The sequence below is a fragment of the Malaclemys terrapin genome, chromosome 14 (genome assembly GCF_027887155.1).
Source record: "Malaclemys terrapin pileata isolate rMalTer1 chromosome 14, rMalTer1.hap1, whole genome shotgun sequence".
In the NCBI taxonomy this organism is placed as follows: Eukaryota; Metazoa; Chordata; order Testudines; family Emydidae; genus Malaclemys; species Malaclemys terrapin.
In genome coordinates, this window is record NC_071518.1 from 42,961,255 (window position 1) to 43,096,163 (window position 134,909).

Below are 134,909 nucleotides of genomic sequence, written 5' to 3' on the forward strand. Positions count from 1 at the left end.
TGTGGGTGCCTCAGTTTCCCCTAAGCAGTTCTCAAGTATCTAGGTGGTGGGATAAGGGTGTGTGATTGTTGCAGAGCCTTAGAGGGCCAGTGTGATGCTGTCTGCATAGAGAATGGCCGATACTCTGTCTCCTGGCAACTGATGGCCTGGGCCCCTCCCCTGCAAGGTGCCAACTGAAGGTGTTGGAGAACAAAGATCAGGTGACCTCCTGGCCCGGAAAAGAGACAAAGGCCAGAGGAGGAGCTGGAGGGGGTTTCAGTTTGGAGTTGGCTGAGGAAAGAGGGAGGCCCAGGCCCAGACCCGGGGTCTAGCCTCCCTGGCCCCAAGATGGACCTGACTTAGGGGTCCAGTTTCTGTACCTACAAGCTCTGTTTTGGACTGCGTTCCTGTTGTCTAATAAACCTTCTGTTTCACTGGCTGGCTGATAGTCACATCTGACTGTGGAGTTGGGGTGCAGGGCCCCCTGGCTTCCCCAGGAACCCCGCCTGTGCAGACTCGCTGTGGGAAGCGCACAGTGAGGAAGGGGATGCTGAATGCTCCGAGGCCAGACCCAGGAAGGTTGAAGCTGCGTAAGCTTCTTGCCCTGGAGACAGTCTGCTCAGAGAGAGGAGTCATGCTCCCCTACAGTCTTGACTGGCTTCATATGGAGTAGTTCCAGAGCATCACCCGGTGACTCCGTGACAGTGCCCATAGGTCCCAGTATGGCCAGTTTGGTGGGAGGGCCATTGGGGAGGCATCCATTGAGGGGGTTGCCACACTGTGAGTTGTAGCCCTGAGGTTCCAGGTTTGGGTGATGAATGGCATGGGGTGCCCAACCCTACAGCCACTTCATCCTCCTCATCGCTTGAGAGAGGAGGGGCTGAGCCAGCAGGTGTAGCTGTGAGACTCATGGCTGCTCTGGCTGGGGTGCTGTCTGTGCCGAAGAGGCGTGCCCAGGGTGGAGGCAACGAAAAGGTCTGCCTGGCTAACCAAATTTTGCGGCACTGGGAAGTTAGGTGCAGGCATAGGAGGCGCACAGAGGTTAGTCAGCGTCTGTGCTGCCGGTACTGTGGGCTTGCTGTAATATATAGGAACAGCAGGTGGCGCCATAGCACTGCTTGGTGCTGAGGGCTTCAGCTCTCTAGGCTCTGAGGGAACAGGTAGTCACAGCCAAACTAAGCCTGTCTTAGAGCTAGACTGCACCGGGTCTTTCGCTCCTCAGGTTGCCTCTGCACTGGACGAACCCGGTGCCATGTGGGCAGAGGCTCTGCGTGCCGACGGTACTGGGGAGGATTTAGCGGTCGGAGATCGCTTTTTACATGGTTTGTCTCCCCGGGGGGAGGAGTGAGACCGCGCTTCTTTCTTTTCATGGGGGTTGGATCCTTTGTGCTCATCTTAGAGGAGGATCCCATGTCCGACAGGGCAGTTGGTGGGTGAGGGAGCCAGTAGGGAGGGGTCCCCTGCTAAGGGTCAGAGGCAGGACACAGGGATTTCTCCATAAGCAAGTTTGAGCTGGAGTTCCCTAGCCTTTCAGGTCCTTGCCGTTAGGGTGACCAGATGTCCTGATTTTATATGGACAGTCCCGATCTTGGGTCTTTTTCTTATATAGGCTCCTATTATCCCCCCACCCCCCGTCCTGATTTTTCACACTTGCTGTCTGGTCATCCAACTTGCCATTAACTTTTTGCAGTGGTGGCACTTCTGCATAACGTGAGTCTCCCCCAAGCAGTGAATACACTGGTATTGACAGTCTACGGGTGAGGCAATGTTTAAGCCTGGGGAGCCAGGCATAGTCATTTGAAGAGAGTCTCTGGTGGTGGTTGTATTTGTTTTTTTAGATGGAAAGACAGGAACCCCACAGGGAACAGGAAGGGGTAATTTTGGGCAAAAAGAAAAGGAAAAAGTATTCTGAGGAAGATTATTCTGAGGTGCTGCTGTTGTTCCGACCGAAGCCAACTGCGGCAAAGAAGAAACTGGGTGATGGTTGGCTGCACGCAATACCCACTCAGAGCAGCACGAGTTGGCTGCAGCAAGTGCATAGCCAACCAGGGCACTGCTACCTTAAATCTCCGACTAGAAGTGCAGGGGCACTCAAACACCTAAAAGTGGAGCACCCACAGGGACAGTCCTCGAAGAAGATCATCAATTGTCCCTCTAGGCAGCTGTCCATGCCTCCATATTTTCCTGTACAATCCCCAATCATTTCTACAATATCATTTTGCTTTGTCAATATAAAATCTGCTGCAAAACTGAAAGATGGCGGTCAGCGTAAGACAAATTGATTTTGATATGTTTCACAGTAGCAACCGTGCTAGTCTGTATCCACAAAAAGAACAGGAGTACTTGTGGCACTAGAGAGACTAACAGCCCTTTCTTCTTTCCACACTAGCCTGCCAAAGGCACCTCGGCCCCCTCCTAGAGAGCAGGTTACCCCCAACACTACACAATGGGAGTGACTCTCTGCTCACTCAGTAACACACTTAAAGGTGGCAATTTTGCAACAGAAAAGCTTCAAAAACAGACTCCAACAAGAAACTGCTGAACTTGAATTAATATGCAAAACTAGATACCATTAATTTGGGCTTGAATAGAAACTGGGAGTGGCTGGGTCATTACACAAATTGAATCTATTTCCCCATGTTAAGTATCCTCACACAGTTTTGTCAACTGTCTGAAATGGGCCATCTTGATTCTCACTACAAAAGTTTTTTTTCTCCTGCTGATAATAGCTCATCTTAATTAATCAGCCTCCTAGAGTTGGTAGGACAACTCCCACCTTTTCATGTTCTCTGTATGTATATATATCTTTTTACTATATGTTCCATTCTATGCATCTGATGAAGTGGGCTGTAGCCCACGAAAGCTTATGCTCAAAGAAATTTGTTAGTCTCTCAGGTGCCACAAGTACTCCTGTTGATTTTGATATGGAAACCACCACAGGGGATTCAATTTTCACATTACATTCACTAGAAGCCTCTATTAGTAAATATACCTGAAACTCCCACATCCAATCTGGAAGTCCTATCAAATGTATGGATCCTTGCCAGAGTACACGGAGCCTTGTTTATAATTCATCTAGATGGAAGCACATCTCTAAAGCGCACATTTCACAGGGTCAGACAGTTACATCAGCAGAAGCAGGTTCTATAATGATAAATGCTTTATTTTTCACATCACATAAAAATAGAGGAACAAAATATCACACAGAAAGATAGATAATTAAATGGAGATGTGTATATTTTACATAATCTTATTTTTAAAGAAGAGATGCACAAAGGAAATTCATATCCCTGCAAGTTTTAGAAAGGAAAGTTATTCTGTGGATTTAAATAGCAACACACTGGATCTGGTAACACGAAAGATGCCGTTTACACAGACTGACACAAGGAACAGTGCCCGGGGACAGGTTCCCCATACAGAGAAACTGTCTTGCAACTTGTGTAACATTCTTGATAGTTTGCCTTTGGCAAATACAAATATGAAATGTAAATCCTGTTCATCCCCAAGTCAGAAAATGAAATGTCCTTACTCACAGGAACACGTGGGCTGAGAATCAGTCTGCAAACTTGGCACGCAAACCCCTTGGCTCACCCCCCACCCCACCAACTCTTTATGGGGAATTCTGGTTCAGACTCACCTCTAAGATGTGCAGAATTGTGCCACAGACACGGATGACTGGGACCATTCTGTGACCCTCTGGTGAAAATCAATTTGGAACAAAGCAGCCAACATTTTCTCTTTCTTGTTTTTCAATTCTGTTCAGCCATCTGAGCCTTAGGCAAGGTTAACATGAATTGCAACTACCATCAAAAGGCACAAAAAAGTCTCCCCACCCCACCCTATTGCCAACTTTCTCCAGACAAAAGACAGTTCTATGACATTTGGACTGGGCTGCGCCTAAAGAGGAGGCAAGGTTCATACTATATGCATATGAAAATGCAGAAGAAAAGTGTTCTCACTCCAGTCCCACAACTATCTTCTCCATGGCAAAGACTAATGGCACAGAGTTGGCTATACCTGATTGATGGAAAAGCCTCACCAAGCTTGCTTTGCCCCGAAGCCTCAAAAAGAGGATAGGAACAGCTGAGTAAGTCCTTTACAGGACATGTCCACAACATTCCTGGGAAAATGCCCATCTAAGTACAAGGTTGCAGCCAAACTGCTACTTAAAGCCCCCTTCATCATGCAGCAAGGCCAGTAGGACTGCAAAGTACAGGGGGCGTCTCAGAAGTTCCTTTCCTTTGGGTCATTCTCTGAAGGGGTTTGCAAGTCCCAGCAAGGGGGGAGGAGGAGTCAGGGGAGGGGGAGTTATAACACTGCGCAGCTGGAGACAGGCCAAGTGTGAGCACTACATTGAGGCAGGCTGCCAGTTTGCCTGAGAAGAGAGAAAACTGACCTCGGGATCAACTGAAGGAATAAAGACAGATTAAAAATTACGGTAGGGGAGAAAAGACAAAACACCAGTGCTCCAGGCACCATTGTGTCCCAGGTCCTGAATGCACCAACATGAGAGGTGCCGTGGCAGTTCCTGTCCCGTGAGCAACACATGCAGGAAGCCGAGCCTGGGGCCATGCTGCTGTGGTGGGACAGCAGGGAATTTGTTGGAATTTGTAGTTTAGCAGCACGTTTTGGAAGCTCCTCTCTGCAGAAGGCTTACAAAGCCTTTTTCACTCCCACTTGTAGAACTTCACCATCTTCTCAGTGAGAGTGGCCAGGAAGTTATTGCGGTTCACTGTGAAGGGGCAGATGTCCAGCACAGGTAGGTCAGTTTGTAGCTTCTGCAGTAAGGAGCCACTTCCAGCATCCCATACCTGTGAAGTACAAAGGTCAGTCACCACAGTTCTCACCTCCCACTCAGCCTTATTTCTAATGTTGCTGGTGGGAAGCAGCCCCCTCTTCAGAGAAACATCCCAGATAGCTTAGCCATTTCCAACAGCTTCCCCAGCCTGCAGAGACTCACTTTTGAGCCAATAAGCTTGCCATTAGCCTCCTCTCTGGCAGGTCAGATAATCAGAGACATGAGTTTAGAGGTGCCACCTGAATGTGGCTGTGCAAGGTGCTGCCATTCAAAACAATTCTCATAAAACCAATCCACCCAGAAGTGGTTTCAAGATGCCATGAACAGAAAGTGCAAGGTTTAGGAATACACGAACAACTTGATCCAGGAAACACTTCATTGTAAAAATGGGCTGGTGCAGAAGCAGCAGGGCCAGCAATGCCAAGTGTGATCAAAGATGAGAAATAAAAATGAAAACAAGTTCCTTCACTGTCACACTGACAATGATAAGACAACCCTCAGGACAACCGTAAGACTAGACTATTTGAAAAAGCTTGACATTTTCTTCTCCAGTCTTAGGTTGGACGTGCAGGTCAGGCAGTGTAAGCAGGATATAAAAGCAGGTCAAGAGTTAGTCTGGTGGGCATTAATGCCCTGATCCTGCAAGCTACTTTGCACTAGGGGCTATAGGTCTCAGACAGAGCCACAGGAAAGTCAAAATACAAAGCAGAAGGCACACGTTTGGAGTCAAACAATCACTCACTTCTGTGTTCTTAGTAGCCTGTGCTAACTCAGGGAAAATAGAAAGTGGGCAAGGCTGGTCATTTGTGATGAGGCAGTCTGATTTTTGCTTTTTAAAGTTTTTCTTAAAACATGACCCATGGTTCAGTAATCCTGTACAAAGTTCCTTTAGCTTGCATTTCCCACAAAAAATTCAACACTTACTTCTGCGAAAGTCAATGAATGTAGGGCTGGGGCAAGGTGAGGGAGTGCAGGATGTGGGAGGGGGTGCAGTGTGCAGGAAGGGGCTCAGGGCAAGGGGTTGGGGCAGAGGAGGGGTGTGGGGTGTACAAGGGGGATCGGGGAAGGGGGTTGGGGTCCAGGAGGGGGTGCGGAGTGTGGAAAAGGGGCTCAGGGCAGGGGTGCAGAGTGCAGGAGGGGTTCTGGGTGTGGGCTCTGGCCTGACATCACTTACCTAGGGTTACCATACGTCCGGATTTTCCCGGACATGTCCGGCTTTTGGGGGCTCAAATCCCCGTCCGGGGGGAAATCCCCAAAAGCCGGGCATGTCCGGGAAAATCGGGAGGGAAGGAGGGCTCGGTGGTGTTCGGCCGGGGCCTCTTTGGCTGGGGTTGGCGGTGCGGGGCCGGGGTCGGGGGCATGGTGCCAGGCGCGCGGTGCCGGGCGGGGAGCCGGGGGGCTGGGAGCCGGTCCGGGCCCGGGAGCCGGTCCGGGAGCCAGGCCCGCGGGGCCGGGAGCCGGTCCGGGGTCCCGGGCCCGCGGGGCTGGGAGCCGGGGGGCTGGGAGGCCGGGCCCGCGAGCTGGTCCGGGGTTGCGGGACCGGGGGCGCGGTGCCGGGGTCCAGGGGTGCGGGGCCAGGCCGGACCGGGAGCCGGGGTCGCGGGTCCGCGGAGCCGGGGGGTGCGCCAGGCCGCCGGGGGCCGGCAGTGCTGGGCGGGCTGGGGGTGCTTGGCCGGGGGCCCGGGGTGCTCGGCTAGGGGCTGGGGACCGGCAGTGCTGGGCGGGCCGGGGGTGGTCGGCCGGGGGCCGGGCCCGGCACCCCAGGGCCCGAGCTGACCCAGGCTGGAAACGCCGGGGGGGCTAGCCTGGGCCGCGCCTCCTCCCCCTTACCTGCTTCAGGCTTCCCGTGAATCAAATGTTCGCGGGAAGCAGGGGAGGGGGCAGAGACTTTGGGGAAGGGGCGGAGTTGGGGCGGGGACGGGGCTGGGGGCGGGGCCCCGTGGAGTGTCCTCCTTTTGGAGGCACAAAATATGGTAACCCTAACTTACCCACAGCAGCTCCGGAGTGGCAGTTGCGCACAGTGGGGCTCAGGCAGGCTCCCTACCTGCCCTGGCCCCGCACCGCTCCCAGAAGCAGCCAGCACCATGTCCCTGCGGCCCCTGGGGGAATGAGGGGGAGCAGAGGGCACCGCATACCTCACCCGAAGCTCCCATTGGCTGTGGTTTCCTGTTCCCGGCCCATGGGAGCTGCGGGGGGTGGTGCCTGCAGGCGAGGGCAACACACAGAGCCTTCTGCCCCCAGGGGCTGAAGGGACATGGTGCTGGCTGCTTCTGGGAGCGGTGCGGGGCCCGCGCTGCCACATGGGTGGTAATCCCGTGGGCCAGATCCAAAGTCCTGATGGGCTGGACCCGGCCCGTAGTTTGCCCACCCCTGGCCTAAGTCCTACCCAAAAAACTGTGCTTCCACAGAGTATTCCTGTTCTTTGATATGTGATTATGTGTACAGTTAACAGAAGATCTATAAACCCATGTAATTTAGGAATATTACATGCTTCATCAAGACAAGACCTATATTTATCAATAGCATGTGTGTGTTATGGTTACTCTTACTGGAAAGAATTTTAGTAATACTATTTAATGCATTAAAAAAAAAAAGCTTGTGCACAGATTTTGCAAGGGGAGGGGATTGAAGTTAAAACTGTGATTTTTCCTACAAACCCCCCCCCCAATCCCCCCGCTTTAATAATAGGATATGGAGCCTCTCACTTCTGTGACTTCTTCAATTCCAGCCTGGGTTTACTGTGACTATGAGCTACCAACTAGCAGCTCTTCAGCCTATGGGAGATAATGGATTGAGACGTAACAATTTCTCCATCTGGTCAGGATCTACAAGAACCCTCGTTGTTTGTTTCAGAGAAGACATGGAGAATGAACCATCTTCACTCCTAGAGAAGGTCCCTGCAAGTCAGTGTTTAGTCACATTGACAGGGCAATGTGGATGAAGCACTATAGTTTCTTGTGCTGTTCTCTAACCACAGAACAATTACATCAGTCTCCAACAGCTGTTAAGCTAGCACTTTTCCCCAATATTTTATTGCTCCCAAGGAAGGCTGGATGGACCAATTGTCTACCACACCCCTTATGTAAGCAAGAGGTTTGCTTTAGGGCTGTAGCCATAGCATTTTAAATGTATCTAAATGCCAAGGTACACTCTTACCTTGGAGGCTGAAGTCCTCCTTCAACCTCAGAACAAACACCACACAGATGGCAGCAGTACAAGTCTTCCTCCACTGTCCCCTGCCAACCTGTCTCAACCCTAACCTGATGGGACCATCTCTAGGCGGGAAGTTCAGTCCCTGGGCTGCCATAGACCATATCGTAAGAAGTGATGTTGCAACTCAGCAGGCTTGAAACTCTTCCCTGTGAGTTGGTATTGAGCTAGTGTGCCAGCATGCTGCTACTGTAAGTGGCATTCTACCGGCAGGGGTACCATTTGTACAACATGACATTTTCTTTGAAGGAAGGTGTTAATTCCTAGGCCATTGCCAGAGTCTATCATGGCTAATTACATTCTGCCTACCTACATTCCTCCAGTAGGAAGCAGTGACAAGTTTACTACAGGGGCAACCTGCCTATATTTAAATGAACTTAAGGACACAGCATTTAGTTTTGTGCATTGCTGGTTTACAGACTAAAGCTGTATCTCCAAATTGCCAGGGAGTTAGCCAGTCCCACAAGTATGGAAAGTTAATGTACGTACGTACACACGTACGTACACACCCACACACACACACCCCTACCTCTGTTACCCACAATGCAAGTTCCATCAGACTGGATTTAACAACGTTGGGACAGATAAGGTTTCCCTCCTAAGCACTGCAATAAAACACTGCCCGGTGAAAATGAAAGGAAAAAGGAAATACCATAGCAGAGTTTGAGGCCTCATCGCCAGCGCACACCAAGATGCTGCCATCCTCCTCTGGACTCTGAAAGATGGCATTTTTGGTCAGCAGTTTGCAGGTGGGCCCAGCACTGAATGTCTGAACTGGGTGACAGGAGCAGACCATGTCGACAGATGCATCCATCAGTTGGCTACAGGACAGTTCCATCACCACACAATGCAGGCAATTGTTGCTCTTATCTGTGGGATGTAGACAAAGGGTAGCGCCACTGACAAGCTGAGTCACTTGCCAAATACAATTTTCCCCAGTGTACAGTAGCCTCTCCAGGAAAAGGCCAGAACTAAGCTACAAAGAGACGAGAATCCTAATACAAACCCACTCAGGGTCACCACAGGGATGGAAGCCCTAGGTAAGAGGCATTGCTGGGCAAAAGAAACAGTCCATTTGTAGCCAGGCATACCAGGCTTCTCCTCCCAACCCCATTTCAGCAGCTTCTCTTCTGTACACGTGCAGCTGCACAAAAAGCTTTACTGTGTCCAAGGGGAGACATGGTACTAGTGTGCTATCCAGGCCTTCGCCTCTGAAAAGTAAAAGCATAATTTCTGCTATGCTCTCAGCTCCCCACGGCTGAGATGCCAGCCTTCCAAAGCTGCCACCAAATCCTGGCACCTCGCAGTGTCTTATGTGGCAGGGCAGAATTACGGCAAACTGATAAAAGCGCTGCATAGAGGGTGCTGTACTTGCACACAATTACTTACTAGGCCTATAAGTTGCAAGGCAGTGCCGAGTGCTGATTTCAGTCTGAATATCAATGCAGCCTCCGGGCTCTAGAGGTAGATGGTGAGGCCGGTAGGAGTTGCTGGCCTTCTGTTCCCAAAAGCAGCCTCCTTCTAAGGTCCCAGCTACTACTCCACCATATGGCAGTGTGGTGGAGGCCATTCGGGGCAGGTAGGACAGGGACACCACAGGACACCTGAAAAGAGAATTTGCGAGAGCCTGTAACACGAGCATTCAGCTTTAACACTTCCAAGCCCCTTCCCAGAGTCTTCATTTCTCCCAGTTGCACTTTTCAAGGGGGGTTCACAGCCAAGTTTCTGATAATTAGCCCTCTTCATCCTTGAGCAGTTTACATAAGTGATCAGAAGCTTTTGGACAAGAATTAAGCAACAACTATTGCTATAAAATGTCCCCTTGAAAGAAAGAAACACCAATTGGATTTAGCAAGCACGTGAGGATGATAGCATGAAATTAAACACAGAATCATAGAATCGTAGGTCTGGAAGGGACCTAGTGAGGTCATCTAGTCCAGTTCCCTGCTCTCATGGCAGGACTAAGTATTATCTAGACCAGTGGTTTTCAAACTTTTTGTACTGGTGACCCCTTTCACACAGCAAGCCTCTGAGTGTGACCACCCCCTTATAAATTAAAAAACGGGGTGGGGAGGAGGGGGGGGGAGAAATTGTAGTTTAATGGGGGCTTAGGGCTATCAGTCCCACAGACCTGACAGCTCAAGCCCCCATGTAACCACCTTGTGACCCCCTGAGGAATCATGACCCTCAGTTTGAGAACCCCTGATCTAGACCATCCCTGACAGGTGTTCGTCTAATCTGCTCTTAAAAATCTCCAGTTATGGAGATTCCACAACCTCCCTAGGCAATTTATTAGGGCTGTCAATTAATCACAGTTAACTCACATGATTAATTCAAAACAATTAATCACGATTAATCGCACTTATAACAATGGAATACCAATTGAAATTTATTAAATATTTTTGGATATGTTTCTATATTTTCAATATTGATTTCAATTACAACACAAAATACAAAGTGCACAGTGCTCACTATATTATTTTTGATTACAAATATATGCATGTAAAATGATAAACAAAAGAAATAGTATTTTTCAATTCACCTCATACAAGTACTGAATTGCAATCTCTTTAAAGTATAACTTACAGGTGCAGATTTATTTTTGGTTACATAACTGCACTCAAAAACAAAACAGTGTAAAACTTCAGAGCCTACAAGTCCACTCAGTCCTACTTCTCATTCTGCCAATCGCCAAGACAAACAAGTTTGTTTACATTTACAGGAGATACTGCTGCCTGCTTCTTATTTACAATGTCACCTGAAAGTGAGAACAGACATTGTCATGGCACTTTTGTAGCTGGCACTGCAAGGTATTTACATGCCAGATATGCTATACATTAGCATGCCCCTTCATGCTTCGGACACCATTCCAGAGGACACGCTTCCATGTTAAGATTGCTCATTAAAAAAATAATGCATTAATTAGATTTGTGACTGTACTCTTTGGGGGAGAATTGTACATCTCCTGCTCTGTTTTACCCGCATTCTGCATACATTTCATATTATAGCAGTCTCGGATGATAACCCAGCACATGTTAGTTTTAAGAACACTTTCACAGAAGATTTGACAAAACGCAGCGAAGGTACCAATGTGAGATTTCTAAAAATAGCTACAGCACACAACCCAAGGTCTGAGTAAGAATCAGAAGTGTTGTCCAAAATCTGAGAGGGACAAGGTGTGGAGCTTACTTTTAGAAGTCTTAAAAGAGCAATACTCTAATGCGAAAACTACAGAACCCAAATCACCAAAAAAGAAAATCAATCTTCTGCTGGTGGCATCTGACTCTCATGATGAAAATGAACATGTGTTGGTCCGCTCTGCTTTGGATCGTTATCAAGCAAAATCCATTATCAGCATGGAAGCATGTCCTCTGGAATGATGGTTGAACCATAAAGGGACATATGAATCTTTAGCGCATCTGACGCGTAAATATCTTGCAATGCCAGCTAAAACATGCCATGTGAATGCCTGTTCTCACTTTCAGGTGACATTGTAAACAAGAAGCAGGCAGCATTATCACCTGCAAATTGTAATCAACTTTATCTGAGTGATTGGTGACCAAGAAGGAGGACTGAGTGCACTTGTGGGCTCTAAAGTTTTAACATTGTTTTATTTTTGAATGCAGGTTGTTTTTAAAAAAACAACAACACATAATTCTACATTTGTAAGTTCAACTTTCATGGTAAAGAGATTGCACTACAGTACTTGTACGAGGTGAATTGCAAAATACAATTTTGTTTTTTACAGTGCAAATATTTGTAATCAAAAATAAATATAAAGTGAGCACTGTCCACTTCGTATTCTGTGTTGTAACTGAAATGAATATATTTGGAAAATGTAGTAAACATCCAAAAATATTTAAAATAAATGGTATTCTATTGTTTAACATCGTGATTAATTTTTTTAATCGCTTGACAGCCCTACAATTTATTCCAGGGATTAACTACCCTGACAGTTAAGAAAATTTCCCTAATGTCCAACCTAAACCTCACCTGCTGCAATTTAAGCTTCTTGTCCTAACCTGAGAGGTTAAAGAGAACAATCTTTCTCCCTCCTCCCTGTAACATCCTTTGTACTTGAAAACTGTTATGTCCCCTCTCAGTCTTCTCTTTTCCATAGTAAACAAACCCAATTTTTTCAATCTTCCCTCGTAGATTATGTTTTCTAGACCTTTAAACATTTGTGTCACTTCTCTGGACCTTCTCCAATTTATCCACATCTTACCTGAAATGTGGCGCCCAGAACTGGACACAGTACTTCAGTTGAGGCCTAATCAATGCAGAGTACAGCAGAAGAATTACTTCTTGTGTCTTGTTTATAACACTCCTGCTAATACATCCCAGAATGATGTTTGCTTTTTTTGCAACAGTGTTATACTGTTGACTCATATCTAGCTTGTGGTCCACTATGATCCCCAGATCCCTTTTTGCAGTACTCCTTCCTAGGCAGTAATTTCCAGTTTTGTATGTGTGCACCTGACTGTTCCTTCCTAAATGGAGTACTTTGCATTTGTCCTTATTGAATTTCATCCTATTTACTTCAGACAATTTCTCCAGTTTGTCCAGATCATTTTGAATTTTTATCCTATCCTCCAAATCACTTGCAACCCCTCATAGCTTGGTATCATCCACTATCTTTATAAGTGTACTCTCTGCGACATCTAAATCACCAATGAAGATATTGAACAGAACCAGACCCAGAACTGATCCATGCGGGACACCACTTGATATGCCCTACCAGCTTGACTAAACCACTGATACTACTCTCTGAACATAAGAAAGGCCGTACCGGGTCAGACCAAAGGTCCATCTAGCCCAGTATCCTGTCTACCGACAGTGGCCAATACCAGGCGCCCCAGAGGGAGTGAACCTAACAGGCAATGATCAAGTGATCTCTCTCCTGCCATCCATCTCCATCCTCTGACAGACAGAGACTAGGGACACCATTTCTTACCCGTCCTGGCTAATAGCCATTAATGGACTTAACTACCATGAATTTATCCAGTTCTCTTTTAAACTCTGTTATAGTCCTAGCCTTCACAACCTCGTCAGGTAAGGAGTTCCACAAGTTGACTGTGCGCTGCGTGAAGAAGAACTTCCTTTTATTTGTTTTAAACCTGCTGCCTATTAATTTCATTTGGTGACCCCTAGTTCTTGTATTATGGGAATAAGTAAATAACTTTTCCCTTATCCACTTTCTCCACATCACTCATGATTTTATATACCTCTATCATATCCCCCCCTTAGTCTCCTCTTTTCCAAGCTGAAGAGTCCTAGCCTCTTTAATCTCTCCTCATATGGGACCCGTTCCAAACCCTTAATCATTTTAGTTGCCCTTTTCTGAACCTTTTCTAGTGCCAGTATATCTTTTTTGAGACGAGGAGACCACATCTGTACGCAGTATTCGAGATGAGGACGTACCATCGATTTATATAAGGGCAATAATATATTCTCAGTCTTATTCTCTATCCACTTTTTAATGATTCATAACATCCTGTTTGCTTTTTTGACTGCCTCTGCACACTGCGTGGACATTTTCAGAGAACTACCCACGATGACTCCAAGATCTTTTTCCTGACTTGTTGTAGCTAAATTAGCCCCCATCATATTGTATGTATAGTTGGGGTTATTTTTTCCAATGTGCATTACTTTACATTTATCCACATTAAATTTCATTTGCCATTCTGTTGCCCAATCACTTAGTTTTGGGAGATCTTTTTGAAGTTCTTCACAGTCTGCTTTGGACTTAATTATCTTTAGCAGTTTAGTATCATCTGCAAACTTTGCCACCTCACTGTTTACCCCTTTCTCCAGATCATTTAGGAATAAGTTGAATAGGATCGGTCGGAGGACTGACCCTTGGGGAACACCACTAGTTACCCCTCTCCATTCTGAGAATTTACCATTTATTCCTACCCTTTGTTCCCGGTCTTTTAACCAGTTCTCAATCCATGAAAGGACCTTCCCTTTTATCCCATGGCAGCTTAATTTACATGAGAGCCTTTGGTGAGGGACCTTGTCAGAGGCTTTCTGGAAATCTAAGTACACTATGTCCACTGGATCCCCCTTGTCCACATGTCTGACCCCTTCAAAGAACTCTAATAGATTAGTAAGACACGATTTCCCTTTACAGAAACCATGTTGACTATTGTTCAACAGTTTATGTTTTTCTATGTGTCGGACAATTTTATTCTTAACTATTGTTTCAACTAATTTGCCCGGTACAGACGTTAGACTTACTGGTCTGTAATTGCCGGGATCACCTCTAGAGCCCTTTTTAAATGTTGGAGTTACGTTAGCTAACTTCCACTCATTGGGTACAGAAACCGATTTAAAGGACAGGTTACAAACCTTAGTTAACAGTTCCGCAACTTCACATTTGAGTTCTTTCAGAACTCTTGGGTGAATGCCATCTGGTCCCGGTGACTTGTTAATGTTAAATTTATCAATTAATTCCAAAACCTCCTCTCATGACACTTCAATCCGTGACAGTTCCTCAGATTTGTCACCTACAAAAGCCAGCTCAGGTTTGGGAATCTCCCTAACATCCTCAGCCGTGAAGACTGAAGCAAAGAATCCATTTAGTTTCTCCGCAATGACTTTATCATCTTTAAGCACTCCTTTTGTATCTCGATCATCCAGGGGCCCCACTGGTTGTTTAGCAGGCTTCCTGCTTCTGATGTATTTAAAAAACATTTTGATATTACCTTTGGAGTTTTTGGCTAGCCGTTCTTCAAACTTCTCTTTGGCTTTTCTTATTACATTCTTGCACTTAATTTGGCAGCGTTTATGCTCCTTTCTATTTGCCTCACTAGGATTTGACTTCCACTTTTTAAAGGAAGTCTTTTTATCTCTCACTGCTTCTTTTACATGGTTGTTAAGCCACGGTGGCTCTTTTTTAGTTCTTTTACTGTGTTTCTTAATTTGGGGTATACATTGAAGTTGGGCCTCTATTATGATGTCTTTAAAAAGCGCCCATGCAGCTTGCAGGGATTTCACTTTAGTCACTGTACCTTTTAACTTCTGTTTAACTAACCCCCTCATTTTTGCATAGTTCCCCCTTTTGAAATTAAATGCCACAGTGTTGGGTTGTTGAGATGTTCTTCCCACCACAGGGACGTTGAACGCTATTGTATTATGGTCACTATTTCTAAGCGGTCCTGCTATAGTTACCTCTTGGACCAGCTCCTGCGCTCCACTCAGGACTAAATCTAGAGTTGCCTCTCCCCTTGTGGGTTCCCGTACCAGCTGCTCCATGAAGCAGTCATTTAAAGTATCGAGAAATTTTATCTCTGCATTTCGTCCTGAAGTGAAATGTTCCCAGTCAATATGGGGATAATTGAAATCCCCCACTATTATTGAGTTCTTAATTTTGATAGCCTCTCTAATTTCCCTTGGCATTTCATCATCACTATCACCGTCCTGGTCAGGTGGTTGATAATAGATCCCTAATGTTATATTCTTATTACAGCATGAAATTTGTATCCATAGAGATTCTATGGAACATGCGGATTTGCTTAAGGTTTTTACTTCATTTGATTGTACATTTTCTTTCACATATAGTGCCACTTGCCCCCCCGCACGACCTGTTCTGTCCTTCCGATATATTTTGTACCCCGGAATGATTGTGTCCCATTGATTACTCTCAGTCCACCAGGTTTCTGTGATGCTTATTATATCAATATCCTCAAAACTGGGAACAGTTTTCCAACAAGTTATGTACCCACCTTATAGTAGCTCCATTTAAGTTGTATTTTCCTAGTTTGTTTATGAGAAGGTTATGAGAGACAGTATCAAAATCCTTGCTAGAGGCAAGATATACCACATAGAATCATAGAATATCAGGGTTGGAAGGGACCAACCCCCTGCTCAAAGCAGGGCCAATCCCCAGACAGATTTTTACCCCAGATCCCTAAATGGTCCCCTCAAGGACTGAACAAACAACCCTGGGTTTAGCAAGGCAATGCTCAAACCACTGAGCTACCCCTCCCCCCCCCATCTACCGCTTCCCCCCATCCACAAGCCTTATTACCCTGTCAAAGAAAGCTATAAGGTTGGTTTGACATGCTGACTGTTACTTATCACCTTATTATCTTCTAGGTGTTTGCAAATTGATTGCTTAATTATTTGCTCCATTATCTTTCCAGGTACTGAAGTTAAGCTGAGTGGTATGTAATTCCCTGAGTTGTCCTTATTCCCCTTTTTATAGATGGGTACTACTTTGCCCTTTTCAGGTCCTCTGGAATCTCTCCTGTCTTCATGAGTTTTCGAAGATAAGATAATCACTAACAGCTCAGCTATCTCCACAGTCAGCTCCTGATGAAGTGAGATACTTGACATTGATCACAGCGCTAATCCCCAAGGCCTAAGCACAAGAATAGCAGCCTTTGGAAGTAATTTACACAATACTACTCAACCTTTCTCTGTTACCCAACGATAATTTTGGCTAAGATTCCGCTACTTCCCCATATCTGAACTAGCAAGGGTGAAATAAAATCCAGAGAGGTAATGATCTTAGTGTTTCAGGGGCTTATGTCCCAACTTTCCTCTATCAAAACAAAAAAATGTAGTCCCATACTACATTTTATAGCCCTACCAATTTTATAGCCGTGAAAAACATGTCACGAACCGTGAAATAAGCCTTTCCCCGTGAAATCTGATCGCCCCAAAATCAGCTGCATTGAGTAGGGACAGGACTTGTCCTTCCCCTGCAAGTTATCGGAGGGAGATCAGACGCACCACCATAGGCAGCGTAGAAGTGAGAGTGGGCTCCAGGCTTCTACCCCCCATGGCTCTGGTCAGGGCTGGGGGCTGCTTGGGCTTCAGCTGGGACTCGGGGCTTCCACCCCTGTGGCTCCTGCCTGGGCTCAGAGACCTGGGCTGGGGGATGCCACCCCCCACAGCTCCAGCCCCCGCAGCTCCTGCCTGGGCTCTGGATGCTTGAGCTCTGGGGCTTCTGCTCCCTCTCCCCTGTGTCTCTTGCCCAGGATCAGGGACCTGGGCTGGGGGCTGCCACCCCCTGCAGTTCCAGCCAAGCTCAGGGCTCCCCCTCCCCCCCCCGACTCCTGTCCAAGCTCCAGGGCTGCTGCTGCCGTTTGTCCCCATCCCCCTCCCCCTCCCCCATGGCTCCTGCCCGGGCTCTTGGTGCTCAAGCTCCGGGGCTTCTGCTCCCTCCCCCAGTGGCTCCCGCCCAGGCTCAACAACCTGAGCTGGGGGCTGCCACCCAGGACTCGGGGCTTTTGCCCCCCACAGCTCCTGCCCTGACTGAGCCGCCCAGGTTCAGGGCTTCTATCCTCACTCCTGGCTCCTGCCCAGGCTTGGGGCTTCAGCACCTGCTGGGGTTCGGGGCTTCCATCCTGTGGCTCCTGCCAGGGCTGTGGCACCCATTTTTCAAATTGTCCAAGGCACTGGGCATGGGCCCCATGGACCAATGTGTTAATCCAGTACTGGCCCCAACTAGCAGGTAGGAGCCCTTAGTTGGGGTGCTCCCAGCAGCGCTGGGGATAGCTGACCTACCTCCACCTCTGGGAGCCTCTCCAGCTGCAGGAAACTCTGCAGTTGCTGCCTTCAGAACTGAGCTCTGAAGGCAGCACAGAAGTGAGTATAGCAATCCTGTAACCCCCCTACAACAGCTTTGGGACCCCCTCCCACAATCCCCTTTTAGATCAGGACCCCACGGTTATAACACCCTGAAATTTCAGATGTAAAATTGTGAAATTGTGATTCTGACCAATTTTAAGACCCTGAGGCTGTGAAATTGACCAAAGTGAACCATGAATTTGGTAGGACCCTACCCATAATGATGGGCATGTAGACATGCCATGTTCCAGGACTGTGGGTAACAATTTACTAATCCTGTAAGAGGTGACCACAAGTCAAAAGGCTGCAATGCCCAAAGAAGCACTTGCAAACACTTTAAAGGACCTGCTCCACCTTGCAACATTACGGAAGCATCAGAGCCAAAACACTAAGGGAACCCTGAAGAAAACTATTTGTATCTTGCCACTATTCCTGTAAGCTGGGCACTGGCTCTCCCTGGGAAAACCTTTTGTACGCCACTACACATATATACTCAGAACGTCTCTTAACGTGTTTAGGAACCAATCATCAAACAACTTGTCCCTGCTACCTATGAAAGAGGACAGTAGGGAGGCAGAACGTAATCAGTCACATTAAATCCTATGCCCTTCCCAGAGTCTAATACCTTATACCAATAGAAGCGCCATGTTGTGAAGAGAATCTAATAGTACTCAGAGGCTCAAACTCAAGTTGTCTGGTATAAGACTTCTCAGCATGCTCCAGACATTGGCAAGCATAGCCCGTTTTAGTGTTCAAACTATACCACACAGCTCCCAGGGAATCCTGACCAGAAATTTGTACTAATATTTAATTCTCAGGTGCAGAATTGCAGAGATGACAGTATCTCAGATTGTTCCATCCCTGCTCCTGGTTCTGAATCTGCCCTGGTTAAGTTATGAGCCAATATTTTTACAGCTTACTGTCAATGTGCACAAAAGATGCTGTTTAATCAGGCGATTATACTCACCTGTGTAAGATGCTACATTTAACTTGCAGTGCACTTGGGATAGAGATTCTGGGATAGAGAGTGTGAAACCATACCTGGACTTCTGAGGAGCTAGTTCCTGGACATGAGAGCTTGTGTCCCTTAGATCATACACCAGGATAGAGCCATTGACAAGCCCAGCATAGATATAATTGGTATCATCAAGGCACCAGCAGCAGCTCCACACAGGGCGGCCGGCATTGTATGACTGGACCACAGTATTTGTTGTCAAACTGTGGAGGCAAAGGAATATGTTGACAATGCAAACTTATACTGTGGGATGAGAAGACTCAGAGTAACACACCCAGCCAACAAATCTAGAATAAAACTCTGCCTAAGGAACTGAATAGTAGGCTGTTCCCCACTACAGATTTTAATCCCCATACTCCAGAAAAGAATCTGAATATAGCTAGTATATCACTGTCAAACTGTCAAAAAGTATAAAGATTTAGCATTCCACCAAAGCATATACAAATCACTTTATATTGGCTGCAGGGATAGGAGTTTCAGACAGATCCTAACTGCTTTGTTGGGAGAGCAGGGTTAAATTACTTGTCTGGAAATAGGAGGAGAAGGCATTGCACTGTGGTCCCAGAATACTGTATATCCCAGAAATTGGGAGCCTCATTCATTAGGATTCCTCACCTTGCTTAGTGATTCTCTTCTGCCTGTTTATTGGAGAGGGCTCAAGTTCTGAGAAACAGCATTTAACACATAAAGCAACTGATTTAAGCAAGTGTTAGAGAGTGAATAGGGTAAACAAAACAGTACAAGTACACACACACAAATATGAATGTCAAAAAATTCTTAATAGTTTGAAGAACACTGCCAGTGGGGGAGTGTATGCTGTGTTTGGGAGAAGGTAGAGGAGCTGAAACAACAGCTGAGGCTGGAGTCACTGAAGAAACTGGAAAGTAAAGTGGATTTTGCATGGAGGGATGTATCAGAGACATGTGGCAAATTGAGATCTAGTAGGGGTGAAAGATAAAGAGGATATCAAAAAAAGAGAATCTGTAGAGTCATTCACCCAAAACAGATATTCAGCACAGAAGGAACCACCGGGGGGGGGGGGGGGGGGGGAGAGTCAGGTGACCCTGATGAAGATTCCAATAGTTGGGAACCAGACAGCAGTGACTTATGTAGAGAACAACGTGTTATGTTTTCTTCCACGTACCAGAACAGGAGATGTAACAAAAAGGACAAAGCACATCCTGGAGAATTCTTATTAGGTGTATGCAAATGGCAACAAGTGATTAGAGAAGGGAAGTTGACACAGTCAAGCAACCTGAGGGACCAATGAAGGGAAAGTGAAGAGTAGGTTGAAGCAGGCAATCTTCTGAGAGAACATTCTGGTATCAAGCAAAAGTGAAGACTGGATACAACTTGTTGGAGACCAACTGATGGACGTATCAGTAGTGTAAAGAGGAAGGTTGGGTATCAAGCACTGGTATAAATTCTGTGATGAGTGGCAACTACTTGCATTAAACTGTTTCCAGTTATGCAAGAGTACCAACCTTACAGGCTCAGAACTTACACACTGGGTTTGAAGTAGGCAGGAAGGGGGAACTTGTTTAACTCAAAAGTATCTGACATATTCCACCATATAGACAATAGGAATGGGAAAAAACTTTCTTAACTGTGTATACATGTATGCCAAGAGCATGAAGAACTGGAAGAGACATCGACCTCACACCCTAGAGGGCATAACTGTAGCCTGTCATAACTGAAAAGAGAAATGTTAAGTCGAGTAGCACTGGATCTCAAGATGTTTAGTCAGTCAGTGAGAAATACTGATATAGATAGTATGGAGTAAGGAGACAAAATACCCCAACATCACAATACTCAATGGGCATCTGCTACAGACTACCAGTACTGGAGGAATACATCCCACCTATCCTGTGGGATTCCTCTACCCCAGCATGTTCTTTTAAGTCTACCAGCCCAGCTGTAGAGATGTATTGTTCCTACATTATTGGGACAGCAGTTTTCAGAAGTGCTGCTTGGTGCTCTGTCCATGTGCTTCAAGTGTGTGCAGCTCAGCCTTGATTAGAAGTTTCAAATTAGAGCAACCTTCTGAGGAGTAGGGAACAGACACAGAGGAAAATAGTAAAAACCCTGATCCTAGATCAAAGAGAATCAAGCAGGAAGTAAAAGTCACACTAGCAGATAACGTTACATCTGTACCACAAGATACAGCTGATCTGTGCTGTCTTACTTTCAAAGCTGTACCCAGAGATGCCACTGGGAGGAGGGACCAGGAAAAGGTAGGGCCATAGTCCCTTCCTCATTCAAGGGACTAGGAAGTGAGAACAATTCATCAGGTTAATGCCCACATTCCAGAAGACGGATGAAGCTCAAACTGAGATCTGTTCTCAACTCCCTGCAAGAAAGAAAAAATGGGTGCTCCAAAGCGCACACAGAGGTGAGCTACAGATAAAGCCAAACCCTGGAAAATGTGAAGGGCAGATGGGGTGGACTGCCCCTGTTCAGCAGCAGCACACCTGGTAAGTTTGAGTGTGTGGTCCAAAGCAGCAGACAGCAGCAAGCCATCTGTTCGATTACTGAAGGCCAGTCCCCGGATCTGCTTACTGTGGATGGGAATGTACTGACTGCTCTTCAGGTTGGCAGCACTCATCATCTTAACGCCACAACCTGTCATGAAGAAAGGACAAAGCTGATCAGTCAGATACTGTGTATGCTGGTGACTACATCAAGTTATTGGGGTGTCTGGCTTTAATCCATGGTCTCACTTCAGAGCTACAGTATCTATGCTGAACTTGTAGGGAGCAATGTGCACAGGAAGGGTAGGTATCTTGTTCTGGAGATCAATCACTACGGAACTCCTTATTCTGCTCCTCCAGGCGTTCTGGTCAGTGCGACAGAACTCATGAGAATTTCAGCATTAGTAACATGATCTGTCAGTTGCTCTCGACTCAGGTCCTAGACATTCTAGCCAAATTAAACAAATCCCAATGCTCAGTGTGGCTGGAGCTCTATACAGGATGATAATGAACTTTCAAAGAATAATTACCAGTAAACTGTTCACCTGTACTCTAAAAATGTCACTATACAGGAGTTGTATTCAGATATTACTGAGCCAGAGAGCTGTCACTATATAGAAGCTAAGATGACTAAGGTGAATTGAGAAGCTGTTCAGAAAGAAGAGGAAGTCACTCACTTCATGCAGTAACTGACGTTCTTCGAGGTGAGTGTCCCTGTGGGTGCTCCACTCCGGGTCAAGGTGCATCCCTGCACCTTTGATCAGAGATTTTTGCAGCAGTTCCCGTACGGGCCTCGTGCGCTGCCAGTGCTTGAACAGCATGCGCACAGCCCTGACTCCTCAGTTCCTTCTCTACAACGGAGCCTGCTCCAAACTCCAAAGTAGAGGGGAAGAGGATGAGTAGTTGAGCACCCACAGGGACACTCATCTCGAAGAGCATCAATTACTGCACAAGGTGAGCAACCTCCTCTTCTCCTTTGAGAGATGTCCCTGTGGGTGCTCCACTCCAGGTGACTGAAAAGCGGTATCTCTTAGGATGGTCAGGATTTCGGATCTGGTAAGAAAGATAAGGTAAGATAAGACAGCTCGACCTAGTCAGGTGTCCGATGAAGGACCCTGCATGAGAGCGTAATGTTTAGCAAACACAAGGTCCGACGCCCAAGTGGCCGCCTTGCATATGTCGGAAAGCGGGACATTGCTGAGAAATGCTACGGAAGTGGACATGGATCTAGTAGAGCAGTGGTTTTCAAACTTTTTTCCTGGTGATCCAGTTGAAGAAAATTGTTGATGCCCGCGACCCAACGGAGTTGGGGATGAGGGGTTTGGGGTGTGGGAGGGGCTCAGGGCTGGGGCAGAGGGTTGGGGTGCAAGAGTGAGGGCTAGGGATGGGGCTGGGAATAAGGGGTTTGGGGGCTCAGGGTTGGGGTCAGGGCTCTGGGCTGGGGATGCAGGCTCTGGGGTGGGGCCGGGGATGAGGGGTTTGGGGTGCAGGAAGGGGCTCTGGGTTTGGAGGGGGCTCAGGGCTGAGGATTGGGGCACAGGTAGCTCCTGGTCAGCGGGGGTGCTAAGGCATACTTCCTGCCTGTCCTGGCACCGTGCACCACACTGCACCCCGGAAGCGGCTCTGCCCAGCTCTCGGCTGCAGGCACAGCTGCCCACCCCACCCCCCAGCTCCCATTGGCCAGGAGCCAGTACTTGGGGTGGCGGTAGTGCCTGGAGCCCCATGCCCGTCCCCCCAGGAGCCAGACCTGCTGCTGGCCACTTCCAGGGCACAGTGCACTGTCAGAAGAGTTAGGGACTAGCCTGCCTTAGCCGGGCAGCACTACCAACGGGACTTTTAATGGCCCGGTTGGTAGTGCTGACCAGAGCCGCTGCAACCCAGTGCCCTACATTCCGCGACCCAGTACTGGGTTGCAACCCGCAGTTTGAAAACCACTGTAGTAAAGTGTGCCTTAATTGCCATAGGAGGTTGGACTTGTTTCAATTGGTAACAGACGTATGCAGTCTGATATCCATTTGAATAGTCTCTGGGTTGAGATCGCTTTGCCCCGAGATTGTTGAGCGATAGATACAAAGAGCTTAAGTGTCTGTCTAAATGGCTTCGTTCTATCGCGATAGAAGGATAACGTTCTATGAACATCAAGCATGTGCATTGCTACCTCAAATGCATTAGCATGTGGTTTTGGGAAGAATGTTGGTAGGTGAATAGGTTCATATAGGTGAAAGGACGAATGCACCTTAGGAAGGAATTTAGGATGTGTACGAAGCGTAACTTTGTCTCTGAAGAAGGTAGTATAAGGAGGTTTGGCCATCAGCGCGCAGAATTCTCCCATGTGTCTGGCAGAGGTAATTGCTACGAAGAAAGCGGTTTTCATGGATAGGTGTAGAAAGGAGCAGGTAGCCAAGGGTTCAAAGGGTTTGTATATCAAAGCTGTGAGGACCAGGTGTAGATCCCATGGCTCAGCTGGTAGTCTTATGTCCAGTGTGACAAAGTTCCTCCTCTATCTTGGTGGGTCCTGCACTTATTGGCGGATTTTCTTGCCTCAGAGATTCACCATGTGGGTTGGGGAACAGCCCAGAGACCTTCCCCTCTGGAAGAACCCACAGTCCAGGTCAATTGGGAGGTTTGGAGGGAACCTGAGCCCGCCCTCTACTCCGGGTTCCAGCCCAGGGCCCTGTGAACTGCAGCTGTCTATAGTGCCTCCTGTAACAGCTGCATGACAGCTACAACTCCCTGGGCTACTTCCCCATGGCCTCCTCCAAACACCTTCCTTATTCTCACCACAGGACCTTCCTCCTGGTGGCTGATAACGCTTGTGCTCCTCAGTCCTCCAGCAGCACACCCCTCACTCTCAGCTCCTTGCGCCTCTTGCTCCCAGCTCCTCACACTCTCACCCTACAAACTGAAGTGAGCTCCTTTAAAGCCTTAATTGATTCTAGCAGCTTCTTAATTGGCTCCAGGTGTCCTAATTAGCCTGCCTGCCTTAACTGGTTTTAGCAGGTTCCTGATTACTCTAGTGCAGCCCCTGCTCTGGTCACTCAGGGAACAGAAAACTACTCATCCAGTGACCAGTATATTTGCCCTCTACCAGACTCCTGTACCCCACTGGTCTGGGTCTGTCACACCGGGTAGAGCGTTTGGATACCTTTGAGAAATCTTTTTGTGACAGGATGGGCAAAAACAGCAGCGTTATTTACCTTGTGGTGGAATGTTGTGATTGCTGCTAGGTGAACCTTTACCAAGCTAAGAGAAAGCCCGGTTATTTTGAGTTCTAGAAGGTAGTCTAGTATCAGAGGGGCGGAAGCCAGAGCGGTGTGTCTGGCAGAACACCAAGTGGTGAACCATTTCAATTTCTGCAGATAGGTAGTAAGTGTGGAGTGTGTCCTGCCATGTAATCAAACTGCCTGGACTTGCTCTAAGCATGCTTGTTTCTCATTAGAGAGCCATTGAGTAGCCATGCTTTGAAGTGATCTGAGCCCAACACTAATCTGAGAAAGCATCTGTGGGCAGGGTGTATAGAGACATGAAAATACGCATCCTGCAGGTCGAAGGCTAAAAACCAATCTCCCTGCTCCAATGCCGGAATGATTGTTGACAGGGTAACCATCCTGAATTTTTGTTTCTTGACTAACCTGTTTAGTTGTCAAAAATCGAGAATAGGTCACCATCCCCCACTTTTCTTTTCGGTCAAGAAATAGTGGGAATAAAATCCCTTCCCAGGGTGTGGAGTGGATACCTGCTTCACTGCTCCTGGTTGTAGAAGATGGTGCACCTCTTGACAGAGCTAGTGTTCGTGAAGGGGTCCCTGAAGAGCGACGGGGAGGAGGGGTGGGGGCATGGAGAGGAAGGGGATAGTATAACCCGATTGGATGATTTCTAGGACCCATTTGTCCATAATGATAGCTTCACAATTGGTAAGGAATGGGAGCAGACTGTTTCCAAAAGGATGGATGATTGCAGTAGGCGCTGGAGTGGGTGGGAGATCTTCTATACCCTCGACCAAAGCTTCAAATCTGCTTGTTTGATGGAGGGGATTGAGGTGCTGCAGATGGTGGGAGGCGGCATCATTGGGTTCTAGGTCTATGGCGTTGCTGTTGTTGTGGATTGTAATGTCTTTGCTGTTGTTCGGTGTAGGAGGGATATCGTGGGCGTTGGTAAGGTTGATATCTGTCTTCTCTCATCCTTGTCCCTCGGCATTCATACACCTGCCACCTTAGTGTGGCACGCGAGTCCTTCATGGTATGTGTCATAACTATAAAGGGAAGGGTAACAGCTCTCCTGTGTACAATACTATAAAATCCCTCCTGGCCAGAGACTCCAAAATCTTTTTACCTGTAAAGGGTTAAGAAGCTCGGATAACCTGGCTGACACCTGACCCAAAGGACCAATAAGGGGACAAGATACTTTCAAACCTTTTGTTTGTGCTCTTTGTTTTGGGGAGAGTTCGCTCTTGGAACTAAGAGGGACCAGACATCAATCCAGGCTCTCCAAATCTTTCTGAATAAGTCTCTCATATTTCAAACTTGTAAGTAAACAGCCAAGCAAGGCGTGTTAGTTTTATCTTTGTTTTCTCAACTTGTAAATGTACCTTTTACTAGGGCGTTTACCTCTGTTTGCTGTAACTTGGAACCAAAGGCTAGAGGGGGGTCCTTTGGGCTCTAAGTTTGATTACCCTGTAAAGTTATTTTCCATCCTGATTTTACAGAGATGATTTTTACCTTTTTCTTTAATTAAAAGCCTTCTTTTTAAGAACGTGATTGATTTTTCCTTGTTTTTAGAGCCAAGGGGGATGGATCTTGATCCACCAGGAGTTGGTGGGAGAAAGGAGGGGGGATGGTTAATTTTTCCTTGTTTTAAGATCCAAGGGGTTTGGATCTGTATTCACCAGGGAATTGGTGAAGAGTCTCTCAAGGCTACCCAGGGAAGGGAATTAGCACATTGGGAGTGGTGGCAGCAGACCAGATCTAAGCTGGTAGTTAAGCTTAGAAGTCTCTGGCCAGGAGGGATTTTATAGTATTGTTCACAAGAGGGCTGTTACCCTTCCCTTTATAGTTATGACAGTACTGGGTTCTTGTTGGTGACCGACTGTGCCACATTGGAGGCAGGCAACTCAAAGCCTTGAGCCTTGGCACCGAAGTCTGCAGCCGCCGACGCACAGTCAGTGCCGAAGATGCCAGGAGAAGTGTATGTGCTGAGCCATGGAGCAGCCAGCACTGACAGAGCTGAAGTTATCAGTGATTGCTTGGAAGATGTGTGCCCCCTGAGAGGGGAGGAAGCCGATCATTTCTTTGCCATTTTTTTTATCCTGTGAGGATTTCGGTGGTGAATTCTGTTGGGAGGAAAACTGCTGGCCCAGATCCAATGCTTGTCTGAGGGACTTTTCCAGGAGGATGAGCTTCAGTCTGAGGTCTCTGTCCTTGTAGGGCCAGACTTTAAGTTTACTACAGTGTATGCATTTTTGGGGTACATAGGATTCCCCCAAACATTGTACGCACTGAGAATGGCCATCAGAGATGGGGATGGAGTCTCTGCAGGTTATGCATCTCTTGAAGCCTGGTGAACCAGGCATATCGGGAGTCACTAACTCTGAGGTAAAGATTTTTTTTTTTTTATAGGAGGGAATAACAAACTTATTTAGATAAGTAACAAAAACTAATTAACTACTAGAACGGTATTTAAATAATGGCTATAAGAGTGAAACTATATATATATATATATAAAGAGAGAGAGAGAGAGAGACCTATCTCATAGAACTGGAAGGGACCCTGAAAGGTCATCAAGTCCAGCCCCTTCCCTTCACTAGCAGGACAAAGTACTGATTTTGCCCTAGATCTCTAAGTGGCCCCCTCAGGGACTGAACTCACAACCCTGGTTTAGCAGGCCAATGCTCAAACCACTGAGCTATCCCTCCCCCCGCTAAACTCTGTCTCTGGCTGGGGATGGTAGAGAAGGAACTGAGGAGCCTGGGCTGTGCACACACTGTTCAAGCACTGAGAGCGTGCAAGGTAGGCACCGCGCATGCGCGAACCGTACAGGAACTGCTGCGAACATCTCTGATCGAAGGCACAGGGACGCACCTTGACCTGAAGAGGAGCACCCACAGGGACATCTCTTGAAGGAGAAGTCTAAGATCCCAAATCATTAACCACATAAAATAATTTATCAGAGGGGTAGCCATGTTAGTCTGGATCTGTAAAAAATGACAAAGAGTCCTGTGGCAGCTTATACACTAACAGATGTATTGGAGCTAAGCTTTTGTGGGTGAATACCCACTTCGTCAGATGAATGTACATTCATCTATAAGGTGCCACAGGACTCTGTCGCTTTATAAAATAATTTGTACTTCAAATGTCATTCAGAGAATGTCAAAGTTCTTTGCAATGAAAGCCGGTATGACTGTGTACCTATTTTACAGACAAGAAATTGCTCAGAGAAGACAAGCAATTTGCCCAAGGTCACACAGCAAGTCAGAAGCAGAGTTATGACTACAACACAAAGGGGTTCCCAGTCCTCTTCACCCACAGGGTAATACTGCCTCTGTACATATACGCACTTAGTTACAAATGTATTCAAAAACAATATTTGAACATCTGTTCCCACATTTACTGGCCAATCCACGCTTCTGAATCTGATGTTTTCTGGATGAGAGATTGCATTTAAAGCTTTTTCCTGATTCCCATAGGTGCATGTCTCCAGCTCTTGCAAGGGAATCCTCTCTGTGAGAAGCATCATACAGGTCTTTCTGCACCCCCAAGGAGGTGGGGTTTCAGAAAGAAGAGGCAGAGCTGTAAAGATCAATTACTGGGAGAGTACAATTACCAGCTGCCAATGGGGAGGTAAATTACACTACTGGGAAAAAGCTGAGTTGGGGTCAGGTGGAATGTGACAGTCATATTAGTGAGGGAATGTCCCCAATCCACAAGGGGGTTGTATGGGTGGGGCTGAGGAATAGGAAGAAAGAGCAGAGAACATTTAACTTTTGTAAGCCAGAGAGTCTTTAATTACTTGCTGACTTACCAGGAATAAGTGTAGCCTGCGGAGAGGGCTGTGACACCACAAGACAGCTCAGTGAGTCACAGTAAGCCATAACCCGGCAGCTCCCTGACTGAGAAACCAGGAAGGCCTTCTCAAAGTGGTATTTGTGCTGGCTCTGACTGGAGGAGAGACCGCCTGGGAAACAGGAACGGGAGCTGCCAGGTTGCTGAGAGGCGCTAGTGGTGTGCTGGGCCATCACTGCTTTCAGCTCCTGAAAAGAAAGGGGACAGAGCTTTACTACTCCACTGCAGTTGTAACTCAGTGTGCTGTGTATTAGGGCTAATCTACACTAGAAGTGCTGCAGCTGTGCCGCTGTAGCGCGTCCAGTGAAGAAGCTCTATGCTGATGGGAGAGAGCTCTCTCGTTGGCATAATAAATCCACCTCCACAAGAGGCAATAGCTATGTCAGTGGGAGAAGGTCTCCCACCGACATAGAGCTATCCACACTGATGCGTAGGTCGGTGTAATTTACTTCACTCAGGGGGGTGGCTTATTCACACTCGAGCAACACAAGTTAGTGGTAGTGTAGACCTGGCCTTCATTTCTGCTTGCAGATCCAGGAGTCTGATACGCCTCACAGGCAGGGATATGGGAACACTACTGTACTCCATTTCCATGCTACTACTGGAGTGCTAGATTTCCAGTTTACTCTGACTGTAAGTACAATAGAAACCTGCAGACTACTCCAGCAAGCTCTGTTGAAATCTTTAGCCAAAATCTCTTAATATTATGTTGTCACGGAGTATTGGGGGACTCAGGGCCCTGCACCCCCGGCTTCCTGCGATTCACCATGACTCTCAGCCAGCCAGTAAAGCAGAAGGTTTATTTGGATGACAGGAATACAGTCCAAGACAGGTCTTGCAGGCACAGACAACAGGGACCCCCTCAGTTAGGTCCATCTTGGGGTCCCCAGGCATCCAAGCCCAGCCCCCCTTGGGAGGTCAGAGCCATCTATGCCCCCCAGCCCTCTCTCCCTGCCTGCTTCCCGCACTCTCCTCCAGCGACCCCTCCCACAGCCTTTGTTCAGTTTCCCGGGCTAAGGAGTCGCCTCCCCTTCAACCCCTTCCTGGGTTCTCATGTTACACACTCAGGTATGCGCCCTCGGGCGCCCTCGGGCAGATCCCATCCTGCAATGCAGACTATCCCAGAACACTCCCCTGTCAGCATTCACAGACCACCGTGAGAACAGGCCCAGTTCGTCACATCTCTCCCCCCTTCGAGACCGAACTGAGCAGGGTCACTTTAGCCAGTGACCCGGGGAAGTTCGAACCTACCCCCGTTCCCATGGATGCCCCCGCATCCCTCCAGTTCCTTGGTGGGAATTACACCAGGCCCCTTCAGTTTCACGCCCCCCCTTAGGTCGGGGTGCTTGATGGCACTCGCAGTTCGCATGTGGGAAGGTTTATGCGGCCTGTGCCCTTTTCCCACCCCCATACCTCTGGGGTTCCAACTGGGCTGTGGTCTTCTCCCAGCGCTCCAGTCTGGAGGTCTGTGCTTTGGGCTCTCTTGGTTTAGAGCCGCCCTTTTAACCTTGGCCACCCTCTGGAAAGGATCCTTTATGCTGGGCAAGGGTCCTAAAGCTGTTTTCCCCTTGTCCCAGGCCTTCCTCCCCCTCTGACAGGGGTCACAGGATCCGCAGTACTGTCGGACAGTAACAAAGACCCCAGGCCAGTAAAAGCTCCGTAGCAGCCTCTGCTGGGTACGCCAGGTTCCCTGGTGCCCTGAGAGGGGAATATCATGGGCCCGGCACAGCAGCTGGCGGCGATACTTCTGGGGTACCACCAGCTGCCTCCTGATCCCCCCTGACTCCATTTCCCCTGGGGGAGCCCATTCTCGGTACAGGAACCCCTTCTCCCACAGGAACCTTTTCCGGCCACCTCGTCCCATGGTCTGTACCGCCTTGAGGTCGGCTAGGTCCCTTATCTTCCGCAAGGAGGGGTCTCTCTGTAACTCGGCCTGGAACTCAGCAGCTGGGACAGGGATGGCCACCTGCTCTTCCTCGCCCGCTGGGCCTGAAGCTGCAGCCTCCCTGAGCCGTGTCCCTGGGCGTTCCCTCCCCACCAGGTTAGGGTCCTGCGCCTCAGGCAAGGCACCCCCCCCAAGGCCAGGGCGCAGTGCCCCTCGCCGGCTCTGACTGCGGGTCACAACCAGTGCCTTTTGGGGGTTGCTTGGCCAGTTCTCCAGGTCCCCCCCCATCAATACCTCAGTGGGCAAATACGGGTGTACCCCCACATCCTTGGGGCCCTCCTTGGCCCCCCACTTCAGGTGTACCCTTGCCACGGGTACTTTGACTGGTGTTCCGCCCACCCCCGTCAGGGTCAGGTAGGTGTTGGGCACCACCTGATCTGGGGCCACCACCTCGGGCCGGGCCAGCGTCACCTCTGCGCCCGTATCCCAGTATCCACTGACCTTCCTCCCATCCACCTCCAGGGGAACAAGGTACTCTCTCCGGAGGGACAGCCCCGCGCCTACCATATAAACCAAAAACCCTGAGTCTGGAGCATCCAGCCCCCTAGAGGAGCTGGCCTGGAGCTCTCCTCCCTCCTTAGCAGGTGGTACTCTGCCAGCCCCTCTTCCCTGGGAATGCTGCCTTTCGCCGGGCTGGGTCTCTACCCAGTTAACCCTCTGTGGGTTCGGTCTGCTCAGTCTGTCCCTGAGCCTAGGGCACTGGGCCCGTATGTGGCCCTTTTGGCCACAGTGGTAGCAGCCCATGTCCCATGGGTCCCCTTGAGTAGGTCGGATGGTCCTGATGCCGGATGCTCCCCTCTGATGGGTTTTTTCTGTATTTTCCCATGGGGAGGTCCCATGGTGACTCTCTCTCTGCGTTGTGGTAGGACTGTTCCTTTGGGACTCCTCCCTTTTATCTCCTGACCGGCTCTTTACAAACTCATCAGCCAGCTGCCCGGCGTGTCGCGGGTTCTCTGGCTTTCTGTCCACCAACCACAGCCTCAGGTCGGATGGGCACCGGTCATACAGTTGCTCCAGTACCAGCAGTTTAATCAGGTCCTCCTTCGTCTGGGCCCCACCAGCCCACTTGCTGGCGTATCTCTCCATGCGGGCGGCTAGTTGCAGATATGAGATCTCAGGGGTTTTATCCTGACTCCGGAACCTTTCCCGGTACATCTCAGGAGTCAGCCCAAACTCTCGTAGCAGGGCCCTTTTGAATAGTTCGTAGTCCCCTTTCTCTGCCTCTCCCAGTTGGCGGTACAATGCCACGGATTTGGGGTCCAGTAAGGGGGTAAGGACCCGGAGTCTGTCCGCGGGGTCCACACGGTGCAGCTCGCAGGCCGTCTCAAAGGCCTCCAGGAAGTCATCCATGTCCTCCCCCTCCTTGTATGGGGCCATGATGCACTTATCAAAGCTCCGTGCAGTCCTGGGTCCCCCCTCACTCACCGCAGCCGGGGGTTCGCTGCCCTTCAATCTCGCCAGTTCCAGGTCATGCTGACGCTGTCTCTCATTCTCCTCCCGTTCATGCTGTCTCTGTCTCTCTTCACGCTGATGCTGTCTCTCTTTCTCCTCCCGTTCATGCTGACGCTGTCTCTCTTTCTCCTCCCGTTCACGCTGATGCTGTCTCTCTTTCTCCTCCCGTTCATGCTGTCTCTGTTGTTCACGATCCTCCAGCTCTCTCAGTTTTAGCTCTTTCTCCCATTCCAGCCAATTCCGCTCCCCGGATGCCGAACGTCGCCGGGAGGATCCTCTGCTGGCCGGCGGGCTTCGCCGGGGGGATCCCCTGCTGGCCGGGGGGGTCACGGCGCCCTCGGTATTTGCTGGGCTCCTCCCCACCCTTCCCCTAGGCATAGGAAGGAGGGGTCTCGGGAAGCCCTCAGCAGCCGGCTGACCACTCCCAGCTGGGACAGACACTGGTGCCTGCGCTGCATTTGCCAGGCTGCTTCCCTGAGACACAGGGATCAGTTCATTCGCGCGATCTTCCGCCTCCAGCTGGGCAATGAGCTGTTCTTTGGTGAGCCTCCCAATGCGCAGCCGCCTCTGCCTGCACAGCTCCACCAGGTCGCTCTTAAGCCGCTTGGCATACATCTTCCTGCTGCCCACTCACCGGCCTGTGTGCTCACAGCTCCCCACAGTTCCCAGGGGGACCCCTAGTGTGCCAGCCCTTCTCGAGGTCACCGCCTCTCTGCCAGGGTCGAGCTGCAGACTCCTCCGCCCCTGGGACCACTCGCTGCGATCCCCTCGGGGGACCCTGTTACTGCAAAAGTCCTTCTCGCTGGTCACACACTCCCAGGGGTAATAACCGTCTCTCTCTCACTCTTCAGCACGCCTGGTCCCCGTCAATCCCCCTTCGTTTTACTGCTCCCCAGTCACTTACCGCAGGAAGCGCCGAGGAAGCGCCGTCCACGGGGTGCAGTAGATCCCACCGCTGCCACCAGTTGTCACGGAGTATTGGGGGACTCAGGGCCCTGCACCCCCGGCTTCCTGCGATTCACCATGACTCTCAGCCAGCCAGTAAAGCAGAAGGTTTATTTGGATGACAGGAATACAGTCCAAGACAGGTCTTGCAGGCACAGACAACAGGGACCCCCTCAGTTAGGTCCATCTTGGGGTCCCCGGGCATCCAAGCCCAGCCCCCCTTGGGAGGTCAGAGCCATCTATGCCCCCCAGCCCTCTCTCCCTGCCTGCTTCCCGCACTCTCCTCCAGCGACCCCTCCCACAGCCTTTGTTCAGTTTCCCGGGCTAAGGAGTCGCCTCCCCTTCAACCCCTTCCTGGGTTCTCATGTTACACACTCAGGTATGCGCCCTCGGGCGCCCTCGGGCAGATCCCATCCTGCAATGCAGACTATCCCAGAACACTCCCCTGTCAGCATTCACAGACCACCGTGAGAACAGGCCCAGTTCGTCACATATGTGTATTAGAACCCAGTAAGAAAAGGAGACCCATGGGCAACACATAAAATCCAATCACCACCAGGTCAACAATGTTTAGAAAAGAATGAGTCACCTAGTACTAAACTCAGAGCAGAATTACAATTAAAAAAACAACCAATTAGAACCAGTTTCAAGAGAGCATCCCAAAAGGAATGAAAATCCTTGGTTTCAATGTTAGAAGTGTCCAGGAATTTCCCACCATGAAAATAGGTCAGTTCCTTCAATCTGCACTACACCCTGGTCTTTATAATCCTAGCCAGCAGAGATTCCAGGAATGATTGAATTTTGTAAGAACCCAAAACTTGTTCACTTTCTCCAAAACCAAAGAACTATGCTTCAAAATGTTCAGTACAGTAGCTCTCAAAAGAGTGACCTTTAATCCAACAAAGGAAGAGCCACTTTCACACTACTGAAATGCAAAGCCTCAGACAGTGTGTTAATATAATAGATGTTCACTGGATAATTTTCCTCCTCACAAAGATCATCCACAGGAAGTGTGAGGGTATGGCCATTTTGAACATTATAACTGACAAGAATGCTGCCCAAATGGTTATAACCCAACCCAAGGTCATGACCACCAGCACTAATCCCATGATGCTATACTATTACATAGATATTTACAAATACCTAAAGCAGACAGATAAAGAGAGATGGGGCCTGCTTTCCACAGCTTGGATAACTTAAGATATACTCCAAATACAGTATACTGTCTGCAAAACAATTAAGCACCATAGAAATGAGATTATAGATTTAAAAATCTCCAAGCTCCTAACGTATGCATTAACGTAGCTTTAATAATTGCACCAACTAATTTCGCTCAAACCAGAACTAGTCAACAGCAAACAGTTCTAAAAAGACAAACATTAAAAGAAAATAGGATTTTCAAGGTCAAACTAATTTATAATTATCTCAAGCCAAAAAAACCTTTTTCCTAAAAGTGTTTGAGAGCTTAAAAATAGGTTTCACTTCACATCTTTCAGAAGCCTTCTCTGATTTGCCTCAAAAACTTTCCAGATTCTACCCCAGCATAAGTCCAAACATGTGACATTTCAGGAGGATTGGAGTAGCAACAGGCAAAGACAGGAAGATTTGGGGAGGGGAAGGAGGCCATAATGATGTTAATGGAAAGTTTAATTTCATCTTTAACTAGAGAGAGCGGTGTCTTTCAGAGAAAGATGCAGGTAATTAAAAAAACAAAAAACAGAAGTGACAAGTTTTCACCACATTAAAGATTTTATTCAAAAGCTCACCAGTTAATTATTTTTAAAGCCAGGAAGATAAGGAAACTAGGGAGGAGAGGGGATTAACCAGATTTCCCACAATAAAAAGATACCTAACCCTTCCTGTCACCTGAGTTGAGCCATTCAGAGAGAGAAAATTTAGTTGAGCAGAAACAATAAAGTGACTGGGAAATGTTCCATCAAATAGTTGATATATTAAAGCAGTGGTCACCAACCGGTTGATCACGATCGACTGGTCGATCCTGGAGACTCTCCCAGTTGATCACTATCTCTGGTGGTGTAATGAGACTGCCCGCTGCCGCTAAGCCAGGGTCCCTGCCTATCCCGGCCCCACTCTACTCCCAGAAGTGGCCCCGGGGGGAGGGGAAGGGGAGGACAGGGGTTTCCATGTGTTGCTCCTGCCTGCAAACACTGCCCCCGCAGCTCCCATTGGCTGGGAATGGGGAACTGTGGCCAATGGGAGCTGTGGGGGTGGTGCCTGTGCAGGGGGGCAGTGCGCAGAGCCATGTGCCCCCGCAGGGGCATGTTGGCCCCTTCCGGGAGCAGCATGGGGCCGGGGCTGCCCGAGGTAAGTGTCGCCCCCTTCAATGGGCAGGTTCTGAATGGCTCTGCAGCATTAAGACCAAGAGTAGCATGAATACAGCAGGCCCAGCATTTCTCTTCCACCACTCAACCTGCAGCCTCCCAGAGCCAGCCCCCTTACCCCCTCCTACATCCCAAGCCCCTGCCCCAGCCCTGAGCCCCTTCCTAGAGCCAGCACCCCATGCCCACTCTTCCACTCCATACCCCCTGCGTCAGCACTGACCCCCTTCCCAGAGGCAGCACCCTGTACCTTCTCCTGCATCCCAACACTCTGCCCCAGCCCGGAGCCCCCTCCTACACCCAAAATCCCTCCCAGAGCCCGCATCCCCTCCTGCACCCCAACCCCCTGCCCCAGGTTCAGCCCGGAGCCCCCTTCCACACTGCAAACCCCTTGGCCCCAGCCCAGAGTCTGCACCCCCTCCCAAACTCCAACCCCCTGCCTCAGCCCGGTGAAAGCGAGTGAGGGTGGAGGAGAGCGAGCGACGGAGGGAGGGGGGGATGGAGTGAGTAAGGCAGGGCTTCAGGGAAGGGGTGGGGTACATCCTGGGCTGCCCTTAAATTCAAAAAGTTATCTTGGGCATAAAAAGGCTGGAGACTATGGTGTTAAAATGTCATCACTGAGCTTAGCATTAACAGATCAATGTGATAAATAGGGGACAGAATTCACACCTCTTAAGAGCTATTGTGGCAGTCTCTGTTTTCAGACTCAGGAAGACAGCACTGCATCAGTTCATATTTGGTTCCCTGCTGGAAGGTTTTTTCCCCCTCCCCACCACCAGGATGTCTAGAAACTTTCAGCAGAATATTTTAAAAATTCAAATCTCAATATTGTGGGGCACAATATATATACCCAGAGGGTTGGCATTTGACACCACTGTTTTAGATGTACATAAGCAAGGTGCTGTATATTCTGTGTCTTGTGCATTGTTTGTAGAATCTACTCCTTGCTACAGAACTGTACTCCACAATTTAAATTTTCATTAAAAACCTCCACACATTTCAAGCCCTTACAGTTATGACAGTAACTCTGAAAATATAAATGAAGCAAGGTCATCGTTTTGAGTCTGAAACAATAGCTTGGGAAGTGTGAGCTGCCCCATTCATCTCAAAGGACTGAAAGCTCTGAAATCTTGTGATGACAATTTAAAGTGTTAACACTAATTACACTGGTCTACAATATTTGAGAAGTCGTCTGCTTCAGAGATAAAATGTGCTATTTATTATGTATTTTGATGTGCTGAATTCAAATATGACAATTAAAACAACTGATTGGCTACTGTTTCTAAGATATTTAAGAATTTACATTTTATGTCTATGTATATTGTGTAGATAGTAGAGTTTTAATCATAAATTGTAAATTGTAAACCTAAGTCTTTTCATGTGTTTATGGTTGCTTTACATGATAATATTTCACCCGTCCTGTTTATGTAACACTTTAAAAATCAGCAAAAGGGTTATATAAATAAAATTTATTATGAAACAAAAGGCAAAAAACTATTATGTACATAGTTTAGTCCTATTCAGTGTCTACTCGGCGCTTCTTGGCTTGTCTCTTGTATTCATTAAATGGAGCATCTCTTGTCACTGTCCAGCAATAGTCTGCAAGCATTGATGGGCTCCATTTGCCCTGATAGCGTTTCTCCATTGTTGCAATGTCCTGGTGAAATCGCTCGCCGTGCTCGTCGCTCACTGCTCTGCAGTTTGGTGGGGAAAAAAATCTAGATGAGAGTGCAAAAAAATGTATCTTTAGTGACATGTCGCAACCAAGGCTTTTGTATGCCTTGAGGAGGTTGTCTGCCTTGTTGTTTCCGAGAAACTTTATTGCCACTAACTGGAAGGCTTTCCATGCCGTCTTTTCCTTGCCACGCAGTGCATGGTCAAATGCATCATCTCGAAGAAGTTCACGAATCTGAGGACCAACAAAGATACCTTCCTTTATCTTAGCTTCACTTAACCTTGGAAATTTTCCACGGAGGTACTTGAAAGCTGCTTGTGTTTTGTCAATGGCCTTGACAAAGTTCTTCATCAGACCCAGCTTGATGTGTAAGGGTTGTAACAAAATCTTCCTGGATTCAACAAGTGGTGGATGCTGAACACTTTTCCTCCCAGGCTCCAATGACTGTCGGAGTGGCCAATCTTTCTTGATGTAGTGGGAATCTCTTGCACGACTATCCCATTTGCAGAGAAAACAGCAGTACTTTGTGTATCCAGTCTGCAGAACAAGCAAGAGAGCAACAACCTTCAAATCGCCACAAAGCTGCCACTGATGTTGGTCATAGTTTATGCACCTCAAAAGTTATTTCCTGTTGTCATAGGTTTCCTTCATATGGACTGCATGACCAACTGGAATTGATGGTAAAACATTGCCATTATGCAGTAAAACAGCTTTAAGACTCGTCTTTGATGAATCAACGAACAGTCTCCACTCATCTGGATCGTGAACGATGTTGAGGGCTGCCATCACACCATCCATGTTGCAGGCTACAAGATCACCTTCCATGAAGAAGAATGGGACAAGATCCTTTTGATGGTCACGGAACATGGAAATCCTAACATCACCTGCCAGGAGATTCCACTGCTGTAGTCTGGAGCCCAACAGCTCTGCCTTACTCTTGGGTAGTTCCAAATCCCTGACAAGGCCATTCAGTTCACCTTGTGTTATGAGGTGTGGTTCAGAGGAGGAGGATGGGAGAAAATGTGGGTCCTGTGACATTGATGGTTCAGGACCAGAAGTTTCATCCTCTTCCTCGTCTGACTCAAGTGAGAATGATTCTGGTGCATCAGGAACCGGCAGACCTTCTCTGTGGGATACTGGGCGTATAGCTGATGGAATGTTTGGATAATGCACAGTCCCCTTTTACTTCTTTGACACACCTTTCCCAACTGGAGGCACCATGCAGAAGTAACATGATCTGTTGGCTCTCTCCAAATCATTGGCACTGCAAAAGTCAGATTTCCTTTTCCTGTTCAACCACTGGTGAATATTTGTTGCACAAGTGTTGCAGCATATGTGTGGGGCCCACCTCTTGTCCTGATCTCCAATTTTGCAGCCAAAATAAAGGTGAGAGGCTTTCTTAACCATAGTGGTTATACTGCACTTTTGTGATGCAAAAGTCACTTCACCACAAACACAGCAGAAGTTATCTGCACTGTTCACACAAGTACGAGGCATCTCTGCTCACTTTGGCTAAACAGAAATGTGTCCCTTTGCAAAATCAAACACTGACAAATAAGAGAGCACGACACTGTACGATTTCTAGAGCTGATATAGGGCAATTTGTTCAGCAGAGTGATGTAAGCTTCGTTATGATTGCATCATCCATGACTTCTAGGAATAACATGATGCAATTCATATCATGTACGACGCAATACCAGCTTCAGATTGCATCATTCATTGTTCTGCCTAAAAAGCAAGTACTGTCCAAACCCAGTCATAGATTTATTCATAGATCCAGTCAAAGATGTATTTTAGTCATTTCTGGTTTAAATTGAGATCCCTTCCCTTTATAACTCACTTATCCTCCGCCATTCCCAAGTCAAGGGTCGTATATACTGACTCCATCGCATATCTTGAAAACTAGAGCCAATCAACAATTTTGAGCATCATTTTCGTTCTCAGTGACCCAGAATTAGTAAAGTTTGACTACATTTATTTCAGAAGCATTTTGGCTGTAGAGCAGTGTTATTTAAGTGCTGATATTTTAGCACAAAATATCCAGATGGCATGCTTAATTCCACACTCCCACATACATATTTTCTGATTTACAAATTAGACTGCTGCACAATTTTCAGTCTGCCACAGAATCCAGGAATCTTGCTAAAGAATTAAGTTTCAGCTTGCCACGGTGAACAAGGGGCTATGCAATTAAGGTAGCCTTTTCTTACTGTAAATGCACAAGCAGCTAATCCTTTTAATTAGAACTTCACAAAATGTTATTATATACAGTGGTTAAACTACAATAAAAGCCAAGATGAGTGCACATATGCACTCAGGAACTCGATTTTAACACCAGAAGTATGACTTTATAAAAACTGAAATGCTTAAGAATTTCTATTTAAATAGTACTCTCTATTTTAGAATCTTAGAAAATTCTATTTAAATAGTACTCTCTATTTTAGAATCTTAGAAAATTCTAATACCAAATCTAATCTATTACTGTAAAGGGTTTCAACACTGATTTTGATAATGCAGTTTAAAATGATGGATATCAGCAACAAAAAACTAGCTTATACAGTAACTTTAAAAAGGGGAAATGTATATTAGTTTCCATTAAGATTCCTATAAGTATATGACATTGTCCTATATCTACTGGTTTTGTACCAACTATATTTCCCCAAGAAACTTCCATGCAGTTAGAGAATTTTCTATTATTGAATATATTCTTTATATTTTTAAATAGATTCATAATAAGAGCTTCTGTGTTTACATTATACTTAATTTTTATAAGCTTAATTACATCATAGCTTTTTATGCCATTTAGATACGTCAGTAACACTATTCTTATTAAAATACAAGTTGCATATTTCACTACATAATCTCAAATTAAACATATAGCACTCTTCAGAGAATATCAGGGTTGAAAGGGACCTCAGGAGGTCACCTAGTCCAACCCCCTGCTCAATCCCCAGAAAGATTTTTACCCAAGATCCCTAAATGGCCCCACAACCCTGGGTTTAGCAGGCCAATGCTCAAATCACTGAGCTATCCCTCCCCATCTTATTCCATATACTCATAGTATAAGGCTACACAAATCACATAGGACTCCCATTCTGAACTTTCCGCCAAATGAATGAAGTGAAGGATAAATATTTACTGCACTTTAATGTTGGTGTGTAATTTTAGACACTTTGATGCCACAGTGAAGAATGTAGTATAAATACTAAGATATGGCTTGAGTATGTGTGGTAATTAATCTGTATAGTATTTCTGACACTTATCCTATTGGCGCTGTTAGTCTGTATGCTTCGTCAATGTAAAAACTCAACAGAACTGCAGAAAGACATTGTACTGTGGAATCTAGAGATTTACTGCACCCATGATTTTCCTTGATCAGTGTCCATGGTGAACCAGATCCTCTCATTAGCTCATATGTGACATGCAATCTGACATAGGAATTCAGCCAATTAATTTGTGAAGCCTTGTGTCATGGTCATGTTGGCAGACTGTAGCACCGCAGGTGCCACCTAATCCCACAGATATGCCTGACTAACCTAATTGCCTTCTATGAGGACATAACTGACTCTGTGGATGAGGGGAAAATAGTGGATGTATTATTCCTTGACTTTAGCAAAGCTTTTGATACGGTCTCCCACAGTATTCTTGCCACCAAGTTAAAGAAGTATGGGCTGGATGAATGGACTATAAGGTGGATAGAAAGCTGGCTAGATCGTCGGGCTCAACGGGTAGTGATCAACGGCTCCATGTCTAGCTGGCATCCAGTTTCAAGTGGAGTGCCCCAAGGGTCGGTTGTGGGGCCGGTTTTGTTCAATATCTTCATTAATGATCCGGAGGATGGCGTGGACTGCACTCTCAGCAAGTTTGCAGATGACACTAAACTAGGAGGAGTGGTAGATATGCTGGAGGGTAGGGACAGGATACAGAGGGACCTAGACAAATTAGAGGATTGGGCCAAAAGAAACCTGATGAGGTTCAACAAGGACAAGTGCAGAGTCATAGAATCATAGACTGTCAGGGTTGGAAGGGACCTCAGGAGATCATGTAGTCCAACCCCCCGCTCAAAGCAGGACCAATCCCCAGGCAGATTTTTGCCCCAGATCCCTAAATGGCCCCCTCAAGGAGTGAACTTACAACCCTGGGTTTAGCAGGCCAATGCTCAAACCACTGTCCTGCACTTAGGACGGAAGAATCCCATGCACTGTTACAGACTAGGGACCGAATGGCTAGGAAGCAGTTCTGCAGAAAAGGGCCTAGGGGTCACCATGGACGAGAAGCTGGATATGAGTCGACAGTGTGCCCTTGTTGCCAAAAAGGCTAACAGCATTTTGCGCTGTATAAGATGGGGCACTGCCAGCAGATCGAGGGACATGATCATTCCCCTCTATTCAACATTGGTGAGGCCTCATCTGGAGTGTCCAGTTTTGGGCCCCACACTACAAGAAGGATGTGGAAAAATTGGAAAGAGTCCAGTGGAGGGCAACAAAAATGATTAGGGGGCTGGAGCACATGACTTAAGAGGAGAGGCTGAGGGGGGATTTGATAGCTGCTTTCAACTACCTGAAAGGGGGCTCCAAAGAGGATAGATCTAGACTGTTCTCAGTGGTACCTGATGACAGAACAAGGAGTAATGGTCTCAAGTTACAGTTGGGGAGGTTTAGGTTGAATATTAGGAAAAACTTTTTCACTAGGAGGGTGGTGAAGCACTGGAATAGGTTACCTAGGGAGGTGGTGGAATCTCCCTCCTTAGAGGTTTTTAAGGTCAGGCTTGTCAAAGCCCTGGCTGGGATGATTTAGTTGGGAATTGGTCCTGCTTTGAGCAGGGGGTTGGCCTAGATGGCCTCCTGAGGTCCCTTCCAACCCTGATATTCTCTGATTCTAAGGAGAGTATAAAACAGGAGAAATTCAAAAAGCAAAGAACAAAAACAAAAGTGAAACTAAGTGGAAGGTTGAATAAAATACTTGTATCCCTTGATACAGCAAGAAATGGGTTGACAATGGAACAGGTTATAAGCAGGCCTGGATGGATTTGATTTTTAAAACGATAAGTGTTAGTAAATGTTGATTTCACTGTACACGCCAACTGACAAAATATTTCCATCGATAATCAAAATATACAGATAAGTAAACTAAGAAAAATGCTACTTGAGAACTCATTGATTTAAGAATATTTACTTTATATATTATGACATGTGGTGTAGACAATCTGGATTTTAGAAGTTTTTGAATCTCAAGGTCTGTCATTAAATATTGTTCGATCCTCAATTTCCCACAACTGTGACAATGTAAACAGGCAAAAATCAAAAACAATGCTTTATAATTTCAGCTGATATCAATGTTTATTTTTAACAAAATAAAAATGAAATTCTGCCAAGCCTAGTAACAAGGATACAGCACTGGTGAAAGATGCCAAATAGCACAACAGCTGAAAGTCTCAATGAACCTTCCCATTCTCTACAGCAGGGGTGGGCAAACCTTTTGGCCTGAGGGCCATATCTGGGTATCGAAATTGTATGGCGGGCCATGAATGCTCACGAAATTGGGGGTTGGGTTGCAGGAGGGCAGAGGGCTCTGGCTGGGGGTGCAGGCTCTGGGGTGGGGCTGGGGATGAGGAGTTGGAGGTGCAGGAGGATGCTCCGGTCTGGGACCAAGGGGTTCGGAGGGGGATCAGGGCTTGTGCAGGGGGTTGGGGCATGAGAGGGTGTTGGAGGGAAGGATCCAGGTGGCGCTTACCTCAAGCAGCTCCCAGAAACAGTGGCATGTCCCCCCTCCGGCTCCTATGCGGAGGTGCGGCCAGGCAGCTCTGCGCGCTGCCCTGTGCATAGGCGCCGGCCAATGGGAGCTGCGAGGGTGGTACTTGGGGTGGGAGCAGCGTGCGGTGCCCCCTGGCTGCCCCTACGCGTAGGAGCTGGAGTGGGGACATGTCGCTGCTTCCGGGATCCATGCAGAGTGGGGCAAGACCCTGACCCTGCTCCCCAGCTGGAGCAGGGCTAGCCCCAGACCCTATTTCCTGATGGGAGCTCAAGGGCAGGATTAAAACGTCTGGAGGGCCAGATGTGGCCCCCGGGCTGTAGTTTGCCCACCTCTGCTCTACAGGAAACCAGTACAGCCTTTTCAGCAACAGCAATTGCTGCAGGTGATAAGATATCAGAATGTTATATAATTTTAGACTAAACCTGGAAAGGAACAGATCACCAGGCATCTCTGCAGCCTAGAGTTTGTTCTCACTAATTCTGCAATCTGTAAGTACGAGGAGACAGTGATGTCTCTAAACAGCTCTTCCCGCAGCAAACAGCCTGCAGTAATAAACTGGTCATATTGTGATTATACCAGAAGAGAGAGTGCTGACTCCTGACCTGGTTTCAGCAAAGACGGAAGAACCTATAGGACACAGTCCAAAAGAAATCTAAACTATTAAAACCCATTACCAAAATCACACTAGAAAGTTATGTCAGAAAAGTAAAATGTTCACCGTAAACATTCACTTTAATGGTTATATGAGTAATAGCATGCGAGTTCAGAATTAAATGCTCAACTATAATTAGTGAGGAATTATACTTGCAGAAAACCTTAAACATTAATGAATAATGAACAGTGATGAAATTGGAAGCTGTGTGTTTGTGTTGACGATATTTTATCTTGCTTGGAAGAACACACACAAGCTCGCTCAGACTAAACATGGAAGGAAGGCACATCATGGAAGGAAGGCTGAAGAGAAGGAGGCAATGAAGAGCCCATCACCAATGGGCAACAGCTGAACTTACCTGAATTTGCTTGCGAAGTTTACTGCATTCATCTGTCAAGACCTGCAGCTGAAGGCGGCTCTGTGCGGATTCCAATTCCGCCTGTCTCCGCAACATCTGCTCCTTTTCTAAAGAGCTAAATAGAGGAGAAAAGAAGAAATGATCATGACTGGACACAACTTAGGATGTTCCTCTGGGCTGCAGCTCTATCACCAGTGTAGGTTAAAACACAGCCATAAATAAATAAATAAATAAATAAATGGAGATATCCTATCTCCTAGAACTGGAAGGGACCTTGAAAGGTCATTGAGTCCAGCCCCCTGCCTTCACTAGCAGGACCAAGTACTGATTTTGCCCCAGATCCCTAAATGGCCCTCTCAAGAATTGAACTCACAACCCTGAGTTTAGCAGACCAATGCTCAAACCACTGAGCTATCCCTCCCCCCCGCTCAGGTAAACTTAACAACACTTTCAGAAAAACCCACTTAGTGGTCTTGCACTCTTTATCGCCTTGCTTTGCCTCCCGGCCATTAGCAGGTAGCCAGTTATTGTGGGTTGTTGTTTTTTTTTTTTTAAACAGCTTTCTCATCCAAGTTCCCCTCCTAATGATTTATTGGAGGTGAATAGCAGAGGGGCCTTAGTTATGCTCTCAGTTATGCATAACAGCAACTGTGACCTTTTATCTAGTGGTTCACAAGGACTGTTCTATTACTTTTTTAAAGACAGATGAGCCCTTTCCATCAACCACAAAATAAAAAAGCTAATATGGAGGAAAAAAACATTCTGTACATTTCTTATGTAAGAATTCAACAGGTACTGAATATTAACAAGGCTACAATACAGCCAGACACTGACTTGTAATAATACCATGAGCCTCAGGTCCTGTTTTTTAATTACAAGTGACTCTAATACTACACAGCAGGAAGATGTTACTAATACAGCTACATCAGAAAATACAGATACTGTTGTGATGCCTAAGACCTTCTCCAGAGAAGTCATAAACCACCTCTCAGACTAATCTATGCCATGTTGTATATTTAGTGATAGAAGTTTTGACAGTAACACATTTGTAACTTTTCTTTTAAGTGTCCTTTACATAAAGGGGGAGCAAGTATGTAGCATATAGGAATAGAGTAGTATCCCTTTAAATAATTTGGGAGTTTTTAGTGCTGCTGTGTTCTGTTTCAGAAGCTGCTACAAACTAGTCAGAGCAGCAGTATATGCAAACATAGGCTTGCATGTTTGCATCTGTTTAGTAAACACAATTATGTGGGACCTAACTGCACCCCGTGGTTGTGTCATATGATTTTTGTTGTGTAAAAAGCAAAATACAACTGCGTTTGTTTTAGTATCGGGGCTGATATTAAGGAAGTTTCCATTACAAACATCTGTAGCGAATATCTATATTGATGATATGAGTTACATATCATAGAATCACAGAAGATTAGAGATGGAAGAGACCTCAGGAGGTCATCTAGTCCCACCCCCTGCTCAAAGCAGGACCAACCCCAACTAAATCATCCCAGCCAGGGCTCTGTCAAGCGGGGCCTTAACAACCTCTAAGGATGAAGATTCCACCACCTCCCTAGGTAACCCATTCCAGCGCTTCACCACCCCCCCTAGTGAAATAGTGTTTCCTAATAGCCAGCCTAGACCTCCCCCACTGCAACTTGAGACAATTGCTTCTTGTTGTCATCTGCCACCCCTGAGAAGAGCCGAGCTCCATCCTCTTTGGAACCCCCCTTCAGGTAGTTGAAGGCTGCCATCAAATTCCCCCTCACTCTTCTCTTCTGCAAACTAAATAATCCCAGTTCCCTCAGCCTCTCCTTATAAGTCATGTGCCCCAGCCCTCTAATCATTTTCTTTGCCCTCTGCTGGACTCTCTCCAAGTTGTCCACATCCTTTCTGTAATGGGGGCCCCAAAACTGGACGCAATACTTCAGATGTGGCCTCACCAGTGCCAAATAGAAGGGAATAATCACTTCCCTCGATCTGCTGGCAACACTCCTAATAATGCAGCCCAATATGCTGCTATAGGTTTCTTGGCAACAAGGGCACATTGTTGACTCATATCCAGCTTCTCGTCCACTGTAATCCCCAGGTCCTTTTCTGCAGAACTGCTGCTTAGCCAGTCAGTCCCCAGCCTGTAGCAGTGCATGGGATTCTTCCGTCCTAAGTGCAGGACTCTGCACTTGTCTTTGTTGAACCTCATTAGATTTCTTTTGGCCCAATCCGCCAATTTGTCTACGTCCCTCTGGACCCTATCCCTACCCTCCAGCTTATCTACCTCTCTCCCCAGCTTAGTGTAATCTGCAAACTTGCTGAGGGTGCAATCCATTCCATCCTCCAGATCATTAATAAAGATGTTGAACAAAACTGTCCCCAGGACCGACCTCTGGGGCACTCCGCTTGATACCGGCTGCCAACTAGACATCGAGCTGTTGATCGCTACCCGTTGCACCTGACGATCTAGCTAGCTTTCTAGCCACCTTATAGTCCATTCATCCAATCCATTTTTTTTTTAACTTGCTGGCAAGAATACTGTGGGAGACAGTACCAAAAGCTTTGCTAAAGTCAAGGTATATCACATCCACCGCTTTCCCCATATCCACAGAGCCAGTTATCTCATCATAGAAGGCAATCAGGTTGGTCAGGCGTGACTTGCCCTTGGTGAATCCATGTTGACCGTTCCTGATCACCTTCCTCTCCTCCAAGTGCTTCAAAATTGATTCCTTTAGGACCTGCTCCATGATTTTTCCAGGGACTGAGGTGAGGCTGACCAGTCTGTAGTTCCCCGGATGCTCCTTCTTCCCTTTTTTAAAGATAGGCACTATGTTTGCCTTTTCCAATCGTCTGGAACCTTTCCCGATCCCCACGAGTTTTCAAAGATAATGGCTTTTAGATACATGGATATGTATCTAGAGGTCGAAGAACAGCTTTACTCAATTTGAGAAATCAAATATGAACATAAACATAAGACCAACAGCACATATGTGCAAGGGGGCAGAGATAAGGATGTGTATTCTATCTTAACTTCTATGTTCCTACCCTGGCACTCTGAGCCTAACGAAAGAGGAATTCAGATATCTTGGATGGATTGCAATTACACTGAAAGGAAGGCACCAGTGAAATAGGGGGGAAGAGGAGACGTGAATGGTCAGTGGAAGAGGGTGGCAGAAGCAGGAAAGGTACAGCCTATAGGGAAGATTTTCGAAGACACAGTTAGTCTTTCAGTGGGAGTTAGAAGCCTGATAGTCATTTGTTTTATTTAAAATCTCCCCCCTACCATGTTTTGCAACATCACATCCAGTGTTCACAATGAATTATAACATTACAGGGATTAAAGACACAGCATCATGCAATGGCATGTGTGACACATGGCCAGAAAGGGATAAGCATCCTGCAGGATAAATTACCTAAATTCAACTTTTAGGGACATATTGGTAAATAATGTTTGTGTTTTTACATAATATATTGTTAGAGGTTAACAATGTAACAGTTCCTGTCTATGCGATATCACTGTATTGATCTCTCTTTGAAATGTATAGCAAATCACCTGCGAATGGTGGAAAAAAGGCAATTGCTTTATGTTAATTCATGTAGCTAATTACCAGTGATGCTTAGGAAATCGGTCTACTTCAAAAATCTCAATGATTGCTTATTGTTCGCCTAAGGACTCTGTGCTGTCAAGAGAAGGTCTGGAACTGTATAAAGGTCTCTTGGGTCCTGATCCTTTTTATCTCAGATTTGCTTGATGCTTTATGCAGGGGAAGCTTGAGTTATAAGACTAAGATCTCCAGTCCCACCTGGATCACCCTGATATAAACACTGGACTATAACCTATTGACTAATTCTGAAAGAACTCGTTGCAACTACAAAATTCACCATTTCCACTATGAAACTAATCTCAGAACTGTACTCATGTCTGTCTGTATACTGATCTTGTAACCAATATTCACTCATTTCTTTTTTAATAAATTTTAGTTTAGTTAATAAGAATTGGCTGTAGCATGCATATGGATAAGATTGAAAAACACCTCTATCCCAATATAACGCTGTCCTCGGGAGCCAAAAAATCTTACCGCGTTATATCGAACTTGCTTTGATCCACCAGAGTGCGCAGCCCCGCTCCCCCGGACCGCTGCTTTACTGCGTTATATCCGAATTCGTGTTATATCGGGTCGCATTATATTGGGATAGAGGTGTATTCATTAACTTGGGAAGTAATATGTCCAATCCTTTGGGATTGGTAGACTTTTTTATATGATGAATAAGATTTTCAGTAATCCTCATCCTCACCTATTTCGGTGTCTGGATAGAAGCCCAAGGCTGGGTTGCTATAAGGGAACTGTGTTTCGGCTTCTGTGAAACAAGTCAGGTATTATAGAAGCTGTTTTGTGTTGGCTTGGTAAACCTAAGTATTGGACTATCCACCAGCTTTGGAGATTGGCTGCCCCATTCTTTGCAATTTGCTCTAATTGAGTAACCTCAGTGTGGCCCTCCCAGGACCCCGATCACAGAATGCCAGTTAAAATATTTATTTTTGCTGCTGAAAATTTCTTCCTCACCCATTTCTGATTAGCACTTAGGATAACATAGGACAGCTATATTAGGAGATAATGAGGTCACTTGGAAGTTTCACCATGGTAGTGGTATTTTAAGTAAGTACTGAGTTGAAAAAAGTTTGAAACAGTTTCCTGAAAGGAGAAACAATCTAAGGAAGCTGAAATGATGTTTTGCTCAGCAATACTAAGATTTAGGAAGGACCTGGGATTCTGCAACCTTTAACCTTTATTGGATTTTATTATACTATTTGTAGTTGCGTATAACAGAAAATTTTACACTGTACATGAAGTTATACCATAGAAATTTCAAGTATAAAGGGGGAGGGGATAGCTCAGTGGTTTGAGCATTAGCTTGCTAAACCCAGGGTTGAGAGTTCAATCCTTGAGGGAGCCACCTAGGGATCTGGGACAAAAATCAGTACTTGGTCCTGCTAGTGAAGGCAGGGGGCTGGACTCAATGATCTTTCAGGGTCCCTTCCAGTTTCATGAGATAGGTATATCTCCATATATTATTATTATCCTGGTTTTTGGTTTATAATGAATTCTAAATGTTCAGCTTAGATGTATTCAGACTGACTACAAAATAATTTCCATATCATATTACATTTTTGACAATGAGATGAGACCACTTTTTAATGCATACGTAAAGAGATAGCAAAGTTAAAGTCTACTGTTCACCCTCACTGCATTTCTGGACAAGGTGTTTCATTTCTCATGTAAAGATGAATTAGTTTGTTTGGGATTTTTTTGGAAGGACTTGGCACATTCTTGGCTCATTCTTCAGCTGTGGAGTTTTAACGTATACCACCTAAGCTTGCTTTAGTCAGCTCTCAGTTCAATGTGCAAGGACACAAAACCCTTCATTCCAGATAACACATGCTGAATACAGCATGATCTCCATATTTAAGGCAATCCATAATACTGGCACTTGCCGTTAAGACAGTGCATACCCAGTTTCAGGGAGCATAGCTGAAAAAAGGTCTAGGTAAGAGTCAGGCTGCATTAAATCAGTCTTCTTGATTATGCATGTACATGTGGGACAGAGACGATACATCTGAGGTGCATGCTCCATACCTTTTCATGCGCTCCTGTTCACTGGTGTCCAGTGCTTTCAAAGTACGGGCATACAGGACCACTACATCAGAACGCTTTGCCTTCTTATTGCACTAAAATAAAAAGTAGGTTCAGTTTATCCCTAGGAAATTAACATTCAATTTGAACCCAAATTAAATATTCCTACTCTGTTAAATCCAGATGTTAAATATTTTGAAATTCCCCTTCAAACGTTGCTATCCATGTGGTCATTACAGCCTTAATCAGGACTGCTATTTTGAAATTTTAGATCGGATTTTCTAGTGCTGCATTCACCTTTCAGAAAACATCCCTCTGCCGCCTCTGGTCTTGTGTTTCAAAATCACCAAGTAACCAGGACAGCCAGATAAATCCTGTGAGCAATTCAAATGCTCATGCAAACATACAGTCCCCACCTCTACTCTGAGAGCAGCAAGAATCAGGTACTACTTGAATCTATTCACAACTCTATCATGTACGTGCTATGTGGTGTTGGCAAAGTCACTTGGTGATGACAAGGATGAGAAGCCAGAGGCAGATCTGAAAAATGAATCCTTTTGTTTAACTACAGCGTAAAACACCAGACTATTTCAGCAGGAATCCCACTCAAAAAGCAAGCAAAACTATACAATGGCTTTTTCATTTGAGAGCTACTGAAACCTTGGGCCCTCAGGTAAGAAGGCTGGGAAGTGACAGTTGTCTCTTTGCGTTGTAAATTGAACACTATTCTTGATCTAAAAAAATAGTTTTAACAAAGAGTTAGGCATGAAACTATGTTTCAGAGGAGTGCAGCTAACACTGAGGCAACATTACACTCTGCAAAAACATAACAAGAAAAACCCAGCCAATTTTACAGCTTTTTAAAACCTCAAAACATCAGGAGGACCAGAAATAAACAGTTAAATGACCAAGCCCGTTTCCCAATGCCACATAACTTCACTCACTTAGGGTATGTCTACAGTACAACTAAAAACCTGCCGCTGAACCACGCTAGCTGACTCAGGCTAAGGGGCTGTTTAATTGTGGTGTAGATGTTCGTGCTTGGGCTGCAGCCTGGGCTCTAGGACCATGCAAGGTGGGAGGGCTCCAGAGCTCACACTGCAATACAACCCTGAATTTTTACACCACAATTAGACAGCCCCTCAGCCTGAATCCTACGAGCCCAAATCAGCTGGCATGGGCCAGCCACAGGGTTTTTTTTTTATTGCAGCACAGAAATACCCTTAGGTTATGCCTACACTTAAAACACTATAGCAGTGCAGCTGCAGTGCTTCAGCATAGACACGACCTACGCTGATGGGAGGGGTGGTGTAGGTAATCCACCTCCCAAACAGGCGGTAGGTAGGTCGATGGAAGAATCTGTCTACCAATGTCTACACCAGGGATTAGGTCAGTATAGCTACATCTCATGGGGTGTGCATTTTTCACACCCCTGAGATATAGCTATACCGATGTAAATTTCTAGTGTAGACCAGGTCTAAATCGCACCTCACTTAATCCTGCCCAAACTTAATACTGCCCTATTAAAATCTGGAAAAATATACGCTAAGATCAAAATAAATTAGCATATATTGGAAATGATCTCTCAAATAGGTGGGGAGACAGTATAAGGAATGAATGAGTGAAAGGCTATGTGACTAGTAGGGAACAGGTTGAATCCCTTAATTGTTAATATACAAGCATCCAATCACAAGACATTAATAGTTTAAGAAGTTGATTATTATGTTTTAACCAGAGATGGTATCTGATAGCCACATATATTTGATAACATTTGACACACCCCATTTCTAAGGGAACAAAAGCTGAGGTGATTTGTTTTTTTACTTAAAATTAGGTTGACTAAAGTACTTTTCACCCTTTGAAGCAGTGAGATATTGGAGTGCAGCAACAGTAGACAAATGCAGCAGCAATCCGGAATTTAGCAGTGGTTCTCACACAGCTTGAACCTTAGAACCTCTTTTAGATGCCTGACCAGGAAACCAGAGCGCTCAGCCATTAATTTAAAATACTGCCGGACACTTCCATTAAGTGTCATTAATCATCTTATCTGACAAATGGCACCAATCTGTGCAGTCCCCTCCAGTACTGCACTGTAGTGTCATGACACCAAGTTGTGGAACAGGACTTGAACTCTTCCTTTTGTCCCACATGTGATGTTGCTACCCACTGAGGAACACTAATACTCTAATTAATTTCAGCAAAACTGTGCTGAATTAGGTGAAGAATTTAAGTTCTCCTTCAGATGAACAGTGCGAGCTCATCCTGGTGAAAATCACTTCAAAGCAGTGGGGATTTTGTTACTTTTGACAGGCTGAAATGGTGGACTTTTTGTACAGTATTTAAAACCCTGACTTCATTCCCTTCTGAATAATAACCCTCTTAATGATGGTCACATTTGGACCAGAGGCTGCCTGAGAACAAATCTGTTCCAACACAAAAGGGTGCACTTTACCTGAGGGCATTTCCCTGCCTGTCCCTTGAGCCACCTTACAATGCAAGTGTATCCAAACAGGTGTCCACACCGCAACGCTGAGAGCCGGTGCTCCCCAGCATTAGTCCATTGCTCAAAGCAGATGGCACAGGTGTCTCCTTCTTCCTCATCCAACGGTACAGTGGGAACTGTCACATCAGGTTTCTTTAGTGGAGTTCTCTGAAACAACAACAAAGATCAGACAAACACAACATTTGCCATCTTTATTCTCTGTCCAAGGACTGTTCGTTCACTTTACCTGTTTGTGCTGGACTTCAGCTTCTTCAGCATCACGACCTTCATGCTCTGCAGAGGAAAGCACAGGCTGAGGGGGCTCTGGTTGGACCTGATCAGAAACTTCAGAGCAGACAGGAAAAAAAGAAAGAATAATTTATTTGAATTGGTGCAAGGACTCTCTTCCTTGAGTTCTAGTCTGAATTGTCTTTTGTAACTTTAGTATTCTAGAACATCAGAACAAGCATTGGTGCAGTAACCAATGCGGATTGCAAACAAAAACTTTACTCAACATACTAGATTAATTAATGATATCATGTACTGAAGCAAAAAGATAACTAATTAGCACAATTAAAGTAATTTTGTAACACCTTCATAAATCATTGAAATGTAAGGTTAGAAAGGACATTGAGAGGTCATCTAGTCCAGCCCTCTGTACTGAGGCAAGACCAAGTAAACCTAGAACATCCCTGAAAGGTATTTGTCCAACCTGTTTTTAAACCTCCAATGATGGGGATTCCATAACTAAACACTGGAAGCCTATTCCAGAATTTAACTACCCTTAGAATTAGAAAGTTTTTCTTAATATCTAACCTACCTCTCCTTTGCTACAGATTAAGCCCATTACTTCTTGTCCTACCTTCAGTGGACATGGAGAGCAATTGATCACCAGCCTCTTTATAACAGTTCTTAACATATCTGAGGAAGTACCAGGTCCCCCCCATCAGTCTTTTCTCAAATCTAAATGTGCCCAGGTTTTTAAATCTTTTCCCACTGGCCAGGTTTTCTAAACCTGGCATCATTTTTCCTGCCCTCTTCTGGACTCTCTCCAATTTATCCACATATTTCCTAAAGTGTGGCACTCAGAACTGGAAACAGCACTCCAGCTGAGGCCTCATCAGACCTGTGTAGATTGGAACAATTACATTCCTGTGTCTTACCTACCCTCCAGAACGATATTAACCTTTTTCACAATCACAACACACTGTTAACTCGTTCAATTTGTGATCCACTAAAGCCCCCAGATCCTTTTCAGCAGTACTACCATCTCAGTTACTCCCCATTTTATAGTTGTGGATTTTATTTTTACTTTTAAGAGTAGTACTTTGCACTTCTATTTATTTAATTGAATCTTGCTGATTTCAGACTTCTTTAATTTGTTGAGGTCATTTTGAATTCTAATCCTGTGCTCCAAAGGGCTTACTACCCCAGTGTAGAGTCACCCAAAAGTCTTATAAGCACACTCTCCACTCCACTATCCAAGTCATTAGTCAAAATTTTGACTAGTACCAGACTCAAGATTGACTCCTGCAGGACCTCACAACATACACACACCCCCCTCCACACACACACAGTTTGATAGGATCAGTAAAAATAAGATCAGTGGTTGGCTAAGTGTTCATTCTGGAATTTGGCGGTAGAGTAGGGACATTATGTGGGTACCTGAAGATTAAATAAGAGGATAGCAACAACAAACAAACAAAACAAAAAAGGCTCAGGAAGGGAGAACAATAGAGAGCAAAAGAAGGGGGGAGGGGCAAAATGATGCAGCTATCCCTTGATACTGAGATGGGTGGGTTAAGATTGATACCTTGTAAAATCTCCCAGGAGACAACTAATTGCAAGGTGTTTGCTTTATAATGTAATGAAATTTAAGAATCTCATTCCCCTACTGCCCACATCCGCTTACTTTTCAAGATCAAGTATTTTTATAATAAAAAATAAGAAAAAAAAGCTAAGGGGTTCATGAACATTTTTGACTTTGAATAAGGAACACCAACCTGAAAAGATTGAAAAATACTGAGTGATCCACTAAGTGAGCCACTATCCCCTAAGCAGCTCAGGGGAGGGAAGTTACATTAAGCAAGGAATAACTCTTGAAGCAGATGAATTCCTCAGCAATAAAAAATCCTGGGCCAGATCCTCCACTGTAAATTGGCCTAGCTGGTTTACATTGATTTACAATAATTAATTGAGGCCCTCTGTTTTGGAGACAATCCTTGATAATAATGATCAGGGGAGGAAGGAGAACTGCAGAAAGTAGAAAATAGAATAATCTCTACATTAGTTATTTTGAAGATTTCCAGGAGGCATCAGTGGGTATGTAAACAGCTAAAAAAAATATATATATTGCTCAGAATTATTTTAATATTCATCCATTGCTACATTATGGCAGCAACCCATCCATGTCAGCTATGAGCATACTGATCTTAGACCTTTGAAGCTCTGCTGTAAAGCTTGAAAAGATTCTCTATGAAGTGTTGTCCTGTCTGACATTGGAAATGAAGTGAGGAATTTCTGGCATTTCAGAACTCCCAGTGATGTGAAACCAGCACAAACCTCCCAAACTGGCAGCTATGGGTGCCTCCTCTTGGGGTACTGCCACATCCTCCTCCTCAGTGGAGCTGCTGCTGTCAGAGTCGCTCAGCTCCAAGGTCTCATCTGAGCTGTGACCACTGTTGCCAACTGGAAGATGCAAAGTCTCCAGTGGTGGAAATGCTGCTGTTGTTGACTCTTGGGTCCTGTTGACCATGAAATAACTATCTAGTGGTGCCCTGGGCCTGAAAAGCAAGGAGTAAAAGCTACAGTGTTTCTTCATATTAATTATTGCAGGTAAAATGTACAGGAGAAAATTAGATCCTCATTTGTTTGCCACAACCCCGAGCCTGTTTGCAGACATAAGGGATATAAACAAACTGACCAAGAAATGTCTCACCCAGAACAGCACCAATCCCCAGGCAAGGCAGTGAATTAACTCCTCTAAGAAGCATACACAACATGCAGCTGTGATAGTGCTTCACTGCTTAGGTCTAGAAAATGCAGATGCCTGATCTGCCTCTACTTAGAAGGAATATTGTTTTTCCAGGGATGGAAAGAGGAAAACAAGATGTGGTGCACTTGACCCTGTTTGTGTCATCATCTAGCTCTTATTAGCAGATCTTAGAGCGCTTTACAAAGGAGGTCAGTATCATTACCCCCATTTTACAAATGGGGAAAACAAGGCACCGAGGGATGAAGTGACTTTAAAGGCGGGAAGTATGGTACATGAGTTATTACCCAGCAGAGCCACCTCATCTGATTTCTCACCACTAGACTTTGCTTTTTTTGATTTATCAAATGAACTCATCACCTGGTCCCCAGATGCAGTCACTTTAGAAACAAACTGGTTGCTTTTATCAGACTCCCATCCCTTAAATTAGTTTATGCCCCTCACAAAAACCCGTTTTTTCTTTAATCAGCTTTGCAAGATTATGCCATGGCAAAAATATGTACCAAACTACTTTACAATAATGATTAGACTGAAGAAAGCTTATGCTATTTTACTTGCCAATCCAACAACAACAACAATTGTTCTTCAGTTGCAAGTAGAATTTTGCAAGACTGCTTAATGGCCCAACTGCCTGTGTATGTGGAAGTGAATTACATCTACAGGAGAGCCCAGGGCAGACTGTACAGCTGTGTTTAGTCACTTGGGGTGAGATCCTGTCCCTAGTGAAATCAATGGCCAAACTTCCACTGACTTGAATAGAGCCAGGATTTAACCCACAGTATTTAGAGTGGATCTGCACAGCCAAAATGTAAAGACAGTTAAACATAAAAGTCTCTGCTGATGGGTCCCCCCTGAACCTAAGGCACAGGTGGCACTCAGCATAGAATTAAGCTTTAAACTTTTTCAAATTTGTTTTTTTGCTCACAAAACTTCCTGTTCGCTGAAGGGGACACTGAATACTGTGGAAAACTGTGCTTTAGGTTGGGGGAAAGCTCAGACTTGACTCCATTTCAGTTTTACCTGGTACTGATTGTCCTCTGGGATCCACCACCTCTTTGTCGCCGGCGAGTTCTCCTTGTTCGTGGCTGTCGTGTGATCTGTTGTGCAGCCTGTAGTCGAAACAGCTCCAATACCCCATGCAGCCTTTGCAGTCCATCCAGGCTAGGGGCAGCATGCAACTGGGGGTCAGACTCAGCAACTGTCACTGCTTCATCAGCACCGGAGACCACAATGACTTCTTCGTCAGCAGGAGGAACCACAATGCCTTCTGCCTCTTCACTGGGCACTGGAGAGTTGGATGGAAGTGACAGTAGAGCATGACCAGAGGTCTCTGAGAGAAATGCCTCATGGTGCTCCACAGAATAAGTAACTGCTGGCTGAAGATCCACTTCCATTTCTTCCTGTGCCATTTCTGAGAAAGGCATGGGATGGAGCAAACAAAGATGTGGTGTTAGTGCAAACACTTGTACACAAGTCCACACTTCAAGTAAGGTACAAATATATTTGACTCATGCCAGCATAAAGACACCTGCTGACTGCAATATCCTTTAGGATTGAGATCCAGTGCTTCTTAGAGACCATTTCTCTGGCAGCTGAGATGATTTGAGAATTCCAGTTTAACAGTCCTTGGATTTATATATCAGTTGGCTGAGGGCTTGACAAAGCATTTTCAGAGTCCTCGACTCTGGAAGTCTCTAACCCAACAGAGCCTGCGTTTTCTAGCCTCGTGGACACATTGCAAGGCCTGTCTATTCAAGTTAGCCTTTTCATTGGAGTAGGTGAGTTCTTCCTGTTGTCTTTGCTAGCTAATATGTATTTATAGATTATTTTTGTATTTTGGGGTAGAGATTTTGGCAGATGTTATGTACTTAAATTCCTCCTCCACCCCCCAAAAAGAGAGAGCTACATCAGTCTACAGTGCTTAACAAACAAATAATAATATATGGCACTTAGTACCTTTAATCTATGATCTCAAAGGATCTTGTATCTGAACATCTCAATGTGAACATCATCACAGAAATGCCTGTAAATAAATATTAATAGAGCACCACACATACACACGGCAGAGGACTCAATGTTTATTTAAAAACAAAACAAAACAAACCTATCCCAAAAATGGACCTAGTAACCTATCCTAGTAAATGAATGAAATTCGGTTAAGACAACAAGTTCACCATGAATCTTACCTGGCTGCGCCATCTATTGTGCATACACCGCCTTATGTTTACTAGTATTGTATAAGCCTACGTAGTATACTCTAGCAATACCCCCAGTCATGACACTGTTGATATTATCAGCCCATTTATGTGTCATATGTAATTTCATTGCAAAATTTCATATAAATCAACGTAGGGTTTTTTGAAGACAGGAATGTTAGTTAAAAACAATCATATATTAGAAACTCAAGAAATGCAGATTTCTGATTGCCTCTCAAGAACGAGCATTCAGACTACTTTAACTATGTTCCCATAGCTATGGTTTAAAAAAACAAACAAATAAATAAATAAAGGAACTCATTCTATTTTATTTATAGAGAAAAGGTAGGTGAGGGAATATCTTTCATTAGACCAACTTCCGATGGTGAGAGAGACAAGTTTTTGAGCTTACACAGAGGGTTAGGGTTTTGATTTAGTTGGAGTTGCTCCTGCTTTGAGCAGGGGGTTGGACTAGATGATCTCCTGAGGTCCCTTCCAACCCTAATCTTCTATGATTCTTCAGTTTCATTATATTAGTGCCCACAAAAACTAGAATGCCTTAGTCACAATATGGTAATGTTAATTATGGATTTCTTCATGGCCATAGAGAGCACAAACAAAAGAATTTTACAAATTCCTGGTTAGACAAATAACATACTTAAGACAATTTATTAAGGGCCCCAATTCTGTAGGATACTGAGGGCACTCTGCACCTTTCTGAAGGTACTCAGAACCTCTCTGATCAAGCTCAGTGATCCCAGATGTCAGCCAATTACCCAAATATCATTAGACAGCTCTTTACACACTACATACATGCTACCCAGGATCATGAAATTAAAGGACTCACAGGGAGAAAGCAAAGATTAGCACCGTGACAGCATAGCACGCTTTGTTTTACACAAACATCTCTCATACGAACTAGAAGATCAATGCTCTATGTTTCACATTTGAGATACTCTCCATGCAAAGAAGAGAAGATGGGAGGCTCGTATTTCTACAAAAGGATAGAAAGATATGGCAGTTTGGGTCTTTGTTTGAGAAGTGCAACATTGCATGTCCTGTGTTTCTTATGGCTTGTTTGTTTTAATACTAAGGTTCTTGAAAGGTAATATGCATTAACTCTACATATACATGCCTGCAACCTTAACTTATTCAACAAAAAAACTTTACCTTTACAGTTAATTCAACTGAATTAAACAGTCTCAATTCATAAAAGTGTATGTAGAGGAATAGGCTGGAATCCTCTTCTATAGGATATAATTTCAGCTATATAATACTGATGATTCCATTTTAGAATAAAGGATTCTATAGTGAAATTCAAACAATATTTTAAACAAGTTGTCTTAAATAGAGGGAAAATATAAAACTTGTTAGATGAGGCATATCTTTTATGATGCTTGTTATTTTCTTTAATGCTATCCAAACACTGCCTCAATAGGACTTTGAAACACTCAGTGTTGTAAATATTTTAAAGTCCTTTTCAGTAAGAGGAAGTTACCAGCTTGACCAGTGGAGAAGAGACACTATGTTAAAATACAAATTCCATGGCCTTTGCTGTATCCTACAAAACATGACTAGATTAGACCACCAACCTAGAAATTAATTTCATCTTAAAGTTAAGACTACCAACCTGTTGTGAAGAGCCTGTACAATGAAAACACAGAAGGCCTGGCAGAGCTAACTCCATGTCACTTTAAAAGTCATTACTATCACAGAAGCTGATTGTAGCTAAGTAACTGCATGTAAGAACAGGCAGATAGAATACAAACAATAGGGAAAATTCCCTATATTTTCCACTGACCATGATATGTAATTTTAGCTACCTTTAGAAAGGAGCACCACACATCAGTTGTTTATCATCTGTCTAATAGATATTTCAGCACAACCAGCTAGCACTGAAATACTTCAACAAAGTTACTTTGGCACTGTGACGCTGCACTCCATGTTTTACAGAAATATGCTAATGAGCATGAATACAATGTAACTTGAATATGCTTCATGCAAAAGGTCTCTTGTAAGGTATCTACTGAGTGTGTTCATCCTATTTGTATGTACGTATCATTCTTATATCTAAAGCTAGAAATATGAAGTATTACTCTAAAGTCCTATTGTAACTATGCAAAGTGTAAACCATTAATAATGGCTTGGAATCTTGATGGCTCCCATTAACCAGGACAATTGGTTGTAAATGGCTCTGTTTACCCTCAAACCTTCCTGGCAGGCTAACCCTGAAAGAATGGAGAATGAGGTCTTACAGGGACATGTGACCATGTCACTTAGTACTGAAATCTATCTTAAACCTGGTGCTTTTCCATTTAGAAGGAAGGGTGGGAACCCAGAGAGAGACACAAAGGATTCCCACCTTGTGCCGAAGCTATAAAAGGGGGTGGAACAGAACAAAGGGGGATGCAGTCATGAGAAATCCCCTAGTTACCACTTGAGCTGGAACTAACAAGAACTGTACCGGGGGAAAGGATGGGCCCAGACTAAGGAGGGGTCTAGTCTGTGAAAGAAGCGTATTGGAACATCTCTGAGGGTGAGATTTACCTGTATTCAGTTTCTTAATGTATTAGGCTTAGACTTGTGTGTTTTTGCTTTATTTTACTTGGTGACTTATTTTATTCTGTCTGTTATTACTTGACACCACTTAAATCCTACTTTTTATTCTTAATAAAATCACTTTTGTTTATTATTGAACTCAGAGTAAGTGATTAATACCTGGACAAGCAAACAGCTGTGCACCTCTATCAGTGTCATAGAGGGCGGACAATTTATGAGTTTACCCTGTATAAGCTTTACACAGAGTAAAATGGATTTATTTGGATCCCATTGGGAGCTGGGTGTCCGGGTGCTAGAGACACCAATACTTGCTGAGTGGTTTTCAGTTAAAGACTGCAGCTTTGGGGATGTGGTTCCGACCCTGGGTCTGTGTTGCAGCAGGCTAGCGTGTCTGGCTCAACGAGACAGGGAAAACAGGCTCAAAGGTAGTTTCAGCACATCAGGTGACAGTCCCAAGGGAGTCTCTGTGACCGACCCCATCACAGGCACCTCAACAATTACCTTAAAAATCTGATTTGATGCAATAGCAAAACTAGTTTCTACAATCACTTTCAGCTCTAGAGAGAATAGTCTTATTTACACGATTCTGTACAGCTTTACCTATATCCTTCTTTAAATGGCAAAAATTAAAGCAGTACAAAAACTGTCTGAAGACAAGCCCTAAATTCCCATCATATATGCACACCAATAGTTGCAACAGAGTCTTGGCTGTTCCCTCAAAGTGGGAAATTAGCCAACAGTGGTTACTTACATGAATAACCGATGGATTCTAAGGGGGATAGATAATCTGAGTGCTTTCTTCCAAATTGGGTTTTTATTATTTATTCATATTGTGAGAGTACCTAGAGGCCCAGTCACCCATTCTATTAAACACTGTACACACATCATTAAAAGGTAGTCCCTGCCCCAAAGAGCTTATAGTCTGAACATATTACAAGGGACAAGTAGAGAAAAAAGGTTGTGAGTTCAATCCTTGAGGAGGCTATTTAGGGATCTGGGGCAAAAATCTGTCTGGCGCTTGGTCCTGCTTTGAGCAGGGGGTTGGACTAGATGACCTCCTGAGGTCCCTTCCAACCCTGATATTCTATAATTCTAAGATATGGGAATGGATAAGGTATAATAAGCAGCAGTATCAGCCATTGTTAACCATTTTGCAGGCATCACAGCAGAGATGAATTTTAAGGAGGGATCTGAAGGAAGATAATGTTATGGTTACTTATATTGCAGTAGGGCTTAGAGGCCGCTGCTGAGATTATATGGTGTCTTGCACAATGGAACTGTGGACACATTGTTAAGACAGGCTAGCCCCAAGAGCCTGATGTCTAAACAGGCAAGAGAGACAAATGATGATGATGAAAAAAAAAACTCCCACCCTCATCATCATTAGAACCTTTCTACAGAAGCGAACTAAGACAGCATGATCACATGACTTGCCCAAGTTCATGAAGGGAGCCTGCAGAAGCCAGGATTTGAATCACCTGAGTCCCAGTCCAACACTACAGTCCAACCGCCGCCCTTTGCTTGCGAGGGAGCTCCCCCAAAGGGTAGCATAGGAGAAAGCACCAGGCAGTGAAGGCTGGCCTGCGTGGCAGAGCAGGAGGCGATGGACAGCAGGAAGGGTGGTGCCAGGCTGGAGGGCTTTACTCCAGCCCACAGAGCAGGATTGCCGAGTCTGGTTATTTGTGCTGCAGCAGCGCCTCGGAGCCCCAGACAGACACCGACAGCGCTCGCAGCCCCGGAGGCGCCAGGCTCCTGCTAAAACCCCACCGGCCAGCAGAGGGCGAGCAGCCGCGGCACGCTCCGCGGCGCCGCCGGTTGACACCCAGGTCCCCAGCGCCCGGGATCCGGGGGCCGCAGAGCCGCGCCCGATGGCACCGCTGAAGGTGCCTCGCACAGCCCAGTGCTCGGCGACGGCCCCGCGAGCGTTACTGGCCGGGGCCGGCCCGGAGCCCAGGAAAGAACTCAGGAGTCCGGGGTACCCCCCGCTCTAGCGCAGGCCACGCCCCCACGGGGCACACTGCTTCGGCGCGGGGCCGGGGGGCCGCACTCACCTCCGGCCGCGGGAGGGAGAGGGGTTGAGTGACCAACCGCTCCTAGAGAGGCGCCATAGCCTCCCGCTCAGCTCGAGCTCCCCGCCGGCGCTTGATACCCAGCCCCGCGGCCTCATTGGGTGGCCGCCTTCCTCACTGACGAAAACCCTACTTCTATTGGGCGCTGTGATGATACGTTGCGGCTCTTACTGGACACGTTGGCTGCCAGTTTAGCCAGAGGAGGACGAGAAGACGCAGGCGCTCCATTTTTATTGGCCGGATGTCTGTCAATCACCTGGAGTGGGAGAACTCCGCCTGTGTCCCTTTGTGACTAGATGATCGGCCTGTCGATCAGAGGAAAAGCCCCCAGAAAGCACCTTTTGACTGGAGGAACGAGCTGCCTGTCAATCAAAAAGGGCGGAGAACGGAGCAAGTTCGAATGTTGTTGGAGGTAGAAAAGGCACCGGGGAGGAGGGGCTAAAACCCCAACCTAGTCCCGCCCCCAGGGCCGAGGGGAAAGGAGGTAGCGATTTGCTGCTAGCCACCACCATATGACGTTACGCCGCCCTGAGAGAGCCTCTCCCGGCATGCACTGCTCCACGCCAGCCCCAGCGCAGCCCGCGGCTGGTCGCTTAGCGCAACAAGCGCCCGAGGACCCAGTTGCCACCTTCTAGCAACGCGGCCCCTGGAGACAGGCAGGTGCTGGGCCCGTCGCTGCACCCCCTGGCTTGGAGCGGTACCAACCCTTCAGCACCCGCTGGTTCATCCAGTGGGGCAGCGCCTACGTGCCCGTGAATCCGGCCACAGCCCGCGCCGCCCCTTCCGGTCTCCCTTGGGGGCAATGTGGGTGGAGAAAAGGTTAAATTCATTTGTCCAAGTGGTTCAGTGAGATGGAGCTGCTCGCGTGTGGCTTAACTGCCAGGCCTTATAAGTGGGAGCCGAGTAACTTTCTAGTTTTGCTGGTTCATAAGTTGATCTTCTCTATTTCGTGCCAGGTAGATGCAGCTATCAGATTCCCAGCACGTACCCACCGTGGCCTGCCTTGAGGAAAACGTGGGCCTCTGTGCCTTGGTAGCTTGCTGTTATGATGATGAAGGGGTTTTGCTGTGTGTGGTGTTTTTTTTTTTCAATGAAATGTTTGAAATATCACTCGTTCTAAACTCTCAGCTGAATTGTTACAGCTTGGGGATACCACCTTACGTTTTAAAGTGGTTTGAGACCTATGGATGTAAAGCAGTATGTAGAAGCTAATTACTTTTATTATTTATTGAGAAGCCTGTAACACACAATAGTGGACTTTCCAAATATAAAAAAGTTCCAACTTTTCTTACTTAAAATTGAGGCCCAACTCTACTCTTTCTTTGTTGGAGTCATCCTATTGCAAGGTCAGCCCCATCAGGGAGAGTCTGTAAGGTGGTATCTGTCAAGGGACTCCCAAATTGAGAGAAACAACAAGGAGTTCGGTGGCACCTTAAAGACTAACAGACTTATTTGGGCATAAGCTTTTGTGGGTAAAAAAACCTCACTTCTTCGGATGCATGTTAGTCTTTAAGGTGCTACCAGACTCCTTGTAGTTTTTGTGGATACAGACTAACACGGCTATTTGACAAGTTAAAATAATTTGTTTAGGAGGGCCCACAGATGTATTTGATGATAAGCTTTGAGGAAAACATTTTCAGGACTTTACAGGACCTGAATTTAGATTCCCTAATGATTGGCACCTTATAAATAAATACTGTCCGTCCCCACCAGTCCAGTATCCCCACCAAGTGCTTGTGACATCAACTCCTTTGCACAGTGAGCCAGAGGCAGAATCTTTTTTTTTTTTTTTTCCATGGGTCACAGCAGGAGCCATCATTGGTTTTAGCTTGGAACTATTTTTAGTTGGGCTGAAACAACAGTAAGGGTATGTCTACACTACAGGATTAATCCGAATTTACAGAATTTGAATTTTGGAAACAGATTGTATAAAGTTGAATGTATGTCACACTAAGCACATTAATTCGGTGGTGTGCGTCCATGTACCGGGGCTAGCGTCGATTTCCGGAGCGTTGCACTGTGGGTAGTTATCCCATGTTCCCGCAGTCTCCCCCACCCACTGGAATTCTGGGTTGAGATCCCAGTGTGACGGGTTGGATCACAGAAACCCCCTTGGGAGCTGCCACCTGATGTGCAAAGACTACCTCTGCTCCTGTTTTCTCTGCCAGCTCAGGATTCCAGCACCTTGTCTTGCTGAGCCAGACGCTCCCATCTGCTCCAACACAGACCCAGGGTCTGAATCACTTGTCCCAGAGCTGGAAGTTTACCCAAAACCAGCTCACAGAAGTGTGCTTGTCTTTAGCACTCAGATGCCCAACTCCCAATGGGGTCTAAACCCAGATAAATCCATTTTATCCTGCATAAAGCTTATGCAGAGTAAACTCATAAATTGTTCGCCCTCTATAACACTGATAGAGAGATTTGCACAGTTGTTTGCTCCCTCAGGTATTAATACATACTCTGAGTAAATTACTAAATAAAAAGTGATTTTATTAAAACAGAAAGTGGGATTTAAGTGGTTCCAAGTAGTAACAGACAGAACAAAGTAAATCACCAAGCAAAATAAAATAAAATGCGCAAATCTATGTCTAATTAAACTACATACAGATAATCTCACCCTCAGAGATGCTTCAGTAAGTTTTTCTCAGACTGGACACCTTCCAGGCCTGGGCACAATTCTTTCCCCTGGTACAGTTATTGTTCCAGCTCAGGTGATAGCTAGGGGATTCTTCATAATGGCTCCTCTCCCCCTTTGTTCTCTTCCACCCCTTTATATATCTTTTGCATAAGGTGGGAACCCCTTGTCCCTCTGGGTTTCCACCCCCCTCACTGGAAAAGCACCAGGTTAAAGATGGATTCCAGTTCAGGTGACATGATCACATGTCACTGCAAGACTTCATTGCCCACTTGCCAGCACACACATATACAGGAAGATTAACAGGTAAACACAGCCATCTGCAGACAATGGTCCTGGTTAATGGGAGTCATCAAGATTCCAAACCATCATTAATGGCCCACACTTCACATAATTACAAAAGGCCCTCAGAGTTATGTTTTATATTTCTAATTTTAGATACAAGAGTGGTACATTTCTACAAACAGGATGATCACACTCAGTAGATTTCAGAGTAGCAGCCGTGTTAGTCTGTATCCGCAAAAAGAAGAACAGGAGTACTTGTGGCACCTTAGAGACTAACAAATTTATTAGAGCATAAGCTTTCGTGGACTACAGCCCACTTCTTTGGATGCATATAGAATGGAACATATATTGAGGAGATATATATATATATATAACAACTTGATATAACAAGTACTCCTGTTCTTCTTTTTACTCAGTAGATTATGAGCTTTGTAATGATACCTTACAAGAGACCTTTTGCACGAAGCATATCCCAGTTGCATTATATTCACTTATTATCAAATCTTTATAAAACTATCCCAGTTATATTATATTCACTTATTATCACGTTTTTATAAAACCATATAGACTGCACAACGTCACTCCCAGTGCCTGATGGGGCAAAAAACATTGTCGCAGGTGGTTCTGGGTCCAGCCTCACCCCTCCTTCCATGAAAGCAACGGCAGACAACCATTTCGCGCCTTTTTTCCTGGGTGAACACTGCAGACTCCACACCACGGCAAGCATGGAGCCCGCTCAGCTCAAGACAGCAGTCATGAACATTGTAAACACCTCGCGCGTTCTCATGCAGTTTATGCTGAACCAGGACCAGAAAAACAAGGAGAGGAGGCGGCGGCGACGGCAGCGCAGCAACAAGAGTGATGAGGACGAGGACATGGACATGGACACAGAATTCTCTCAAACCACGGGCCCCGGTGCTTTGGAGATCATGTTGTTAATGGGGCAGGTTCTATCCGTGGAACGCCAATTCTGGGCCTGGGAAACAAGCACAGACTGGTGGGACCGCATAGTGTTGCAGGTGTGGGACGATTCCCAGTGGCTGCGAAACTTTCACATGCGTAAGGGCACTTTCATGGAATTTCATGACTTGCTTTCCCCTGCCCTGAAGCGCCAGAATACCAAGATGAGAGCAGCCCTCACAGTTGAGAAGTGAGTGGCGATAGCCCTGTGGAAGCTTGCAACGCCAGACAGCTACCGGTCAGTCGGGAATCAATTTGGAGTGGGCAAATCTACTCTGGGGGCTGCTGTGATCCAAGTAGCCAAAGCAATCACTGAGCTGCTGCTATGAAAGGTAGTGACTCTGGGAAATATGCAGGTCATAGTGGATGGCTTTGCTGCAATGGGATTCTGTCAAGGCTACTTCCCCACTCTGAACTTTAGGGTACAGATGTGGGGGCCTGCATGAAAACTTCTAAGCTTAACTACCAGCTTAGATCTGGTCCGCTGCCACCACTCCCAATGTGCTAATTATAGGGTAGCCTTGACAGACTCTTCACAAATTCCCTGGTGAATACAGATCCAAACCCCTTGGATCTTAAAACAAGGAGAAATTAACCATCCCCCGTCCTTTCTCCCACCAACTCCTGGTGGATCAATATCCAACCCCCTTGGATCTAAAAACAAGGAAAAATCAATCAGGTTCTTATAAAGAAGGCTTTTAATTAAAGAAAAAGGAAAAATCATCTCTGTAAAATCAGGATGGGAAATAACTTTACAGGGTAATCAAACTTAAAGAGCCCAGAGGACCCCCCTCTAGCCTTAGGTTCAAAGTTACAGCAAACAGAGTAAGGTACATTTACAAGATGAGAAAACAAAGATAAAACTAACATGCCTTGCTGGGCTGTTTACTTACAAGTTTGAAATATGAGAGACTTGTTCAGAAAGATTTGGAGAGCATGGATTGATGTCTGGTCCCTCTTAGTCCCAAGAGCGAACAACCCCCAAAACAAAGATCACAAACAAAAGCCTTTCCACCACCAAGATTTGAAAGTATCTTGTCCCCTTATTGGTCCTTTGGGTCAGGTGTCAGCCAGGTTACCTGAGCTTCTTAACCTTTTACAGGTAAAAGGATTTTGGAGTCTCTGGCCAGGAGGGATTTTATAGTATTGTAGCCAGGAGGGCTGTTACCCTTCCCTTTATAGTTATGACAGATTCCCTAACTGTGGTGGGGCGATAGATGGAACCCATATCCCTATTTTGGTACCGGAGCACCAGGGTACCTAGTACATAAACCGCAAGGGGTACTTTTCAGTGGTGCTGCAAGCACTTGTGGATCACAAGGGACGTTTCACCAACATCAATGTGGGCTGGCCGGGAAGGGTTCATGATGCTCGCATCTTCAGGAACACTAATCTGTTTAAACGGCTGCAGCAAGGGACTTACTTCCCAGACCAGAAAATAACCGTTGGGGATGTTGAAATGCCAATAGTTATTCTTGGAGACCCAGCCTACCCCTTAATGCCATGGCTCATGAAGCCATACACAGGCAGCCTGGACAGGAGTCAGGAGCTGTTCAACTACAGGCTGAGCAAGCGCAGAATGGTGGTAGAATGTCCATTTGGCCGTTTAAAAGGTCACTGGCGATCATTACTGACTCACTCAGCCAAACTAATATCCCCATTGTTATTGTTGCTTGCTGTGCACTCCACAATCTCTGTGAAAGTAAGGGGGAGACCTTTATGGCGGGGTGGGAGGCTGAGGCAAATCACCTGCCTGCTGATTATGCGCAGACAGACACCAGGGCGCTTAGAAGAGCACACCAGGAAGCGCTGTGCATCAGAGAAGCTTTGAAAACCAGTTTCATGACTGGCCAGGCTACATTGTGAAATTTCTGTTTGTTTCTCCTTCATGAAAACCTACCCCCTTTATTGACTCATTCTCTGTAAGGAACCCACCCTCCCCCTTCTCCCAGCTTGCTTTCAAAGGAAATAAAGTCACTATCATTTAAAAATCATTTATTCTTTATTAATTGATTATAAAAAGAGGGAGAGAACCCGGGTGGGGTTTGGGAGGAGGATCGGCGGGAAGGAAAAGGCCACTAAAAAAAGGTTTAAAAAAATGACAGCCTTTTGCTTGGGTTGTCTACTGAGGTGGAATGGGAGGGTGTACGGAGCCTCCCCCCCCCCCCCGCCCCGCGTTCTTACACGTCTGGGTGAGGAGGCTATGGAACATGGGGAGGGGGGTTATACAGGGGCTGTAGCGGCACTCTGTTATCCTGCTGCCGTTCCTGAAGCTCCACCAGACGCCGGAGCATGTCTGTTTGCTCACGCAGCAGCCCCAGCATTGCATCCTGCCTCCTCTGATCTTCCTGCCGCCACCTCTCATCTCGAGCGTCTGTCCTGTCCTCACGTTGGTCCCTCATGTCCTCATGTTCACTGGCATCTTTCCTATATTTTGAAACCGTGTCCTTCCACTCATTCAGATGAGCTCTTTCACTGCGGGTGGATTCCATGATTTCCGCGAACATCTCGTCTCGTGTCTTCTTTTTCCGACACCTTATCTGAGATAGCCTTCAGGACGGAGGAGAGAGGCTTGAAAAATTTGCAGCTGCTGGAGGGAGGAAAAAAAGGAGAGAATTTTTTAAAAAGATACATTTTACAGAACAATGCTTATACTCTTTCACGGTGACCCACACTATTCACATTACATAGCACATGTGATTTCTGTGCAATGTCACATTTTGCCTCTTAATATTGAGTGCCTGTGGCTTTGCTGCTAGAGATCACAGACGCGGGTCAGGGGCAACAGAATTCGTCTTGCATGCGGCCATGGTAAGCCATTGTCTTTCGGCTTCTGCGCCCTCCTTTCCCACATACCAAGCAAAGACAGTTGAGTGCTGCAGTTTTCCTGTTAACCTTCAGCAGCAGAAAACAAACTAACCCCCCCCCCATCCAATTCTCTGGATGATTGCTTTATCCCTCCCCCCACCGCGTGGCTGGTATCAGGGAAGATCCCTCCTAGCCAAATGTGAAAAGCTCAGGGCCAATTTCCGCCCCCCACCCCTGTGCTTGGCTAACTGCAGGGAAGGATTTCTTTTCAGCCACAGGCAAACAGCTCAGTAGGAACGGCCACCTCTGTCCCCTTAATTAAATTCCTGTATTTCAACCAGGTTACCATGAGCGATATCACTCTCTTGAGGATTACACAGCGAGATAAAGAACGGATGTTGCTTGAATGCCAGCAAACACCGGAACGATATGCTGCCAGGCTTTGTCATGCAATGATACCAGATTACTTGCTACTAGCATGGCGTGGTCAAGTGTCCTACCATGGAGGACGGAATAAGGCTGCACTGCCAGAAACCTTGTGGGAAGGCTTTTGGAGTACCTCCAGGAGAGCTTCATGGAGATGTCCCTGGAGGATTTCCGCTCCATCCCCAGACACGTTAACAGACTTTTCCAGTAGCTGTACTGGCCGCGAATGCATCCCAAGTCCTCAGGGCAAAGTAATCATTAAAAAATGCTTGTTTTTAAAACAAGTTTTATATTTTAAAAGGTAAACTCACCAGAGGTCCCTTCCATGGGGTCATGGTCTTGGATACTGGCTTGGGAGGGTACTTCAGTCAGGCTGAGAAAAAAATCGTAGCTGTTGGGGAGAACGGAGTGCTGTGTGCTCTCCGCAAGCTCGTCCTCCTCCTCCTCCTCTTTCCCCGTCCGCAGAATCCTCAGGTGTATCTGATGAGATTACCCCCGCCTCGGAATCCACGGTCAGAGGTGGGGTAGTGATGGCGGCCCCCGCAGAACTGCATGAAGCTTGGCGTAGAAGCGGCATGTCTACGGCTCTGACCGGGAGCGACCGTTTGCCTCCTTTGTTTTTTGATAGGCTTGTCTGAGCTCATTGACTTTCACGCGGCACTGATCTGAGTCCCTATTGTGGCCTCTCTCCATCATGCCCTTGGAGATTTTTTCAAAAGTTTTGTCATTTCGTCTTTTCGAACTAAGTTCTGCTAGCACTGAATCCTCTCCCCATATAGCGATCAGATCCAGTACCTCCCGTACGGTCCATGCTGGTGCTCTTTTTCGATTATCGACCTGCATGGTTACCTGTACTGATGAGCTATCTGTGGTCACCTGTGCTCTCCACGCTGGGCAAACAGGAAATAAAATTCAAATGTTCATGGGGCTTTTCCTGTCTACCTGGCCAGTGCATCCAAGTTCAGATTGCTGTCCAGAGCAGTCACAATGGTGCACTGTGGGATAGCTCCCGGAGGCCAATACCATCGAATTGCGGCCACACTAACCCTAATTCGAAATGACAGTATTGATTTTGGCGCTACTCCGTTCGTCGGGGTGGAGTACAGAAATTGATTTTAAGAGCCCTTTATTTCGAAATAATTGGCTTCGTTGTGTGGACGGGTGCAGGGTTAATTTGATTTAACGCTGCTAAATCTGAATTAAAGTCATAGTATAGACCAGGCCTAACTGAGGAAGAACAGAGCGGAGAGCAAAAGTAATTTAAAATAGATTAATTTGCTAATTACTCAACCTCCTCAAGGCTTCTGTACTGTGGATAACCCTGCACAGGAAATTAAATTTACATATTCCTTAAATGCCTGTAGTGTTACCGACATGCTGCCACCATCAAGTGGCTGCTGCCCTGGCCTGTGTGTCCATGCTGCACTACTCTGAGTTACCCTAAAACTATTGGCACTGTTTTGGGGATGGCCAGAGAAGGAAATAATACTGTAAAGAGCTGGCTGGCTGTGTGAAGTTAGAACTTCTCTGTGTCCTAGGCCCTATAATGTTAACAGAGATTCTCCTACAGCTCAGGTGTTATGAGGTGGTGTTTTTGGATCAAGTCCATCAGAGTTTTAACCCTGTTGCCACCATAAAGTTCTGAGTGATCACGATTAGCAGTATAGTGACAACAAAAGAGTCCCAGGAGTGCCACCAATGTGTTAAAACCTCTGTTTTATACACTGTTCTGTTTCAAATTCTACAGACAGTTTTGGCTAGCATTGACAGTTGGTGGTGTCTGACAAGTAGCTACAAGTTTCTCAAATAAAGAACATTTATTATTTAAAACACACACTTCAATAGCAGTGTTAACATACACAGCGGTTTGCAAATTCCTAAATCACCTCCTGCATTTGGAATAGAGTAACTGGACAGCCTGTGTCTTGATTTTTCAAGAATGACCTGATTTCTGAGCTCATATTCACATGGGTGTTTTGTCCAAACTCTACTGCCACTAACCTTCCTACCACCCAGGGGTTATAATTCCCAAAGGCAGATTGACCTAGGCTACCTGGGGTGCTGACAGTATAGCTATTAAATGTTTTGTTTTCTTGCCTGGGCTCAAATATTTAGTTGCGTCCAACCAGGCAAAGATAGAGATAATTAGCTAAACACTCCTCCATCCCTTCGGAGCAGAGGTGTCTGTTGCAGCGGATCTAGCAAAGGCCAACTTTTAACATGGGGCAATGAGGGTCTCATCCCTCTGTAGGGGGAGAGGAAGATGATTGCCTGCCTGCACTAGGGAGATAGACAGTTGAGTTTGGGGTGGGGGACTATTAGGGAAGGGATCATTATAGAATCCTCCCCCTGATCTTCACTAGTATGAAGGATGCCTAGTCTGACGTGTGAGCCACTGTGTCTCTGGTCATGCAGGTTTCTGCTGCAGTCCTCTTTCTGTTGTAGTGCTGCCCCTCTTTGGCTCAGAGGTGGACTTGGGTCCCAGATACCCACTTCCCCATTGAACTGTGCATGCTTTGAGTGACAGCGGAATATGGGGCATGCCAAGATCTGATGCTGGGTTCATCTTACAAGTCTACAATTTGGAATATTACAGGCTCTATGGCGTGTCAGGGCTCACAAGGAGGAGGCATTGTGCTGGAGCTTAACACAGAAGTAGCTGGGCCCCACATTAATTTCTACTGCTTAGGAAACTAGCTGGGGCTGACAACTGCCTAAGCTTTGGGGAAAGTTGCTGGGATACTGTGCCTCACTTCGTTTGGGGGAGGAGAGGTACTGCAGGACACTGAGGAGGAGTATACTAAAGGTTAATGAAGGGAGGGGGCAGTGCAGGGGAAGGGATAGAGGTCAGGAATCCTTTGAGGGAAAGAGGCTAGAAAGTAATTTGGGTGTCAGTGGAAGGGTAGGAGAAGATCACATGTGATAACTCCCTCCAGTAACAAATGCCTTTAAACCAGGGGTCTCAAACTCAAATGACCATGAGGGCCACATGAGGGCTAGTTCATTGGCCTGAGGGCCACATTACTGAGAAACACAGCCCTCGCTGCCCCTGGCCCTGCCCCCACTCCACCTCTTCCATGAGGCCCCGCCTTTTCCCACCCCTTCTCTGTCCCCATTCCAACCCCTTCCCTGAAGTCCCCACCCCAACTCCACCCACTCCTTGCCCCCAGAGGGATGAGGCGGGGGCTCAGGGCAGAAAGTTGAGGTGCAGCAGAGGGCTCAGAGTGCAGAAGGGGTGGGGGATGAAGCAGGAGGCTCAGGGCAGGGGGTGCAAGGTGTATCAGTGGGCTCAGGGTAGGGGGTTGGGGTGCAGGAGAGGTGTGTGTGGGGGGGTAGGGGGTTGGGGGGCAGGGTCCAGGAGGGCTCTGGGGTGGCAGCAGCACACGCCGGGCCAAGGGCAGGCTGCCAGCTCCAGCCCCGGCCCCGCTATGCTCGGCTCTGGGAAGTAGCTGGAACCACGTCCCTGTGGCCCCTGGGGGAGGGAGGATGCAGGGCTGCGCATGCTGCTTGCTGCTCCTCCAGGTACCTCCCCCCAAACTCCCATTGGCCATGGTTCCCCGTTCCTGGCCAATGGGAGCTGCGGGGGAGGGGATGGGGGGTGGCATGCCTGGAAGCCAGGGCAACACAGGGACGGAGCCCTCTGTTTCTCCCCTCCCACCCGGCTGCAGGGACGTGATGCCAGCCAGCACGGGGCTTGAGGGGACAATCCTGTGGGTGTCGTTTGCCCACCCTTGGCCTGGATGTAGGCCGCAGGAAATAGGCCTGTGGGCCACGTGTTTGAGACCCCTGCTTTAAACTGACCCCCCTACCTAGCCTGCTCCTTACCCCAGCTACAAACCCCCCTGCAGTGCTAGGGACAAGCGCCTGCACCTTGATGCCTACCACCATTTGCCAAACTCTCTCAATTTTCCACATAAGTATTAGTTCCCCACCTAAAGCCAGCACCCAAGCTATCACAGCCTCACCTTGACTCCCCCCATCCTGTTGACAGTGCTAAGGGAGCTTCTCTTCAGGATGATAGGCTGGTCCCCCTACATGAAATAGAAATGGCTTTCTAATCTTGGCAGCATGCTCAGGAAGGGAGACATCTAAGTGCTATAAACCATGTCCACAGTAAATTGCAGATGCAAAATTGCAGGCACGACTTTAAAGGCTCAGAGTTGCACCCTCGAAGTTGGAGGGCAGGTCAAAATGCTGTTTAAAAAAAGCAGAGTCTACAGAGCTGGAGAAGTGTGACAACCTTCATGCTAGAGAGTCATGGTAGACAGGGATGGAGCAGCCCATGCTTTGCTCCTAACCGCACTTGGCTGCTTTCTTCACGGGGCTCCTTGTGTTTGTGTCTTGCAGCTAGCTTGCTGTATTTATCTTGCCATAGATGGCTATCAGCGAGTCCACAATCTCTGCACAAGGCAAACAGAATTTGTTTTCAGATTAGAATACTCAGATTTTTTTTCCCCTGGCAAGATGATTGATACGTACTCAGTAATAGTATATAGGACACTGAATCATTTCATGACAGGCTCAACAGAACAGAAGGTTATCGGAGAAAATGAAAACTGACTGCTTTAATACTGTGCAGGAGCAGCAAAAGAGGAACAAGCATGTACAGCAGAGACAGCCCCACATGAAGAAGTGATTGGGAGAGGCTGCAGACCCATTCTTTAAAAATTAATTAATTAATTAATTAAATAAAGGCAGCATGATGGAGCTATCAAGAAGAGAGGGATGGGTAATGTAAAATACTAAGTACCTTGGGCAAAATGCCAGAAGGGGCTGACAAATTTGATCTTTGAGTGCCCTCTAGTGGCAGCTCTCGTTATAGTTCTCAGCACAGGACATTCCCTGGTTGATTATGCTACCAAAAATCTGTGCGCCTTTGGAGAGCATGATGGATTCCTAATGGCAAACCTCAAGGTCTCACTCTTTCCTTACAAAAAAGGACTATTGAAATTCTAGCGTGTATGCCCCATATGGTGGGATGTGAGTGATTTAAAAAGAAAGTTGTCTCCTGCCTGATACACCAAGTGGCAAGAGGGGACAACCTCTCCATCACACCAGCCTTCATGGACAACAGCAGGTCCCCACTCCCTTTTGTGCTGCTGCTGTCAAATATAAGAAGGATCAGTCATTTATTTTTGTATGTGCTAAAAGCAACAGCAGTAAGACATTCCCAAAGACAGAACAGCTCCTGTTAGTAGGGACCACCACATGAAATTAATAAGCAGCAAGTTTAAAACAAACAAAAGAAAGTATTTCTTCACACAATGCACAGTCAACCCCTGGACCTCTTTGCCAGAGGATGTTGTGAAGACCAAGACTATAACAGGGTTCAAACAAGAACTAGATAAGTTCATGGAGGCTATTAGCCAGGATGGGCAGGGATAGTGTCCCTAGCCTCTGTTTGCCAGAAGCTGGGAATGGGTGATGGGATGGATCACTTGATGATTCCCTGTTCTGTTCATTCTTTCTGGGGCACCTGGCATTGGCCACTGTCAGAAGACAGGATACTGGGCTAGATGGACCTTTGGTTTGGCCCGTATGGCTGTTCTGATGTTCTCATATACTGCAGTTGATTGCTCAGAGTGAAAGGCTGAGCCCCAGATTCCACAGCACCAAGGAGCTACTCTCATCAGAGCACAGTATTTTTGATGCTGTTGATCTCAGAAAACCAGTGTGTTAAGCTAAGGTTTTCCCCCAGCTCTGAGTATGGCATTGACTATGCAAATGAATGGATTTAATGGGAGGATAGGTGTGACTGTGCTAACACTCATGTTAAGCCCAGTGTCACCTTGATGTGAGCTGGAGGTTTGCGTAGTTAACAGAAGTGCTGTGTCCTCTCTCCTGAAAAGCCTGCTTGCTTTCTGGCTGATTATTAAACATTACACCTTCCTTTCCCTTCTCCTGCAGTTTTCCTCTTGTCTAGTCCTTCCTCATTCTCTCACTTCATCCCTTGCTCTTTCATTGCTCTCTACTTCCTTTAATTCTCCATTTCTTATCTCTTCCTTTAATTCTCCATTTCTTCTAGCTCAGCTGTTCTCAAATTGTGGGTCGGGACCCCAAAGTGGGCCATGACCTAATTTTAATGGTGTTGCCAGGGCCAGAATTAGACTTGCTGGGACCCAGGGCTGAAGCACTAGCTCCAGCCCCACCTGGGGGGGAGGGGGCAGGCTAAGGCTGTGGCCCCCTCTCCACCTCACCTGGGAAAACGGGGCTCGGGCTGCACCTCCATCCCAGGGTCATGTAACAATTTTGTTGTCAGAAGGACCCCTGTTCTAGCTCCTTTTCTCTCCCTATACCTTCACTCTCCCAGAAGATGAAGCTTGACAAATTCAAACTGGAAACAGTGCACATTTGTAACAGTGGGGGTGGTCATTACTAAGGCTGTGAGTTTGTCACTGAGGTCATGGATTCCATGACATCTGCAGTGGCTGGTGCGCCTGGCTCAGGGGCAACTCGGGCAGCCCCTGCACCAGTTGCACAGGCCGCTGCTTCAGAGGCATGGCCAGGCAGCTCTGCATACCGCCTCCATCCAGAGCGCTGGCTTCACACAGTCAATGGGAGCTGTGGGGGCGGTGCCTGCAGGCAGAAGCAGCATGCAGAGCTGCCTGGCTGTGCTTCCGCCTAGCGTCTGAGCGAGGGGGATGTCACTGCTTTCGGAGAGTCCCGCAGGAAAGCACCGCCCAAAGCCCATCTCACCCCGTCCCATGCCTGCTGCAGCTGGGGGAGGGGCAGCACAGAGCCAGGTAGGGAGCCTGCTGGCCCCACCAACACCCAGTGCCCCAGCACCAGCGGGAGTCCTGGTCTGCGTACCACCTCCTGTCCCCCCAATACCTGGGCTGCCCTCCCCCAGGTCCCCCCAAGTTTTAGTCAGGGGTATAAAGTAAAAGTCATGGACAGGTCATGGGCAGTGAATTTTTGTTTACTGCCTGTGACTTTTACTAAAAATACCCATGACTAAAATGTAGCCTTAGTCATTTCCCACTGGAACAATTTACCAGGGGTGTGGGGGATTTGCCATTACTTGAAATCCATCAAGCAAGATTGTCTTGCGAAAAGATCAACCACTAGTAGTTATGCCTGATGCAGGAATTACTGGTGAAGTTCTCTGGCCTTTGTTATGCAGGAGGTCAGATTGGATCATCACTGGCAGTTTCAGAGTTAAACTGCACTTGACCCCTCACCTACCCCTCGGTTTTCCTCAAGGGCACCCACTTAAAGGTTTCAGTTTTCCTAGCCATCTCCTCTCTCAGGTAGAGACCCCCATTCCTCTCCCTCCAGACTGGGGGTTTAGGCTTGCAGTCCCTCCGCTCCTCCTTGGGATTTCCTCAGCAGGTATGACCGGGGACCAGCAGCCACCACCTGGTAGCTAGTATTTCTGTAGAGTAAAGGGAAGCAAACCTGGTATTCCATCCTACCTTCTGCAGAAGGACGTTGCGAAGGCTCAAAGGCCCGGCACTGGTTGATGACATCCCGCAGGTGGGAGGGGCAATCTTCCCCAACAGGAGCCTGGTAACGTTGCTCATAAACTTTCTGATAGATCTCTTGGGAGCTGCAGCCTAACACAACACACACAAATTGGGACATCAGGAGGCACTGACTTGTTTCAGATTCCACAAGAAGGTGCTGGAGAGGGAACCTGATGCAAGCATTTAAATAGAGCCTCATGCAGCCTGCCAAGCCCACAGCAGGGAAGAGCCAGGATTGAAATCTTCATTATGCTGAGTCCTTGAAAAACCTTATCTGCTATGAGCCCTGCCTTAAGGCCCCAATTCAGCAGAGCTCTTAACTTCAGTAGTAGCAAAGCACATGTTTAAGAGCTTTGTTGAATACAGATGGGATTACTTATGTGCTTACAATTAAATGTGTCTAAGTGCTTTGCTGAGTTGAAGCCTAAATTCCAGGAAAGATTCTAGAGTTAAAGCTACTTTGCTCCCTGATCCAAGCAGGTCCAAGGACAGTCAGTCTTTTCATAACCCCTCTGGGGTCTGAAGCTCCTGAGCACTAGGTAGCAATAGGGAACATTTGCCAAGTGGTGCATTTGATCCCAAATATCACCCTGCCTCAGCAGAACACATCTGGACTGGCCCCCAGGCTTTTACCCCGGTGCTTGCAGTACGACAGAAAACAAGCTCTGGTTGCCCACCTTCAAATGGAATTTTGCTGGTCGCAATCTCCCACAGGACGATCCCGAAGCTGAAAGGACACAAATAGGCTTGCTGAGCATCAACAAAGCCTCCTCAGCCTCCCTCTGATCCCTCCTCCTATGCTCATCAGCTGTGCTGCTTGCTGGATAAACTGTTGGGGAGAGAAGGAGGGTGAACCACACCCTCAGCCACCTAACAAGCACGTCATCTGAGCACTCCCTCCTTCCTGGTTTAGGAATCAGCATGCCAGGCTGATTCATGAGCTGCTCTCCCACACAGCAGACTCCTCTTCCACTCCAGCCCCAGCGGGCTGGCTCCTGTGATTATTCTGTAGAGTCCATCTAAGGCTTGGTCTACACTACCCCCCCTAATTCGAACTAAGGTACGCAACTTCAGCTACGTGAATAACGTAGCTGAAGTCGAAGTACCTTAGTTCGAACTTACCTTGGTCCACACGCGGCAGGCAGGCTCCCCCGTCGACTCCGCGGTACTCCTCTCGCCGAGCTGGAGTACCGCAGTCGACGGCAAGCACTTCCGGGTTCGACTTATCGCGTCCAGACTAGACGCGATAAGTCGAACCCAGAACTTCGATTTCCAGCCGTCGAACTAGCTGGTAAGTGTAGCCAAGGCCTAATAAGTTAATATTGACTTCTCCCTACCCGTGTGTCCAATCCCTTCGGGAGGAGAACTTGGCAAGTGAAATGTAAAAAGCTCTTCCATTTCCTATGTGGTATTAATTTGTACTTTAGTAGCAGCCTTCATCCACAAAGCCCTATACAAACGTTAATCAAGCTCTGCCCCCTCCGTGTAGGGTGTCTAAATAACATTGTTCCCTTTTAACAGAAGGGAAAGCTAATGGAGAGAGAGGTTAAGTTAGCAGTAGAGTCAGGAATAGAACTCAAGACTCTTGGCTCCCATCATCTCATGCCAAGCAAGTCACCTACAGAACCTGTCTAATAATCTGGCTTCTGTAGGAAACTCTGTCTACAGCAGAGCATCCATCCCTTATGTATTATAGTCCAGCATCCCCATGGAGATGTACCTGTATATTTCACTGGGCATGTCATACTTGTGGCTCAGGGAAGCTAGGCCCAGGGGAGAGATGTAAGCTGAAGCAGGGACATCTGTCAATTTCTTCTTGCAGCTCCTCTTAATGGATGACTCAGTTTTACTCAGTTCAAATCCTGACAGCTGATTGAGGGAAGGAGAGAAAGACAAAGGGAGGAGCAGCATGAGCTCCATGCAATCAGGGACACGCAGCAACGATTGCTTAACTGGTCAAGGTTAATGAGCTGATTTCCTTTGGGTTATATGGTGGCCTTTTCATTGCCATGAGACCAAGCAGACCACTGCAAGGACATGTTGCAGCGTCTGCCTGTTCTGCAGAGTGCTCTTGCTTTGCCATGCAGGAGGTCATGGGTTTGATTCCCACTCCTGGGTCTTATAAATGTAAGGATGATGTGCTTGGCTCCATATTGAGAAGGAAGAAACAAGGGAGAGGCAGTGTTTCCTGGTGCACCACCATGATCCCCTCTGGCCAAGTGATGGAAAGAAGCGGTCTCATCTAAGCCTTGTATGGAGATATAATGGACACAATATGGATAAGATTAAAAAGGGGCTAGAAGCAGAGATCCTCAAGGATGCAGATAAAACATAGAAATGTAAGACTGGAAGAGACCTTGACAGATCATCTAGTCTAGTGGTTTTCAAAGTGGGGTCCTCATACTCTCGTCAGGGGCTTCACGAGAAAACTCCTGTAATGGCAGACTGCCAATTTTCTAAATAAAGTGAGCTATCTAATCATAGGTATATTATGACCCTATCTCAGATGGGGGCATGCAGCAGATTACATTATTTGTAAAGCGGTTCGCAGCTTAAAAAGTTTGAAAACCACTGATCTCATCCAATCCCCTGCACTGTCTAGGCCATCCCTGACAGGTCTCTGTCCAACCTCTTATGAAGGAGATTCTGTGACCTCCTTAGGTAATTTATTCCCATGCTTAGCTACCCTGATAGGACATTTTTACTAACGTTTATCTTAAATCTCCCTTGTTGCAATTTAACTTCTCCTGTCCTCAGTGGTTGAGGTGAACAATTTATCACCCTCCTCTTTAGGACAGCCTTTTATGTACTTGAAGACTGTTGTGTTCCCACCTCAGTCCTCTCTTCTCCAGACTAAACATACCCATTCCCCCCATCTTTCCTCATAGATCATGTTTTCATAGAATATCAGGGTTGGAAAGGACCTCAGGAGGTCATCAAAGCAGGACCAGTCCCCAGACTGGTTTTTGCCCCAGATCCCTAAATGGCCCCCTCAAGGATTGAGCTCACAACCCTGGGTTTAGCAGGCCAGTGCTCAAACCACTGAGCTATCCCCCTTTCTAGACCTTTAATCATTTTTGTTGCTCTCCTCTGGACCATTGCCACATCTTTCCCAAAGTGTGATACCCAAAACTAGACACAATACTCCAGTTGAAGCCTTATCAGTGCTGAGTACAGTGGAAGAATTACTCCTTGTGTCATGCTTACATGTCCTACTAATATATTCCAGAATGAGGTTTGCTTTTTTTGCAACAATATCACATTGACTCATTTAGTTTGTGATCCACTATAACCCCCAGATCCTTTTCTGTAGCACTCCTTCCTAGGCAGTGATTTCCCACTTTGTATTAGTGGGACTGATTATTCCTTCCTTATTGTAGTACTTTGCATTTGTCCTTATTTTATTTCATCCTATTTATTTCAGACTATTTCTCTCGTTTGTCGAGATCATTTTGAATTCTAATCCTGTCCTTCAAAGCACTTGCAACCCCACCCAGCTTGGTATTGGCCACAAACTTTTCACTTTCTATGCCACTGTCCAAATTGTTTCTAAGATACTGAATAGAACACCCCACTTGATATGTCCTTCCCGAACCATGAAGAGGGTACATGTTTGGTACCAGGGATGGGGCTTTTAGGGTACGTCTGCACTGAAAAAACAAAAACATCCCACTGCAGCGAGTCCCAGAGTAAGGCCTACGGTTTCGGGCTCATGCTGCAGCGCTAAAGATAGCCATGTAAACGCTCAGGCTCAGGCTGGAACTTGGACTCTGAAACCCATCTCCCTCCCGAAGCTTCAGAGCCTGAGCTCCAACTGGATCCAGAATGACGACCCAGCCACGTGTTGTGCCGTAGTGCGAGCCCGAGTCTGCAGACCTGGGCTCAGAAACGCGCTGCTGTGGGGTTTGTTTGAAGTGAAGATCCAATTTTGTTATTACAATACTCCGTCATTCCTCAGTTCTGCTTCTCCTCTTCCTCATGCCATGCCTCCTCACCTGGCTTGTGGCAGCTTGTCTTATAGAATCATAGAATATTAGAGTTGGAAGGGACCTCAAGAGGTCATCTAGTCCAACCCCCTGCTCAAAGCAGGACCAATTCCCAGCTAAATCATCCCAGCCAGGGCTTTGTCAAGCCGGGCCTTAAAAACCTCCAAGGAAGGAGACTCCACCACCTCCCTAGGTAACGCATTCCAGTGTTTCACCACCCTCCTAGTGAAATAGTTTTTCCTGATATCCAACCTGGACCTCCCCCACTGCAACTTGAGACCATTGCTCCTTGTTCTGTCATCTGCCACCACTGAGAACAGCCGAGCTCCATCCTCTTTGGAACCCCCCTTCAGGTAGTTGAAGGCTGCTATCAAATCCCCCCTCATTCTTCTCTTCTGGAGACTAAACAATCCCATGTCCCTCAGCCTCTCCTCATAAGTCATGTGCTCCAGACTCCTAATCATTTTTGTTGCCCTCCGCTGGACTCTTTCCAATTTTTCCACATCCTTCTTGTAGTGTGGGGCCCAAAACTGGACACAGTATTCCAGATGAGGCCTTACCAATGTCGAATAAAGGGGAACGATCACGTTCCTCGATCTGCTAGCAATGCCCCTACTTATACAGCCCAAAATGCCGTTAGCCTTCTTGGCAACAAGAGCACACTGTTGACTCATATCCAGCTTCTCGTCCACTGTGACCCCTAGGTCCTTTTCTGCAGAACTGCTTCCTAGCCATTCGGTCCCTAGTCTGTAGCAGTGCATGGGATTCTTCCGTCCTAAGTGCAGGACTCTGCACTTGTCCTTGTTGAACCTCATCAGGTTTTTTTCGGCCCAATCCTCCAATTTGTCTAGGTCCCTCTGTATCCGATCCCTACCCTCTAGTGTATCTACCACGCCTCCTAGTTTAGTGTCATCTGCAAACTTGCTGAGAGTGCAGTCCACACCATCCTCCAGATCATTAATAAAGATATTAAACAAAACCGACCCCAGGACCGACCCTTGGGGCACTCCGCTTGAAACCGGCTGCCAACTAGACATGGAGCCATTGATCACTACCCGTTGAGCCGGACGATCTAGCCAGCTTTCTATCCACCTTACAGTCCATTCATCCAGCCCATACTTCTTTAACTTGGCGGCAAGAATACTGTGGGAGACCATATCAAAAGCTTTGCTAAAGTCAAGGAATAACACATCCACTGCTTTCCCCTCATCCACAGAGCCAGTTATCTCATCATAGAAAGCAATTAGGACTGAGGTGAGGCTGACTGGCCTGTAGTTCCCCGGATCCTCCTTCTTCCCTTTTTTAAAGATGGGCACTAAATTAGCCTTTTTCCAGTCATCTGGGACCTCCCCCGATCGCCATGAGTTTTCAAAAATAATGGCTAATGGCTCTGCAATCTCACCCGCCAACTCTTTTAGCACCCTCGGATGCAGCGCATCCGGCCCCATGGACTTGTGCACGTCCAGTTTTTCTAAATAGTCCCGAACCACTTCTTTCTCCACAGAGGGCTGGTCACCTTCTCCCCATGCTGTACTGCCCAGTGCAGCAATCTGGGAGCTGACCTTGTGCGTGAAGACAGAGGCAAAAAAATCATTGAGTACATTAGCTTTTTCCACATCCTCGGTCACTAGGTTGCCTTCCTCATTCAGTAAGGGGCCCACACTTTCCTTGATTTTCTTCTTCTTGCTAACATACCTGAAGAAACCCTTCTTGTTACTCTTAACATCTCTTGCTAGCTGCAACTCCAAGTGTGATTTGGCCTTCCTGATTTCCCTCCTGCATGCCTGAGCAATATTTTTATACTCCTCCCTGGTCATTTGTCCAATCTTCCACTTCTTGTAAGCTTCTTTTTTGTGTTTAAGATCAGCAAGGATTTCACTGTTTAGCCAAGCTGGTCGCCTGCCATATTTACTATTCTTTCTACACATCGGGATGGTTTGTTCCTGCAACCTCAATAATCAGCTGCTATCCCTGCATGAAGAGCTGATGGAAACGTTTTCACTGAGGCCCATATTTGCAAACCTGGGGAATTAAAGCTAGGCACACACTGACACACATCCATATTTAGGTAGCTAAATAAGCATGGAGATGGGGCCATCCTTTTGTTCGGTGTTTGTACATCACTTGGCACAAGGGGTCCTGATCCACAAGGAGGGCTCCTGTGCACTACAGTAATACCAAATAATAAACAACAACATAGCCTGCTTTTCAGAGATGATGTTCATCCAATATTCCCATTAAAGTCAAGAGGGAATTCCCCATCAGAGTCTGCAATGCAGCAGTGCATTTTCAATATAAAAAAACAGCTGCATGTTAAAAATTTGGGGACTGTGTAGAACAGCCTGAAGTTAACATCTAAATAAACAAACAGACTCCTGTGCTGCTCATACTGTCCTGGGAGGCGGGCTGGAAAGGGGAAGAGAGTTTGGGGGGATGGGAGAAGACTGCATAGTAGGGGGTTGGCCATATAATTCAGGTGTCCCATCTGCATAGTAAATTAGCACTGAAACAATAGATGCTTGAGGTGTTACCGGAGGGAGGAAAGGAGAGATGGAATAGATAGCCACAAAAGCTTTCAAACCTCTCAAAAAGTCTTCTCAAAAGACAGCTCTTACCTTCACACAGTAACCTTTAGCAACTAGGAACTTGGTACTATTGATGCATCCATGCAATTTAGACTTCTCCCCCGTCTGGTGCAACCTACGGTCAGTCAGAACCAAGAGCAGAAAACATTAGCAATGGATCCATTGCTACCTTCCCTTCCTCTGCTCCCACCCAGAACAGCCACAAGGACGGACCTTTGGACACTACTGAGAATTCAGAAGCCACATTCCTGGTGTGCCTAGTTATTCTGGGACAACAACCACAAATCAGACCTTTCCAATGACTACAAGACAATAATTTTTTGCCTGTAAAGTGGCAAACCAGCGAATGCCATTGTCAGAGCAGCCTAGGACCAGTGGGCAGTAACCAGTCTGTTACTGGGCAGTAGTCCTACTGATGCTCTATAAGGTACTTCTGGAAGCAGCAGCACCAGGTATCTCAGGAGAAAGGCTTTTCCTACCAGGCTTCAGGCCAGATTCACAAGCCAAAGGCATCTGAGAATCTGGGCACTTTCTTATCTAAACCCATCCTCCCATCACTTCTCCAACTGCCTGTCATGGGCTTTGTGGATGGTGAGGGATACTTTACCCACAGTATCCACACCCCATCCACCTTTGCTCTCCTATAGATGAAACCAATTCAGGCATATAGCGGGACATCAGAAAATGAATTCACTTGTCTTCAGTCATGCTTGGTACCTTGTCACAGACCCAGATGCCATGCTATGCCTCAGTTTCCCCTTTTTATCATATTAAATATATCTTGACTCAGTCTTTGCCTCTCCCTTATTCAGGGGAATCTTCATTTACCCACAACCACTGAGCCAACATCAGAGAATTGTCCAAAGCTTTGTTTCTTCCTTATCAGAGTCTCTTGCTTCTTCTGACCAGTCAGTTGCCAAAAAGCCCCTCTTGTCTCTCAGATTCCATTGCTCTGGTCCTGCCCATGCTGGGGTTTAGCTACTGTTCCTCAGAGCACTAACTTCTCAGTGACTAGCTTCACTCTAGGGGGTCTCTTTCCTTTTACAGCATATCCTTCAGCCTTCCCACTCCCTTCCTAGAGCCAGCTATAGACTGCCAGGGATGGCTTCCTTTCCCTCAGGCAACTTCCTTTTTATACTGTCATAGCCCCCTGCTAATTCAGCTGTTTCAATTCTAATTAACTAAAGGGCACTCCCAGGAGCACCTGATTGCTCCCAGGTGCAGCCCACAGGGCCATCATGGGCAGGGCCGGCTCCAGGGTTTTGGCCGCCCCGAGCAGCCAAACAAACAAACAAAAAAAAAGCCGCGATCGCGATCTGCGGCAGCAATTCGGCAGGAGGTCCTTCGCTTCGAGCAGGAGTGAGGGACTGTCCGCCGAATTGCTGCCGAACAGCTGGACGTGCTGCCCCTCTCCGAAGTGGCCACTCCAAGCACCTGCTCGGTACGCTGGTGCCTGGTGCCGGCCCTGATCTTGGGCCAGTTGGGCTCTAATTCTCCTGAAGGGCCACTGGCCCCATGACATACCTGTATAGGCCTCTGGCCGCATCTAGTGCCATCTGAATGCGAGTCTCCCAGGGGAGCTGGGGTTTCCTTGTCAGCACATCCCGCAGGGTCCCCTTTTCACAGTACTCCATGACAATGGAGAAACAAGGGCTCGAACCTGATCAGAACAGAAGCCCAGTGAATGGTGACCTGAGCTGAGACAACTCGTGTTTACTTCATTCTCCATTAGAAATGCAGAATCCTGGATTAACACAACTTTAACTCTGCACAGTTCAAATCAAGCATTGTCAGGAAATTCAAGAGTGATAGTTCTCATGGCCCTTTGACATGCCCATATTGTGGGAAATAAGAAATATAAGAATGGCCATACTGGTCAGATTAATGGTTCATCTTGCTCAGCATGCTGTCTTCCAACAGTCGCCAACACCAGGTGCTTCAGAGGGAATGAGCAGAACAAGCAATCACCAAGTGATCCATCCCCTGTTGTCCACTCCCAAGAGACCAGACCTGACTCCTGTACCCAGGCAACCCCAGTGACTTCCCTGGAGTTGCTCAGATGTAACTGGGAAGAATTTTTCATAAGGTTTACACATGGCCACCTGACAAGCAGTCAGAAATGCCCCAGGCAGCTAATGAAGGAGGTTAATATTGCTATCACTAAAAAGCCTCCACAAATTATTGATTGCTCAGGCCAGGCTGAGAGGAGGGAGGAAAGGGGGGCACAATGGTATCGGAAACCCGAGCTCGGGGGGCTCCCAAAACATCTGTAACATCTGTGTAAAAATAAAGTGAAATGGGAGAGGGTGGGACCCCAGTAAACATGATGTGCCAGGGCCTTGGGACTGAGCACAGGTGTAAAAACCAGAAAACACACCTTTTTAATCTCTTCTGCTGCCATTTAATTCCCCGTCCCCAACTTATCAAGGGCCTGATTCTGCCACCTCCATTCACACTGCACAGTCCACACGGGCTGAGCTGTCCCCTTAATTTACCTATTATCCATATTTACCTGGGGCTCGACTGTGCCTTATAGCTGTGAGTAGGGGTGGTACGGAGCTGCCCCGCCCCAGTGGGAGCACAAGGAGGCGGTGTGCTCAGGGAAGCAGTGCCTCCTGAACTTTCCACCAGGCAGGTACAGCGCATGATCCCTTCCACGGCTAGCCAGCTTCATGGGCTGGTGCAGGGAGATAAGAGTGAAACTATTGCGCTGCCTCCTCCCTGGCCCTTGTGGGGTGGCTTGAGCCCCACAGGGAGCTGTCAGGGAGCAGCCTCTCTGCTCAGTAGAGCTTGGAGACTGCAGCTGTGACTGGCCCACCAGGAAGGAGCACTGAGGTGAAGGAGCGTAGTGACCACGGGCCAGAACTGAGTTCACTACTTGGCTATTGGAGTGAGCTTCACTGCCATGGCTGCCACTCCCGCTGGGCCCTGGAGCCTTTGTCATCCTGATCCTGAGCCATGTCCTGCCCGGACGGGCCAGAGAGAGGGGCCCAGAGGAAATCGCCACCCTACCGGCTCCAGCTGAATCCCAACCACCTCCCGGGATGACAGGATCAGACCGTAACAACAACAGCTCCAGCCCAATGCAGCTAACTGCTTCTCTTCTCCCCAACAGGACAGTTATTACCACCTTTGATACCTTCTAAGAGCTTGTCAAACATGGGGCTTTTCCTTCTCTCTCCAGCTAAAGGGAAAGGGAACAAGAGATGTTGTTACAACACAACCCTTATTTAATGCTTTTCAAAGGCTTTAACTGTTTTTCCTTCTTTTCTGTATCAGTAAGAAAAAGGTTCAAGGGATTTTTAATGGTGTGTGTGCCATGGTATTAAGCAGGCTGAGGTCTCTGTATCTCAAATCTTGTCTAACCCTGTTTAATGCTGGACAATGATTGGGTTATGTTTGGCGCATATATTCCATCTATATTCATACAACTTTATTGGGTCAAATGCTAAATGATGTTTAGTATAAAGAATGCTAAAGCAGCTTTTATTTTAGGTGACAGGGCACTGCTATGGGCCATGCACTCACTCTGGGCTTGGTCCCCCAGTGTCCCTTTTCCCTTGACATGCTTATGGTCACAAGGAATGAGTGGAAATGCATGAAAGAGTAATTGATGATGAACCTTTAATTATATTTAGCAAAGTATTATATTATATATAATTTTACTTAGCCTTATTCCATTAAATGGAGGTCTGTTTCCAACTCCTTCTCACTTTGGGCTCTCACATGTCCTGCTTACAAAGAGGACATCTGCTTGTGAACACCAACAGGTTTTGCCAGAAAATGTCCACCTCAGACTGGAATCTTCTACTATGATCTCAGATCAAGATACTGAATTATTGGTCCATGATGAGCTACAGCTGACATGCTGGAATCTCTGATTGGACACGAGTGTCCCATGCAGCAGAGTAGGCGATTCAGTGATCCCCACAAAACCTAATGCTAACTATGCAGAGAGAAGTGGGGGAGGATGTCTCTTGTACCACTAATGACATTTGGAGTTGTATCCTGCTCTCTTCCTAGTACTGGCCATCTAGAAAAGGGGAAGTGAAAGATTCCAAGCCTGAAGTACAACTCAGAGAGAGAAAAGACCAAACTTGCCCCACTGCATGTGAAAGAGCTCCAAGTTACATCTTATCATCGATAAAGCCACTGGTAAAAATCAGCTTTGTTCCAAACTAAGACCAATCACGTGAGCTAAAGAGTTTGAAAAGTAGAAGTTGCGAAAACCATTGTAGAGCAATTCAGGGAGGCTTGAATCACTTCAACACTTAGAGTATGTGTGTATCTCTTTGCAGATCACTTAGCTGTCCCCCAAAGTAAACACTAAATTCCTAAGGCTGTTCTTTAAACAGTAAGAGATCTCCAAACCAGGGTTGTTCTAAAGCCGCTACAAGCGTGGGACTCTATCAATCATCCTGTGTCTGTGCCAGGCTGTCAGAAAGATGCAGGCAATTGTGTTAAAATGGGGAGGGGAAATAGACTAGATCAGGGGTTCTCAAACTTCATTCTGACAACAAAGTTACTACATGACCCTGGGGAGCGGAAGGGAGTGGAGCCCGAGCCCTGCCTCCCTGGGTGTTGGGGAGAGGGGCCCATAGCCCGAGCCTCACGCGACAGGTCAGGGTGGAGTTCGGGCTTCAGCTTCTGCCTGGGTCCCAGCAAGTCTAATGTAGGCCCACTTTGGGGTCCTGACCCACAGTTTGAGCACTGCTGGACTAGATAAACCAAAGTTTGATGTAATTTCTGTGAAGAGTGAAGTTACTGGAAGACAGCAGCTCGAGAAGGAAGTTACCAGCAAATCCGTTTAAGAGCCGCACTTCCTTAAAAGGCAAGTAACAGGCTCTGAGCTAACTGGCTTAAATAAAAGGGAATGGCTTCTCCCCGTAACTTTCCTCTAAAACCTTAAGAATTGTTTTCTAAACTTGTTCAATATGAATTCATTACTAATTGTAGTAATTGGCGAACCAAATAAATTGAACCAGTGCGTTATTTCAATTACAACCTTAATTTGACCATTGTAAATTAGGTTAGTTCAATTAGAAGTTAAATTAAGCAGTGACATATGTTGCTTAAACTGATATTTTTTCACCAACTACTTGCTTAATCTTTTAGTGCATTCATAAGAGATACACTGAACTGGTTTGTGTCTCAAAACTTCAGTGCAGACAAAGTAATCTACATAGGGGAAAAAGGTAAAATCATTAAAGATAATTCATTAGCTCATTCTATAGTTTAGTTACTGATAGACCCAGCCCAGTTGGTAACAGCAGAGTAGCAGAAGGGAGATATACTGGCCACTGGATAAGTAGTTTTCTGTTCCCTAAGTGACCAGAGCAGGGGCTGCTCCAGGCTAATAGACCACCTGACTCCAATTAACCTGCTAAGAATCAGGTGAGGCAATTAAGCCTCTCTAATTAACTCTATAGCTATATAGAGCTATATAGACTATAGCTTCTACCAGAGGGGAGGGTCTCTGGACTGTTTCCTGACCCACAGGGTGAATCTGTGACGCGAGCAAATCTGCCAATAAGTGCAGGACCCACCAAGGTAGAGGAGGAACTTTGTCACATTACTTAAAATAACATTGCACTGTTCCTGTAGGAGACAGCTCCCAGTACCTTCCTTCTTGTGGAGTCTGAGCAAGGTTCAGCCACAGGCTGGCCCCATGTCACTTTGGGGAATGAAAAGCAGACACAGCTCAGCTCCAAGGTGACCCACTTTGCTGGATATGTACTATTGGAGTCATGAATTCCTGTGGAGAGGGTAGGGTGACCAGACGTCCCGATTTTATCGGGACCGTCCCGATATTTCCTTGTTTGTCCCGCGTCCCGACCGACATGCGGTCGGGACAACTGGACAAACAAGGAAATGCCCCGGAGCCTAGAGCCCGGAAGTGCTCGCACCCCCCCCCCCCCGCCCCGACTCTGCCCCCTCCTCCCCCGATTGGCTCCCTCCCCGAATCCCCGCCTCTTCCCCGGGCTCACCATTCCCCCTCCCTCCACAAGCGCTGGAGGGAGGCCCAGGAGACTCAGGGGAAGCGCGGGGCCGGGGTGAGTGAGAGCCCGGCCTGGCCCCGAGCAGGCAGGACTCAGTCGGGTGGTAGGGCGAGGAGGGGGGCGGCCCGCGGGGCCAGGCGGTGGCTGTTCTCACCCCCGGGCAGCGGGACTCGGGAGCAGCCGCTGCTGCAGCTCCCACTGCCGCGGGGGAGGAGGCGGCCATGGCGCTCCGCGGCTGCGGCGCCTCCGAACCCCCCGAGCCGGGGCCTGCTGCGGGGACCCAGCAGCGCGCACGCTGGGCCCAGCCCCTGGCCAGTCGCATCTGGGCTCTGTCCAGCTGGTGCAATCCCGCGGCGGCCCGGGGCGGAGGCATCGGCAGCCCAGCCCCGTTCGTTCCCCTGCGGGACCCGAGCGGGACGGGGGGGCTGGGGCCTGCTGCCCCCGCTCCGGGGCCGCCGCGGGATTGCACCAGCTGGGCAGCAGCCCAGACGCGACTGGCCAGGGGCTGGGCCCAGCGTGTGCACTGCTGGGTCCCTGCAGCAGGCCCCGGCTCGGGGGGTTCGGGGGCGCCAGAGCCGCAGCCGCGGAGCGCCATGGCCGCTTCCTCCCCCGCGGCAGTGGGAGCTGCAGCAGCGGCTGCTCCCGAGTCCCGCTGCCCGGGGGTGAGAACAGCCACCGCCTGGCCCCGCGGGCCGCCCCCCTCCTCTCCCTACCACCCGACTGAGTCCTGCCTGCTCGGGGCCAGGCCGGGCTCTCACTCACCCCGGCCCCGCGCTTCCCCTGAGTCTCCCGGGGCCTCCCTCCAGCGCTTGCGGAGGAAGGTTTTTTTTTTTTTTTTTGGCCCCGCCCCCCGCCATGCCCCCCCCCCGTCACACCCCCCCCCCTCCCCCCGCGTCCCGATATTTGTCTTTGGTGATCTGGTCACCCTAGGAGAGGGGTGGCCAGAGCAGGGCCCTATTCCTTCAGGTATTTTCTTGGCCATGCCAGCTGTGGTATTACATCATGGGCCTTCCATCCCTGTTGGCTGGCTTTGGCCATATCTCATCATACCCATCTGGACCGTGGCTGTATCACGTTTGATGTGACCAGTGTGGCCTGATGTCTGGACTCATAAATTCAGGCTGTCACGGAGTCACCGGGCGATGCTCTGGAACTACTCCATACGAAGCCAGTCAGGACTCTGGGGGAGCCTCCTCTCTTTGAGCAGACTGTCTCCAGGGCAAGAAGCTTACGCAGCTTCTACCTTCCTGGGTCTGACCTCGGAGCATTCAGCATCCCCTTCAACACCGTGTGATTCCCACAGTGAGTCTGCCCGGGCGGGCCTCCTGGGGAAGCCAGAGGGCCCCACACCCCAATTCCGCAGTCAGACATGACTCTCAGCTAGCCAGTAAAATAGAAGGTTTATTAGACGACAGGAACACAGTTCAAAACCGAGCTTGTAGATACAGAAACCGGACCCCTAAGTCAGGTCCATCTTGGGGGCAGGGAAGCCAGACCCTGGGGGTCTGGGCCTCCCTCTCTTTCCCCAGCCAACTCCAAACTGAAACTCTCCAGCCCCTCCTCTGGCCTTTGTCTCTTTCCCGGGCCAGGAGGCCACCTGATCTTTGTTCTCCAACACATTCAGTTGGTACCTTTGCAGGGGAGGGGCCCAGGACATCAGTTGCCAGGAGACAGGGTGTTGGCCATTCTCTGTGCAGACAGCATCACACTGGCCCTCTAGGGCTCTGCAACAATCACACACCCTTATCCCACCACCTAGATACTTGATACTTAAGACATGCATAGGGGAAACTGAGGCACCCACACAGTATTCGGAGAAAACATTAAGAACATTCCCACTTTGTCACACAGGCCCCTCCACTTGTGCAGCAGCAGGGGTGACAAATGCTGTGCTAGGAGATGGGTGCAAAGAGGTGAAATGGGAGCATGCGGTGGAGAGTCAGTGACTGAGATCCCACCACCCTGGGGTTCCTTACCTCTCTCGTCGATGCAGATACCGTACATACGAAGGATGTTCGGAGACTCAAACTTCTTCATGGTTTCAATCTCCTTCCTGAAAATCTCCCTCACCTTCCTGCAACAGGCAGTAGAGCAATCAGGCCTCTGGGCAGAGCAGGTCTGTGGGAGCTGGTGAGGCAGGGACAGCCCCCTCCTCCAATACAGTCCAACGGTGGGGCTAATCCCGGTGACATGGCCTCCAACCCCACTCCAGGCTTCCTCCCCAAGGCTGAAGTATAGCAGAGAGCAAACACACATATCCCCCTTTAACTGCATTTTGCTATCTTTCTAGTTCTCTAAACAGTAGCCACCTAAGGAGATCACTGGTTTCCTGCTCTGTGAGACTTCCCAGCATGCACCTTGCTAGTGACGTGGCAGCCATCACTCATTGGCACTGGAGCCCAGCGTCCATGCTTGTGAGGAGTAATGCACATCCATTCCCCTGGCATTTTCTTTTCAATACCCTTCACCCACCAGGGTTCCTTGAAAACTGCAGAGAACCTCTGAATATTGGGAGGAAGAAAGCAAACCACTCTCTCCCACATCCCCCTCCATAGCAGACGCTATGTCCGAAGATGAATGGCAGATGTGATGGCACCAGCAGAAGGAATGCTGGGATGTGTCAGCTGGTGAGTACTTGGGGCCTGATCTTTGGGGAAGGAAAACTAAGTTAAAAGGAGTAATGGGCTTAAATTCTCCCACAGCCTATCAACGTGGGCCTTCTGCATCCAACAAGGATGTTCTGTTTGTGTGTAAATTCCAATGAAGTCCCTTGGATCCATTTCCTGGAGCTGCAGTTTTTGGAAATCAGGTCCCATTGCATTTTCCAGGCTGACTAGGCGACAACCTCAGGATCCTGCCTGACATGCCCTCTCCCCACAGGACAAGTTCTAGTGTTTGAGTCGGGGTGGGCAAACCTTTTGGCAAAGGGCCACGTCTGGATATGGAAATTGTATGGCGGGCCATGAATGCTCACAAAATTGGGGGTTGGGGTGCAGGAGAGGGTGAGAACTCCAGCTAGGGGGAATCAGGGCTTGGGCAGGGTGTCGGGGCACGGGAAGGGGTCAGGGGGGCAGGGTCTGGGCGGCGCTTACCTCAAGCAGCTCCCAGAAGCAGCGGCATGTCCCCCCCTCTGGCTCCTACACGGAGGCACGGCCAGGCAGCGCTGCACGTCTGCAGGCACCACCCCTGCAGCTCCCATTAGCCACAGTTCCCAGCCAATGGGAACTGTGGGGGCGGTACTTGGGGCAGGGGCAGCATGTGGAGCGGAACCCCCTGGCTGCCCCTATGCATAGGAGCTGGAGACGGGACATGCTGCTGCTTCCAGGAGCCGTGCAGAGCCACAGCATGCACGAAGCGGGGCAAGCCCCCGACCCTGCTCCCTGGCTGGAGCTGGAGGGCTAGATTAAAACGTCTGAAGGGCCAGATGTAGCCCCTGGGCTGTAGTTTGCTCTCCCCTGGTTTGAGTTATTATAGTTAGATTGCTGCTTTTGGCTTCCTTCATCTTTGTGGTTCTTACTCCACCCTCCCTGCTATATAAAGGACTCTGGGATACGTGCAGTGTTGCATAACGCCAGACAGGCTCACACAGAGAGTAGCAGTGTTTTGCTATCAACTTTAGCAGGGAGGAAGCAAAGCTACTTTGTCAGTGGCCAGGTTGTCTCCCAGCTGAAGAGCCCCCTTTCTTCAGTATCAAGGCATTTCTCAATGATTGAGGGAGAGGATGACAGCAATCCCCTCCTCAGTAGTTACATTCTTGTTGGGACCTTCACTGAATAACTCACTCGGTGGAGGTGATCACAGGGTTTTTGAAGACTTTGATGGCAACAGGGTACTTGTAGAATTCTCCTTTGTAGAGCGTGTGGCTTTTGGAGTCCATCAGGAAGGTCCATGAGGTTTTAGTGAGATCCTCCATCCTAATCTCAGTGATTTCCTCTCTTGGAATAGCATTGTCCTTTTTCATGACTGCATCCTGCACTGGGACAAAGGGAAACAAAGAGAGGGAGTGTTAGATGATGTTCTTGATAAGAAATCTCTTCCTCTGTCTGTCTACAGCTACACTATGGAGTCCATGCCAGCACAGAGCCCTTTTGCTGATGCAGTGTACAATGACAGAAGGAGTTTTTCTGCTGGTGTAGAAATACCATCTCCCCAAATGACATTAACTATGTCAACAGCTTTCATCAGCATAGCTGTGTCTATACTGGGGTTTTTGTCAGCATAGCTGTGTCGGTCAGGGTGAGGTTTTCCCCCTCACATCCCTGACTGATATAGCTATGCTGATATAACTTTCAAGTGCAGACCAAGCCTCTCTCTGCCTTCCCAGCCTGTAGGAGAAATAACTTGCTTAGTTCATAATTTGTTGTATGGATGAAGACACTTGATCTAATCTAGCCAATGAGTTTTTATACTGTGCTCATCACAGCATCCAGATGTAATGATTCAATGGCATCTTGGGATGGTCTAGACAGTATTTGGTCCTGCCATGCGGGCAGGGGACTGGACTCGATGACCTCTCGAGGTCCCTTCCAGTCCTATAATCTATGAATCTATGAATCTTCCCACATATGTCCCTAGTTTGGAGACACAATGGCCTGTCATGATTTGTCTCTGGATAAACGAACGTGGGGTGGAGAGAGCTCCACATGTCCTATAAAGCTGCTATATGCAGTTGCAGCTGTACCATAATGGAGACCAAGACCTATGCAGTGAAATTTCAGGGCTTTTTCTCATAGACTGAGACTTTAAGGCCAGAAGGGACCATTATGAGTCAGCAGTGTGCCCTTGTTGCCAAGAAGGCTAACGGCATATTAGGCTGCATTAGTAGAAGCACTGCCAGCAGATCAAGGGAAGTGATTATTCGGCACGGGTGAGGCCACATCTGGAGTATTGCATCCAGTTTTGGGCCCCTCACTACAGAAAGGATGTGAACAAATTGGAAAGAGTCCAGCGGAGGGCAACAAAAATGATCAGGGGGCTGGGGCACATGACTTATGAGGAGAGGCTGAGGGAACTGGGCTTGTTTAGTCTGCAGAAGAGAAGAGTGAGGGGGGGATTTGATAGCAGCCTTCAACTACCTAAAGGGAGGGTTCCAAAAAGGATCGAGCTTGGCAGTTCTCAGTGGTGGCAGACGACAGAACAAGGAGCAATGGTCTCAAGTTGCAGTGGGGGAGGTCTAGGTTGGCTATTAGGAAACAGTTTCACTAGGAGGGTGGTGAAGTACTGGAATGGGTTGCCTAGGGGATGGTGGAATCTCCATCCTTAGAGGTTTTTAAGGCCCTGCTTGACAGAGCCCTGGCTGGGATGATTTAGTTGGTGTTGGTCCTGCTTTGAGCAGGGGGTTGGACTAGATGACCTCCTGAGGTCTCTTCCAACCCTAATCTTCTATGATTCTGTGATCATCTAGTCTGACCTCCTGCACATCGCAGGCCCATAACCTCTGGCTGAGTGACTGAAGTCCACAAATCTTGATTTAAAGACTTCATGTTATAGAGAATCCACCATTTACTCTAGTTCGAACCAGCAAGTGACCCATGCCCCATGCTGCAGAGGAAAGTGAAAACACTCCAGGGTCCCTGCCAATCTGACCATGGGGAAAATACCTTCTCAACCTCACTTATAGCAATCAGTTAGACCCTGAGCATGTTGGCGAGACTCACCAGCCAGACACCTGTAGAAAAAATTCGCTGTAGTAACTCAGAGCCTGCCCCATCTAGTGTCCCATCTCCTACTATTGGAGATTTGCTAACAGCAGTAGTGCATGGGCTATATGCCACATTGTAGGCAATCTCATCATACTATCATCTCTATAAACTTATCACGCTCAGCCTTGAAACAAGCTAAGTTCTTGGCCCCCAGTGTTCCCTTGGGAGGCTGTTCCAGAACCTCACTCTTCTGATGGTAAGAAACCTTTGTCTAATTTCAAGCCTAAATTTGTTGATGGCCAGTTTATAGCCATTTGTTCTTGTGCCAACACTGACCCTTAAGTTAAACAACTTCTCTCCCTCCCTAGTATTTATCTAGCTGATCTATTTATAGACAGCAATTATATCTCCTCTCTGCCTTTGTTTTGTTAGGCTGAAGAAGCCAAGCTCCTTGAGTCTCCTCTCTTAAGTTAGGTTTTCCATTCCTCAGATCATCCTAGTACCCTTCTCTGCTCCTTTTTCAGTTTGAATTCATCTTTCTTAAGCATGGGAGACCAGAACTGCACACAGTATTCCAGGTGAGGTCTCACCAGTGCTTTGTATAATGGCAATAACACTTCCCTGTCTCTACTGGCAATATCTCGCTTGCTGCATCCTAGGATTGATTTAGCCTTTTTCACAGCACATCACATTGGCAGCTTATAGTCACCCTGTGATCAACCCATACACCCAGGTCTTTCTCCACCTCTGTCACTTCCATCTGATATGTCCCCAGCTTATAGCAATAATTCAAGTAGTTAGTCCGTAAGTGCATGAGCTTGCACTTTGGACTATCAAATTTCCTCCCATTTCTATTACTCCTGCTATCATTAAAAGCACATCTATTCCTGCTTTCTCTCCTATCATAAGTCACTAATGCCCAATATCAAGAAGGTACCAGAACTATATTGCAGGAGCTGGGTCTCAGGAGCTAGCTTAGTAGGCTGGGGGTGATGCTGTGCCCTGCCAGGTGGGAACTGCTGAGTCTGCTTGTGTCTGGCTCTTAGCACTGACAAGACATAAAGGAGCAAACTGAAGTCACATCATTGACGACTCAGGGTGGCCAGCAGGGAGCAGTACTGAAACTCCTTGAAGGTGGTTCAGCCCTGCCCTCCTGGAAGGGGTGGGGGGAGGGATGCAAAGGCAGCACAGATGCTTTGTCACAGTGGAGAGATCTAGCCTTTAATGATTCGTCCCATCACATTCCCCATCATGGTACCCACACTGGGGAAGGCTTCTGCTGTGGGGAGGATGATGACCTTGGATGGATGTTGTGTGGGGTTTTGCAGGCTTGACAAGGTAAATAAGGAGCCATCCAGCATGGGGAGCAGAGCTGAGTTTGGAAGGTGCCCACGGAGGCATCAAGTACTCCACCTATTCTTAAACTGATCTATCAGGACTGCAAATCCCTCCAGTGAATGTGCTGCCCCTGAGCCTGGAGGATGAATCTGCAATTCATTGTCAACAGTTCACAACCCACCCTTTCCCTGGGAGGGGTGTGCCCAAGGGGAGAGAGGCCTGCTGGTAACTTACACTTTTGCATCATTTGGCGAACTTCTTCCACCCTGCTTCCCACATCCTCCACCTTTGTTCCCACATGTCTGACATCACTGTGGACGTTATCCACTGCATCTTTGGTCACTGTACTTCCTAGGGGAAAGGAAGAAGCAGAAAGTCAAGGTCGTTAAAGGAACTTGTGGGACGGATGCTTGTTGCATGGCATATGACCCTTCCACATGGTCTGGGCACCAGGGGACTGACTGGGTGTGCCCTCAGACTGGGCTGTGTGGGCTACCAGAGAGGTTTAGTGGGACTGGCCTTTCGCGCTGTTAAATTTTCACCCGGCTTAAAGTGCAGTTCTGCTCTGAAAAGTGACTCCATGAGAATGGCCCTGCCGGGCTCCTTGTTTATTTTCTCTTAGCAACTCCAGAGCCAGTGTGCTTAGTGTAGAAGGGGAAAATATCTGCCTTGCAAACTTGGATCTGAGAATCACGCTAGGCTCTTCCCTTCTTCCATGTCAACACTTCCATGAGAAGTGGGCTGTAGCCCACGAAAGCTTATGCTCAAATAAATTTGTTAGTCTCTAAGGTGCCACAAGTACTCCTGTTCTTTTTGCGGATACAGACTAACACAGCCGCTACTCTGAAACATGTCAACACTGAGACTCAAAGTCCTGCCAGCCAAATTAGGATCTCAGCAACACCTGTCCCAGCCCAATTGTCTTCAGTGTAACTGACTGGAACATAGTAAATAATGCAGCCAATCTATCCATTTTCTCAGACACCTCTCACCATGGTACCTAAGCACTGATGCAGAAGAAGGAATCAACTCCAGCTCCTTCTCCCATAGCTGTGTTGATTCAGCAGGGCCAACGCAGAAGTAAAAAGCAAAAGAACGTATCATTGTCAGCATAATAATCTGGCTCCGATACACAGAGGCAGCAGATCTGCTGAATGTGAAGGGGCCATTTTTTCATCATGGCTTTTCAGAGTAGAACTGTGCTATACAAGGCAGCTATTGCCCCCTCCATCACTGTGCCAGGTCTTAGAAAGCTGCCAGCCCCCAATATCTTTTGGAATGTTTGAGGGTGGCATTTTTAATAGCACTTTTGTAATTTAGGAGACCACTGAAAGTCAATGGGACTTGGATCTCCTAGGTTACATAGACTTTTGTGAAAATCCCACCCTCCAGCACCAGTCACTTCCTGGTTCACATCTGACAAACATCTCCTCCTTGTGGGCCATTATTTTGCTACTTTAAAACCTGAATCTGCAGCTGCAAGGTCACAGCTTAGCGCTGTGCTTCCCACCACCCCAGTCCAACCCCAGCCCCTTCTGGACCTGGAGTGTATCACTTCAGAGAAGCCAGAGTCCTGAGGTTTCTCTTAGATTCAGAGATTCCAAGGCCAGAAGGGACCATTGTGATCATCTAGTCTGATCCTCTGTAGAGCACAGGCCAGAGACCTGCCCCACAATACTCCCTAGGGCAGATCTTTTAGGGAAATATGCCATCTTGGTTTTAAAATTGTCTGATGGAGAATCCACCATGACCCCAGGTAAATTGTTCCAATGGTTAATTAATCTTGCTTAATTAACTCCTTATTTCCATTTGAATTTGTCTGGCTTCAACTCCCAACCATTGGATCGTGTTAGAGCTTTCTCTGCTAGACTGAAGAGCCTGTTATTAAATATTTGTTCCCCATCTAGGTCCTTATAGATGGTAATCAAGTCATCCCTTAACTTTCTCTTTGATAAAATACACAGATTGAGCTCCCTGAGTCTATCACTATCAGGCAGGTTTTCTAATCCTTTAATCATTCTTGTGGCTCTTCTCTGACCCCTCTGCAATTTATCAACATCCTTCTTCAGTTGTTTGGCACTAGAACTGGACACAAGATTCCAGCAGTGGTCACACCAGTGCCATGTGTAGTAGGTACCAGTGCCCTCTAGCCTGTCAATAGATCTGCTGGTACAGTTGGACCAAGGGTAGAGGAATAGCTCTGGGTCCTGTGCTCTTGAAGGGCTCACAGAAGTGGTAGAACCGCATCACCAACATCACAATAATGTGACACAAACGGCACATCATTGATCTGGGTCCCTTGTAGTCTTAACCTGTTCCTGTTTGAATGTGCAACCCTCAGGCCAAAGCTGAAACTTGCAGCAGCCAGGGGAAGTGGAGCTAGACACGCTGGCTCCAGCCATCCCAGCTAATTCCCAACTGTAAGGTACGTGAGAGTCTTAAAAATGCCTATTCACTTGTGAGCAGCTCCTCCCAGAGGGCTTTGTCATCCTTGGTGTCCTGGCTGTCCTCCCTGCTGCGGGTGTCTCGCTGAAAGGTCTCGAGGAAGGACTGTTTATGCTCAGCCTGAAGCAGGAGTGAGAGCCCTTGAGCAGCATCCCCAAGGCGCTCGTTCACCCGTGCAAACTCTTCCATGACATCGCTGGCTTTCAGGAACTTCTGCAGCCAGTTCGTCTGGCTGTACTTCTTCACCAGCTCCTGGGCCTTCTCCAAGGTCTCCAGCAGCTGCTGCAGCGTCTCTTCTACCTGGGAGGAGATTTGTTTTGGAGGCTGTGCCCTGAGGACCTCCACAGGCCTCAGCAGGATGCGAACGCGGTACACAAGACGGCGGCACTGGTGTTTACAGCACTTCACTTGTTCGCACTGGGCGTAGATGATGTGGGCCACACTCAGGACCTTCTCTACTACCTCCATATCTGAAAGGAATGGGATTCATCCATCAATAACTTGCCATTCCCTGTGCTGGGGATTCCTAGCTCCCAAGACCAGAAGGGACCATTATGACATCTACTATAACCTGCTGTATCACACAGGCCTACCTCCTAATAACTGCTGTTTGAGATAGAGCATCCATCCAACCTTGACTTAAAAATGGCCAGTGATGGCAAATCCCCCACCCCTTTGACATGGAAAGAGGATGTTATTTTCCTTTAATGCTTTTGTTTGAAGTGATAGGATTTATATTAGATAAATCCCCTCTCAGTTCCTTCTTACCTTTAGGTGCAAGTGCCTTCTCCTCTGCAATCCCTGCCGTGTGGAACAGCCTCCCTGTACCTGTGCCTCACTGACTAGTGACACCTGAACCTCCCAGGGAGCTGAAATTCAGGCCTATGCAGAGGGCTAGCATGAGCCCCAGTGTTCTGCTTAAGCCCAACCTAAGTCCTCAGGGTGCCATGGGCTTGTGCAGGCTTTCACCCCAGGTTTGCAGTTGGGGTTCATTTTGGATGAGCCTGTTAGCAGCCAGCTTCTTCTGCCGATTTAGTCTGAGCCACCCAACCCTTTTGAGGCTGGTAGTAGAAGCCCTATGCACCAACCAAGGCAGGAACTGCAAGGGCCAAAGATGTGTCCAAATATTTCAAAACCTTAGCTGTAGAACTGGACAAGGGCCAGGATTGGGCATCCTGTTCACTTACCACATTGGCATGTCTACATTTTAAACACACACACTTTTTGCAAGCACAATTCTAAAAATCAGGCCTCAGAGATTAGAGGGGGTGAAAGGGTTTCTGATATTTATGTTTTCCCAGACCAATCTGCCCATTCCTCATAGACTTTTCCAGACAGACTCTGAAAATACCTTTGCCTAGCATGTGTTTTATATCTCTCCCTCCCTCCCTTATTCTTATAACAGAGCACTTTACTTTATTTACCATACGTCTTCACAGTTGCGTTTTAGATATCATGTACTATATTCTATCATGTCTCACCATGTTTTGCGCTGCTGCTAGGAAATATGCTCTGCGTAGGAAGGCTATTAATTGACACATGAATGCACTGTACTCTATAGCTGACACTATGCTACACCAATGCAGTGTCAAGGTTACTGAGTTACATTCTCAAGACAAAAGAGGGTCCTGTGGCACCTTTGAGACTAACAGAAGTATTGGAGCATAAACTTTTGTGGGTAAGAACCTCACTTCTTCAGATGCAAGACTTGCATCTGAAGAAGTGAGGTTCTTACCCATGAAAGCTTATGCTCCAATACTTCTGTTAGTCTTAAAGGTGCCATAGGACCCTCTGTTACTTTTTACAGATTCAGACTAACACGGCTACCCCTCTGATACTTGATTCTCAAAACAAACACGTTTGCTGTGCCTTGGACATTCCCTCCAGGAGGCTGCACACCCTGCTTGCTGTGTGACTTGCTATAGGATGACTTTATCTTTCATTGTTCAAAGCAGTAATAGCCTCCAGGGGCCAGATCCTCAGCTGGTGTAAATCATTATTGTTTTCAATGAAATTACACTGATTTACACTAACTGAAAGTCTGGTCTGATTTGCCCCTCTATGCACTCCCCACTCATTTTTGTAATCAGGTGAAACTCACCGCGGAGTCAGTGGGTGTTTAGCCCAAGTCAGTACAGAATAAGGACCTCAGGGACTTGGCCATCATCAAAACGAATAGACCACATGTGCCCTTTTATCAGGGGGCCTGCTTTGCTGCCATCCGCCCACCCTTCCTCCCAGACAAATGTGCACTGGGTGAGGCGTATTCCCTGTGAAGCCTGTCACTAGCAGGCCATACGGTCACAACTGAGTAATGCTTTGCTCCATGCTGGCCCTCTGAGGGCACAGTATGCCCCTGCTTAGCCACCCCTTTTCTCAGCCATTATTTGCATGTTAGGAGCCCACCCCCAGGGACCGGCTCACCAGAATCCCAGGCAGCCTTTCTGGCTGCTTTCCCTTCTGTTGACCATCTGCCTTCTCTTTCACTTTTGATGCTAACCAAAGGGGTTACAGCCAGAAGAGACTCCTCCAAAGTGGCACAGGAAAGAGAGAGCTGGCTGGAAGCAGCCGTAGCCCATCCCAGGAGCCTGCCTGGCTCTAATAACTCCGTACTTTGTGTCTCGGTCAGGGCAGAGGTTGAACAGAAGCATTTTAAAATTGTAACTGTAAAATTGGCTGTATTTTAAAGAATCCTTATTGCGGTTGCAGGAACAAACCATCCGGACGTGTAGAAAGAATAGTAAATATGTCAGGCAACCAGCTTGGCTTAACAGTGAAAATTGTAACCAGTTTCTCTTTCCCTCAGAGATTAGCCTGGCACTTCCCAGTTCGAAGCTCCTTCCTCTCTTTAACGTAGCAATCAAACAGCCAAACTTACCTGATCCCCTGCCAAGCTATTTCTGTCCTTGATCCCGTCTCTTGAGAGACCTACCGAGGATCATAGTAAACTTTCGAGAAAGTCCCTCTGCTTGTCTCTCTCCCAGTTTGGCCCCTCCTCCCTGACGAAAGTTTAGGATTATGCAATTCTGCAAATCTGTTTCCTCTTTTACAGCCATCAATGGGCGGAATCTAGTGGCTTTTCTTTTCATGCAGGAAGTTGTCTGTGGCTCTTCTCGCTCTGGCCCTCAAGAAAAAAGGGACAGGGCAGATCGCATCACTCATTTGTTGTTGCTGTTTTTAAATAAAAGTGTGTGGTAAGAAATAATGCAGGAGGAAAAGCTAATTTAACAAGGACCTAGTTAGAGACCGGTTTCAGAGTAGCAGCCGTGTTAGTCTGTATCCGCAAAAAGAAGAACAGGAGTACTTGTGGCACCTTAGAGACTAACAAATTTATTAGAGCATAAAACTCCCTGACAAAGCACAGGAACAAATCTGTACAGACACATGCCTAGAACCCCGACCAGGGGTATTCTATTTGCTACCCAAGATCCATAAACCTGGATATCCTGGACGCCCCATCATCTCAGGCATTGGCACCCTAACATCAGGCTTGTCTGGTTATGTAGACTCTCTCCTCAGACCCTACACTCCCAGCACTCCCAGCTATCTTCGAGACACCACTGAATTCCTGAGGAAACTACAATCCATCGGTGATCTTCCAGAAAACACCATCCTGGCCACTATGGACGTAGAAGCCCTCTACACCAATATTCCACACAAAGATGGACTACAAGCTATCAGGAACAGTATCCCTGATAATGTCACAGCTAACCTGGTGGCTGAACTTTGTGATTTTGTCCTCACCCACAACTATTTCACATTTGGGGACAATATATACCTTCAAGTCAGCGGCACTGCTATGGGTACCCGCATGGCCCCACAATATGCCAACATTTTTATGGCTGACTTAGAACAACGCTTCCTTAGCTCTCGTCCCCTAACGCCCCTACTCTACTTGCGCTACATTGATGACATCTTCATCATCTGGACCCATGGAAAAGAAGCCCTTGAGGAATTTCACCATGATTTCAATAATTTCCATCCCACTATCAACCTCAGCCTAGATCAATCCACACAAGCGGTCCATTTCCTGGACACTACTGTGCTAATAAGCGATGGTCACATAAATACCACCCTATACCGGAAACCTACTGACCGCTACACTTACCTATATGCCTCCAGCTTCCATCCAAGACACACCACACGATCCATTGTCTATAGCCAAGCTCTAAGATATAACCGCATTTGCTCCAATCCCTCGGATAGAGACACGCACCTACAAGATCTCTATCAAGCATTCTTAAAACTACAATACCCACCTGCTGAAGTGAAAAAACAGATTGACAGAGCCAGACGAGTACCCAGAAGTCACCTCCTACAAGACAGGCCCAACAAAGAAAATAACAGAACACCACTAGCTGTCACCTTCAGCCCCCAACTAAAACCTCTCCAGCGCATCATCAGAGATCTACAACCTATCCTGAAAGATGATCCTTTACTCTCACAGATCTTGGGAGACAGACCTGTCCTCGCTTACAGACAACCCCCCAACCTAAAGCATATACTTACCAGCAACCACACATCACTGAACAAAACCACTAACCCAGGAACCTATCCTTGTAACAAACCCCGATGCCAACTCTGTCCACATATCTATTCAAGTGACATCATCATAGGACCTAATCACATCAGCCATACCATCAGGGGCTCGTTCACCTGCACATCTACCAATGTGATATATGCCATCATGTGCCAGCAATGCCCCTCTGCCATGTACATTGGCCAAACCGGACAGTCTCTACGCAAAAGAATTAATGGACACAAATCTGACATCAGGAATCATAATACTCAAAAGCCAGTGGGAGAACACTTTAACCTGTCTGGTCATTCAGTGACAGACCTGCGGGTGGCTATATTACAACAGAAAAACTTCAAAAACAGACTCCAACGAGAGACTGCTGAGCTAGAATTGATATGCAAACTAGACACAATCAACTCCGGTTTGAATAAGGACTGGGAATGGCTGAGCCATTACAAACATTGATTCTATCTCCCCTTGTAAGTATTCTCACACTTCTTATCAAACTGTCTGTACTGGGCTATCTTGATTATCACTTCAAAAGTTTTTTTTCTCTTAATTAATTGGCCTCTCAGAGTTGGTAAGACAACTCCCACCTGTTTATGCTCTCTGTATGTGTGTATATATATCTCCTCAATATATGTTCCATTCTATATGCATCCGAAGAAGTGGGCTGTAGTCCACGAAAGCTTATGCTCTAATAAATTTGTTAGTCTCTAAGGTGCCACAAGTACTCCTGTTCTTCTTTTTAGTTAGAGACCAGAACTCTCCAGAGAGATCAGCCCCTCTCTATGAGCTATAGCATGTCATTTTAAACTTCTTTAAACACTAGGGGGCAGGATTCACCAGATCAGTCAAGGAGCAGCAGGTGCAAGTCCTGGGCGGTTGGGCAAAGATTGATTTTTAAGTCACCTCAGTGCCTCTCCAGTTTCGGAGCTTCTAGACACTGGGTCAGTTTCTAGTATTAATTAGAGCAGACTTTGGGCTGCTCTGATGTATGCCTGTTCATGGGCGGCGAGTTCTATGGGCCCGTGGTGCCTGGGCACCAGGAATATTACTGGCCTGGGGCCCAGCTCCAGCACTGTTTGAGGCCGGGTCTCTCCCTCGGCCCCACCTTCTGCTCCCGGGCACTTTCCCCGCGCATCCCCTGGGCGATTTAAAACAGCCCAAGACCCCCACCCACCACTGGCAATGCAGCTTCCTGCTCGCTCCAGGTGGCTGCCGGCCCCTCCCTGCAGCCTGGGGGCGGAGGGGGGGGGGTCTGTGTCCCGCTGCAAGTGCCCCTGCAGCCAGTAGGAAGCTGTGGGGGCAGTGCCTGGGGGTAGCAACTGATGGAGGCCCCCCCAGCCCGCCCTGCCTAGGAGCCCTAGGTAAGTGCTGCACCCGCCCACCTCCTCCCAGAGCCTGCACCCCCACCCCTTTCCCACACACACTGCCCCCAAACTCCCTCCCAGAGCCTGCACCCCTCCCTCCACACCCCCTCCCATCCCCAAACTCCCTCCCAGAGCCAGGGCCGCCCGGGGGGGTGGGCAAGTGGGGCAATTTGCCCCAGGCCCTCGGCCCCACGGGGCCCCCACAAGTATGTTGGAGGCTCCCCCCGCTTCCGTCTTCCCCCATCCCCTAGTGTCTCAGCCGGTAAGGGGGCGGGGCTGCGAGCTGCGGCTGAGCGGCAGGAGCTCAGGCCCCACTGGAAACACCAGGCCGCTGTAGCGCTGGATGTGGCGCGCTGAGGCTCCGGGAGAGGGGGTAAGCGGCATGGTAAGGGGCCGGGCACCCCCCAACACCATCCCCATCCCCCACAGCTCTGACCCCCAGCTCCGAGCCCAGCCCTCTGAGCCGGACACCTCCCTGACCCCATCTTCCCACAGCCCTGACCCCAGCCCCTGTGAGCTGGGCACCCCCTCTACCCCATCCTCCCCACAGCCCTGAGTCCAGCCCCTGTGAGCTGGGCACCCCTCTACCCCATCCTCCCCACAGCCCTGACCCCAGCCCCTGTGAGCTGGGCACCCCCTCTACCCCATCCTCCCCACAGCCCTGAGTCCAGCCCCTGTGAGCTGGGCACCCTCCCAACCCCATCCCCCCCCACAGCTCTGACCCCCAGCTCCGAGCCCAGCCCTCTGAGCCGGACACCTCCCTGACCCCATCTCCCCACAGCCCTGACCCCAGCCCCTGTGAGCCGGGCACCCCCGACCCCATCCCTCCCACAGCCCTGACCCCCAGCTCCGAGCCCAGCCCCTCTGAGCCGGACACCCCCCGACCCCATCTCCCCACAACCCTGAGTCCAGCCCCTGTGAGCCAGGCACCCCCCCGACACCATCCCCCCCCCCACAGCCCTGACCCCCAGCTCCGAGCCCAGCCCCTCTGAGCCGGACACCCCCCTGACCCCATCTCCCCGTCCCCACAGCCCTGAGTCCAGTCCCTGTGAGCTGGGCACCCCCCCACCCCACCCCCCGAGCCCTGACCCCAGCCCTGAGTCCAGCCCCTGTGAGCCGGGCATCCCGCAACCCAGAGCCCAGCTCCCCACCCAGCCCTGGGCAACAGCAGCACCACCCCTAGGCAGCAACAGCCCATTGGCACCAACCATCACCCAGCAACAGCCCATTATGTAATTGCAAATGTATACATACCATTAAAGCATTTAATGTTTTTAAATAATGTATTTAGTATATTTTCAAATTATTACAAATTAATTTTTGAATGTATTTCACTAGTTATTTTTTACATTTTCAAATACATGTTACTATAGTATTGCAACTTTTTTTTATGGAAGAGGCCGTCAAAATTGCTTTGCCCCAAGCCCCCTGAATCCTCTGGGCAGCCCTGCCCAGATCCTGCACCCCTCACCCCCTCCTGCACCCCTACCCCTTGCTCCAGCTCAGAGCCTGCACCCAGCTCCCAACTCTGTCCCAGAGCCTGCACCCCACCCCTTTCCCACCCCCTCTCCTGCCCCCAAACTCCCTCCCAGAGCCTGCACCCCTCACCACCTCCTACACCCCCACCCCTTGCCCCAGCCCAGAGCCTGCACCCCAGACCCCCCCCAAAATCCCTCCCAGAGCCCAACCTCTCACCTCTTCTTCACCCAAACTTCCTCTCAGAGCCTGCACCCTGCACCCCAATCCCCTGTCCCAGCCCAGGGCCTGCACCCCAGACCTCCTCCCCCCACCCAAACTCCCTCCCAGAGCCTTAGGCAGGTGGGGGGCAAAGTTTGGGGGGGCGGGCTCTGGGTGTTCTGGGCACCATCAAAATTTCTACAAACCTGCCGCTCCTGCGCCAGTTACCAATGGTCCTGAGGACGGATCCGGTAGCAGCAGATAATCAACGAGACACAAGGGTGCCCTGTGCCAGGAGGGAGGGTGGCAGAGGGCAGCTGCTGCGAAGATTCTCCTGCACCGCTGAACAGATCCTCCATCTCTTGGGCTGCTTTGCTATTGGGTACTAGGGTGACCAGACAGCAAGTGTGAGTAGGGGTGGGGGTAATAGGAAACTATATAAGAAAAAGACCCAAAAATTGGGACAGTCCCTATAAAATCGGGACATCTGGTCACCCTATTGGGTACTGAGGGGTGAAAGATGTGGGCAAAGCTTGAAGTGGGCTGGTTCAAATGCACTCTCAGGCCCAGGCCAAAAACATAAGGCCAGATTCCGATCCCTTTACTCGTGTTGGGTAGCACCTTAATACACAGGTAACGCCATTGACTTCAGTAGCCTATTTGTGGGTGAAGAGACAACCCTATACAAGCACAGGTATCAACTTCTGACCTACAGAGCGCACTGGATCTGGAGTGGCTTTGCGGCTGTCAAAGGGCATTTGGAGAAGTTGTCCCAGTCCTGCACATTTGTTCTGAACAAATTAAATTTCAGCATGTCAATAGCAGTCCCTGCACTTCTCTAGATCCACACCGAGCACTGGCCAGCTGTCTGGACTGACTGCTTGGAAAGCAAGTGAGTGAACAGCCCAAAAGGACCCCACTCCTGACATGAGAGATGGTAATGGGAAAGTTACACCCACAAACATAGTGCATGGGATTTTCCAAACTCCCACCTCACTTAGGAGCACGGACGGTCAACCTCAAATTAATCATTTCCAGAAGTCTCATGGTTTTTTAAACCAATCCTGTTATTTTGGGAGTGGGACTCATGATTTTTGAACACTTGGCACTGGCAACACTGTAATCCCAGGCCCAAGAGGTCGAACTTGGAAGCCTTATTGTTCATGCAACTTCGTCCATATTTGGGCACCCAGCTACACAGTGTAACTTTCAGAAGTGCCGAGTTGCCCACAACTCTGTTGCTTAGCCCTGCCAAGAAGTAGGCTGAATACCGGGCAACCCTCCAGTCAGGAAACTTGCTAGACCCAACTCTTGTGCTTGTTGTAGCTAGTGCATAAGAAAGAGATTGCTCCTACAGAACCAATAAACATGCCTTTACTGGTTGAACCAGGAACCCAGTTCCCAGCAGGGAGCAATTGCTGCCTTCCTGACACATGTGACCCGAGCTCATCCCTTTGAAAGGGATCATGGGTGACAGTGCAGAATTTCATGTTCAGTGGTCAAAGCACATAGCAGGAGTCGGAGCCAAGGGTCAGAGCCAAAGTTGGAAGTCAGGAATCAAAGCTGAGGCTCAGGCCTGGGTTACCTGGAGTGAGGCGAGGCAGGGCTAAGGTTGAGGCAGAAGCAAGGCCGGGAACAAGCAAGCTCAGGCACTCTCACAGACATGAGTAAATGCTTTGAGCAGCCACTGAATTGCTGCTGCTGCTGTGCATAAGAGCCAGTCTGCTGACTCATCCAACCAATCAGGCAGATGCCTACAGGCCATTTGCACTCATTAGGTTGTTCAGAGACTGACTCTGCTGCAGGCCCTGATTCTAGGCCCCGAGTTGTGAAATGCTACAGTTGAGTGCAAAAGTGAATCCCAGCTACAGTAGCAGCCTCCATCGGTGATCACTGAGGCTTGGTCTACACTACGAGTTTAGGTCAACTTTAGCAGCGTTAAATCGAATTAAGCCTGGACACGTTCACACGACGAAGCCCTTTCTTTCAACTTAAGGGGTCCTTTAAACCAGTTTCTTTACTCCACCTCCAACGAGGGGATTAGCGATAAAATCGGCCTTAGCGGGTCGGAATTGGGGTAGTGTGGACGGAATTCGACGTTATTGGCCTCCGGGAGCTATCCCACAGTGCTTCATTGTGACCGTTCTGGACAGCACTCTCAACTCAGACGCACTGACCAGGTAGACAGGAAAAGCCCCGCGAATGTTTGAATTTCATTTCCTGTTTGCCCAGCGTGGAGAGCACAGGTGACCACGCAGAGCTCATCAGCACAGGTAACCGTGATAGAGTCCCAGGATCGCAAAAGAGCTCCAGCATGGACTGAACGGGAGGTATGGGATCTGCTCGCCATATGGGGAGATGAATCAGTGCTAACTGAAGTCCGCAACAGTAAAAGAAATGGCAAAATATTAGAAAAGGTCTCCAAGGCCATGAAGGACAGAGGCCATAACAGGGATGCACAGCAGTGCCGTGTGAAAATTAAGGAGCTAAGTCAAGCCTACCACAAAGCCAGAGAGGCAAACGGAAGGTCCGGGGCACAGCCGCAAACATGCCGCTTCTATGCGGAGCTGCATGCCATGCTAGGGGGTGCAGCCACCACTACTCCAACCGTGTGCTATGACTCCTTCACTGGAGAAACACACAGGGAAGAGGGTTCGGGGTACGAGGAAGAGGAGGATGAAGATAATGTGGATAGCTCACAGCAGCAAGGAAGCGGAGAAACCGGTTTCCCCAATAGCCAGGATATGTTTGTCACCCTGGACCTGGAACCAGTAACCCCCCAACTCACCCAAGACCCTGAGGGCACACAGGGGACCTCTGGTGAGTGTACCTTTGTAAATACTACACATGGTTTAAAAGCAAGCGTGTTTAATGATTAATTTGCCCTGGCAATTGCGGCCAGTACAGCTACTGGAAAAGTCTGTTAACGTGTATGGGGATGGAGCGGAAATCCTCCAGGGACATCTCCAGAAAGCTCTCCTTCATGTACTCCCAAAGCCTTTGCAAAAGGTTTCTGGGGAGGGCTGCCTTATCCCGTCCGCCATGGTAGGACACTTTACCACGCCAGGCCAGTAGCACGTAGTCTGGAATCATTGCATAACAAAGCATTGTAGCGTATGGTCCCGGTGTTTGCTGGCATGCAGACAACATTCATTCCTTATCGCTCTTTGTTATCCTCAGGAGAGTGATATCATTCACGGTCACCTGGTTGAAATGGGGTGATTTTATTAAGGGGACATTCAGAGGTGCCCGTTCCTGCTCGGCTGACCAGAAATGTTCCCCGCTGTTAGCCACGCGGTGGCGGGAGGGGTGAAGTGATCATCCCAGATAATTGGGTGTTGGGGGGGGAAAGGGGGTTTAGTTGGGTTTGTGCTGCATGTTAACCCGGGAACTGCAGCCCCTCCTTTTACATTGAAAACCCATTTTAAATGGCCAACCCAACGGGTGCTTGGTATGGGAAATGAGGGCGCTACTGTTTGAAACCATTCCCACATGTTAAGAAGGTGAAAAAAGCCAAAAGACTGTGGCTTACCATGGCTGCCTGCAAGCCGAAATCTGTTGCCTGGTACTGCGTGAGTGATCTCGCACACCAAACCGGCAGGCCCTCACTATAAGAGGAAAAATGCGACCTTGTAACGAAAGCACATGTGCTGTGTAATGTGAACAGCAAAATTTAACGTGAAAGAGTGTACCCATTGTTCTCTAAAATGTGTCTTTTTTAACCACCTCTCCCTTCTCCTCCACCAGCTGCAAATGTTTCTCCTTCACAGAGGCTAGTGAAGATTAGAAGGAGAAAACGGCGGACTCGGGATGACATGTTCACGGAGCTCCAGATGTCCTCCCACGCTGAAAGAGCACAGCAGAATGAGTGGAGGCAGTCAATATCAGACTACAGAAAAGCACAGTATGAAGGAGAGGAGAGGTGGTGAGCTGAATCGCGGGATGAACAGAGCAAGTGGCGGGCTGAAGATGATAGGTGGCGTCAGCTTGCAGACAGAAGGCAAGAGTCGATGCTCCGGCTGCTGGAACATCAAACTGATACGCTCCAGCGTATGGTTGAGCTGCAGGAAAGGCAGCAGGAGCAGAGACCGCCGCTACTGCCCCTGTGTAACCAACAGCCCTCCTCCCCAAGTTCCATAGCCTCCTCACCCAGATGCCCAAGAACACGGTGGGGGGGCCTCCGGCCACCCAGTCACTCGACCCCAGATGATTGCCCAAGCATCAGAAGGCTGACCTTCAATAAGAGTTAAAGTTTTAAACTCCTTCCCTCCTCCCCCACTCATCCCGGGCTACCTTGGCAATTATCCCCCTAGTTGTGTGATGAATTAATAAAGAATGTGAAGTAACAATGACTTTATTGCCTCTGCAAGCGCTGCTCGAAGGGAGGGGGAAGGGGGGGAGTTTAGTTTACAGGGAAGTAGAGTGAAACGGGTGGGAGGGTTCATCAAGGAGAAACAAACAGAAGTCTCACACCGTAGCCTGGCCAATCACAAAACTCGTTTTCAAAGCTTCTCTGATGCGCACCACGCCCTGCTGTGCTCTTCTAACCGCCCTGGTGTCTGGCTGCGCATAATCAGCAGCCAGGCGATGTGCCTCAACCTCCCACCCCGCCATAAATGTCTCCCCCTTACTCTCACAGATATTGTGGAGTGCACAGCAAGCAGCAATAACAATGGGGATATTCTTTTCGCTGAGGTCTGAGCGAGTCAGTAAGCTGCGCCAGCGCGCTTTTAAACGTCCAAATGCACATTCCATCACCATTCGGCACTTGCTCAGCCTGTAGTTGAACAGGTCCTGACTCCTGTCCAGGCTGCCTGTGTATGGCTTCATGAGCCATGGCATTAAGGGGTAGGCTGGGTCCCCAAGGATAACAATAGGCATTTCAACATCCCCAATGGTTATTTTCTGGTCCGGGAAGAAAGTCCCTTCCTCCAGCTTTCGAAACAGACAAGAGTTCCTGAAGACGCGAGCATCATGTACCTTTCCCGGCCATCCCACGTTGATGTTGGTGAAACGTCCCTTGTGATCCACCAGGGCTTGCAGCAGCATTGAAAAGTACCCCTTGCGGCTTGGTGCTCTGGTGCCAAGATAGGGATATGGGTTCCGTCTATCGCCCCACCACAGTTTGGGAATCCCATTTCAGAAAAACCATCCACTATGGCCTGCACGTTTCCCAGAGTCACTACCCTTGATATCACCAGGTCTTTCATTGCCCTGGCAACTTGGATCACAGCAGCCCCCACAGTAGATTTGCCCACTCCAAATTGATTCCCGACTGACCGGTAGCTGTCTGGCGTTGCAAGCTTCCACAGGGCTATCGCCACTCGCTTCTCAACTGTGAGGGCTGCTCTCATCCTGGTATTCTGGTGCTTCAGGGCAGGAGAAAGCAAGTCACAAAGTTCCATGAAAGTGCCCTTACGCATGCGAAAGTTTCACAGCCACTGGGAATCGTCCCACACGTGCAGCACGATGCGGTCCCACCAGTCTGTGCTTGTTTCCCGGGACCAGAATCGGCATTCCATGGCATGAACCTGCCCCAGTAACACCATGATTTGCACATTGCTGGGGCCTATACTTTGTGTCCATATCAATTTCCTCATCACTCTCGTCGCCACGCTGCAATCACCTCCTCGGCTGGTCCTGGTTTTGCTTTGGCATGTCCTGGCTCTGCATATATTCCAGGACAATACGCGTGGTGTTCATAGTGCTCATAATTGCCGCGGTGATCTGAGCAGGTTCCATGATCCCAGTGCTATGGCGTCTGGTCTGAAAAAAGGCGCAAAACTAGTATCTGACGGATGGAGGGAGGGAGGGGCGAGTGATGACATGGCGTACAGGTACAGGGAATTAAAATCAACAAAGGTGGTTGTGCATCAGGGAGAAACACAAACAACTGTCACACAGAATGGCCCCCCCCAAAGATTAAACTCAAAACCCTGGGTTTAGCAGGCCGTTGATTTCACAGAGGGAGGGGGAAGCAAATGAATACAGAACAAATCTATTTTTTACATCTTAAGCTGGCAGACGACGGTGCAGCATGACTGATAGCCCTCGGCATCTTCTGGGTGCTTGGCAGAAAATACTGGGCGCTTGGCAGAAAATAGCATACTACGACTGATAGCCATCATCGTCGAGACTGCCCAGGTGCCCATGATTGACAGTCACTGCAGTACCATGATGACGGATACCAGTTGTAATATACCATCTTCTACTAAAAGGCAAGGGGCTGCTGTTGTGTGCAATGCAGCCCCATGTCTGCCAGCCCCACGTCTGCCAGCATCCAGATCGCTGATGAAGGCTACCAGTCATACTGCACTGTCTACTGCCAAAAGGCAATTAGCTGCTGCTGTGTAGCAATGCAATACCACGTCTGCCGGCACCCAGAGGATATATGGTGACTGTGAGCTGAGCTGAGCGGGCTCCATGCTTGGCATGGTATGTTGTCTGCACAGGTAACCCAGGTAAAAAGGCGTGAATCGATTGTCTGCCGTTGCTCTGACGGAGGGGGAGGTGCCTGACGACATGTACCCAGAACCCCCCGCGACACTGTTTTGCATCATTCAGGCATTGGGATCTCAACCCAGAATTCCAATGGGCGGCGGAGACTGCAGGAACTGTGGGATAGCTACCCATAGTGCAACGCTCCGGAAGTCGACACTAGCCTCGGTACTGTGGACGCGGTCCGCCGACTTCATGCACTTAGAGCATTTTATGTGGGGAGACACACAATCGGCTGTATACAACCGATTTCTATAAAACCGGCTTCTATAAATTCGACCTAATTTCGTAGTGTAGACATACCCTGAGCTGTCTGGTCCTCATCTGCATGTGCTGTATGATGCAGTGGTTAAAGATGTAATGAGCAAATTATTTAAAACAAAGAAACAAAACCTAGTCATTCTCTGTGCAACACACACACTGCTGCTGTCTGTGGAGATCCTGTCCATTAACCTGCCTGGGGAACTGTGGTTCCCAACTGAGGGAACCTTAAGGTCTATGAGCTTGTGCTTAGTTGCTGTCCTGAAAAGGGGTGGACTTGAGCACATGTTTCAGGGCTTTCCAGGAGCAGGCCTATATAAGGCTGGCAGAGCCCAGGGCAAGTCTGAGATAGGTAGTTAATCATTCCCTGGTAGGAGGCCAGATGTTGGATTCTGAGGCTCTGCTAGGTTATAAACAGTATGGCTATTGGAGTATATTGGAGAACAGCCTGTGGGCTAACTGGCCAGGTTCTGTGCAGTGGGGAGGGGTGGCACCTGTTGGAAGGCCATGCGGATAAGGATCATTAGGAAACAGACTCCACTAGCCCTCTGGGGTGGATCGAAGAGGTCCGACCTCATTACTGATGTATACTCCTGGAGCTCCATTGCTCCATGGGACCGGCTGATTATTATTTAAAATGCTGATGTATGTACCCAGATATAGTATCAATAAGTCTGGTTAATCCTCTCCAAGCCCAGCTTTCACCAGCGAAGTTGTTTCTTGTGTTAAAGGCAATGGCTGCACTACAACATTCAGTCAATTCATGTCATGTCATAGAATCATAGAATCATAGAATATCAGAGTTGGAAGGGACCTCAAGAGGTCATCTAATCCAACCCCCTGCTCAAAGCAGGACCAATTCCCAGCTAAATCATCCCAGCCAGGGCTTTGTCAAGCCGGGCCTTAAAAACCTCCAAGGAAGGAGTCTTCACCACCTCCCTAGGTAACGCATTCCAGTGTTTCACCACCTTCCTAGTGAAATAGTTTTTCCTGATATCCAACCTGGACCTCCCCCACTGCAACTTGAGACCATTGCTCCTTGTTCTGTCATCTGCCACCACTGAGAACAGCCGAGCGCCATCCTCTTTGGAACCCCCCTTCAGGTAGTTGAAGGCTGCTATCAAATCCCCTCTCATTCGGGGGGGAGGGATAGCTCAGTGGTTTGAGCATTGGCCTGCTAAACCCAGGGTTGTGAGTTCAATCCTTGAGGGGGCCACTTAGGGATCTGGGGCAAAATCAGTACTTGGTCCTGCTAGTGAAGGCAGGAGGCTGGACTCAATGACCTTTCAAGGTCCCTTCCAGTTCTAGGAGATGGGATGTCTCCATTAATTTAATTCTTCTCTTCTGGAGACTAAACAATCCCAGTTCCCTCAGCCTCTCCTCATAAGTCATGTGCTCCAGACCCCTAATCATTTTTGTTGCCCTCCGCTGGACTCTTTCCAATTTTTCCACATCCTTCTTGTAGTGTGGGGCCCAAAACTGGACACAGTATTCCAGATGAGGCCTCACCAATGTCAAATAAAGGGGAACGATCACGTTCCTCGATCTGCTGGCAATGCCCCTACTTATACAGCCCAAAATGCCGTTAGCCTTCTTGGCAACAAGAGCACACTGTTGACTCATATCCAGCTTCTCGTCCACTGTGACCCCTATGTCCTTTTCTGCAGAACTGCTACCTAGCCATTCGGTCCCTAGTCTGTAACAGTGCATGGGATTCTTCCGTCCTAAGTGCAGGACTCTGCACTTGTCCTTGTTGAACCTCATCAGGTTTTTTTCGGCCCAATCCTCTAATTTGTCTAGGTCCCTCTGTATCCGATCCCTACCCTCTAGTGTATCTATCACGCCTCCTAGTTTAGTGTCATCTGCAAACTTGCTGAGAGTGCAGTCCACACTATCCTCCAGATCATTAATAAAGATATTAAACAAAACCGGCCCCAGGACCGACCCTTGGGGCACTTCGCTTGAAACCGGCTGCCAACTAGACATGGAGCCATTGATCACTACCCGTTGAGCCTGACAATCTAGCCAGCTTTCTATCCACCTTACAGTCCATTCATCCAGCCCATACTTCTTTGACTTGGCGGCAAGAATACTGTGGGAGACCGTATCAAAAGCTTTGCTAAAGTCAAGGAATAACACATCCACTGCTTTCCCCTCATCCACAGAGCCAGTTATCTCATCATAGAAGGCAATAAGGTTAGTCAGGCACGACTTCCCCTTCGTGAATCCATGCTGACTGTTCCTGATCACTTTCCTCTCCTCTAAATGTTTCATAATTGATTCCTTGAGGACCTGCTCCATGATTTTTCCAGGGACTGAGGTGAGGCTGACTGGCCTGTAGTTCCCCGGATCCTCCTTCTTCCCTTTTTTAAAGATGGGCACTACATTAGCCTTTTTCCAGTCATCTGGGACCTCCCCCGATCGCCATGAGTTTTCAAAAATAATGGCTAATGGCTCTGCAATCACATCCGCCAACTCCTTTAGCACCCTCGGATGCAGCGCATCCGGCCCCATGGACTTGTGCACGTCCAGTTTTTCTAAATAGTCCCGAACCACTTCTTTCTCCACAGAGGGCTGGTCACCTTCTCCCCATGCTGTGCTGCCCAGTCCAGCAGTCTGGGAGCTGACCTTGTGCGTGAAGACAGAGGCAAAAAAATCATTGAGTACATTAGCTTTTTCCACATCCTCGGTCACTAGGTTGCCTCCCTCATTCAGTAAGGGGCCCACACTTTCCTTGATTTTCTTCTTGTTGCTAACATACCTGAAGAAGCCCTTCTTGTTACTCTTAACATCTCTTGCTAACTGCAACTCCAAGTGTGATTTGGCCTTCCTGATTTCATTCCTGCATGCCTGAGCAATATTTTTATACTCCTCCCTGGTCATTTGTCCAATCTTCCACTTCTTGTAAGCTTCTTTTTTGCGTTTAAGATCAGCAAGGATTTCACTGTTTAGCCAAGCTGGTCGCCTGCCATATTTACTATTCTTTCTACACATCGGGATGGTTTGTTCCTGCAACCTCAATAAGGATTCTTTAAAATACAGCCAGCTCTCCTGGACCCCTTTGCCCTTCATGTTATTCTCCCAGGGGATCCTGCCCATCTGTTCCCTGAGGGAGTCAAAGTCTGCTTTTCTGAAGTCCAGGGTCCGTATTCTGCTGCTCTCCTTCCTTCCTTGTGTCAGGATCCTGAACTCGACCATCTCATGGTCACTGCCTCCCAGGTTCCCATCCACTTTTGCTTCCCCTACTAGTTCTTCCCTGTTTGTGAGTAGCAGGTCAAGAAAAGCTCTGCCCCCAGTTGGTTCCTCCAGCACTTGCACCAGGAAATTGTCCCCTACACTTTCCAAAAATTTCCTGGATTGCCTGTGCACCGCTGTATTGCTCTCCCAGCAGATATCAGGGTGATTAAAGTCTCCCATGAGAACCAGGGCCTGCGATCTAGCAACTTCTGCTAGTTGCCAGAAGAAAGCCTCGTCCACCTCATCCCCATGGTCTGTTGGTCTATAGCAGACTCCAACCACGACATCACCCTTGTTGCTCACACTTCTCAACTTTATCCAGAGACTCTCAGGTTTTTCTGCAGTTTCATACCGGAGCTCTGAGCAGTCATACTCCTCTCTTACATACAACGCAACTCCCCCACCTTTTCTGCCCTGCCTGTCCTTCCTGAACAGTTTATATCCGTCCATGACAGTACTCCAGTCATGTGAGTTATCCCACCAAGTCTCTGTTATTCCAATCGCATCATAGTTCCCTGACTGTGCCAGGACTTCCAGTTCTCCCTGCTTGTTTCCCAGGCTTCTTGCATTTGTGTATAGGCACTTAAGATAACTCATCGATCGTCCCTCTTTCTCAGCATGAGACAGGAATCCTCCCCTCTTGCGCTCTCCTGCTTGTGCTTCCTCCCAGGATCCCATTTCCCCACTTACCTCAGGACTTTGGTCTCCTTCCCCCGGTGAACCTAGTTTAAAGCCCTCCTCACTAGTTTAGCCGGCCTGCTGGCGAAGATGCTCTTCCCTCTCTTCGGTAGGTGGAGCCCGTCTCTGCCTAGCACTCCTCCTTCTTGGAACACCATCCCATGGTCGAAGAATCCAAAGCCTTCTCTCCGACACCACCTGCGTAGCCATTCGTTGACTTCCACGATTCGACGGTCTCTACCCTGGCCTTTTCCTTGCACAGGGAGGATGGACGAGAACACCACTTGCGCCTCAGACTCCTTTATCCTTCTTCCCAGAGCCACATAGTCTGCAGTGATCCTCTCAAGGTCATTCTTGGCAGTATCATTGGTGCCCACGTGGAGAAGCAGGAAGGGGTAGCGATCTTCGGGCTTGATGAGTCTCGGCAGTCTCTCTGTCACATCGTGTATCCTAGCTTCTGGCAAGCAGCAGACCTCTCGGTTTTCCCGGTCGGGGCGGCAGATAGATGACTCAGTCCCCCTGAGGAGGGAGTCCCCGACCACCACCACCCTCCTCCTCCTCTTGGGAGTGGTGGTCGTGGAACCCCCATCCCTAGGACAGTGCATCTTTTGTCTTCCAATTGGTGGAGTCTCCTTCTGCTCCCTTCCCTCAGATGGGTCATCTAGTCCACTCTCCGCATTAGTACCTGTAGAGAGAACATGGAAACGATTGCTCACCTGTATCTCCATTGCTGGTGCATGGACGCTCCTCTTTCTCCTTCTGGAGGTCACATGCTGCCAAACCTCCTCACAATCCTTCTGTCCCTGCTGCGCCTGCTCTGAATCTTCAGAACATTGTGGCCGTAGAAGCATCTCCTGACATCTGTCCAGGAAATCTTCATTTTCCCTTATGCAACGCAGAGTCGATACTCGTTTCTCCAGCCCTCGAACCTTCTCTTCCAGTATGGAGACCAGCTTGCACTTTGTACAAACAAAGTCGCTTCTGTCCTGTGGAAGAAAGACAAACATGGCACAACCTATGCAGATTACAACAGCTGATCACTCACCTTCCATATCACCTTTCTCTTAAGGGCTTCCTCAACTGTTGCAGGAACTACTCAGAGAAACCTGCAGATGAAAGCCTCAGTGAGCTCTCCCTAGGCGAGCTCCCAGGCAAACTCCCGCTGTTAGCCTCTGCTGTTCGCCGCTCAGCTGGTTCGCTGCTGACTGCCCTTATATACCAGTCAGGCCCACTCAAGGCCCACCTGGAACAAAGCACTCCCAATTCACACTTTTCAAACAAACAAGCAAGCAATCAAGCACACGGTCAAACTGACCAACTGTCCCAGCAGCAGACACTCAGATACTCACCAACACAGCCCCCCTAATGCAGCACTTAGCGTACCTCCTCTCGGACAGCTCCCAGGCAAACTCCCGCTGTTAGCCTCTGCTGTTCGCCGCTCAGCTTCTCACTTGTCACTTGGGTGCCTGCACACTTGGCTCCTTGCATCGATGCTGTGCATCCTCATCACGAGTCTTTGCATCGGTATAAAACGCATGTCATCACAGATCATAGAATCATAGAATATCAGAGTTGGAAGGGACCTCAAGAGGTCATCTAGTCCAACCCCCTGCTCAAAGCAGGACCAATTCCCAGCTAAATCATCCCAGCCAGGGCTTTGTCAAGCCGGGCCTTAAAAACCTCCAAGGAAGGAGACTCCACCACCTCCCTAGGTAACGCATTCCAGTGTTTCACCACCCTCCTAGTGAAATAGTTTTTCCTGATATCCAACCTGGACCTCCCCCACTGCAACTTGAGACCATTGCTCCTTGTTCTGTCATCTGCCACCACTGAGAACAGCCGAGCTCCATCCTCTTTGGAACCCCCCTTCAGGTAGTTGAAGGCTGCTATCAAATCCCCCCTCATTCTTCTCTTCTGGAGACTAAACAATCCCAGTTCTCTCAGCCTCTCCTCATAAGTCATGTGCTCCAGACCCCTAATCATTTTTGTTGCCCTCCGTTGGACTCTTTCCAATTTTTCCACATCCTTTAGGAGGGTGGTGAAGCACTGGAATGCGTTACCTAGGGAGGTGGTGGAATCTCCTTCCTTGGAGGTTTTTAAGGTCCGGCTTGACAAAGCCCTGGCTGGGATGATTTAGTTGGGAATTGGTCCTGCTTTGAGCAGGGGGTTGGACTAGATGACCTCCTGAGGTCCCTTCCAACCCTGATATTCTATGATTCTATGATTCTTGTAGTGTGGGGACCAAAACTGGACACAGTATTCCAGATGAGGCCTCACCAATGTCGAATAAAGGGGAACGATCACGTTCCTCGATCTGCTGGCAATGCCCCTACTTATACAGCCCAAAATGCCGTTAGCCTTCTTGGCAACAAGAGCACACTGTTGACTCATATCCAGCTTCTCGTCCACTGTGACCCCTAGGTCCTTTTCAGCAGAACTGCTACCTAGCCATTCGGTCCCTAGTCTGTAGCAGTGCATGGGATTCTTCCGTCCTAAGTGCAGGACTCTGCACTTGTCCTTGTTGAACCTCATCAGGTTTTTTTCTGCCCAATCCTCTAATTTGTCTAGGTCCCTCTGTATCCGATCCCTACCCTCTAGTGTATCTACCACGCCTCCTAGTTTAGTGTCATCTGCAAACTTGCTGAGAGTGCAGTCCACACCATCCTCCAGATCATTAATAAAGATATTAAACAAAACCGGCCCCAGGACCGACCCTTGGGGCACTCCACTTGAAACCAGCTGCCAACTAGACATGGAGCCATTGATCACTACCCGTTGAGCCCGACGATCTAGCCAGCTTTCTATCCACCTTACAGTCCATTCATCCAGCCCATACTTCTTTAACTTGGTGGCAAGAATACTGTGGGAAACAGTATCAAAAGCTTTGCTAAAGTCAAGAAATAAGACATCCACTGCTTTCCCCTCATCCACAGAGCCAGTTATCTCATCATAGAAGGCAATTAGGTTAGTCAGGCACGACTTCCCCTTCGTGAATCCATGCTGACTGTTCCTGATCACTTTCCTGTCCTCTAAATGTTTCATAATTGATTCCTTGAGGACCTGCTCCATGATTTTTCCAGGGACTGAGGTGAGGCTGACTGGCCTGTAGTTCCCCGGATCCTCCTTCTTCCCTTTTTTAAAGATGGGCACTACATTAGCCTTTTTCCAGTCATCTGGGACCTCCCCCGATCGCCATGAGTTTTCAAAAATAATGGCTAATGGCTCTGCAATCTCACCCGCCAACTCCTTTAGCACCCTCGGATGCAGCGCATCCGGCCCCATGGACTTGTGCACGTCCAGTTTTTCTAAATAGTCCCGAACCACTTCTTTCTCCACAGAGGGTTGGTCACCTTCTCCCCATGCTGTACTGCCCAGTGCAGAAATCTGGGAGCTGACCTTGTGCGTGAAGACAGAGGCAAAAAAATCATTGAGTACATTAGCTTTTTCCACATCCTCGGTCACTAGGTTGCCTCCCTCATTCAGTAAGGGGCCCACACTTTCCTTGATTTTCTTCTTGTTGCTAACATACCTGAAGAAACCCTTCTTGTTACTCTTAACATCTCTTGCTAACTGCAACTCCAAGTGTGATTTGGCCTTCCTGATTTCACTCCTGCACGCCTGAGCAATATTTTTATACTCCTCCCTGGTCATTTGTCCAATCTTCCACTCCTTATAAGCCTCTTTTTTGCGTTTAAGATCAGCAAGGATTTCACTGTTTAGCCAAGCTGGTCGCCTGCCATATTTACTATTCTTTCTACACATCGGGATGGTTTGTTCCTGCAACCTCAATAAGGATTCTTTAAAATACAGCCAGCTCTCCTGGACCCCTTTGCCCTTCATGTTATTCTCCCAGGGGATCCTTCCCATCTGTTCCCTGAGGGAGTCAAAGTCTGCTTTTCTGAAGTCCAGGGTCCGTATTCTGCTGCTCTCCTTTCTTCCTTGTGTCAGGATCCTGAACTCGACCATCTCATGGTCACTGCCTCCCAGGTTCCCATCCACTTTTGCTTCCCCTACTAGTTCTTCCCTGTTTGTGAGCAGCAGGTCAAGAAAAGCTTTGCCCCTAGTTGGTTCCTCCAGCACTTGCACCAGGAAATTGTCCCCTACACTTTCCAAAAATTTCCTGGATTGCCTGTGCACCGCTGTATTGCTCTCCCAGCAGATATCAGGGTGATTAAAGTCTCCCATGAGAACCAGGGCCTGTGATCTAGCAACTTCTGCTAGTTGCCAGAAGAAAGCCTCGTCCACCTCATCCCCCTGGTCTGGTGGTCTATAGCAGACTCCAACCACGACATCACCCTTGTGGCTCACACTTCTCAACTTTATCCAGAGACTCTCAGGTTTTTCTGCAGTATCATACCGGAGCTCTGAGCAGTCATACTCCTCTCTTACATACAACGCAACTCCCCCACCTTTTCTGCCCTGCCTGTCCTTCCTGAACAGTTTATATCCATCCATGACAGTACTCCAGTCATGTGAGTTATCCCACCAAGTCTCTGTTATTCCAATCACATCATAGTTCCCTGACTGTGCCAGGACTTCCAGTTCTCCCTGCTTGTTTCCCAGGCTTCTTGCATTTGTGTATAGGCACTTAAGATAACTCAATGATCGTCCCTCTTTCTCAGCATGAGACAGGAGTCCTCCCCTCTTGCGCTCTCCTGCTTGTGCTTCCTCCCAGGATCCCATTTCCCCACTTACCTCAGGGCTTTGGTCTCCTTCCCCCGGTGAACCTAGTTTAAAGCCCTCCTCACTAGGTTAGCCAGCCTGCTGGCGAAGATGCTCTTCCCTCTCTTCGTTAGGTGGAGCCCGTCTCTGCCTAGCACTCCTTCTTCTTGGAACACCATCCCATGGTCGAAGAATCCAAAGCCTTCTCTCCGACACCACCTGCGTAGCCATTCGTTGACTTCCACGATTCGACGGTCTCTACCCCGGCCTTTTCCTTGCACAGGGAGGATGGACGAGAACACCACTTGCGCCTCAAACTCCTTTATCCTTCTTCCCAGAGCCACGTAGTCTGCAGTGATCCGCTCAAGGTCATTCTTGGCAGTATCATTGGTGCCCACGTGGAGAAGCAGGAAGGGGTAGCGATCCGAGGGCTTGATGAGTCTCGGCAGTCTCTCCGTCACATCGTGTATCCTAGCTCCAGGCAAGCAGCAGACCTCTCGGTTTTCCCGGTCAGGGCGGCAGATAGATGACTCAGTCCCCCTGAGGAGGGAGTCCCCGACCACCACCACCCTCCTCCTCCTCTTGGGAGTGGTGGTCGTGGAACCCCCATCCCTAGGACAGTGCATCTTTTGCGTTCCAATCGGTGGAGTCATAGGCATCCCAGAGTGCCACAGGCTGCAGTCTGGCTCAGGGCCTTGTGGGATATTTTTGCAGTGCTTTGTGGGACGCCACTCATTCACCCAGAGAGTTTTGGGAGGTAGGAGGTCAAGTTCTCACCATGTCACTCTCTCCATCCAATAATGCCTATTCTAGTCCATAATTTTTGCACCATTTTTTAAAAACTCCCACCATCCTGCATGCAGCTTTTCAGTCTCTGCCATCGCTCTGGCAGAAGCATGGACCCTGCACAGCTCAGCGCAATTCACATGAGCAATTCTAACATAGGACTCACGATTCTACTGTATTTGTAGATCCTAAACGACTACTACCACAACAGAAGAGGAAGATACAGTGATGTTAAAGCAAAATAACTGAAAGCTGATGGACATAGCAACAAAAAAATGCCAGGTTGTTGCAAGCATTCATAGAGCAGCTCCACACAGTGGATTGCTGCTTCTGAGAAATGAGCACTGCTTGGTGCCATTGCATTATAATGCAGGTTAGAGATGCCTGTGGCTGCAGAACTTTTGGATGCAAAAGGGCATATTCCCGGATCTGCCAGCCCTCTGGCACAGGGACACTAAAATCAGAGCTGCATTGCCAGCAGAGAAGTGAGTAGCAATTACACTCTGGAAGCTTGGGATTCTGGATTGATGCTGGTCAGTGGGCCAACAGTTTGGAATTGGAAAATCCACAGTGAGGGATGTTGGAACAATTATCTATAACGTTTGCCTATTAAGTGTCATAGAAATTTTTGTCGGTTCCAGCTGAGGAATAAGGAGAGACAGACACAGATAGTCAAGCAAGGAGCCCCGGGAGGGGCGATCCGTTTATTTCAATTGCAATTGGGTTCAAGCTCATAAGTCAGCAAGAACAAAGAAAACACTTACACCAAAGCATTATATGCAGTTGCTTATGATAATCTATCACTCTATGATTGGCCAAAATTTGCCATCATTACCATACATAATTAGCAAGTTACATGTATCCGCCCCTCTTGTGACCCCTTATTGTTCATCTATTTGCCCCCTCCTCCTTGCTTATTTTGCAAACTAAGCAGTTTATCTACAGGATACAGGCACAGGGAGTTCCATTGTCTATAGGTTTGGAATTTGGCTACATTTCCTCTCGAAGGAACTTCCTGAGTTAAGACAACCTATAGCTGACACTACATGTTTCCCATGTGTATGTGACAAATTTGCCCCCTGGCAGTTAAGCAGAATAATTTTATATCGTAAGGAATTTACCATGGAAAGTAGGTCAAGTTATTTTCAGTAAAGAATGTTATAAACAGGTGCCAAGAAAACCAGACAGAGAAATGGGATTAGCCTAAACCAAACCAGCCACGACGATATCATTCAAGGACTGTTGAAATGATGCATGTTAAAAACATGAAGTGGAGCCATAAGTTCACAAGCCAAAATTGGTGTGTCACATATTAGTTCTCATTGGTGGACAAAATAATGAGGGGATGGGCTATTCCACCTGCAATTCCCTTTGTGGCTCTTTAAAGAAAGCCTTGGGGGGGTGGGGCGGGAACAGAAAGAACAGATAGAGGCGACTGGAGTGAGTTTCACCATTATGGCTGCCACCCCCACTGTTTCTGGGACCCCAGACTCTCTTTGTCCTAATCTTGAGGGATGTCTTGACCAGATCAAGACAGAGAGAGGAATCCAGATGACAGTGACACCCCTACTGGCTTCCGCTGCATCCTAACGACCACCTGGGATGAAATGGGATGGGACTTTAACAGCAGCTCCAACTCATCGCAACTGACTTCTTTTCCCCAAGGAGACCATTATTACCATATTTAATACCATCTCAGAACCTGTCAAACCGGGGGCGGGGGGTTCCTTCTAAAAACTCTACTCCTGGGGAGTTATGCACCACTGTGCAATGCAGAATTTTGCAGAAATTAACATGCATGCAGAATTTCCTTCCCCCTCCCAACAGAAGTGGGCTGCAGTGCTGCTAGTCACCACTAGGGTCCACTGGATCTGGTGGAGCCCAGCTCACACATAGAAGAGACTGGGGGGAAGAGGGAGCCAGAACAGGGGTGGAGAACCTACCGCCCGCGGGCCACATCCGGTCTGCTGCTTAATTTCATACGGTCTGCGGCAAGTCTCCATGGCTGGGCTCTGGGGGGAGCGGGTTCGGGTGTATTGTCTGAGGGGCCCCACAGCTGGGCTCTTGGTGGGAAGAGTTGTGGGGGGGCCAGACACCTGGTCTTGAGGGGGGGGAAGGGGGCAGAGAAACAGGAACTGGGTTGTCATAGGGATTTCTTTAGCTCTCTACTTCTGGGGGAATTTTTGTATGTCTGTACCAATACATACTTGCTGACAGTTATTTTGAAATAAATTACCAAAATAATTGAAACTGGCGTGATTATGTAGTGTTATTTTGACAATAAAATTTGCAGAATTTTAAAATATTGTAGGCAGGACTTTTAATTTTTTGGCACAGAATCCCTTCAGGAGTAAAACTCTCTCTAAAAAGGAAACAAAATGTGCTGTTAGCATAGGAGCCTTACTTAAAGCATTAGAGAGGTAAAGCATTAACTGTTTTTTCTTCTTTTCTGTACCTTTAGTAAAACATTAAAACAATGTTTGAAGACATGCCTGCCATGGTACTAAGGCGGCTGAGGTCTCTGTTTACCAAACCTCGTTTCATGTTGGACAGTGACTGGGTGATAGTAACTGCTGTGGCCCATATATTCCACCTAAATTAATACAACAGGGCCATCGTCAGCCAAATGTGTAAACCAACTAATTGCCTCTTGCTACGCAGGTTTGTGACTCTCAGTAATGTGCAGGAAATAGTGGCTGGCTTTGCAGCAAGCAGGCTGGCTAACCTAGTGAGGACGGCTTTAAACTAGGTTCACCGGGGGAAGGAGACCAAAGCCCTGAGGTAAGTGGGGAATGGGATCCTGGGAGGAAGCACAAGCAGGAGAGCGCAAGAGGGGAGGACTCCTGTCTCATACTGAGAAAGAGGGACAATCGATGAGTTATCTTAAGTGCCTATACACAAATGCAAGAAGCCTGGGAAACAAGCAGGGAGAACTGGAAGTCCTGGCACAGTCAGGGAACTATGATGCGATTGGAATAACAGAGACTTGGTGGGATAACTCACATGACTGGAGTACTGTCATGGACGGATATAAACTGTTCAGGAAGGACAGGCAGGGCAGAAAAGGTGGGGGAGTTGCATTGTATGTAAGAGAGGAGTATGACTGCTCAGAGCTCAGGTATGAAACTGCAGAAAAACCTGAATAAAGTCTCTGGATAAAGTTGAGAAGTGTGAGCAACAAGGGTGATGTTGTAGTCGGAGTCTGCTATAGACCACCAGACCAGGGGGATGAGGTGGACGAGGCTTTCTTCCGGCAACTAACAGAAGTTGCTAGATCGCAGGCCCTGGTTCTCATGGGAGACTTCAATCACCCTGATATCTGCTGGAAGAGCAATACAGACACTTTTGGAAAGTGTAGGGGACAATTTCCTGGTGCAAGTGCTGGAGGAACCAACTAGGGGCAGAGCTTTTCTTGACCTGCTGCTCACAAACAGGGAAGAATTAGTAGGGGAAGCAAAAGTGGATAGGAACCTGGGAGGCAGTGACCATGAGATGGTCAAGTTCAGGATCCTGACACAAGGAAGAAAGGAGAGCAGCAGAATACGGACCCTGGACTTCAGAAAAGCAGACTTTGACTCCCTCAGGGAACAGATGGGCAGGATCCCCTGGGAGAATAACATGAAGGGCAAAGGGGTCCAGGAGAGCTGGCTGTATTTTAAAGAATCCTTATTGAGGTTGCAGGAACAAACCATCCCGATGTGTAGAAAGAATAGTAAATATGGCAGGCGACCAGCTTGGATTAACAGTGAAATCCTTGCATAATGACAGGTTTCAGAGTAGCAGCCATGTTAGTCTGTATCCACAAAAAGAACAGGAGTACTTGTGGCACCTTAGAGACTAACAAATTTATTAGACCATAAGCTTTCGTGGACTACAGCCCACTTCTTCGGATGTATATCATCCGAAGAAGTTATACATCCGAAGAAGTGGGCTGTAGTCCACGAAAGCTTATGCTCTAATAAATTTGTTAGTCTCTAAGGTGCCACAAGTACTCCTGTTCTTTTAGTGAAATCCTTGCTGACCTTAAATGCAAAAAAGAAGCTTACAAGAAGTGGAAGATTGGACAAATGACCAGGGAGGAGAATAAAAATATTGCTCAGGCATGCAAGAGTGAAATCAGGAAAGCCAAATTGCACTTGGAGTTGCAGCTAGCAAGAGATGTTAAGAGTAACAAGAAGGGTTTCTTCAGGTATGTTAGCAACAAGAAGAAAGTCAAGGAAATTGTGGGCCCCTTACTGAATGAGGGAGGCAACCTAGTGACAGAGGATGTGGAAAAAGCTAATGTACTCAATGCTTTTTTTGCCTCTGTCTTCACAAACAAGGTCAGCTCCCAGACTGCTGGACTGGGCAGCACAGTATGGGGAGGAGGTGACCAGCCCTCCGTGGAGAAAGAAGTGGTTCAGGATTATTTAGAAAAACTGGATGAGCACAAATCCATGGGGCCGGATGCACTGCATCCGAGGGTGCTAAAGGAGTGATTGCAGAGCCATTGGCCATCATCTTTGAAAACTCATGGCAGTCGGGGGAGGTCCCAGATGACTGGAAAAATGCTAATGTAGTGCCCATCTTTAAAAAAGGGAAGGAGGAGGATCCGGGGAACTACAGGCCAGTCAGCCTCACCTCAGTCCCTGGAAAAATCATGGAGTAGGTCCTCAAGGAATCAATTATGAAATACTTAGAGGAGAGGAAAGTTATCAGGAACAGTCAGCATGGATTCACCAAGGGGAAGTAGTGCCTGACTAACCTAATTGCCTTCTATGAGGACATAACTGACTCTGTGGATGAGGGGAAAGCAGTGGATGTGTTATTCCTTGACTTTAGCAAAGCTTTTGATACGGTCTCCCACAGTATTCTTGCTGCCAAGTTAAAGAAGTATGGGCTGGATGAATGGACTGTAAGGTGGATAGAAAGCTGGCTAGATCGTCAGGCTCAATGGGTAGTGATCAATGGCTCCATGTCTAGTTGGCAGCCGGTTTCAAGTGGAGTGCCCCAAGGGTCGGTTCTGGGGCCGGTTTTGTTTAATATCTTTATTAATGATCTGGAGGATAGTGTGGACTGCACTCTCAGCAAGTTTGCAGATGACACTAAACTGGGAGGCATGGTAGATACACTGGAGGGTAGGGATCGGATACAGAGGGGCCTAGACAAATTAGAGGATTGGGCCGAAAAAAACCTGATGAGGTTCAACAAGGACAAGTGCAGAGTCCTGCACTTAGGACGGAAGGATCCCATGCACTGCTACAGACTAGGGACCGAAAGGCTAGGTAGCAGTTCTGCAGAAAAGGACCTAGGGGTTACAGTGGACGAGAAGCTGGATATGAGTCAACAGTGTGCTCTTGTTGCCAAGAAGGCTAACGGCATTTGGGGCTGTATAAGTAGGGGCATTGCCAGCAGATTGAGGAACGTGATCGTTCCCCTTTATTCGATATTGATGAGGCCTCATCTGGAATAGTGTGTCCAGTTTTGGGCCCCACACTACAAGGATGTGGAAAAATTGGAAAGAGTCCAGCGGAGGGCAACAAAAATGATTAGGGGTCTGGAGCACATGACTCATGAGGAGAGGCTGAGGGAACTGGGATTGTTTAGTCTCCAGAAGAGAAGAGTGAGGGGGGATTTGATAGCTGCTTTCAACTACCTGAAGGGGGGTTCCAAAGAGGATAGAGCTCGGCTGTTCTCAGTGGTGGCAGATGACAGAACAAGGAGCAATGGTCTCAAGTTGCAGTGGGGGAGGTCTAGGTTGGCTATTAGGAAACACTATTTGACTAGGTGGTTGGTGAAGCACTGGAATGCATTACCTAGGGTGGTGGTGGAATCTCCTTCCTTGGAGGTTTTTATGGCCCGGCTTGACAAAGCCCTGGCTGGGATGATTTAGTTGGGAACTGGTCCTGCTTTGAGCAGGGGGTTGGACTAGATGATCTCCTGAGGTCCCTTCCAACCCTGATATTCTATGAATCTATGATTGCTGAATTGCAGTGGGACAATAGATGGCATATATCTCCTTATTCTGGCACCATGCCACCTTGCCCCAGAGTACATCAACAGAAAGGGAGACTTTTCCATGGTAGTCCAAGCGCTGGTGCTCACCAGGGATGCTTCATGGATATGGCTTGTGGAAGGTACATGATCCTTGCACCTTTAAGGGTGTGAGATTGTTCAGAAAGCTGCAAGCAGCAACATTCTTCCCCAGCTGGCACATTCATACTGGCAATGATGAAATGGCATTGGTGGGGACCCAGACTAGCCCTTGTTCATGAAGCCCTGCACTGGCCCACTCAACAGTGCCAAGGAAAGATTCACCTGTGGTCTCCTCAGGTTCCGGCTGAATATGCTTGTAGTAGCTTGAAGGGTCACTGGTGATGTTTGCTCAGTTAATAGGATCTCAGAAAGGCCATTGTTATCACTGTATGTCATGTCCTGCACAGTAGTTGTGAGGCAAGGAGTGGGGCGGGGGGGGGGGGTAAGGTGCCACCACTGTGGAGGAACAAGGTGGACTAGCTTCTCACGGACTGAAGCTGGCCACTCCGGGTCGATGCTCTGTGCAGCACAGCAGCTGCCTGGGAGAGCCTGGCTGGGGAGGTGGTAGTGATGGGCCACCCAGCGCCCAGGCCTGGCTGCTGAGGACAGGGGCCGAGTGAGTCAGAAACATGTAGGGGGCTCACTTGGCCCCTGTCCCCAGCAGCCAGGCCAGGCCGGGGGTGGGCTGTCGTTGCCATCTCCCCAGCCAGGCTCTTGCAGGGAGCCACTGCACTGCACAGAGCAGCGATCCGGAGCAGCTGGCGTGAGAAGCAGCTGGCCCCACCTTTTCAGCTCCCCGCCCAGGCCTGGGTGCCAGGAACAGGGGCCAAATGTGCCAGAGGACAGGTGAAGTGGGAGAAGGACAGTGCCCCTCTCCCTTCCCGCTATCGGCCAAGCAGAAATCTTGGGGGGGAGGGGAACACTTGACACCACATGCCCCCCCTACATCCCCATCTACAAAATGGAATGAAACAAGTATTGTCTGCTCCTGTGGTTTTCACATGTCCGTGTAGCTGTGGTTCTTATTTTCCCTCCGTCATGGAGTGATTTGGTGTACAGCTGTGACTGTGATACCACCTGACGTGTTGGGGGTGTATGGAGGAGTGACAATGGAGTCTCTAAGACCTGGGAAGACTGTTGTGGCAGTGCTCTTTGGGCATGTAGGTCAATGCTCTGCAACATTCATGTTTGATGGCTTGATGCATTTCCCAATGAGCCTTTCAGTCTTTTCCTTCTCCTGCAACAGTCGATTCCTCCATTCTCAGTCCTTCCCCATGGTCTCAGTCCTGTGGCCTCTCCAAGCCCTGTGTTCCCAGTCTGAAGCTGTAGAGGATTGGAGGAGTTGGCTGACCATATCCTTTCTGGTCTTCTTTCTCCATTCTGCAGGTAGGGAGGGACGCCTATCAAGGCCACCACACCAAAGGCTACTGATTGAGACAGACACAGCATTAGTTTTACAGACCAAGAGAGGGAAGTCAGGTCTCAAAGGACCTTGCATGAATCCTATAGACAGCTTTTACTAGGCTAGGCTCACGGTCACTTTAGTTTGGGGTGCTTTGATACAGCACCGCTCCCAGCTCAAGCCATAGCAATATGGCCTCGTCTACCGGGGGGGCGGGAGGGGTTCTCTTGCATGGAACCTTCAGAAGCTGAGTATAGGGCAACTGCAGTGAATACTGAATTGTCACATATAGTGGTGATCTTGGCCGAGGGTGACAAAGGCACAGAGAACCCAGCTGCCACTGGGGTCCTGAAGCTGCCCTAGCCCCTATGCTTGCTAGCCCCCCATTGCAGGGGTGCCAGCTGAATGCATTGCAGAATGGCATGGGAAAGTCTATCGGGGGGGAAGACATTTCAGAGGGAGAGAATTTCAGAGTATTTCCATAAAAGTTCCAGCTGTCTCCCTCAAAAAGACAAAAGAGATGTCCCTCTTCACGTGATCAATGGACTCTACATGGCTTGTCACTGCCCAGCCCAACAAGCCAAAGAATTGAGAAGCGGACACCAACCATCTGTTTCTTCTATCTGTCCAAGCACAAGACACTAACCAATGTGGGTGTATAACTGGATTGCCTACTATCTTTTGGAATGGATTCTAGGTTGCCTAGGGAGGTTCTGGAATCTCCATCTGTCATAAATATACAGTTAAGGGTTAATTCCTCTTTTACCTGTAAAGGGTTAAGAAGCTCACATAACCTAGCTGACACCTGACCAGAGGGACCAATAAGGGGACAAGATACTTTCAGATCTGGGAGGGGGGGAAAGTCTTTGTTGTTGTTGTGTGTGTGTGCTTTTGCCGGAGAAGATCCAGGAGGTAGCCATCTAACTCCCTTGAATTAGTAAGTAATAACAGAAGAAATGCGTTAGGTTACTTTTATTGTTTGTGATTTCCTTTGCAAGAAGAGGGAGGCTGTTCCTGAGTCGTAACTTTAAAGTTTGCCTAGAGGAGAGATCTTTTATGTTCTAAATTCTTTCACTCTTTTTCTTTAATTAAAATTCTTCTTTAAGAACCTGATTAATTTTTCATTGTTTTAAGATCCAAGGGTTTGGGTCTGTATTCACCAGGACTAATTGGTGAGGATATATTCTCAAGCCTTCCCAGGAAGAGGGGTGTAGGGATTTGGGGGATTATTTGGGGAAGGTAGAGCTCCAAGTGGCTCTCCCTAAATGTTTGTTTAAATCGCTTGGTGGTAGCAGTGTTACTTAATCTAAGACATAAGAGGGAAATTGTGCCTTGGGAAGTTTTTAACCTAAGCTGGTGTCAAGGCTGCTTCCCCACTCTGAACTTTAGGGTACAAATGTGGGGGCCTGCATGAAAACTTCTAAGCTTAACTACCAGCTTAGCTCTGGTCCGCTGCCACCATTCCCAAATGGATTCCCTTCCCTGGGAAGCCTTGAGAAACTCTTCACCAATTCCCTGGTGAATACAGATCCAAACCCCTTGGATCTTAAAACAAGGAGAAATTAACCATCCCCACTCCTTCCTTCCACCAACTCCTGGTGAATACAGATCCAACCCCCTTGGATCTAAAAACAAGGAAAAAATCAATCAGGTTCTTAAAAAGAAGACTTTTAATTAAAGAAAAAAGGTAAAAATCATCTCTGTAAAATCAGTATGGAAAATAACTTTACAGGGTAATCAAACTTAAAGAGCTCAGAGGACCCCCCTCTAGCCTCAGGTTCAAAGTACAGCAAACAGAGATAAACACTCTAGTAAAAGGTACATTTACAAGTTGAGAAAACAAAGTAAAACTAACACGCCTTGCCTGGCTGTTTACTTACAAGTTTGAAATATGAAAGACTTGTTTAGAAAGATGTGGAGAACCTGGATTGATGTCTGGTCCCTCTCAGTCCCAAGAGCGAACGAACTCCCAAACAAAGAGCACAAACACAAGCCTTCCCCCCCCGCAAGATTTGAAAGTATCTTGTCCCCTTATTGGTCCTTTGGGTCAGATGCCAGCCAGGTTACCTGAGCTTCTTAACCCTTTACAGGGAAAAGGATTTTGGAGTCTCTGGTCAGGAAGGATTTTATAGTACTGTACACAGGACAGCTGTTACCCTTCCCTTTATAGTTATGACAGCTGGAAAAAAATAAGCTTAGGGGGTCTTCATGCAGGTCCTCACGTCTGTACCCTAGAGTTCAGAGTGGGGAAGGAATCCTGACATCCCTGGAGATTATTAAGAGCAGGTTAGACAAACACCTGTCAGGGATGGTCTAGATAATACTTAGTCCTGCCAGGAGTGCAGGTGACTGGACTAGAGATCTCTCAAGATCCCTTCCAGTCCTACAATTCTATGGTTCTTTAAAAATTTTAATTTCTAAAACACTGTGACGGTGCTGCCCGTGGGAGCCAGCTGAGGTCACCCAATCAGGGTGAACTGCAAACAAAACGGGGCAGACAAACCCCAGAAGCTGGTGGATATTCCAATGCTTAGTTTACCAAGCCAGCACAGAACAGCTTTTATAATACCTCACTGGTTACTCAGAAGTCCAAACAATGCAGTTCCCTTAAAGTACCCAGCCTCAGGCCTCCGTCCAGACACACACGTCAGATATGATGATGATGATGAAGAAGTGAGGTTCTTACCCACGAAAGCTTATGCTCCCAGTACTTCTGTTAGTCTCAAAGGTGCCACAGGACCCTCTGTTGCTTTTTACAGATTCAGACTAACACGGCTACCCCTCTGATACTTGCATCTGAAGAAGTGAGGTTCTTAACCACGAAAGCTTATGCTCCCAATACTTCTGTTAGTCTCAAAGATGACAGAATGTAGCAGTCTGACTGCTTAGTGAATTGTTCCCATTGTCTTTGTGAAAGTTTTAAGGCTCCTTCAAATTGCCAGAGGGGTATTAAGGACAGTATAGCCTTATAAATGCTTACAGTGTTTTCGTGATTAGAACTGGTCTAAATTTTTGTACTGAAAAAATTTCCTATCAAAATGAACTCCATGAACTGTTTGCTACTGACCTTTCTGGAGATGGTCAGTAGCCAATATAAATTGTTAGTTAGAGTCTCCAGCCCTCATTTGCTCTTTGGTCGCCTATGATGTAACACTGAGCATATGGCTGCATATATTTGTTGACTAATAACTAGAAATAAAGGGTCAAACCTAGCTACATTACTATTAGGCAAGGGGGGTGGGGGATTTCCTCGAATGCTCCCCACTCCTATTCTACATCCACTGTATTATAGTTTAAATAAAATTACTAAAATAATTTAAAACAGAGTGATTATTTTGCATTATTTTGACAAATAAAATATACAGAATTTTAAAATATGGTGTGCAGAATTTTTGATTTTTTGTTGCAGAATTCCCCCAAGAGTAAGATTTACACCTCTGCTGAGCATGTACTACTGGAAAAAAAACTGAACTACCTGAATCTTGGCTTATTAGCTCACTAAAGCCTTTCCCCCATGTGGCTTGTGTTGCTCTTTTTGTGATATAAAGGATCATTCATCAGAATTGCTTGTAGCAATTTTGATCTCCTGGGATCAGCAGGATTTATTGTGGGCCGACAAGGCTCTGGTGCTATGAAAAGGAGGCTAAAGATCTCTCTCTGCTTTCACAATGACAGCCTAGCTGACTGTCCAGTGCTAGCAGAAATCCATGATAAGGCAGCATTTGATGGAATTAACTGGGTCTATACATATTTAAGATAACGTCCTGCATCTCAGTGAGATGTTATGGCCCAGTCACAGTGGATATGGCACTGGATTGGGAGACAGGCAACCTATGTTTTATTTCAGGCTAGCTGTGTGACCCTGAGCACGTCCCTTCCTCCCCTCTGTTCCTGCCCTTTTTTTTATGCATGTCTTGTCTGTCTAGATCAGTGGTTCTCAAACTTTTGTATTGGCCACGCCTTTCCACCCTGCCAGTAGCCAGCGCAGAATTGCATTCAGAGCCTCGCAGCTCTGGCAGCAGTGCCGCCGCCAGCAGCAGCGCAGAAGTAAGAGTAGCAATGGGATGCTAAGTCTGCTGTGAAAAGTGATATTGACAAAGTTTCTTCATATCCTGCCCTCTCCCCACCCCCCAGAGAACCTCTGGCACACCTTCCAGTTTGCACACCACTGGTTCCACTTCAGCTCCCTCACTAGGAAGAGTCTGGTGCTGCCCGTGACTCACAACCCTCCTGTGTAATAACCTCGCAACCCCCTGAGGGGTCATGACCCCCAGTTTGAGAACCCCTGTTCTAGATGGGGAGTCAATTGAGGGCAGTCCTCTGACTTCGTATTTGTGCCTAACAATCTCAGTTCAGGCCTCTAGGTGCTGCTGTAATGCTACTAAGAAGAATACTGGCCTAAGTTATTTGTAAGTCACAGGGTGAATTCAGCTTCACTCTGCTTACTTCCTTTTCCCCTCAAGTCATAGCCAAAGCTGTGCCCTCCCACTGGGACGATTTGCTTTGAGCCACTTGCTGCTGCTGCTTTACAGCTGACATTTTTAATTATTCACTATTGTGCGGCAGACCAACAACATTTACTTGTGCTGTGAAAATGTGCTGCTTTATCCTAGTGTGATGATGGGGAGGGGAGGGAAGTACTGACGTTGCCAGGTCCTACCCACTTCAGTTGCTATGACGTCACTCCTAGTAGATAGTTAATGATTAATGTCTATGTGTCTGACCAACAAGGAAATAATTAATGATTATATGGTCTTCATTAAACTTCAGAGTCAACATCTCATGGAGATAGGGGGCAGTTGACCTCTCTCAGAGCTATTGTTTCAGGTCTGCTGACTCAGGCAGATCTCTACATTGGTTTATGCTTGGTTCAACATTTTGAATGTTTTTTCCCCAACCTAATGGTTATTTTTCATATCCCCCCTGAGCACTGCTTTACCGTGTTATATACTCCTCTCACTCACCTCTGTGGGGTGTGGTGGTTGATGAGCACCAGCTGGACCACACCCTAGTTCTCATCTGCTGGGGTTCCACTGCCTACAGCTGCTCTGTTTTTTTTCCTTTCTTTCCCACCCATGTGACAGTTCATGCACTCTGTCACAGTCTCAAGTCGGGCACCCAGAAAATGCGGAACACACGATTAAATCCATGGACACCTGTGAAAAGTTGGGTTTAAGTGACCTACCCAGCATCCCATAGGAACTCTGTGGCAGAGAGAGGAATATAATCTAGCTCTCCAGGTCAGCATTCACCTGCTTTAACCATGAGATGCGCCTTTCTCTTCCTGAAATCCCCTGCCTCATTTACCCCCTGCTGCTAGAGGGGCCCAAAGCCTCACCATCCTAGCACATCAGATGGTTGGACTAGGACAAAGCTTAATTCTAAAGTCACGTGCGTTGCTCTCCTCAGATGGGGCAAACCCATTGGTCCAGCAAGCCTGGAGGCAGCTCAGTCTGCACCTGGTGGTGGCTGTGGGTAGGGACATGTTGCAAATCCAATTTATACCAGGAAGTAGTGGGGTGGAGCTAGAGTTCCGCCCACTACAGACCTGAGCCCACCTACCTATAAATAACAAGAGACGCTGAGTATGGTCTAACCCACATCAGCCCCCACTGTGGTTCTTTGTCCCCCTCCGATTGACCCATGTAATGACGTTTGTGAGTCTGTTACTGAAGCAAAGTTGATAGATCTGACTTTAGAGCCTTGTGCTTTTAGAGCCAGGTTTAGTCCCTGCAGGGGTGTCGTTAAACTGAGCAGCTCCACTCCCTGCTGACTTCAGGTGCAGTTCTGTGTGCTCAGCACAGCTGCAAACTCTTAGCCACTCCATGCCTCAGTTTCCCCAGCTGCAAAACAGGGCTAATATTTACCCCCATGTGATGTTATTGACAGAAGCTGTAACCGTATAGATCACTGTTGCAACCACTGTGATATATTTGCAGCAAATATTGTACAAAGGTTGTCGTGTGAGGTATCTATGGCCAGGTTATGATTGGCTGGTTATAATTATGCTATGTGTATCATTTTTGTAGTTGAAATTATGAATATTGGCTCTATGCTGTTTGTATTTGAAACTTATGCTATGCT

General features: G+C 47.7%; 2 protein-coding genes and 1 long non-coding RNA gene across 4 annotated transcripts; 1 reads left to right on the forward strand and 2 right to left on the reverse strand.

Annotated features, from left to right (window-relative positions):
• Positions 1–3,135: 3,135 nt before the first annotated feature.
• On the reverse strand, positions 3,136–61,360 carry RFWD3 (ring finger and WD repeat domain 3). The gene is made up of 13 exons (XM_054049314.1): positions 61,125–61,360; positions 55,340–55,730; positions 53,890–54,110; positions 51,575–51,672; positions 51,298–51,495; positions 48,849–48,940; positions 43,231–43,345; positions 28,070–28,298; positions 21,053–21,203; positions 18,608–18,784; positions 9,377–9,591; positions 8,640–8,857; positions 3,136–4,790 (listed from the first exon to the last, which is right to left on the reverse strand). Exons 2-13 carry the CDS (start codon positions 55,726–55,728, stop codon positions 4,647–4,649), a joined length of 2,247 nt encoding a protein of 748 aa, XP_053905289.1. The 5' UTR covers positions 55,729–55,730; positions 61,125–61,360; the 3' UTR covers positions 3,136–4,646.
• Positions 61,361–61,607: 247 nt separating this feature from the next.
• On the forward strand, positions 61,608–67,016 carry LOC128849050 (uncharacterized). The gene is made up of 2 exons (XR_008447154.1): positions 61,608–61,802; positions 62,103–67,016. It is a non-coding gene; the product is annotated as an uncharacterized LOC128849050 (long non-coding RNA).
• Positions 67,017–69,758: 2,742 nt separating this feature from the next.
• On the reverse strand, positions 69,759–100,685 carry MLKL (mixed lineage kinase domain like pseudokinase). 2 transcript variants are annotated; one of them, XM_054048523.1, is made up of 12 exons: positions 100,596–100,685; positions 97,729–98,187; positions 95,507–95,623; positions 92,075–92,267; positions 90,269–90,366; positions 85,433–85,477; positions 83,818–83,953; positions 82,324–82,408; positions 77,443–77,591; positions 76,400–76,449; positions 75,672–75,812; positions 69,759–72,656 (listed from the first exon to the last, which is right to left on the reverse strand). In XM_054048523.1, exons 2-12 carry the CDS (start codon positions 98,183–98,185, stop codon positions 72,604–72,606), a joined length of 1,524 nt encoding a protein of 507 aa, XP_053904498.1. In that variant the 5' UTR covers positions 98,186–98,187; positions 100,596–100,685; the 3' UTR covers positions 69,759–72,603. The 2 variants fall into 2 exon arrangements, with proteins under 2 accessions (XP_053904498.1, XP_053904499.1); XM_054048524.1 differs by lacking the exon at positions 85,433–85,477.
• Positions 100,686–134,909: the final 34,224 nt, after the last annotated feature.

What these genes read in the sequence shown, in the direction of transcription:
- RFWD3 (XM_054049314.1), bottom strand. Translation starts at nt 55,728, where the DNA reads ATGGCACAGGAAGAAATGGAAGTGGATCTTCAGCCAGCAGTTACTTAT. An exon ending in CATAGCTGCCAGTTTGGGAG is followed by an intron (nt 51,673 to 53,889) that starts GTTTGTGCTGGT and finishes TCTGCTCTGAAG; the next exon opens with TTTCTGATCAGGTCCAACCA. An exon ending in CACACACTCAAACTTACCAG is followed by an intron (nt 18,785 to 21,052) that starts GTGTGCTGCTGC and finishes TTGCCTCCACAG; the next exon opens with TTTGACAACAAATACTGTGG.
- MLKL (XM_054048523.1), bottom strand. Translation starts at nt 98,185, where the DNA reads ATGGAGGTAGTAGAGAAGGTCCTGAGTGTGGCCCACATCATCTACGCC. An exon ending in CTAAAGGTTACTGTGTGAAG is followed by an intron (nt 77,592 to 82,323) that starts GTAAGAGCTGTC and finishes TCCCTCAATCAG; the next exon opens with CTGTCAGGATTTGAACTGAG. An exon ending in CAGCAAAATTCCATTTGAAG is followed by an intron (nt 75,813 to 76,399) that starts GTGGGCAACCAG and finishes GTGTTGTGTTAG; the next exon opens with GCTGCAGCTCCCAAGAGATC.